At 40.2% G+C, this 144,179-nt stretch overlaps 2 protein-coding genes and 1 long non-coding RNA gene across 11 annotated transcripts; 1 reads left to right on the forward strand and 2 right to left on the reverse strand.

Annotated features, from left to right (window-relative positions):
* The first annotated feature begins 1,192 nt into the window (after nt 1–1,192).
* Nucleotides 1,193–84,621, forward strand: SLC1A2 (solute carrier family 1 member 2). 6 transcript variants are annotated; one of them, XR_011903651.1, is made up of 12 exons: nt 1,261–1,499; nt 49,198–49,337; nt 51,205–51,357; nt 51,943–52,193; nt 55,042–55,210; nt 58,084–58,210; nt 61,708–61,941; nt 64,674–64,868; nt 67,153–67,287; nt 72,198–72,429; nt 75,647–75,772; nt 77,026–84,621. XR_011903651.1 is itself a non-coding variant. In XM_072337078.1 (12 exons), the coding sequence occupies exons 3-12, from the start codon at nt 49,208–49,210 to the stop codon at nt 75,719–75,721; spliced, it is 1,701 nt and encodes a 566-aa protein (XP_072193179.1). In that variant the 5' UTR covers nt 1,368–1,499; nt 4,116–4,323; nt 49,198–49,207; the 3' UTR covers nt 75,722–84,621. The 6 variants fall into 6 exon arrangements, 5 of the variants coding, with proteins under 5 accessions (XP_072193176.1, XP_072193179.1, XP_072193178.1 ...); XM_072337078.1 differs by adding an exon at nt 4,116–4,323 and having other exon boundaries at nt 1,368–1,499; nt 75,647–84,621; XM_072337077.1 differs by lacking the exon at nt 1,261–1,499 and adding exons at nt 2,114–2,576; nt 4,116–4,323 and having other exon boundaries at nt 75,647–84,621.
* Nucleotides 23,954–32,449, reverse strand: LOC140253123 (uncharacterized). Of its 4 annotated transcripts, none has more exons than XR_011903774.1 (8): nt 32,393–32,449; nt 32,015–32,085; nt 29,691–29,813; nt 29,302–29,411; nt 28,784–28,971; nt 28,486–28,649; nt 27,955–28,067; nt 23,954–26,075 (listed from the first exon to the last, which is right to left on the reverse strand). It is a non-coding gene; the product is annotated as an uncharacterized lncRNA (long non-coding RNA). The 4 variants fall into 4 exon arrangements; XR_011903775.1 differs by having other exon boundaries at nt 29,649–29,813; XR_011903776.1 differs by lacking the exon at nt 23,954–26,075 and adding an exon at nt 27,812–27,876.
* A 5,126-nt stretch (nt 84,622–89,747) lies between the features above and the next one.
* CD44 (CD44 molecule (IN blood group)) lies at nt 89,748–144,139 on the reverse strand. The gene is made up of 22 exons (XM_072338177.1): nt 143,943–144,139; nt 122,570–122,735; nt 120,844–120,980; nt 120,340–120,411; nt 119,508–119,747; nt 117,919–118,008; nt 114,284–114,409; nt 113,205–113,327; nt 111,932–112,060; nt 110,887–111,006; nt 109,854–109,979; nt 108,453–108,557; nt 105,825–106,004; nt 104,474–104,632; nt 103,571–103,750; nt 102,519–102,704; nt 101,889–102,077; nt 99,847–100,110; nt 98,795–98,980; nt 95,418–95,540; nt 94,108–94,186; nt 89,748–92,270 (listed from the first exon to the last, which is right to left on the reverse strand). The coding sequence occupies exons 1-22, from the start codon at nt 144,007–144,009 to the stop codon at nt 92,054–92,056; spliced, it is 3,264 nt and encodes a 1,087-aa protein (XP_072194278.1). The 5' UTR covers nt 144,010–144,139; the 3' UTR covers nt 89,748–92,053.
* Nucleotides 144,140–144,179: the final 40 nt, after the last annotated feature.

The raw sequence follows: 144,179 nt of genomic DNA on the forward strand, positions 1-144,179 counted from the left end.
TGACATCAAAGCGTGAGAGTGTCCTGTTGGGCTTGTTGTCCAGTGGAGAGACTTTGGTCCCCTCATGGTTCATAACCACTTCTCTCTCACTAAATCATTTTCCCCTCTTCAGTTGCAAATGAAAATGGTAGATGAGAAAGTTGAGGAGGGCGGACAGAGGAATGCCTCCCAACACAGGTGATTCATCTACGACACCCTGGAATTTGTAGAACCTGCAGTGCCCAAACCAAGTCACAGCAACAGTTGGATGTGAAGATCTGATGAAAGAATTTAGCACCTCCACCAAAGACTTGGATCCTGAAGTCACGTTCTGCCAAGCCTTTGGCATGGCTGTGGCTCTTAGAAGCTGATGAGTCTGTTTCCAACTCTCATCTCTCTGATGCTGTGAAACTGTGTTCAGTTTCTCTGTGCTCTGTAGTTCCCAACCACTTTTGGATCTGCAAATTATTGCTAAATGGGCAGTTGGTACAGAGGAATGTTACATATAATTTCTTTTTGCCCTCTGAGGCAGAAGATCTGAATGCTTTTGCACTTCATTCATTTTCACTGGAGATAGAACCAGGTTTTAGTTAAGGGCTTAGTTTAAGCCCTTTAATTTAAGGGCTATAACCAAAGTGAATTACTTTATGTTGTTTGTCTATCTCCTACTGCCAAAGAGGTGCTTGGCTTACAAACTGTACAGCAACAAAAATTCTAAATATGAAAAATCAGATGTGTTTCACTCCTCCACTGGGAGGAAGACATTCCAGTGAACGTGTGGTATTCCCCCTTACAGAAAGGAGTTGAGGAAATTAGTTGACAGTTCTGGAGGAGAGTAGACTTGCAAAAGTTCAAGATATTGTTGTGTTTTTTTTCCCCTAACATTGCAACAGTGAACAAAATGAAAGAAGGAGAAAGGAATATAATTGCTTATTGGAGCATGGCTTGCCTACCGAGAGCTCTTCCATGATTACATTAAATAAGAGTTTTGACACTGCAACAGTAATGGAGGAATCGTGAGGGTCTGTGAGCTGGTGCTTCTGTCAGCTGTGGCACCATTCCTGCCTTGCTATGCCTTGTGTTGTTTTTCGCTTCTGCAGTTGAGAGCAATGGGCCCTCAATGTTTCTTCCTCTGTGATTCATCCAGGAGAGAGCTAGGCAAGCTCAACTGCAGGTCTGCATTCATTCCAGTCTGAGCTCTCACTCCTTTTACTGCCAGTCATCCATGGTGAACACTTACTGATCCTCCAGCTCTGCCTCAGTGCTGTCCCCGTTCAGTTTCAGTTGCTACAGCGCTGGCAACAAATAGCTGAGTGCTGGGTTGGGTAGCAGCACCATCGCTGTTCACTGGCTGTGTACCACCCCAAAGTTTATTCTTCTGAAACTCTGTGGGATGAAAATCACTGTGTGTGAAGGCTTGCTGCGGGAGGAGGTTTCTACAGCAGTGCCTGCACCTCTTTCAAAGGTCAAGGACTTATTTTTAAGATGCCAAACTACCTCAAGCACCTCCTTTCAGACAGGTGAGGACCTCTACATCGGCTGGGAAGGGTTGCAAGCAGCTCCGCAGGGACGGCAGCCTCACAGACCTCCCTCCCTTCCCCTTTCCCGTTCAGGACCCGGCTTCCCTCAGGCCGACCCCGCGCCCCTCAGCCCGGCGCAGCGCACGGGGCCACCGGAGCAACGCGGGGCCGCCCGTGCAGGTGGGGCTGCGCCGCCGCCGCCTGCCCGTCAGGGGGCAGCACCGCTCCGCCGCCGGGCCGGGCCCCGGGCGCTCTCCGCGCGTCCCCCGGCGGGTGGCCCCGAGACCCGCTCGGCCCGGGGGGGTCACTCGGCGGCGGGGCTCGGGACCGGGGGGCGGCGGAGAGGCCCTGGGCTCGGGGCGCGGTTGCCGGGCCGCGGTGGCAGGCGAGCGGGGAGCGAGTAGCGGCGGGAGGCGGCTCGGCCCGGCCCGCTCCTGCCCGGGGGTCCCGGCGGGCCCTGGAGTCGGGTCCCAGGGCAGCGCAGGGCGGCGCGGCGCCGAGCGGCGCGGGGCAGGTAGTGAGTCGCGGCGGGTGGCCCTCCCCCTGCGAGGGGCTCGCTGCCCCCTCCCCTTTCCTTTCTGTCCTTTGAGCGAGAGGTTGGGGGGATTTATAGGAGTACCGGCGGCCGGTGATGTCAGCCCTTGCCTAAAATAGAGGGATAGACGGCAAATCCACAGCTAGAAGGCTAAACCTTCCAATCCTGCCTCAGCCAGCGCCGCGCCGATGTGAAGTCACCCCCACCTCTCGGCGGGCACACACACACACGCGCACACGCACACACACACGCGCACGCCCCGCGGCGAGAGGCGGCCGGCGGGACCGCAGCGGTGCCAGCGGCTCCTCGCCCCGCCAGGCCCGGCCGGAGCGCTCGGCGGGCGGGAGGTGGCGGTGGCGGGGCGGGAGGCGCCGAGCGGAGCCGCCGGTCCCCGCCTGGCGCGGCCCCGAGGATTACCAGGAACCGCGCGCCGCTTCCCCGAGGCGAGAGAGGGGCACCCGCGGAGCCGCTGCCGTTCAGTCCCGCTGCCCGGGCTGCCGAGGAGACAGGGGGGCTCTCGGGACCATGGCGTCGACGGAAGGGTGAGGGGAGCGCCGGTGCGGAGGGACGGACGGGGGCGCGGGTGGTCCCGCATTGTGCGTCTGCGGCGGCCGCGTGTGAGCCGTGTCATTGTTAACCCTCGGCCCCGCCGCCGGGCAGCGAGGAGCGGACAGCCGCGTTCGGGAGGGAGAGGAGGAATGGGGATTCTCGTATGAGCCGCTAGAGAGGTTTTGGTTCTTTTCCCGTCGCTTCTTTCTTTCAGCCCCAGAGGGTTAAATGAGCGTAGAGCACCTGCCGGAGCGCTGCCGGGCGCGAGGAGCGCGGGGTGCGGGGCAGCTCCTCGCCATAACCGCGGCCCGTGCGCCGGGACCAGCCCGGAGCTGTCCCTGCCCGGCCCTGGGGAAGGCAGCGCACGGATCCAACTTCTCCGGGAGTTTTGCAATTCGGGACGTTTGTGCCAAATGCGTTGCAGCGCGAGCGGGGGAGATGCTGGGGAGGGTGAAGGGTTATACAAGAGGCTTTAAGAAGAGACACGGAGCCCGGCGGGACAGCGGCCCTGGGATGAAGACCTGTCCCTATCCCTGCCCGTGTCCCTGTTCCACAACAGGGGATCACAAGGATCCGCTGTGGAGTCCTTACTTTGCAGGTAGTGGGAGAGGGAAGAAAAGGTTCCCCTGATCTCTGGTTGCCCTCTCCTAATACAGGCTAGCATTAGGCTGCGTCTGGTGTGAGCCTCCCCTTTATCCCTGGATGTTGTCAGGTTGTATCAGCGTGATCTGCTGTGGATGGGACTCTCTGAGGACAGGGCGCGAGAGCGAGCTCTGTTTGTATGGCTGGTGTGGCTCTTGGGCACAGCAACGGAGGGGATTTACCAGCACATGGCTGGGGTGTGTGCACACAGGTGTCCCATCACCTACATGTCCAAAGGGACATTCTCCTTGCAGAGTGGCTGGCCTGGAGCAGAGTAGCATGGGAGCGCCAGTGCTGGTTCTTCAAGAACGAGACAGACCATAGGGCTGGAGTTCTGAGGAGAAGGTTTGGAAGTAGTCTGCATCCCATGGTTGTGGCTCCGTCTTTCTGCTTCCTTACCTGACTCCGCTGTGCTCGGTACGCTCCAGCTGCCTGCCATTCCATCCCAAAGAGAGAGGCTGCGGGGCCAGGTGTTTGCTGTGCCAGGGTTTAATGGGAAGAGACCTGATGAGAGGGGGCTACAGCCAGGAGTCTGCCACCATAAGAGGTAATGTGTGCAGAAGGAGAAGTGCACTTTATTGAAGCTGACCAAGTAGGTGGCTAAAGGAGATAGGAGCACCAGAATTGGAGGGGCTTCCGTAGATGTGTGATATTGCTGTCCTTATCAGAAGAGCTAAATGGTCAGCAAGACAAAAGGAACACAAAGTTTAGGCCTTGTTTTCAAACTTTTTAGGAAACTCACTGAGACAAAGACAGGCCAACCCTCTTCCCTGGTGCCTTTCAACTGATGCCTAATTGTAGCTGAGAGAAACCAGCAGAGTGGGATGTGTGTCTCTTGTCAATCCCTTTGTGCTGCTGAGTACCTGAATTGTCATCTTTCCCCCCCTCAGGTGAGAAGCTGAGGAGAGAAATAAGCTTTACGTACTGGCATTAAGGCCGGCGAGCTCAGGCATCGTAAGGACCGTCAGGGAAACAAATTCAGGACCATCCGGGCTGTTCGAGGAAGACTTTCCATCGACGCCAGTGCAGTGGAAAAGAGACAGGTGGCAGAGAGTGCCCATTGCTGTGCGCAGCGTGGTGCGTCTCAGGCACACACAGGTACATGGAGAGACCCCTGCGAGAGGTGGGACGGGCTGTGTGTGTGCCGGCACAGAGTCTAGTGGCTCTGTGGTGCTCAGGTGGCATTAGGTGAAGTTGGTGGTACATACAGTCACTGTATGTATAGAACATACATATGTATGGATATATGTATAGAACATACATATATATGTATGGATAGAACAACTCCAACTGCAGTCAGTTTTGCAGTGTGTTATTTTCTCCTCTGACAGTGCAGTTTACATGAAGTCTCCAAAGTGGAGGTGTCAGGAATGTGATAGGGCACATGGCAAATGGTAAGGTCCCCGTGTACACACAGAGGAAGGTGAATCTATATTATGGTCATAAAAAGCAGTGGTTACTCAGAACCAGGATTTACTAGGAAAGATTTTCTTGTCTGTATCTTTCCATTTTTTTTTCTTTTAATACTTACTTTGAGGAAAGTTAGCCATGTAAGGAAATTTGCCACCCAAAACTTCCTGTTCCAAGAAAGAAAATGTGGACAATGGGAAATGAATCACCTAAAAATGAGAAAGGGAACATCCCCTGATACAGAAGGATTAGGCCTGTGGGGCTGTGAATCTGCTTCACTGCAGTTCCAGCTGCTGGCACTTTCTCTCACTGAGGAACTTGCTTACCTTGACTGCAAAGTCATGCTGTCACAAAATGCCCTGGTACCCATCTCATTTAGCAGGATGGACTTCGGGTGTTTAGCTGGTGCTAGAAGGTTCAAGGAAGAAGAGCTGGAAGCAACTGTTGGTGCTGTTTGGCATTGCTTGTTTTCATGCTCATGCCCTAAGCATCCCACCCTCTGCCACAGTCACCTTCCCTGGTGACTTCCTCTGGACTTGCAACACAGTTCAGAGACCCAGCAGCATCTGTTCACATTCTCTGTTGTGCACTTTGCATAACAGTCAGGTAGAACCTCTGGAGGCTGATCAGTTCTGCCTGAAGGTGGCAAAGCTTTTTAACTTTTCTTTGCTTTTACAGGATCTAACAGGACATAAAGATTAAAAGAGATGAACACTGCCTGCTCACCTTGCTTCCCCCTAGGTTATGGCTCTCACCTCTCTCTTCAGTGTTACTGTTTCAAAAGGAAATAATGCAGTGCATTGCTACAGTTTTTAAATAACATATTTGCATAACTTAGAGGCTTTAGATGTCAAATTAGCTTGTGATTTAATCATCGGATATCGAGCCTTGAGTGTTACATTTCCTTGTTACCTTGTGTAGGTAAAAAAAAGTTCGGGTTGGGTTGGATAATCAGGAAAAGGTTCTTGAACACAGGGTGGTGGGCATAGAAAAAGCTTCCCAGAGCTGCTGGAGTTCAAGGAGAGCATGGACATGGGGTCTGATTTTTGTGTGGTCCTACGTGGAGCCAGTAGTTGGAATCAGTGACCTTTCCAACTTGGGATATTCTATGATATTTTGTGATGATATTTTAGTACTCTAAAAATCTAGCACCAGTTTTGTGTACTTTTTAAGAGCGTAAGTTTTGGGGCATAAAGTTTGAACACTTTCCTTTAAGAATGCAGCCACTAGGAGACACTGTCACTGCATCTATGGCTGTAAATTAGGGAGGCTGCAGGTGTTTGGGTGCTGAGCTCAGCCCCACGGGTGAGTAGCCCTCCTAGGCATGACTGGGAACTACCCAGGCAGCAGCTTGTCCCACTGTGGGTATTTGAGTGCAAAACCCTTGTTTCAGGGAGGCTGTTAGCACAGACATGGGCTCCTCATTCCCTTTGGTCAGATTGCCAGAGAACAGTCCAGGGCAGGTTGGTGTAAATAGCAGAGATGTTACTGCTATGGGTATGTGGTACCTAAATGGCAGGCATGTATGTATGCATAGACTCTGCTACAGAATAAATGTAGTGAAGGGGGGCAGGACACTGCAAACATCATGATGTTTGCAAATACAGGAGGCTCTGGGTAATTGCTTAGCATCGTGATTTGATTAGTGAAACAGATGTAAGTGCTTCCTAACCTTATGTACACTTAATGTAAATGGTGTTTATGTAATATGCAATGGCTTGAAGGCAGAGTTCCCATTCTGTTTGGGGTCACAAACATGGTGTGTACAATCTACAGAGATCCCTCTCTTTAGGTTTGCCATTATTGCTAACTCAGTTAAGAGGGGGGAAAAAAAACAACAAAAAAACCAAAACCAGTCAATTGATGGTCTGTTCCTCCTCTCACAGCTTGACTTTTCCTATTTTCTTCCATCAATGCTCTCTCTTCAACTCAGGTTTCACTGTCTCTGAAGCTGTGGTTCCACAGGCAGATATACAGTCTGTGCCACATCCCCACTACACAACATGAATTCAGTCCTGTAATGCTATAATGGGATGCTAATAGCAGGACGGCAAAGTGTATGGCTACAAGAAATGAGAATGAACCCAAATACAGCAGCCACAAACAGAAGTGAAGGAAAAGAGCCACTTACCTTTAAAAGGCCTCAGGCAAGCAAGAGACAACTTCACCTCCACTGCCAACACTTAAATGAGGTCTGGGAAAGGGTGGATCCTGGCTTCATGCCTTCCAGTCACTCAGGTACATTGCATACACCTGAGCTCACTTGGGTTGGCCCTGCCTTCCCACCAGGTGCTCAATCACTGTTCCATGCTGTGACTTAGCATTTCCACTACAAGTCCAGATCAGATGATCCTATGATTAAATTTATCATGATTCAATGTATTTTCTTCAAAAATAGCCACAACATATTGTATGGATTTTATACAAGTTTTCTTCTAGCTATGAAAAGGTAACTGTTCATCAGTTTAACATACAGTTAATGTGGGAGGCTCAGATAATAAATACCTCACTCAGCATCTAACCCTGTGTGTGTGTGTGCTACTTGTCAACAGTTTTTGAACAAATTTGAACCTTGAGAATGAATTTATTATTCTGGGTTAGCATTTCAGTCATGTGGCTGTGGTGGTTTTGAAGCAGGAGCCCTAAAGCCATTTGCTGGATTGTCAAGACAAAGCCCAGAAGGGAGATTGCCAGCCCTTACCATACACCTACCTTGGAGACATCGGGACTCACCTTACTGAGTCAGAAAAGCTAGCTTTGTGTTTCTTGGTAGGGTTCAGGCACCACATTGGAGAGTGGGTGTGCAGGATCTGCCACTATATGTACACAAGCACACCCACAGTTTTCTTGTCATTTGAGTTTTTACTCTGTAATTTACCCACAAAACTCCTCAAAATGGAAACATGATGAAATGTGCTGGCACAAGTGTTTGAATACTTTAGAGGATTAAATCCTCCAAGTGCTCTCACTGTTATTTTCATGGTGGATTTGAGCAGTACCAACTCAGGATGGAGATGTTTTACCCTATACTCCTTCTCACACATTTTGAGGGACAGATGGAATGGATGTAGCCTATTAATTAGACATATCAGCTGTGGCTCTGACCTCATTTCACTGCTGTTGATTGCAAATCTCTCATTAATTTCAATGATATAGAATGAAACTCTATGAAAGATAATGTGTTTCTTAAAACTGAACATGGTGGTTTTCATGACCCCAAGCTTTGGTTTGGCCTTGAGTTATACTTTCAAAGAGAAGTCATCATCTAGACATTAACTCAATTTTTTTTAGACCCTTGTGTAAAGGCACAAGTACTGAAATGTTTCTTAGACAGCCTATAGGGCTTAATCATTCTGAACTTTTGGGGAAAAGCAGATGAGGGAATTGGATCAGATATACAATGGCTGTCCCTTAAAAGTGGCTGAAATTTTCAAATTGAGTCTTAGCCTTCAGCCATGAGATGAATAAATACTTACGTACACCCTCCGCTTATGAAGAAGTACTGTATTTCTATAGTAGCAAGATACTACATTTAATTTTCTTCTTCATCTTTGCATTTCACCTTGACAATCCTAACAGGACTTCTAATAACTGTAAATATATAAGCAGTATTTCAAGGGTCACAGGTTTTCCATTAAAAATGCTGCTGTAAGAACCCTCTTCTGTTCCACTGGCATAGATATCCATTCCTTCTAGCAGTGACCTGCATCCAGTAGTCACCGCATGCCAACATTTAGTAGGCAGTGAAATCTCACCTGAAGCCTAATATATCGTGATGTGCAATTATTAGAAACACTCTCAATATTCCTGGAAATCAGAGATTTTAAGATCACATTGAAGAACCTCAGATTTTTCATTGCCTGCTTTCCCAACTTGATGTTCATAGGGCTAATTTTGATATGAGTCATCCATTCCTTGGCTAAAGTTGAGAAATAATGTATTTTATATCTTACACCTTATGTCATGGGCAATGAGGAACGTTTTCAGAAGACCTGAATAGCTGGTACTGCTTTTGTTTCTTCTGTCATGCACCGGCATTTGAGTTTCAAAAGATTCCTTTGTACCAGGCTGAATGAAATGAGAATATAAAACTGATCAGCAAGAGTGCTTTTGTAAGAGATGAGGCTTGAACAAAATAAACATGTATAGGTGCAAGCACTTGGTCTTCACTGCCTTCTTATGTAATAACGTTTTGTTCTGTGTGATTTAATTCCCTTTCCCAGCCCAACATGTTGCAATACCCACTATTTAGAATGATTAAGTCAATGAGTTCTTGAAAACACTGGATGGATCTGTCAAATCCATCATCTCTGCTATTGTCCATCTGCTAATGAAAGCTCCCCTTACAGTACAATATTTGACACTTTTCGCCTCCAGCTCGTTAAGCTAAAATGCTATTTCCAGAGGCATGAAAGCAATAAAAATGAATGTGCTTTTATATATTTAATCCTACTTCTATATTAATTTCAAAGCCTCTCAGTGTACTTAAAGCTTTAAGACAATTAGCCGCAATACAAGTCTCAGTGCTTGGGAAAGATAACAGGCAAGGTTCAAAGACCATATTCTAACATTCAAATAGAAATCGAGGACCCTTACAAGGAAGGTCAAAAAGGAACCAAAACATAGAATAATTAAGGAACACTCCTGCTAATTGCAGGCTCCTTGGGAGAATGGCATGAAATTCACAAAACACAAAATCAAATTCATTGTAATGCTTAAAAGAAAGGAAGGTACGAAGGGGATAAGAAAAATTAGATTTAGTTCTTAAGTCTCAAATATAAATGCTTGGTTTCAGCTTTTGAAATATTTGCTCTTTCCATTTCTGTTTCACAACTGTTTTGCTACTGAAGAAAAAGGCAGCTATAAAAAAAAGACTTAACATGAACTGATTGGAAGCTCTGCTATGAAGGAAAATGCAGCACTGTGTATTAAGGAAACATTTGGGGTTGACCAAAGCAATATTTGCCCTGTATCTGACAAAATCGAAACATGTAAGTGTGACTGCAGCTGAGCTTTTCCTTGATTCTTTTTTCTGTTAATATAACCACCAAGTCAAAAATCAATAGGTTTTCCAGGCTGCTTTCTGCTCCGTGACCTTTACTGCTATTTTCTCAACGCGAGTTAAACACTAGGCTATTACTGTAGGCATTTAAACTTATCTAAACACATATCGTTGTGTGTGCTTCCGTATATGCTTCATTACTTTGTTTTAGACACCATCTCCTCTTGCAGCAGATCCATTTGGTAGATTTTGCTGCCCTTTCTGTCACATTGGTGTGTTTTAACTCCCTAACACTGCCCTTCATTTCTGCAGCAACTTTTAACTTGCTCTTTTACCATTAAAATTTGGACTAATACTTACACTTTCTGTTGTTATTCTGTTATTTCTAGCCCTTCATGGCTTCTGTGTCATCTTCTTAAATAATACTCCTCTATCCTGGTCCGTAGACACTGAAGATTGACCAAAATACTCTGTGATGGTGGCTGTTTGAAAGGTTTTTGGCGGGTTTCTGTATTTTAGTACTGTTCAGTTTGGAGCAAAAGGTTTCTTTTTCTCAGGATGCATATAGATACATATTTGATTTGAACTTCTGCTGCTTCACTGGTTTTGCTTTCAAAGTTACTGGGGAGCTTTGAACCTCTTCTGTATCAATCTCAACAATTGTTAGTACATTTTGTGGTGTTGATTTCCATAGCTGCAGGTCTGTTGTGATGGTTATTGATGGTGGTAGCCATCATACTGGTAATCAGCATATTTGCCTGTCTTCTGTGGGACTGGGGGGGGAGGATGCAGCTGTTATTCCAAAGTCAGGCTCCATCCTGAATTCTTCTTCTTACACCTTCAATAAGAAGGCAGCAGACAGTGTTTCTGGAATGGGTAATTTGAGGCAAATTTAATTTAATCAATTTAATAATTTAATCAATCATCCTTTTGGCGTTGCAAGAATAATTGGTGACCTATCCAAGTAAAGAAACTGCAGATGAGATGATGGCCAGTCCGGTACTAGAAGGCTTCATTTAAACTGGAACTTGCCAGAAGTTTAGATGCAGTCCTTAGTTCCTGTATCTCAACTCCAGGTTAATCTCTCTTAGCCCTACTACCAAATCTGCTTCAAACCTATGAGTAAACGTACCTCCTACCTACTGATGGCCTTCTCCAGACACACTGTGTGGCTTGCAGGCCTGTTGACTGTATCTGCCCCAAGGCAGGAACCCCAGTGTTTCCCTTTCCAGCTGTTTGTTGCTCTTTCCTTCTGTAATTCATCTTAGAGATTTGCTTCCTCATGGAGACTGCGGTAGAGATCACAGGTAACCAAGTCGCGCACATGGCTCATCCTCTGACGCACTTCCTGTGGTCCATGCAGCATGTCTGGCACCCATTGCACGTCAGCCTGCTGCTTCCTGCACCCGCTGGAGGATCTTGGGGCAAGAGGGCATGGTGAGCACCCTCTGAGAGGTGCTAGCTGAGCCTCAGATGCACTTTTCCAACCTGGAGGAGCAATATTATCAGGGACCAGTTTAGATCCTGAAGGTGGTGTAACTGTATTAACCCAGCACTGTATCCAGGCTAATGACTGCCTCTTAGCCAGGTTAATTAGCTTGAGTGCAGCAGAATGTGAGTACAGATGACCTGGGCTAGCACAGAGGAAGACATGGTTACCTTTCATGCCCCATGTCAGGTCCATTCAGAGCTTGAAAACCTGTTTCTCAACAGGCTTCTCAGCCCAAGGAAAAAAGGTCAATGCTGTTTCTTCTGAAGTATGGAAATTAGAGCCAACATTTGTGATTTTTAGTTATCAGCCAAAGATTTTGTATTCCCTAATCTAAAAAAAAATCCCAAGATATGTAGCTGTTAACTGGGGGTACAAGAGCATATTGAAGCATCTCCAGTTCTGAGTTCACCTATAGCACAAATACACATCATACTGCTGCCTCTGTGCAGTGCATCCACAGCTCTAGTGCAGGTTCACCTGGTCACCAGGACCCTCAGGTAAGTGCTCTGTGCTGGGCAAGCTGCTGCTGGGCTCCCGAGGCACATGTGTGCATGTGTAAACTGCTCATGAGCAGCAAAAGCAGGGCCTGAGTTTACCACAAGCATAACAGACTATGAGGCAGAAGCAGTCTTGTTAATTAAGCATCTGGCTCCTTATCTGTGTGAGAATGGCTCTTCTAGGTGTAACCGACAAATGTTTGTCCATAGAAGTGCACACAGGTAAAGCCCGTGGCACTCACACACAAGCATGCATATGGGAATTAATTAACACCTGGCTGCTATTTATATCTCAGCAATCTAGGACAGGAAGCAAGGAACAACACAGGATCCCTCAGCCGACATTTTAAGGGATCTGAAGCAGGCAGATGGCAATGCCCTGTATTGGAAAATGCCAGGAGACGTGACTCCCCTGGACACAGAGTGTGCAGAGGAGCCCCCTCAGACATACCTTTGACATCCCTGGGAGAACATGAGTAAGGTGGAGTCTGAAACCAACTTAATTTGTAGGTGTTACTTATTCACTAAAGCACAGAGAAATGCTTCTAATTCAAAATAGCAATGGTGTTAGTTAATCTGGACATACTGTCTAAATCAGAAAAGAATGCACTATACTGTCTTGAGGGATTGCTTAAGATGTAGTCATAAAAAGGCCTGAATGCCAAGATCTTTGTTCCTGTCCATTTTGAGCTGTGGGCCGCGCCCCAAACATCCTGTGGAACTAGCATGTGTAGCCCATAATAAAACCATGAGGAACAATATTATGTCAGTGGGATTTTCCCCTGTATCTGGAGTACTCAATCTAGGTTTTACAAGATTGATCTGTACAATTGATTTCCCAAAGCAGATGTCTGTCTTACTCTATTCAGACTGTGCATGAAACTAGTTCATTCATAGACTCCGTGACATCTGAAAGCTGTTCAGGAGCTGCTGATGGAGACCTGTCAGAATGGGACACAAATTGGACAGGCGCAGTAAGTGGGAGCAAAGGACAACAAGGTCTGGAGGTCACACTCAGCCTCAAGGCTGACAGCTGAAAAGGAGGGGGAACAGATAAATTACCATCTTGGGTCTGCCTTCACTATACCCTGTGGTACGCAGCAACAACATAACATATCATCCTCTAAGTGAAGTATTCCTATAATTTCTGGGCAGCATAAGAAAATGACTGTAGCTGCCATATATTGCTTCTTCAATTATTTTGAAAGGAAAGAGAAAGGAAAGGAAGATTTTAACTTCCATGCAGTTTCTCTGCTGTTTATACTTCTGCTTTTAAGGAGTCACCAGGAAATATGGTAGTTTCAGTAACCTCCCCTTTAAAACCATGGCATGTTGAGACCGGCCACATGGAGGTGTTGTTTTCCTAAGTTGGCTATTAGTAATTCTGTCATACCAGAATGCCAAAAAGGTTCCTTTCAGGGCTAAGATTATAGGTACTGTAAAATAAATGTCTCCTAATTTATCTTGTCTGAACAGAGGAATGAGAGACAGCATAGAAGTTCTCATGTTTATAAATGGAGAACCAAGGCATAAGTTTGTTTGCTGTCACGTGAGAATCTGCAACTGCAGATCAAGCTGAGCTAAGATCTCCTGTGTCTGCGCTCAGCCAGATAATACAAAACTGTCTTGTTTTGGTACTTTGTCTCTCTGGGTGATGATATTTATTGCTGCTTTGCTGCCTGCCTAGAGCAGGGGGAGGCCAGATGAGGGGCTGAACTTACCTCTTTGAGCAGAGGTTTGTTATTGTGAAAAGAAAGTATCAGGCTGTCTTCAGGTTTGTTGAATTCCTCAGCAATGCTTGGGTTTTCCCTTTGCTGTCTGAAAACTTGACAACAACTATTTATTTTTAGAGTCAGACTGAGTTTCTCAATTTTTTTAGCACTGTTGTGCAACTGATGTGTTTGCTGATGGTGGCTGATTCATGAAACAAGGCTTTTCAGCATCAAAACATACGTACCTAAAGGAGAGACAGGACATTGCCCAGTGACAGGAAATACACTAGTGCCAAGTCTACACTAGAGGTCAGAATGGAATGATTCTGTTTGGCAGATGACCATCTTATCACCATTTGCTGACCTGCCACTCACTGCTTTATGGACTACCATAAAACAAACAAACAAACAAAACCCAAACACTCAGGAAATGGAAAATCAAAATGTATTGGAAGCCCATAGCTTCTTTAACACCTTAGAATGTACTATTTCATCTTTTAGCAGGTAGGCTCTTCCTCATTTGTTACACTTTTGATTAAGATTCCGCCTAGCAGGACAGAACAGCAAGAGACAGAAAAAAGTCCATCAGTTGAAGAAGAAATTATACAAACAAGGTAAAACCCTAGTAATCTTTTTTTTCCCCTCTCCATGACAGAACAGAGAAAAATGGAAGTGTGTTTCCTTGCAATTGACCATAAAGAGTCATTGAGTCAAGGGTGTTCCTTGTTTAAAGATGCTCACACATCTAGTGAGCCACAGAATGCATTTTTTTTTTTTCCATATAGACACATACGATATGGAACACAGGCTAACATGCAGTCACTTATGTGTTCAAGTGGTGACCGGCCACAAAGATGCCAAGTGTTTCTCAGACATAGCTGACAAACATTGCTTAGTTTTAAGTTGCCCCATTTGATACACTACAAAGTATAACTAAAACAGAGATAGTTTGAAACATATGATAGTTGCTTGGATATTACTGGCTTCAAAATACATGTACAGCCAAAACCTCGCCCTCATCTCCTGAGCTCTTGGAAAAAGAAGCATTTGGACTCTGTAAAAAGCCCATTTGTAGCACAATGACACATTGGAAGCAAAGTCCCAAGCTACAGCTAATGAGTATAAGCTCAAGTGCAGCAGCTATAGATACAGAAACAAAGGGAGAAAAAACAAACAAACAAACAAACTCCTTACCTGGAGAAGGCCTCAGGGAGGCAATAATCTCCTGCAAAAGCTACCTTTGCTTCTATTGCCAACCCTGAAATGAAGTCTAGGAAGGGTGGATCCTGGCTCTACTCCTTCCAGTCACTCAGGTGTATTGCTTGCACCTGAGCTCCCCTGGGTTGGCCCTGCCTCCCCACCAGGCCCTGACTTAGCATTTCCACTATAAGTAATTCCACTCTAAGTTAGAATATTCTAGTGAGAGCTTTAATTTGCAACCATTGGGATAATTTATAATGGTTAGTGGATCTGAATTCTTAACTTTTCATTTCCTTCTCAGCAAATCATTCATCCAGACTCTGTGGAGAAGGTAGTGTAGGAGTTGGCTAAGCCATCTCTATATCTTTCAATGTCTTCTCAGATGAGCGTCTGTCAGTCCAAGTATTATGTTCTTTATTCCTTTGGAAATACTCAAATGTGCATGGAACAGAATAGGCTTAGGATTTTGGGCCTTAAATCTACTCTTCTAAAATCCTTTAATGTAGCTGACAGTCGTCCCTGACAAATTGTTCCACAAATTATTGGCATTTTCAAGTGGTCAGTGTTAACATGACATAGAGATTCATGCATTCTGTCAAGTGCCAGAAGGTACTGCACAGCTGAATTAGCAGAAACTTTGTAAAGGAACCCAACAATAATAGTGCAGACAATGAGGCTCATGGTATATGGTGAGAAAAATATATATAGTATACAGTAAATATCTTCTGTAAAAGCAAATACTGTGAATTAGTTAGGCTGTTTTGTTGGATAATTCTGATTAAAAATCCACTTCCAAAAGAAATCAGCCCACAATTTGGCAGGAGACCGGTGTCTCTCCCAGAAGAGATGTCCCTTTTATTTCTCTGCTCAATATTGGTCACAGCAGTTCCCATCTTTATCTGTTATTCCCTATCAGTAACACCACTCAAATGTGTTTCAGTGGGTTTCTAATCAGTGCATACACGCTACATGATCTCAGGGCAATATGCCAAGTTTGTTTTAAATCCATCCTTCCAGGTCAGTGGAATCATGCATTAGGTGTTTCCAAGTGAGAAAATGAAAAGTTACGCTTCATGGTCTAATTAGCATTTGCCCCTAGTGACATCTACCTACAGAACAATTCTGTTATATTGTAGGGTTTGTTTTTTGTTGTTGTTTTACTGTTCACTGATGTACATCCAAAGTGGGAATTTTCTACAGCACGTTTCCCATCAGTGTGGCTAAGGCTTGTACTGCAGGCCCTCAATGCTTTGCTCTTCAATGGTCCGTGCCAGGCTTAGAAAACAGTCTCTCAAATGCGTGCGTGTTTTTACCTGCATTCTTGTGGACATCAGTGTTCATATGCAGCATCTCACAGCTTTGTCCGTACAAAAATCTTATGTATGTCCTGGTGTGTCTTAGACCTGAAAATTTTTCACTCTCAATTTTTTGAACACATCAAATACTAAAGGAGAGCTTAACAGTTCTAGTTATTAACTCTTCTGACCATGCTTTAAGGCTCTGTTGATAAAAAGTAGAAACAATCTCTTTTCTCATCATGTTTCTTCTTCAGCCTAGTGGCAATGGTTAGTCAGGAGAATCAGACTTGTTAGTTTTTGGAACTCATTCATGATCTAAGTGTTTCATTGAGAGGGAAGCAGGGAGAAAGAAAGACATTGTGGGGTTTCCACAGTGCTGTCCATATACTCGTTTTAACAGGTGAAAGGTAAGTGTTCTGCCCATTTATTACTCTTCTAATGCTTACTCATTGCAAGAATGAATAAAATTTAATTACAAAAGAATGTGAGGAAGGTGGTACACATTTAATTGCAGCTCTCCTGGCCAATCATGCGTAGTTTTTGGGGGTTTGTCAGCACATGCAGCCCTGACTGATTGCCCACGTTCTGACAGTTGTTTCTCCTCAGTTAAAACAGAAGCATGTTTTTATTTCAACCTTAGTCTTGTTCTTCATGAGGCTATTATCTGTATGGCCAGCATCATTGTCAGTGGAGTGCACTGGTCTTTGCTCAAGTCCGGACTTCCTTATGATACTGATAGGTGACACTGCACATAAATTCTAAAGCTTTGCTGGATTATCTGTTGATTTGAAAGTCTTTCATTGGGTGTCCTTTACAGCTACTCACAAACAAGCTCACACTCATTCTGGAAAGGAACAGGCTTGCCTTCTGTGAAGTAAGCTATTTGGCTAATTGTCTTCTATGCTGGCTACTCTGCTAATTTGCCCACAGAAACACTTGCCGCAGAGCAAATGTGAAGTACCTGCTATATCTTCAAAGTGTAAAATAGGCAGCATGGTGTATACGAATACATTTGCCTGCATCACAGTAGGCCCCTAGAGTTGGAGGTTTTTCCATCCTAAAAATCACATCTTCCCACTCACCACTTGTTTGCTAGCTTCATTTTCTCTGGTTGCACTGAGACAACCTGGCTGAGACCAGGAGATGGGGATGGAGAACTGACTTTGCCTTCAGTCCCTTCTGACTACCACTTGGTAGCACACGAGATTTTCTGCAAGTTTGAGCCTGGAAGCTAATAAAACCACTGGATTTATTCACAAATGAACTTCACTCACAGTTACTTATCTTAGAAATGTAATTCAGCTGTGTCAGAGCCACAGGCCTTTGCTTGTTTCAGGCTTTGCCCTATTCCCTTCTATTGTAACCTTGTGCCACAGGTGTGAGCAAAGCAGGACGGGGGACATGGAGTTGTGTCTGCCCAGTTGTGGAATACTCATGGAAGCAAGCAGCAGCAATGGTGCAGAGAAAATAAAAGGCAGAGCCTGAGGACACTGGTGTGAAGTGCAGAAGATTCCCAGTTCCTCTATTGCAGGGCCCTTTGCTGATAGTGAGTGTTGCCACATAGTAATTAATATGTCACCATAAGGACACACCAGGGCTGCATGGGAGGCTGTAATTAGCACAAAATAAAGATAGCTTGGGAAAATCAAAGCAAGCCAACTAGACACTTTCCTAATGAGGCCGTCAGGGAAGCACTCACAGATGGCAAGTGGACTTTTTTAAAGTAAGCTATTAAAATTGTGTTTGGGAGTACATTGACAGCGCTATTTCTGAGTAGCAGTCACAGAGTCACATTTCTTCCTGCCTTTGAAAAATATGAACCTGGAATTCAGTTCTTCCAGCAGATGCACAGCAAAAACTCGCCACATTAAAAAAGAAGAATTCACATTACTGCTTCGTAATACACATCGTGACATATTTTTAACATTACGGCTGTGGTCTTCTGGGGCTCCCCAAAGTGGAAGGGAAAGGGAGTGGTTCATATAATGTGTGCCAGTGAATCACATTTTTTTTAGAAGATGTAGTAAAAGATCTGTTCCTCCCTAAGCATTTGCTTAATGCTGCTGTACCTGGATTTTGAGTAACATACCAGTAAAATTGAAGTGGAGACATGCAAGTGGTTGCTTGATGTACAAAAAGAGATGGGCTTTGTTGGAAATGGGCTTCAAAGAACAGTAATGTCAATACTGCCTTTCTGTATAGTTAGATGTAGATGTTTCACATCCTTGCTGCGCTGCCTGAAGCAGCTTGTGAACATGAGGCAGCTTGGGGGTTATTTGGTGGTGGGCAGATGTGAGGTTGCTCAGGTTCTCTGGGCTGGAGAGTTTCATGACAGCTCCAGGCAAGGGGAGTTGTGACTGCCTTAGCTGTGAGCTAGGGCGCCTTATCTGTCACCTATGGTTTACCAGCATGTGTTTTGGTTCACACTAACCCTGCTGGTCAGCCTGAGCAGAGAGAATTTGTTTCTGTTGCCATCTACTGTTTGGGCATGAGAAGTCAGTACTGTGGTGCATCAGCCAGGCGGCAGGCTGGCCCTGAGTTAAGTTGTAAGAGCGTGGTTATTTTAGGGCTGGAGTCTGAACTGAAAGAGCTACCCTCCAACTTCACCCTTTCTCTAGGGAGCTAAAATTCCTTGCAGAGAAGCAAATACAGTGCTGTTCATTTGGACTGTTGTATTCCAGTGCTACATAAAAGAATATGAACGAAATTTGTCACCTCTTAGCTTCTCCCTGTCACCATACACACAGCTAATCCCAAATACTCTCGTCATAGAACGACAGGATCGTAGAATCGTAATATCACACAATGGCTTGGGTTGGAAGGGACCTTACAGTCCACCCAGTTTCAGTGGCTGCCTCCCACCAGCTCAGACTGCCAAGAGCCCCATTCCACCCAGCCTTGAGCAGCTCCAGGGATGGGGCACCCACAGCTTCTTTGGGCAGCTGTGCCAGGGCATCACTGCTCTCCGAGTGAAAATTTTCCCTCAGCATCTAATCTAAATCTTCCCTCTCAGTTTAAAACCATCCCCCTTGTCTTATCCCATCCTGAGTTTCATTTGCTTTTCAGGAACTGCCATGCACTGTTTCTCTGATTATTATTTTTTTAAATTTTCCTTTGTTTTTATGTGAACCACAATTACTGGATGGTTTTCCCTTATCTTAGTATTCTCTTTGCCTACTATAGGCCAGTTTCATACAGGAGTGGCCCTGTTAGCCAAGCAAGGCTGAATACATGTGCAACTCATGCAGCAGTGAATGATGTGTTTTTAATAATGAGCATGGCTTCATGCTGGTAAGAATGGCTTAAGCTACAAGAGCCTTATTCTGAGGTGCTGGGCACCAGCACAAAGCACCCGTGTATCCCACACTAGTCCTCCTGATTTACTTTGAGATTCCAGGGAGCTGTGCAAAAATGGGACATGGGCTTCTGGAGCTGATGTAGTATGGAGGGTAGCTGTACATACTGGTATATGCACACCCACTGGGACAAATAGATCCTGTTACAATGTGAACATGAAACCCAGCAGAAAGAAAATGGAAATGAAGAGTATTTATTGCGACTTTCCCTCAGGCAGGAGACGATGCAGACAGTGAGATTTATTTTCTGCTCGTGTTCAGTGGTCATCACTCTGCTGACTTCTGTGCAGTTCTGTCAGTTTGTATCAGCAGAGGCTTGACCTTCTGCTTGCCTGAAATTTATAGGGACAGTGCATCACTCGATCAGTTGCAGAGTGCATGTTTTATGGGGCAGCACCACCTTTCATGTATACACATCTACCCTTTGTCAAGACACGCACTGTTAGCATTCAAGGCAGCCCAAGTATGTTTTTGTGAATAGAGATCTTAGGCATTACTATGGTAACCTAATACTGTCATCCAGGAGTAAATTATTTATGCTTTTCAGCAGCAGAAAATTGAAAATCCTATTACTTATGGCTGTGCACTGTGGTGTCATGTGTTTTATTATGAAAATACTGCAGGATATCCATAGCACTGGGAGCTCACGGTACAGTATGTAAGCCAGAAGCTTTTTTTGTTTTCTTTATATATTTTTCCTGGAGCTTTGTCATCTAACTCTCAAGCCTTAAGCAGCTCTGGCAGCCTATTTAACCATTAACTGACAGGCAGAATAGGTTATGTTTAAAAGGGAGCCTCTTCCTCCGAGTTTCAAAATTCCAATTGTAAAATTGCTTGTAATAAATTTTATATAGAAAATGCCTCCTGACACTATTTAGAATTTAGGTGGTAGCTATAAAAATCAGAATTATGGAAAAAGTGTGCCTGATGCCTGCTATTTTTTCATACAGCTTTTCTCTACATAGTCATAAAAAGACTGCAGGAAGTTTTTCAATACATTCAGTATTCTGAATAACTGGTGTTGCAAGATTTTGTGCTGCTTAAAAAAAATGATCCTGCTCATCAGATTTTCTCATGTATGTACCATCAGTGTTCTTTAGTTACTCAGACTGGCTTAATATTTTCACACTAAAGAATTTAAATGGTACTTCCAGGTAAGAATTACATTCTGACTATGCCATTTTTTTGTTAAAGGAATGGCAGAAAGTCTTTGCAATTTGATTTAAAGAAGACACGGGTATTAACTTCCACTGTCCACAGCCTATGAGTCAATGGGAGTCTTCTCCCTCCAGCCCTAACTTTATCTATTGGGACATCTGGGGTGTTCAGATGCCACTGTATGCTGACAATTATTGTTACCTTTGTTAATGCTGATTTTCCACAGCTTTTCTCTTCTCTTTTCTTCATGCTCCAGCTAGGCTTTGATGTGCAGGAATAAGACCAAAGGCAGGTTTCGTGTGTAGGGTTTGAAAAGCAAAGCTGATGGTCTAGGACAGATACTATAACCCCATCAGCCAAGTAGTATCTGCCTGGCTGTCCATCACGGCCTCTTATTAGTCCTTTGGAAAAAGATAAAGCCAGGAAATCAGAGCTGTGTGATGCCTTGCTTTGCTGGCACACCTGGCAGGTACCTTGATTGTTTCTGGGAAAAGCAATAAACTGAAGAGTAGGCAGTTTTTTTTGGCGGCTGTTCCAGCCAGTTCGTGCTTCTCTGCAGCTCTGTAGAAGTAAAAGTATGATCCCATTTCAGAGGGGATTGTGGACTTCAATCAGCCAGAAAAGCTGGGAGTAGGTTGGGCCAAGCAGCTGCCCCCAGTTGAATTGTAGCACATCAGGCTTCTTGGAGAAACATAATGCTTAAAGCACAGAGTCTTGCTTTTTGTCAGGTTTCTGTTAGAAGTAAGTTTTCTGTGCAAAGCCACTGCAATAGGAATGAAAAGCAGAGCCAGACTTTGCCTTTATTTCCATGGGAAGGAAAAGCTGTGATTTTGGTGGAAGTTGTAAGTAAGAGCTGAGATGCACTGCTGCAAGTTGGGGCCAGTGTAGGTACCATCAGGAAAGGAAGGAAATTAATTTGCCTGGTTTCTGTGAGATACAGTTGGGAATAGTCAGATTAATAAAAAAGGGGAAAAGGAGCTTGAATTTACTGACAAAAGTCAGTATATACATACTGTACATACATGTACAGTCAGTATATACATACAAATACATACATGTATTTGTGTATTAATGGCAAGATTCATTAGTCTGTTGCATAAATTGTAGGGGGCTTTAATGGAAGATAAGTTCCTTAAGCCCTTAATGAACAGACTGAACAAATCATTCCAGTATAGCTCAAGGCACACAGCCTGCTTTCCCTGGGAATTGGGCTAGCAACTTACTGGACACCTGGATTAGAGCTTTCCTGGAGAGGAGAGAGGTCCAAAGGCACTAATGGAGATTGTAAACACCCGGTCTTTCTGCAGCAGCATCCTGTTGTCCTCTGGTCTTCAGAGGTGCTTCCACTAGGAAGCACAGCATGCTCAGTGTGCCTAGCAGCAAGGAGGACAACTGCTTGTCTCCCATTTCTTCATCAAAAGTTGGACTCGATGATACTTATGGATTCCTTCCAACTTGGGTGATTTTAAGATTCGATGATTCTGTGATCTGCACTGCTGTCCCAGAGCTGCTCTTTAGCAGGAAAGAGAATATTTCTTCCTTCTGCAGAGTGCAGTGAGTGGTGGAAAGTGGGAAGGAGTATTTAACCACAGCCAAGGAGCGATCCTGAAATGTAATGCACTGAAAACAGCCAGGCAGCAGGGGTGGACAGGCCTGGCCTGTGGAGCATGCACGGGGCTATAGCATGAGAAGGTGGGCTCTGCTTGGCAGATATAACTATTCAGTAAACTCAGATGGAATCATGATTCAGGAATATTCAAGGCCAACTCCCTGCTTCTTCTGACTGAAAAAAAAATAAATAAAGAAAGAAAAAGCATTACAAATCGGATGGGAACAACATCATCAACAAACAACAACAACAAACAGAAAAGAAAAAGAAATAAAAAGAAAAAGAAAGAAGTAAGCTTTCATGAAAATCCTCATGGCTTAGGAATACTACATAATTTTTTTGCTCTGTGCTTGTTACCATTCATCCCTCAGGGCAGGATGTAACAGACCTCCTAAAAGCTGGCTGATGCAACTGTGCGCTGGTGAGTGGGAAAGGCCTCGGACTCTGATGTGCTCAGCATCAGTCATTGATTGCTTCATGGCTGAGACAAAAATAGAGAATTACCACACGTCCCAGGAGTTCTGATGCTAGCAAAAGCAGTGCTGCTTTTTGCTAGTTTCCACCCTTCTCTGACACCTACTTCTTGTCTTTCAGCCTGCAGAAGCCTAGTGACCCCCCCAGGACAGTGGGCGGCACAGGGCTCTGCAGGTTGACAGTGCCAAGTCCTGCCCTGCTTGCTGGATTTTTCCCACAGGGGTGTTGGGGTCATTGGCCAGAGGATGTAAAGTCTCAAATTCACACCACAAAAGGGGCAAAGTGCTACAGCTAATTCAAATATTTCTAGAGGCATTTACTTGTACTTAGGAAGTGTTCAATAAACATCTCGAACTGAATAGTACATCTAACTATCATTTCACTAAAATGTTGTCTCTGGTGGTTTTTTATACTTTTATTCTTTTTCTTCCCTCTCTAGAATGGAAAGGAGAGGAAGATTAATTTAAGCTTGGGGCAGAAAAGGTCAAGCTTGATTTTGCAGTGTCTGCTTATAAGCAGCCCCTACTTGGAAAAATGAAGACTTGTGTTCACATTGTGTGTAGAACAGAGCATAACAGGGAGCTAATGCCCAGAATTTCTTCTTGCTGAAGAAAGTCAGTCTGAGGTCTGGGTTTGAGGCTGAAATTGGGAAAATGAAATGGGAAGTTCTTGTCAGAGCTCCCCCATTTTCCAAGTGCCCATTTCTCCAGCCTGGATTAGGAAAACAAATTTGGTGTTCAACCTCTACTCAGCCAGGGTTAATCCAAGGCTTAGGTTTTCACTTCAGGGCACAGGGAGTGTGCAATTTGCCCTCATCATGGCCTTTCCCATACTCACATAGCTGCTGTGGTAGTGTTTGGAGGAGGCATTTCTGCCTTTGGGACCTCCTGGACACTGGAGAGTTCCCACCTGTTCACTGCACAATGGCCAGGTGGAGCCCTTCTAGCTCCTCCCCAGCTCCTGCAATAGCCAATACCATCACTATAAGGCAAGGGGACACTGTTTTAGCAGCTGCAAGGTCAAGGACAGAAAAGAGCCATCTAAAACTCCACCATTCCACAGACTGATATGTGTTTCTCCTGCAGCCCTTCTCTTTTTTCCAACAGCCTAGCTGGAGGGACAAAGATAAAAGTAAGAAATATCTGAGCAAGCAGATATAGGCTTTTCCTGTCTCTGAGATGCAGTGGATAATTGCAGGCAGAGCAGATAAATCCACGTGTTGCAGAGCTGCTAAAAATACCATGAGAAGAAACAGGAGACAATTAAATGCTTGTGGCTTCCCCCAACTTTCCAGGCTGCACTGTAGTTCCACAGAAGCATTACATGACTTCTGGCTCTTTATGTGCCTTCCTTACCTTCTTCTAAGGGTGGATATAAAAGAGGATTAATTGAAAACGTAGTCGGTGTCTTTGTGCAGCTCACCACCAATCTAAGCTAAGATTTACCTAGAGATCAGCCTAGTCCATGGCGCAGCAAAGATTAGTCAGGCTTTAAAATAAAACTCTTTGGAAAAAGTTCACTATAAATAAACAGTCATGCTTTTATCCACAAATAGGTACAAGGACTACAAATAGACACCAGGGATTAAGACAACAAGGAATCATGGTTAAAGAGGGAATGAACACCAGGCCTGTTTTGGGATGTGTAAAGTATGAATTTTCACACTTGTGTGATAGATGGTTTGTGGTGGAACCCCGGGTTGCTGAAAGAAACAGAAATTCTAGGTTATTTTTAGTGGTTGAAGATCATCATGCTATTAAGTGTGGATAGAGACATGTCCGTGGGAATCTTCCTACTAATGAACAATTCTGCCATATTTAGTGCCTAAGAACTCCTTGATATTTGGAAAATAACAGGGCTTTACAGCTGTGATGTCTCTGATGGGGATTCAGCAGGCCAAACCTGGCTGGAGGAGAGGAGCGTGGCCCCCGCCCAGCACAAAATGTAAAACACATTCACTGACTGAGGGAAACTGATAATTAGGAAGAGATTAAAGGCAATCAAGCAATCAAAGCTCTTTGCTATGTGTTTGTATTAGTGCTTATTCCACATCAGTGAACACCAAAACACTGATGTAAGACTTACAGCCACTGTAGTCTCAGAGGAAGTAATGCTGCAAAGGATCTGGGAGGTTTTCTATCCCTCATCTGAGAAAGGATGAGTTGCTCTGCTCTCACCTCTAGCCAATCTTTGCTAAAAGATCAGGGGCGATGAGGGACATCCTCCAGTTCCTGCCTCCTACTCCAGAATGTCATCGTCTTCATCACTAGGCAAGATTTCCTAACACCTGCTGGTATCTGCTTGCTATACATTAAATTCTTTTCTTTCTATCCTAACAGAGCAGGGAAGATTCAGTACATCTCATATATACCTTGCAGTAAGAACCATTGTTCAGAGTAAGTTACATCTGCAAAGGCAACTACGCAAAGTAATGGCATATGCACACTCACACCAGTTTGCCTAGCTGACCTTCTTCCCATGGTGATGAACTTTAGCAAGAAATATGACTCTTAATATTTGCTTTGTAAAATAAATGTTACACAGAAGTGATGCTGACATCAAATAGCGTAGGTTGAGACAGAAGGTCATAAAACGGGGAAAATTGTTCTTATGAAGCACAAGTAATTCTCAATAGTACGTAACCATGCCTTAGGATTTTCTATACAAGATTTTACAAGAGAGCTCTGGTCTATGTGTGCACTACCAGAACAAGTACCTGGTCTATTGCCACCAACCTGAGTACAAGAATCCACTAGTTTCTTCTTTCTTCTGTTCTAAGGCAGATGTGCATATGATGTCCTGGCTCAGGAGCCCAGCTGTTAGTGTGAAGTGACAGAAGCCACCAGGCTCAGCCACTTTTGTAGCAGTGCAGTGCCAGGTTTCTGTGCTTTGTAGTCTGGTGTTCCTGCCACCCTGCCCATCTCCTCTCCTTTTTTTTTCTTCAGTGCCCTTCAAGTGAGAATGCTACAGTAAGATGGCAATAAAAACACTGTGTTTCTACAGTGGCTCACAAAGCTGCTTCTGCACCCTAATAGCACTGAGTGGCATTACATTTGATTTACTGGAGGGTAAACCGAGGTATAGAGCAGTCTGGCAGATCTCTAGCATAAGAGAAACAACAGAGTTGAGGGCAGATCTGAAGGAGTTATAACTTTGAAGATACAGTGGGCAAATTCATCATTAACCACGACTACTAGCTTATCTCCACTACTGTCAATAAAACTAAGGTGGCTTATTTCATTAGAAATTTTCCCTTAGAAATGCCAAACTGTCCTAATAGTTGCTATTCCAGTTCATGTCCTGATTCAAATTCAAAGCAGAAGAAAAACAGATTGAAAAGGAGCTGGAGTGCATATCCTTCTTGTCTTCCAGCAGCTGTCTTGTCTCTTGAAGAGTCTTTGCAGATTCCTGTTACAAATTACCTTCAGTCAGGCAACTTTGACATAGTTGCCAGGTAGCTAATGTTCCTGCGCACATTTCTTCTTATCAGTCTTGCTGTCAAGTCCATCACACAGCAATTTTAGGGTTTGTTGACACTTTTTCTCCGTGCTCATCAGATGTTGGTTTTGTTGTTATTTTTGTCTTTTCTTTTTCCAGGCAAAATATAAAAAGGGTTGATCTATAGACAAAACTTGCACAGAGCTGAAAAGAAAAAGGATATTTTCATGAATGCAACTCATCTGCATTTCCCAATAATCGTTCTAGTTCTGCCTTTCAAATATGTCAGCATAGGACACACAGCGTAGATTTCAATGGGACTGATTATTTTTATTTCTCAGTCAAGCTGAGAAGCTTATATATATTTAGTAGGAAGAATTTTCAGATTCACATGTACTTTGTTTTTAAAGAAAATGAAATAAGCAAATGGAAGCATTGTGCTTGTTTGTCAGACCTAAACTGGGACAGAAAGACAGAAAGAACACATCAGCAGAGCGCTGCGATGAAAAACATTTCCAAAGGCAAATGTTGACCAACTGTTTTGAATGCTGGATGCTGCACACTGAGTGTGTAAATCCAGCTAGGATCCTTTCAGTGTGTGAAGCCTGGCAGTAAGTCATATCAGCACCTCTTGTTGCATTTGTGAGCGCGTTCCCTGAAACAAGAGCACCGATTGTTCTGGCGAGTTTATTTCAGTACACACTAATATTGCATGCTTTAAAAATAAATCAGCTCTTTCATTTGGAGCTAAGCCATACACTCCCAAAAAGTCAGAGGTAAAGAAGTAATGAGATATTTGTTTGACAGCATTGTAAGAAATCCTCCCCCCCCTTTTTTTTTTTTTTTCCAAGGCGTTGCATTGCACATCTCTGCTCAGTATCCCCAAGACAAATCTTTGTAGCCAATTAATTCTATGCTCCAATAACACAAGTTTGGAGATGGGATGGCATTGCAGGCTGTAATTGCTGAAGAAAAGGTCTGAAGCTTCAGCGGACAGTATATCAACACAATTTTTTTTTATTGCTTGAAATCTTCATAACAGAGCCAGAGAAAACTGAGCAGGAGAGTGTAGTATAACCCTAGGGAGGAGGTGCTGGGGGAGGGAAGGAATGGGCTAAGCAACAGTTGGCTTTTAGGCGTCTATGAGACTGTGGGGAACAACTTCTTTCTAGACAGAAATATAGTCAAGCCAATAATGTGCACGGAGGATGAAGAAATCGGATTCTTTTTCTGCTATCTTATTCCTGGTTCTGTGTAGGGAATGCTCAGGCACAGAAGTGCTTTGAGTGCAGTTGCTGCACAGTACTGAAAGTGATTGCCAGAAATGAGGTGGAGACTTCTCTGCAATGAGTGCCCTCAGCTTTTAGTGTATATTTCACTACAAGTGCCAGGATATTACAGTTGCTGTCCTACGTAGCCTACTGAGAAAGAATCTAGTTGCTCAGCATGACAAATGAGTGTGACAACATGAGATATTTTGTGGGGTGCTGCCAAGCCTCTGAGCAGTTCTGCCACCATCTCTGTCATTCTTTTATGTCCAGAGGGAGGAGGGCATGCTCTCCAGATGTTCTTGCGTATGTTATTTTTTCCAAGCAAGATATAAAATGAAATCTATTGCCAGCTGCATTGTTCTGCTTGAGCAACTGAGGAGCGATTATGCATAAAACCAGCAATGAGTGAATGAGATTTATGTCTACAGAATCAGGAGTGGGAACACTCTTTCTTCCTACTCAGATAAATCCCTTTCCTGCCATGCACCTCAAGATCTACTACAGCATGGTGCCCACTTCTTCCTATCAGGTAGCCCTGAGGCTTGAGGACTTTCTCTGAAAATCACTACAAGAAATAGGAATTCTCCTTGAACTTTGGTATGGTTTGGTTCAGGTTCAAAATCTAAGTCTTAGAAGAGGAGATCAGGGTTCAGTCCCGACTTGTCTTACCTTCTGCACGTCAGTCATCTGGAGCCCTGCGGCTCTGGGTAATTTTGCAGTTCTGGAGTACTGTGCTGAAGAGGGGCACAACACTGCTTTGTTTATGCGTGTAGGAGGGTACACAATGTGCTCCCTCCTGCACCTGAACATACCTGTGGGTTGGTGTGGAGTAACAGCAGCCTTTGTTGAAATCCTTTTTTGCTTCCTTTGCAGAGGTTACTGCTTGCAAAGAACGGACCTTGTGCAACTTCACTCTTGGATTTTTCTTTAAAATATAATAGAATATAATTAGCATTCAGCTGACTCAGAAGAGAAATCAGGCACCTGCCTAAGTCATGCAGCAGCATGATGTACCTTAAAGGGTAGGACCATGATAATAGCACAGGATGGCATAATTTGAATCTGCTGTAGGAGTATTTAAAGTGATACTGATTGCCCCAATTCCTGAGAGGTTTCAAGGTAATCATGGATTTTGATTATTGTGTTGTCCAATTACATCACTACAGCCTTCTTATTGGCTATGGAAAGGGCTCCTGAAGCATCTGCTCAAGGGAGATCCATTCAATTATACAGGTAGGTTTAAGATACTTCAGGTCAGACTGAGTAACTATGCTCCTTCTCTAAAATCTTTGGCATTACCATCTCAGACAAGCCCTTGAGATCATGATACCATCTCTTCTTACCTGTCCTGCTTGACTTCACACAGAGAAGTTTCACGTATCACATGGCTCAAACACACTGGCAACACTGGCACTTGAGCCTTCACAATTGAGCTCAGACTGTGATGGTTTGACATAAGAAGGATCTTCTTCGAAAGAGCCTTGCTCCTTTGATAGCTGAGGAGAAACTGCATCATGGGCATGAGCAAAGGGGTACAAAGGTAAATCACGGAACAAAAGCATCCATGTACAAACTGTCCATTTTGTGTCTTCTGAAAAACCCAGAGGAGTTTGTAAGAGCACATTACATCACAGAACTCACCAGGGCTGGCTTAGGGCAGATATTGCAATAATTTGCATCAGCTCAGAGGTTTCACAGGCCCAGACTAATTCTTTTGAAACAGCAGTAGATTTTCCCCCAAGTTTGTTTTTCCCTGTACTTGTTTTGAAATGTGAATCCAGGTTGTACTTATTTCTCCATTGGTAACCAATTAGAAGAAGAAAAGAAACCTGTGAAAAATACAGCAACAATAATGAGACTGTGACCACAGTGAGTGATGTTGTTTGCTGTGTGCTAACCTTCATCCTCAGTACCAGCCATGGGCACACCTCTTGAGACTGTATTAGAACATGATCTAAACCAAAGCTTCTTGATCACAAATAACATTTTGTTCACTCCAGAACCTCCTATTGCACAATAGTACCAGCTTTGTGGCCCTCAAGGACCTGAAATATGAATGTTCCCATGGTGAAGTTTCCTCTTTGGGAGTTTTTTCCCCCCCTCATAGGTTAAAGTCAAGCAGGAGAAAGTGTCCTTTTTTTGTGAGGTCCAGTCCTTACCTTTAGAAGTTAATAGACTACCTTAAAATTTCCTTCTTTCCATTTTCCTTATGCACACCACTTATATCAGAATGTAGTGAAACTGGAGTTTGGACTTCACAATCACATGCCTTTAAAGAAGAACAAAGGTGACATTTATTCAGGTTGTTCGTTTTGCTCACTTTCTTACTTCATACTTCTGTCTATTCGCAGGTTGCTTGGCATATATACAGCCAATACAGCTGTTCAGAAATCCCCTTTCCCTTATTTTCATGAGTAGTTGCAAAAGGATAAAAATGTTCATTTCAAATGTAAGGAGACTAAGGCTGAAAATCACCAGGAGGAAGCAGGAAGAATTAAATGCATACATGTGCATAACAGGTGCGGTGATTATCAAAGGCTTTTCTCACCACTGCAGTACTTTGAACATCTAACTCTTCTTGTCAGTGTAGAAGAAAATCATCCTATATCTTCTTCTAGCAGAGGTTCTCAGGAATATGTTCTCCTGCATCCAGTGGCACGCAGGGGCATCACTGTCATGTGATAAGGACACTTATTCACCAAGTGAAAAATGCAACAGGCAAGAGATGTCTGGTTAGTAATTCTCTTCGTAAGACATACCCACAATATACTCTTATCCTACTGAACTGGAGTTATTGTATGATAGTGCCATGCATGCTGATGCCCCAGGCAGTGGGCAGGTGAGAGACACAGGGGCAGGCGATGCCCTGGCTGAAGTCCTCTTTCAGCTTTGCATTACAGTCTGTTTTCACATCACCCTTCATACCACATAAAGAAAAGCATCCATATTTCAACGTTTTTAATTTTCACTGTTCCTCTTTGGATATTCTCCCCCCCTCCTGATATACTAAAGGAAAGTAAGAGAAGCATTTAATGTTAAACAAAAACATAACCTGTGAGTTGGTCTTCTGGACTAAAGGAGAGGCAAATCAAACAGTGAGCAGAAAGACTGATATCTGTTTTCTATTTAGTCTGATCTGCATTACTTTTAATGGCTTTTAGATTTTACTTTTCAGGCAAAAGGCCTTTCTAGATGTCATATACAACCTGTGTATATTTTAGCAGGTATGTGGAAAAACAACAACAGCTATGATTTTTTTTTTTCTTTTTACCTTCTTTTTCTTTCCCCACTCCCTCCCTCTTCCCCCCCACCCCACCCTCTGTTTTCCTCTTTTCTCCTCCTTCATTTTTTTTTTCTACAATATGAAGATCTGCAATACTCTGACCTTCATCATAATTCACATGACCCCTCATTAAGGATTTTAAGATTTGAAATGGTAAAGCTTTTGCTAATTTAACTTCTCACTGAGGCTATACACTGAGGCGTGGTGTTTTGAATGGGATGAGCATGCCTCCTGGCAAGTTGTGATAACACATTTGTCTTGGTTTGTATGCTTGTATTTGGTAGATTTCCTGGGATTTTTCTTGCTTATATGCAAAGAACACATGAAGGGCACACTTATATTGCTCTATTTATGCTGGACAACTGATGCGGTTATGATTCAAAGAGAAAAGCATAATATAGCATTAGTAACACTGTACATCACAACTACACTAAAACATAGGTTTCTCAGAATTCTTAGATAAATTTCAGTTGTCAGAGATATGATCCAAGGATGAAGAAGGTTAAGAAAAATTGAGGTAATTTTGTGAATCTGATTTTACAATAGATGCTTGAACTGCCCAGAGAGTTTGTGTGAGGAAGGAATTTGAAGACAGATCTTGAGGCATGCTTTCTTCTCCTCCTATGAAAATCAAATCATAGAGAAAACTACCTTGGGCTGACCCATCAAACTGTCACAATATGGAATGCTGTTGTATTGCCACAGGAGTTGTAATGGAGGTACCCAGATGGCTTCCTATTCTTCCTAATAGGCTGGGCTAAAGGTCAGATTATGTTCTGCGATGGGAAAAGTGAATCATGCTGATGTCCCTTGCTCAGCTAAAAATATATGGACCTGAGGTAATGAGGGACCTTAATTTCAGTATATTGAAATTATTTTGCTCTGGAGATATGCTCTGAACTTTCTCTTCCCCAGTTCTTCTCAAACCTGGAATTTTGACTAAGTTCTGAATCAGGCACTCAACTGAAAGATGTGGTCAAGTTCCATCTGATAAATTCCTTTCTACTTTGGGAAGGAGATTATTGCTAAGCTTTCTTCACTCTTATTTTTGGTCAGTCATAGAGTCAAATCTTTCCTTTTGATACATATCTTTGCAACCAACAGAAATAAATAACCTTTTAATTTTCTTGCCACAGTAAGAAAAACAAGGATGATTCCACAGGGAGCTGAAGCCATGTAAACTGTATATCTTTGTCAGTGTGAAAGAGATGGTAGCTCAGAAAAGAAACAAAACATAAGGAGATTATAGGGGCAGGCAAGTGAGTGACAGAAAGATGTACTGACCTTGTTTAACTTGGAAAAGCTAATTAATAAAGAAGAAAATCACAGTTTGGAATTCAGCCTGAAGGTGAGCTTTCTCTTAGGTGATGCTTATTAACGGCCTGGGGTATTACTATATGTAATACTAGCCTGAAAAGTTATTATCTCTAGTAGAAATAAGCAGGTCTAGACTGTAACATGTCAGTTTCCTTTTTTAAGTGAAAAAAAATCTGCTGTTTGGAGTGTATGAATGAACCTTTTCTATTCCAAGGGCAAAAGGAGCTGAAATGTGACCTGCGACATAGTTGGAAATGAAGAAAGGGACTTACCCTACTAATCAGACAGTGTCCACCTCCAGTAGCTGTAATGATAATAACCCTTCATTCTGTTAAATATAGATCTGGAAACAAGAAGAGGAAAAAAGCCATTAGATGTTATCAGGGATATTTTAAAGGGCTGCAGAGAGGGTGAGGTTGTGCCACAAAGCAGACGTCGTGACCAATTTGCTGTTGTAATTTTCCATCTTTAGGGAAGTGATCCAAACCCTGTGCCCAAAGAGAGGGCTAAAAGAAAGTGTTAGTGGGATAGTGGATTGTATAATCAACAAATACACACAGTGGTGTGGTTCAGCTGGTATCTACAGATCATACAGCTAGAAAGATTACCACATCAGTAAGGGAAAACTGAAAATAAATGAAAGTACCCACTTGTGTCCTGGGCTTGCAGAAAAAACTCCAAAAGGAGCAACCTCCAGAAAAAGATCCTTCCTTAGGGGCAGTCAGCCCTTAAATGGGGTCTAGGAGAGGTGCAGCCAGGCTCCATCCCTTCCAGCCACACAGCTGAATTGCCTTCACCTGTGCTCCTGCGGCTGACTCAGTGCTTGCCTCAGGTGATCAATCAGAGGTTCAGGCTGTGATCAACAGTTCCCATACAGGGCATACTTAGCAGAATCTAAGTATCATGGTCTAATTTCTACTGGTGATACACATTCCAAAGAATAAAATCACAGAATCATAGAAAATCTCAAGTTGGGAGGAACCCATAAGGAGTCCAACTTCAGGCTCCATACAGGACCACTGAAAAGTCAGACCCTGTGTCTGAGAACAATGTCCAGATGCTTCTTGAACTCCAGCAGTTTAGGGCCATGACCAGCCCTGGGGAGCCTGTTCCAGTGCCTGACCACCCTCTCACTGAATAACTTTTTCCCAGTATCCAATCTGACCTTCCCCTGAGTAAGCTTTTAATTCAAAAGATACTTAAAGCTCTGTGTTTAAGGTGACCTGCAGTGGTGCTTTCATTCCACACTTACCTCGTGCTTAGATGAAGAACTTGGTTTGCAGTGCCTTTCCTCCTCAAATGATGCTCACCTTAATGAGGACAGCTTGTGACAAGACTTGCTGCTTGTCTCTGGAAATAGCTTAGAAAGGCTAAGGCACTGTACATGCTAAGGCATGTACAGTGGAAAACGGTGAAAGAAGTTGGGTTCCTTTTGAAGACAAATTTGCTCTGGACTTAATGTCTTTCTACACAGACATTAGCCTCTGCTATTTAACAATTGTTTTTTCTTATTGGTGTTGTAAGTTCAGTTCACTGGTACAATGACTCACATTAGTGTATTGGTTACACAAAATGGTCATTAACGTACTAACCAAAAGGGGGCTGTCTGCTGTCAGCTTTCTTTTTCCAGCTATAGCAGCTGCTTCCTTTTGTGCTAAATGTTGTGTGCTTTCACTTTTACTCCAAAGTCTACTGAAAGCAGAGAGAAAGTGGCATTGTACGTGTATGTATTCACATCCTGCACTGAAGTTCTTTAAACTGCTTAAACACTTGCACTGTGTGAAAGCCAGAACTGTCAACAGGATCAGAGGGCAGAGGCAGGGGCAAAGAAATCAATGAAAGATTATTTCCTCTGAGACAGGATATCTCATGTAGACCTCAGCTGTACTCATAGAAAATAAAGAAAAGCTGAAGCTGCCTTCATGCAAATTGTAGTAATCCTGGAACACCAAACAGTGAACACCAAAATATTCTCTTTGCTCACAGTTCTGAGAATATAATAGAAAGAAAAATGTGTAGCCTACAACTCTTTTAATTTTAGGAAGCCTATTTATTGCTGTATCTGTGTAAGTCCATGTTGAATGTCAGCCCATAGAAGGAGTGGTTCTGGGAAAACTGTAATAAATAATCTGTAGGGTGTTTTTGGAGTACCCTAGGGACATTGCTTCATCTTTCCTTCTAATGAAGAGTAATTGGTCTCTGTCCATAAGATGTACGCTTGTTCTTTATCAGTTTGTGGCCTGCCAGTAATAAGCAGAGGGAAGGACATAAAGCAATGATGGGACATCATTAGCTGGCAGAAGACATTCTGTTGAATTTTCCCAACCCTCTCCTTCTCTTAGGCCATGTGAAGATAAATCCTAACTGAATGTAAAAACAAGCCTGGGCTTAACGTATATCTGCACTAGAAAAATATCATGTTAACAAAGCAAATGAACTTCCCCTGTAATGTGCGTGAAAGTGGATTGGCTGCTGTTGCAAGTGTGCTTTTCATCATCCCAGACAATCTGTACCACACTTCCTGCAAGTGCAGTAACAAGCCAGATTGCCTTCAACTCGAAGTCATGTGTAAGAGGAAGAGCAGCTAGCAGTTAGCATCGTGTTTGTTTTTTTGTTTTGTTTTGTTTTGTTTCTTTGTATAGATAATACCTGAAACTCTGTAGCAAGCTGTGGCATGAGCCCTTGGAATTACTGCCTTATGAAGGATCTTGGAGCAGGCAATGCAGCTTAGGCACAGTTTGGACTCCCAAGTTCTGCCTGATTCAAATAATGCCAAAATAGTCAAGGGCAGGAAAATTTGTGCTTCCATTCTACCTAACTTTGGGATGCAGGAGCTCAGGTTGTTTGAGAGTTTAGGTAGGAGGAAGCTGAGGGACGTTTGCTGAACCTGTGTTCTCTGAAGAAGCTTTCTCAAGGCTTGGCAAGAGATACCTGTTGCTCCCAAATCCATCTTCTGGAACCTGAAAAGGTGAAAGCACTCAATAGCAAAGAATGGCAAGAGTGGGATGGTCATTCCTGGAGCAGGGCTAGAGCTTCGTTTTCCCAGATAAGTTCAAGGCCATGTTTGGGCTGTATGATGTTATAGCATCTCACTGGAATGAAAAACCACCGAGTCCTAACAAATCCACTAGCTAACCAACTTTTTGCATGATGAGGTGCAAGTATCTACAGAGATAGAAGGGTTAGTTATGGAGAGAGGAAGGGGTTTTCTTCCTTAATATATTTCTAAGTCAGGAATATTTATTCTATTTCTCTGAGTAGTTTTTGCTTTAAAATGTATTCACAAGAAGTTGCCTGGGTCTGAATGGGTGTAGCATTGCCAGGCCTTCAACAAGGTTGAAGGCGGACACGTTGCCTTAAGGAACCTCTGAGCAGTCCCCTAGCAGGACTGAGCACGGTCCATCCTTGTCTGGCACTGGGCTGGTGTGAGCCCCAGCATATCCTGGGGAGACCCAGGGGGCCCTTGTCCTGCACCCAAAAAGAGATGAGGGAGATCTGGGGACACCAACAGGGCCGTGTCAGCAGTACAGAGGAGGCTGAGGTACTGTGGCCATTGTGGTTAGTGGGGTGGGTTGTTGGCAGCTGTCCTGTGGCTTACGACTTTCCACCATTAGTGCTAACAAAACTCCTGCACAGCCGATAGTTGTGCTAAATGCTTCTAGAGATGAATATCAAAAGAACTAGCTGAGAAACATTTTTTAGACAAAAATATGTATCTAAAATGCAAATACCCTATGCTGGTGAAGGTGGGACCGCATACATGAATGTAACAGCGTAAGGCCCTGTTTTGGAACCTTTTATTTTTGTAACTTTGCCCTCTGATCACATGCTTCCCCATTTTTTTTTTTCGAGTGAAGTAGGTGTTCATCCTGACTATTCAGATTTTATGTTTATTTTTCAGCACAAGTGAAGAGTAATTATATTTTCTTGTCTAACACCTCTGCTTCCTGTTATAAAAAAAATCAGTTGCACAACGCCCGTGAGTCATTATTTAATAAATTTTCAAACAAGGCAGTATTGAACTGCACGGAAAATATTAAGAGTATAAAAATCTATTGTGTCAGTCTTTGCAATGAAAGTGGTCTAATTACTAAAACCAGGAGACAGAGGCAAAAATGCAGAGGCCATTAATTATCACCCTCACTTGCTGCAATCTTCCTGCAGAACCAGGTTTGTGAAAGGCCAGGCCTGTTAGGCAGCAGAGTTTAAAACAGAGTAAGGTAGAAGGCAGAACTGGAATAAGTTTGAGCTTGAAATAGAGTTGTATTATAAAGTGATTTAACAATCACCTAACATTTAAAGTCTGCAACCCAACAAAACAGAGGAAGTTCTGAGCATTCCTCGATTTATGTTTTTCTGATCCAAAATTCAGGCTCACCGCCATCCTTAAGAAGGGTGGTGATTTTGGTAATTACTTTGAAGCAAATTCTATGATTCTGATGAATCTACTGCTTTCTACTTGCTTATCATGTATGATGCTGGCCAGAGAACTCCTGTGAATGTCCCTAAGGATGCAGTCACACTGTGACTGCTGTCATGTGCTCAGGCAGAGTGACTGAAAGGCATGTGATCACAGGAGACAATTGCTTGGGTAATGACCTTGTGTCCTCTGGCAGGGAAATGGTGTGATATTTAGACTACACTGACAGCAACAAGAGAGCATGAAGAGCAGAAGTTGAGTTCAGTATTTCAAGGATGACAACACTAGAAAGGATAGACTTACTGAATTGTATTATGATAAATACAGCAATGAAAACCCATAGTTTTAGGTAATCAGAAAGTAGCAAGGTTAGCGTGAGTGGGAAAGATACAAAATACAGGGTAAATTCAAGCGATTTCTTGACTTCCAAGGAAAGATGCACAAATGCATAAGCAAATTTTTTTTTTCCCCATTCTTTTTAAAGTATTTCAGTGGTACAAATGTTTTCCCTTTAATCGTTGATACTAGTTAATTAGTCAGGCAGAAAAGTATCAGAGATTAAATTGACTCATAGGTACTGCAGGATACGTGGAAAGTGCAGGAGAATTTTGAAGAGCATTTGAACAGAATGCTTCCTCAGTTAGTTTTGCTACGCAAATATGTCAGATTTCCTTGTTTAGGTTTGTACTTAGCTGGTGGTAAGCAATTAAACTCACCTGTGCTGCGTTGTTTGTGGTGACATAGAGCTAAATCATGCCCCGTGTGGATGTTTAATACAGATTTCTTCATTTCTTTGAAAGTAAAACACATATGCTGTAAAGCACTGCACAACTCAGCATCAGAGCTGCAGCATATGAAGTTGATCTGAATCTATTTGCAAATTCACCTCTCCTGAGCATTATCTTGCCCTAGAATCTGAGCACAGCCACAACATTTCCTAATCCATTGTATTTTCAGTGTGTCCACCATGCCTGTTTCCCCACTTCACAGCTTTTGTCAGCACAGTCTTGGTTGATGAGCAGTAAGCTGTAAATGCAAATGAAGAAAGTGCTGCTGGCACTCACTGAAGACACCATGGCATGCAGTCCTGGCAGTCTGAGCTTAGGTTGGGGTGTCCAGGCTCAAAAGCTGTGTGCCAAGCTGGAGCTCCACTAACAGCACTGCTGCAGCAGTGAGCTATTAGTGGAAGCTCCCTCCACTACTACAGTGTTAAAGCAACAAGGTAGAAAAACTGTAAATAAAAGCAATGTATAGATAAAAGCCTCCATAGTCATAAAAGTCAGAAATGCCTAGGTGGTTTGCATATAATGAAAAAAATGTTGGGATCATTTAAAGTTATATCAGTTTCAAAGTCTCTGAGTATATATAAGTCTAATATTTAGTCATTTAAGATGAAATGTATACAGTCAAAAATGTGTGTTTCCCATGGTCGTTATTTAGGCGGTGGTTGCTTTTAGCTTGCAATTCAGTTGTAAGCCTTTTGTTAGAAGAAACAGCCTTGTAAATTGTAGGCTATTTTTCTGTGGTTTGTTGGTTAGCGCTCAGTTCAATAACCCACATAAACATATGCTTCACTATAAGAACTTGTGTAAGAGCTGCTGAGTTAACACATAGCCATGTCCCAGGAGATCACTCTGGTTAGATTAAAAGGGCAGAAAATGGTGTTTGGGTGTGATGTGTGCTGTTGGTGAGCCTCAGGTTTTGTGCATTTACTCTGACACTAGTCTGAGAACAGGCTGGGCATTACACCAAGGACTTCAATGCTTCACACCGTTTTATTAGCTCTATTCAAACTCACTTAAGGACATCCATTGCTCGGATGGTTAGTGGCGTAGGCAGTTTTTATTTCTTGGCAATAACTTCTCCTAAAAGTAAATGAGATTTTCCATAACTCCAACTTCTGGTAAATGTTCAAGTGATTTTAGATTTTCAGCAAAAACAGAATAAAAGCCTTAGGGTTTTGCTTTGACATTTTATTCCTTAAACTACATTGCCCTGCAATATGTTGTCATTTTCTTGGACGTTGTATGCCTTGGAATTTACCATGGTAAACATATTGCCATAATAAACGTGGCTGGAGGTTAAGATCATTCTGTAATTTATGATTTGAGATGTAGCTGAGCATATTTCAGACTAAAACTCTATTCAAGTTTTCTGTGTGTACAACATGTTCTGCTTAGTTTTACAATACCATCTCAGGCTTGGTCTCTTAAGAAATCTGGTCTGATAAGGAAGAAAGGAAAAAACACAATGTGTGCTTAGACTTTCTAACTTTGTACTGAAGGAGTCTGATAGCTTATGTGGAGATGGCACTTGAAATCTCCAACCCATAGACCGATGACTTCCAAGATGATACTTCTGAAATCGCTATGCTGCGCGCTTATCTCGTTGCCATGTCCTGGGCATGCAGGGCTCAGCACTGTCAGGGACCTGAAACTCTGGGCCCTCATATTTGACCTGCCTTGTATTAAAAAACACTCAAGTGAGGACTACAGAATAATTTGGTAAACCTTTTAGATTTCCCATAAGAACTTTGAAAAATTCAAGTTCTGGTTACAGAAGTCAGCCAAGATGAGGAAATCCACCCTAGTTTTCACTGGAGCTGTTCTGTCCTCATGCAGTGACGGTAGTTGTATTCTGTGGAAAGCTGGCTGTTGCATCTTGCTGTCAAGCCTCAGAACTTTAGCACATGTACAGACCTGTCTTCAAGACACACACAGTGCTGTGCCTCTCCATCCCAAAGAGAAGCATCTCCCCATGAAGGCGTGCTAGGTTCAGCTGGGATAGTTCAGCTGAGGCTACCCGCAGTGCTGTACTACGATGCAATAGACAATACCAAATAAACAGCAAAAATAAAACATTCAAGAAAATGTCTTGTTAAGACAGAGATTCAGGGAATGCCAAAAATAACCTTGCTTTTGCCAGTGCTGAAATTCTCTCAACTCTTTTACATCTGTAAAATGAGTGCATGCAAACTTCGGGGAGACAAAGGCAGTTCAGTCTTGTGCACTGCCCCTGAACTGGATCCTTTGGCAGAGAGCCACATGCCCTGAGGGCATAACATATATAACATGTAAGAGAAAACAACCCTATCATCCATGATCATCCATCCTTAGGTCTGTAATCCTAAATACATGCTTCTTTCTGAAAGCTGTTTTGTATTCATGAGCTTCCATCTTAAATATTGCATTTTTCTGGGTGCAGCTGACAGTATCCTAGCAGACATACTGATGAGGAGAGACAGTATAAACAGATCACCTGAATGACCTCTTTAGCTGAATATCCACTCCATTTCATACAGATACTTGGATCAAATTCCTAGTCTATACAAATAGGAAACTCTCCCCAGCTTTCCCAAAACTACAGTTAAAGTGTGTTTGCTACTGTTTGATTTGTTTTGAAGGTACAGAATGTAAAGGAGGGTCCCAACCCCAATTTAATTATAAAGGCACATGAGGCAATAAAGAAGATGCTTTACAGTGGGTCAAAATTATTGCTACATTTCAGGATTTACTCTGTAAAAGGCCTCTGCAGTTCCAGCAGATGGCATGCACTCATCAAGGCTTGCCCTGTGTGATCATAAACACTGCTCCAAGCAACAGCTGTCAGAAAGGATAAGACAGCTCATGCTCAGCTTGAGGAGCTAAAATAATTTGTCACGAGAGATTCTCTTATGCTACCCTTGGTTTCTGTAATCTCTTTAACATACTACAGGAAGTTAGTGTGCCTTCAAAACTAAGTTTCATTGCTTTTTCAGGGCTCAGCCCAAGTCATTTTTTCTTGAGACTGTTCTCAGTAGAAAAAAAATGAGAAGACTTTGGCCAAAGTAATTCTGCCAGAGCAATAGCTGTGATTAAAGCAATCTGAATATCTGGCTATAATAAAAGCATACTGGCACTAAAGAAAAGTAGGAACTCTGGAAAAATAATTACAGAGTGAGTAACAGAGAAGAATGACTCGAAGTTTCTTGAACAGGATGCGTTTTAAGCTAAGATGTGCCATATGCTGAGAGAAAAAAAATGTCTTTTGTTAAACACAAAATGACATAAACATTCTGTTTGTGAAATGAATAAACACACTGTGCCAGTGAACAAATACTATCTTATACTAAAAGACTTCCACACTGGAGTAGAAGTTGTTGTCACTCAGAGATTGCAATGGTAAATTAATTTATGGTTGTTTAGAATTTCCTTTAAGAACTCTTGGAGAACAGCAAAGAAACACCATTATCTACAGCAGCAGCAGCATTAACATCTGTTAAGAGCAAACTGGGACTCTTGAATCTCCGTATACTAATCCAAGCTCTGACATTTTCTGGACAGACACTCAACTGTTTTCCAGCAGTCTCTTTACTAGTTGCTCTTTGTGCAAACAGTTTCTGACTTTATCCACAATACTTTCTGGAAGAGAGATTTCCCACACAGGAAGCGCTGAGAAATGTTTTAGAACAGAATTAGTGCTGGATTCAATGTTATATGCTGGCCCACTGACAAACATCTCATGGAAGAGAATGCGTTTTTCTGTGTTGGATTATTTTTATTAAGTTAATCTGAAGTGACTTCAAGTCAATCTTGAATCTATTTATGTCTTCTGCAGCATTCAGAGGAAAATGCTGAACATGTGGAAGGTCAGCTCTCTCAGACTTTAGCCACTGGAAGTCAGAGAGGAGCTTTTGTTTTTATTTTTTCAACTTGATTTTTCCTTTTTTTCTTCTTTCTGTTTAAATGCGCATAGTAAACATAGCACTTTTCTGTTCTTGGAATACTTTATATAGCTTCTAGACCACACTGGAAAATAAAGGTGAGGCTTTGGGAAGAGAGGGAATTTGTTTGAAGGTTAAAGCTAAAGCACAAAGTTAATAAAGACTGCTAATGCGTCTGGTTGGTACTTCCTTGCTGCTGTTAAAGGTACAGGGAACTTTCAAAGCAGATACCAAAAGCAGTAGTTCTCCTTGTTTTCTGTTAATAACTAGTTAATATATACATTTGATAAGAAAAAAAAAAAAAAGCAATTAAGATAAGATCTTTATGATAGGTCCCAAATAGCATCTAAATGAATGCTAGTAATTGTGTTCAGATGTAGTTTAAGCTCATTTAGTGGTAGAGTTGTGATGCACTCGTTTAGCCATGGAAGTTTATCTGCCCACTAAGTACTTGCTCTGTGCAGTGATGTGGTCCAAAATCACTGGCAAGGTTTCTTTTACTGACAGTCCTGGGAGAACTTACCTGAGGAAAAAGTGTTTCAAGAGCCATCGCTCAAGAAATAAATTCATAGGAAAAACTTGGAGTTTGCATTTAGTTTCCTGTCATCGTGACAAATTTAATTCATACTGTCTCAATTGGAGCTCCTTGTTCAGCCTGCGTTTCTGTGAACAGCACTGGATTATATCTATAAAAAACCCCAACACTTCACTCTGTGTTGTTCCAGACAGCATGCCTAGAAGCTGCTACATTTTTGATCTTTACCCAATCTAACTGGTTTAGTAATCTTTGCTGGTGCTCTTGAGAGCACTACGTCAATCCCCAGTCATTTCATAGTCTTTTTCTTTGTGTTACCTGGCGCACCCCAGGTAGAAGTAAATGCAAGATCATGATTTTACTTGCCTCTGAGTTTCTGAGCATGTAAGTAGATAATTTTTACACAAAGCACATTATATCCTTTGCCATAATAATAATATGATTCATCTTTAATTCTATTACTCTTCATCTCAGTACATAATTCTGAGGTAATGAAGTATGCAAGGCAATTTTCCTGGGTTGTTACACTACTGTAAAGCCCTATCATAAATTTGGTAGTTAAAAAAGTATTCCACACGTGCATCATTACAGTAATAAATGATCATATTTACAATGGTTATGGTACTGTGTGTTTTAAAATTATTATTCTTTTCTTTCACTTTAGACTGGGTGATAGATAGACTATGATCCCCGTAGATGGAAATACACCTTGTTTACTCCAGACAAGGAAAAAGCCCAGCAGCTGTCCTTCCTCAGAGAAGTGATAGTCCTTTTAAGGTGTGAAACTTTGAAGTTTATCTTTACTGTGTCATAATAGAATTTGATTTTTTCAGGTTTATTAGGCTTGAGATTCAGAACCAGGAGAGCAGAGATAGTAAATGGATAGTGACAAAGTTTCCCATAAGTATGTCAGCACCAAATGTAAAGACTTGTTAGAAAAAGAGTTCATAGCCACATCTTCACTTGGTGTGAATCAGAGGACCTAGCAAATAGGAAGAGTCACAGAAACTTTGTCTGCTAAAATGTGAAATACATTACAAACACCATCTTCTTAAAACCTACAGCTAATCTCTATTAAGGGCATATTATTTCACTCTTGAAATACTCACACAAAGAGCATGAAGTCTTCCCTCATTTGCTCCACTATGTAGACTGGTCATTGCATGCAGACGCAATAGGCACTTGGGGGTCCTTTCTGGTAGTTTTGCAATGAGGGGATTTCCCATAAATTTACTTTTGTTTTAGTAAAGTGCTGCAGATGTTCCTTTCCCAGGACTGTGGAAACTCTCTGGATCTTGTCTCTATGAGGTCTGGAAAAGCACATTCCTCATCTTTATGGGAACTGGAACTGAACCTCTTTCTGTCAGGCTTTGTCATGCCATTGAATTATAAAATTAGTTAATTTGCTAAAGTGTACACACACAGCCACTGGTGTTAAAACCAGGTTTTCTTATGAGTGGGTGTGAGACACCTCAAGAAGCGATGGCTGCTTATAGTGTCCCAGCTGTGTGCTGATGTAGCTCCTTGTCCTTATCACAACAAAAAACACATAGGTGTCATCTCAATTTCTTTCTCCCCCAGCTACCTGGAACTTCCAAAGTTAAAACAAAAAATCAGGATTTCACTTGCCTTTGTGTTTCCAGGTCTTCACTTACATTACCAGGTGTAAAATACAATCATCTTCATTCTAGCATGACCAGCGTGATTCAATAAGATCTGCTAGTTTCATGTGTTTTATGGCACAGGGTTCCATGAGAAATGAACCTTCATTCACAGCCTCTCCATTGGGACTCACTCACTTTTCCATGACATGTCACAAAGTGCTATGTACATACATTAGTCAGTCAAACATTAAACAAAAGGAAAAAAAAAAAAAAATCTCAATGTTATTTGTAGAAAGACATGCATAAACAGGTAAAAAATAAAAAAGGACCATGTGATTTTTTTAACAATTCTCACGTTATACTTCATTTTCTTTCCTTCTGCTTTCAAAAAGCCCCTGAACTACACTTTCCCCACCATACAATTAAGCTTTCTGAGCCACATTCAAAAGCTAAAGAAACAGCTGAAGGTAGCATTTGGTCATCGGAAACTTTTGTGTCACCTCCAGTAGCATCTTAAATATGCAAACAAATTGAAACTAAGTTCAAAGTTTGCAAATTCAGGTAGCTCACGAAGATTTTTATTTTTTTTTTCCTTAAATGACCTCAAAGAATAATATTTTAAAACATCAGAAGACTGGGATGCATCTTACTGCAAACTCATTTGGAGAGCAGTGTGTTCACTTAGGCCACTCTTCCCTGCAGGTTCTGTGGGGATGCCTCAAGCCAGATATCTAGATCTGATTATGTTAAACTTGGAGAGTGCATACTAAATGCTAACTTGGCAGAAATAATATAGTTGTAAAACGATTCAGGGAGAAATCTCCTTCTCCTACTGCAAAAAGGAAGCCATGCTGCAGGGTGTTGCTTATATCAGTCTCTATGTCAAACCAGACTTCATGGTCAGTGACAGTCTCCACTCAGAATTCATTACTGTCCTGCAAATAACAAGGAAAACCCAACACAGCACAGTTAAAATTGAATAGAAGAGCTTAGTGAAAGGCTCTAAATAAACCCTTCATTAACACAGACTAAACATTCCTTTGGTAGTTGTGTGTTTTTGCATGAGAGCTTACCATGAACTAGGAGGCTGGCGCTCAGGCCATCCTTCATAAGTATTGTGGCAGATGATCTAGACTCCTGGCATCCCACGTATGAAATCCCTCTTGCCCTAGTGATATTATCCGTAAGTTTTTCTAGTCACTCATTATCCATCTAACAGTCATAGCGGACTCTTTCCTGCGGGGTGATGACTGAGGTGGAACAGATCTGTTAGTCACAAACAGAGCATATGCCCCAGAATCACTGGAGTTACATTAATTCTCCTGTACTCCAAGGAAGAGATACAACCCTACGCCAAACATTACTGTTAACAAATTTCATTTAGGGTAGATTGAGCTCTTGCTTACTCCCATGGAATTCCACTGGGTGCTAGAATGACCTCAGAAATTGAGTGCTCATCACAATTACTATATAGCAAACTTCATAATATCTTTTTTGTCATGGCTTTTTGGTGACATTTGCAACACTTGTCTCAACATTAGATAACTGAGCTTTTTATTTTGAGGTTAAGCAAACTTTTTCACCTTCTCAAAAAGACCATTCCTTCAAGTGCTAACATTTATGTCTGCTGCTTACCTCATCACCTAGAACAGAGCCACACTTGGTTTGACAGCAAACATCCAGATTCATCCCAGAACCTAGAACATGGCTGCTATGTCCTGAGCTGTTTTCTCAAGAATAGCTCTAGCTGCCCAGATTGAAGTAATTGCCACAAAAGATAAAGCAGTGCTTTATTCCAGGAAGAGTGCTAGAAACCTAAGTTACTCTACTGTGTAAAGCATACTTTACTCCCACAAGTTATTTTGACAAGTCTCAAACAATTGATTACCCTCATTTGATTGTCCTGCTCTAAAACAGTCATTTATTATACTAACAAGAGCCTCTGATCTAAGCAGCTCACCATCCCCCAAAACCAAAAAGCAAAAAACTCAAATTAACCAAAGAAGATTTTTATACTGAGAATTACCTACTTGATTAATTGGCACAGCTGGAATACCTTATGCAGACTAAACACCGTCACTGCTAATTTGCCCTGTCCTCAGCATCTGTTTTTGTTAGCCTCATTATGATTTTTGCCCACATTTCTCATTTAAATCACAGATTATTCTTTCTGCGTGGTCTCTGCTTTAGGCTGTCATCAAACTGGGTATGTGTTCCAATAACTGATTGGAATTTAAAGGGTATTGTCACTTCAGTGCTATGCTAGTTGTTAACCCCTAACTTCTGTGAGGGAATAAGTGTTTATATATATAAATATATATATATTTGTTGTTTTGCTTGTTTGTTTTTTGTGCAAAAAGCAAATTATCTTTTCACCCCCTTACTCACAGAGCCTTCACTGAGAATGTGAGAAAGAAAGGAGTGAAAATGAAATATAACAGCAGATTTTCCCAGAGAGAGGTAAAATAAAGCCTAAGAAAAATGTCTGAAGGAAGTAGGACTGAAAACCCCAGAGGCCTTGAAGTTTTAATTGTTTTCCTACATTTTTACACAATTATGCCTAATAACCAGAAAATGAAACAAAGAACAGCTTAAAAATTGCAGAGAAATAGACAAGCACTATAACAGGCAAAATTAGCAACAAACATTTAGGTAATCTGAAATCAAATGCTTTTGGACAGATTTTGTTCTTGTGCACGCTGTGGGGATGTGGGACACTGGAAGGAAGAAACGGCTGACCTCCTGCTTACTCAGGAAGGACATTGCTTCCATGCTTGAAGGGTGGGGAAATTGCAGTTGAGTCCTGTTACTTCTGTTACTTGATGCATGAGTGTATTGCCTTGGCAGAGCAGGTAAAAACACAGACTGTGTTCACTTTGAGACATTTCTGTACTACTGAGGTGCATAAAAATAATAAGTTTTTGTGGGCTCAAAGAAGTTCCTCTTCTAGAGGTAAGTGCTGCCTCAGAAGGGAGAAGCACACGTGAACTGGGCTAGGCAGGAGGTTATACTTGGTGTTCAAAAGCCACTCTATGCATCTAGCTTGTGGTATGAGCTGTTTCACACGGCTACACATTTTCCAGTATTTGCTTTATGTTTTTACAAGTCCCATCAGTGTTTTCCAGTGCCCGGAGCTGGCAGAAAACACGTTAATTTGAAGGCCTCAGTTCTTACAGATTTCCGTGGGCCTATTCCACAGCTTAGCTGTTTGGCTGCTTGTTGTTAGGACATAGGAAAACAATGAGCAGAGTTAATTTGTATTACAGTGTTCTAGCTTCAGTGACGTTAGACTAAAAGAGGTTTTGGTCTGATGTGTTTCAAATGAGTATTCAGAATGCTTGGCTGGTTTGAATAGCCCTGGAAGCTCCGTGTAGTGGAACAACAGCTTATTCAGCAAAGGTGATCATCAGCACGTTTGAGAGATCACATCTGCAGAAATGCAGCTTGTGCTGTCTCATGATACCTATGTACAGAGGTTCCATTAACATGGAGCTAGTTCACTGAATTCAACCTCAGGCTCAGTCCATAAAACCCAAGTTTACTTCCATGATTCAAAGGTCAAGCAGATTTTCATCACCTAGTAACTGCACAGAAAATTTCCGCTGATATAAGTTGTTGCTACACAAGAATCTTGTCTTACTGTTCAGAGCAGAGCTTTATTTTGTTAGTGTCTTCCTTACACAACCCCCAGCACCCAACAGCCTCCTCAAGAGCCTTGTCTCTAGTCTGGTGATAGAAATCTCAGTGCTTAGAGCAGTGCTAACAGTGCAGATGCTTAGATAATTGTTCGTTGTGGTCCCATTTCATACGTGATTATATCCACTTGTTAACACTTTTTATAACGTATCTGCACAGTTAACTTATTTTTTGTGTTAGGTCCTTTTCTTTGAAAACAAAATAAAAACAGAAATTACATACCAGTCTGAATTTCTGTCCTTTCCAGAGGTTTGCTCACAATCTTGAAGAACTGGGGGTGCAAAACTCATTTTTGCACTTCAGAGAAAAACATGCCGCGGTAAAGAAGTTCCTGGAAACACAGAAATGCCTTTAAAGTGTCTGCATTTCTTTCTCATATCAGTGATACTTGGATACAAGAGTTTGCCATAACATAGGTAAATGGCATTTAGCATAGCCTGCAGCAAGTATTTGTGAGGTAGCTTTTCTACGGACAGTGTGAAGCTATAGGTGTGGGAAAGGGACAGCATCCAATCTGGAACACCAGACTAAATCTGGCCTGGATAGACATGTGGCTACAGCAGGGGCAACTGCGTACTGACCCACTCTAGTTCTGTTAGTAATTTGCTACTGGAAAACCTTCTAATATTTTCTTTTGAATTACATTTAACTGCCCATATTTCAAGATTTCAGATGAGTATATAATCAGCCTTCAGTGAACGTAGGTCTAAATAAGCGCTGCGCTTATATCCAGCCTACAAGTGAGACTGGAAACTGTCACTAGTTATACAGTTTAGATACCAGTCTCCTTAATTCTGTGGTATGCTTCCACCTGTGATTTCATATCTCTGTGATCCATGTGCATAACACTACAGATGCTATTTCATTTTTCCTACAGCACCTCAAGTAACTGCACACTGTCCCTTAATTCTTATTTATATCTGATAGTTGTGCTCACAAATTTCCAAGAAGGTATGCCACTCATTTGAGCTGTCAGAACATGCACAAACATTCTTATTTGCTATTCTACCGTCAGAAGTACATTTTCTCTATATGAAATATAAAAGGTATGAAATCTAAATCACAACAATTAGGAGTCTCTTGTGTCTCTTAAAAAAAAACAAAAACATATAGCCCGATGTGTTTTTAACTGGCACTGCTTATTTAACACCAGGTGTATTGGAATATTGGAAGGAAATGCCATTTCACTTTCAGAGGGAACACCACAGAACTATTTTTGTAACTTCTATTGAGAAACTTTATGAAGACAGTGAAGTGTGCTACGTATAATAAAGCACTGTTTTGCCTCTCTGGAGATGCTTTAGCTTGCTGTTGTTTCTGTGGCAGTCATAGTGGTGTGCTCCAGCCAGACTAAGAGTGGGACCATATATCTTGGTTTAAAAAGTGATGGAGCATCCAAGTTTTGTCAATCATATGTTTTTAAGGTCTGTAAACATCAGTCTAATACTGTAGATGCAGATTTGTTTGTTGCTTTTTTTTTCTCCTAAAGTATTGTCCTAAAGACCAGATCTCATCATCTTTTTCTTTCTTTCTTTCTTTCTTGTTTCCCTTGCTAATAAAAGTCGTTTCTTAGCTGTTCTTTTGATATTTCTCATATTTAAGTAGATGGCTTTAAGGTTTGTGGAAAGTGTCTTATCTGCGGCAGTTTTGGTAGCATTTTTTCTTCCAACGTATATATTAAAAGCTTTTTTCAATCTATTGCTAATGATTTCTCAGGCACTGAAAAAGTTTGAAGCATCCTTTTCAAAGACCTACACTCACGTGTATCACACAAATATATAACCGTTTGTAATATGTATATATACACATATATGGACAAGTATACATATATGTTTTCCTTTAAACATTGCAAATTCAATGAAGCCAAAGGCTTTCATGGAGAATGAGTAATTTTGTGTCTTTTTCAGTAGCTGTTGATCAAATCTCATTAGAACTTAAAAGATATTATTTTGACTTCTGCATTTTAATTATATTACTAGAAAAATATTACTTCTGAAAAGTTTTGGGAATCTTATGCAAAATATTCTGGAATGGGTTGTTTTACCAAATCCTCTTTTTTTTTTTTTTTTTTTTTTCTCCCCTGGATTGGAGTTAAACAAGGTATTAAACCACATTTTTTTCTGTTAATAGAAGCTGCTTTTCAGCCATCTTTCCTATTTCAGTGAACAGCTGCAATCTCTGGGGAAATCAGATTCCCCAGGTCACAACATATAAGTTAATCCATGAACCAGTTAGGGCGCCCTGTGAATTCACTGTGTATGCAGAGAGAGCTCCAAATGGTACCCTAATGGCTTCACCTTTAGAAGAGCCATATCAGACCATAACATTTCAAAGACCTCTCTCCTTAGAGCAGTAAAGACACAGTGTTTATGAAATGTGGGAAGCAATGGAATATGCATTAGATTCCCCAGTTACATGTGATGGAAATAATCCAGGCTTTCCTCTCCCTCTTGGCATCTCCTGCTCTAACTGTTACTTGATTTTCATTTTTATCCTAGCGCCAACAATATGCCGAAGCAAGTAGAAGTGCGGATGCATGAAAGTCACTTGAGTCCAGTGGAGCACAGATCTGGGAACATATGTGTGCAGTTCTTCAAGTCACTCCGCAGGAACCTGCTTCTGACTCTTACTGTATTTGGTAAGCTACATCCGCCTGTCTGGGTGCTTTGAGGATCAGTGCTTGTTGGTGTAAGACCACAGCCCCTTTCTGTGCTCATCTGCTGTTCTATCTCAACAGTCAGACAGTGAATAGGACACCTTTAGAGACTGCCCCTCTTGTTCAGGTGTGCAGGGCGTTACTAATACAACATGGAACAAGTCCACATAGCTGAGCTACCCACTGACTGTGGTTTTGAATGGAATGTCACCGAAGTCCCAAGATGAGTCAGATCAATGTCATTCAGTAAAACCAAATGCTCTGCACATTTTTACTGTTAATTGAAAAAGGAGGAAAACTTTCAAAATTTACTTTTTCCTCATCTTTTTTTAATCTCTCAGCTCACATTCTGCTGTTAAGGATTTTCCCCCTCTCTATAGCTGTAAGCCAGTGCTCAGTGATCTCATCCTGAACATTACCTCTGGCTTTAGCAGTTTCCAAATATGGAACAGTTTGACATTTTATTGTGGTCCCCTGGCTCTTCGCCTGGCTCATTTTCACTGAAAGCCTAACAGCGTAACGCAGCAAATTCACAGACATACTCAGTTTTGTTATTGTTTGAAAGACCAACAGCAGCTGGTCGTGAGCTGCAAATTTCACAGCCGTATTTCTAAGCCTTCAAAACACACACTGCTGAAGTGTTTAGACAGAGTATTTGCATTGAATCATCTTTAGAAGGTGGCTGATGCAATTCCATAAAAGTTTTAAGTAAATGTATGTTCTGCATCGTATCAAACTGATACTTCAAAGAGTCATAGTTGCTGCAAATCACAACTTAAGCTCTGCTGTCAAATTTTGTTACAGTTGGGCCTGAGATTAAAACAAAAAAGACTAAAGCATCCTGGACATAGACATAAAATACCCATTTATGAAGACCCTGATATGGAAGTAAATGTGGCCTTTTTTCACGTAGACAGGACTTTAACAGCTTCAGCCCTGAGATAGGATTTTAGGTGTTCTAACAGTACACTTGTGACTATTAGAAAGCATTAGTACCACAAGAAAAGGATGCAGCCCATCAAAAAAAAAGGTAGCAATAAATTAGTACCAAGAGCCACATTTTTCTTCAATCAAGTTTTCTTAATGTGTTACATTACAGACACTTTCAAGGATGAATAACAGCTCTATAGGAGTAATTTCTGTTTTGAGTGGAAAAGTGGTGTATGGCTGCCTGGAAGATTGATCAGGACTTGGAGTTTGAGGGAAGCTGGAATTGACTAAGTCTTTTCCTAGCTTAATTCCCTAGTTAGCTTAGTAGTGTGCTGATAAAATCAGAGATGACCACGTTGCTAGTAAATGACTGAAAAAACCCCAGGCCTTAAATCTGTTTTCCTCTCATGACTATTCTAGCTTTTCTGTAGGGCTTTTCCTAGACTGTTAAAAACCTACTTATGCTGTTTTACTTTCAAGCAGTATCATTCTTACACTGAGAGCTTGATGCCATACTGAGAAGAGTCCCAACCCTGAATGACCTTCTATACACCACTACATCTCAGTGCCTCAAGTTTGCCTGCATTTAACTCCCGCACAGTGTGTTACAAGGACTACACAGTATTATCACAGTATTATCAGACCTCAATAATATTGTGGTGAGAATACAATGCAGAAGCAAAATAGCATATTAGGTGCAAACTCAGGACTATTTCTCTTTAGTTGTGAGATATATGGTAAGCATGTTACAGCTGGTATCAATCAGAGGGTCATGCCTTCCGGAATCTGTTTCTCTACCTAAAAACAGCCACCTTCCATAGCTATTTTCTTCTAGGCTTTTCTGACAAGCAATCAATGAACATGCATCAATTCATGTATGTTTTTCTTTTCTACCTACTCTGTTTTACTCTCCTTCCAGGTGTCATCCTGGGTGCATTATGTGGGGGTCTTCTTCGTCTAGCAACACCTATTGACCCTGACATCATCATGTTAATAGCCTTCCCAGGAGATATACTTATGAGGATGCTAAAAATGTTGATCCTCCCTTTAATTATCTCCAGTTTAATCACAGGTAAGATCTATTAGCCATAAATACTTTAAGGTGCTTGCTACAGAAATCACCTGGTTTGCTTTGTGTGTGTGATCCCGTCAGGGATTTTGCTGTTGTAGTGTGTATGTGGAGTTAATTGGCGTTATTGACTTTGATAAGATGCTCCAGTGAATTTGTTTCCAAAAACATGCTGACATACCACCTTCTTGAAGATCAGAATTTTCTTAATGTGTTTTTTTTCACCTAATTCTTGCATTGAACCATGTGAATTAAGGTGTCATGACAGTAGAATGCCTTGCCTTCTTAAATCTGTGCTGTCATCCAGAACATGAACAATATACAGCAATAAAAGCAAAAGGTGGTATGAACTCTATTTTTTGATGTCTCTTGTGCATTCAGATGGAATCTCAAATTATTCTCTTTAAAGTAGTAACAGCAGACATTGTTCACATAAGATTTAGAGGGAGAAGCTTCAGCAAGAATTTCACAAAGAGAAAAAGTAGCAAGACATTAAAATTTGCAAATTATACAGCATTTTCTATGATACTTATTGAATTAGATATTGAGTCTCTGTTTGTTTGTTTCTTAAAAATAAAACACATGCAGGACTATCTGGTTTAGATGCTAAAGCAAGTGGCCGGTTGGGAACAAGAGCCATGGTCTACTACATGTCCACCACTATTATTGCTGCCGTGCTGGGTGTGATTCTGGTTTTAGCTATCCATCCAGGGAATCCAAAACTCAAGAAACAGCTTGGTCAAGGGAAGAAGAATGATGAAGTATCTAGTCTGGATGCTTTCTTGGATCTGATCCGAAACCTGTTCCCTGAAAATCTAGTCCAAGCATGTTTTCAGCAGGTAAATCCTCCTCCTTTTGAATATTTTTTAAAACTTCTCTTATTGACCAAATTTGTCTACAGAGGTAGCGTCACTATTCAGACAAAGAATGACAGAAATGATACAAAGAGAAACTCAGGTCTTAGGACTTGATCAGGTAAATGAAAGAGCATTATTTCTAGCTGTTTTGTTTAGTAATTATTATTCCATTTCATAGATTTTTTTAAAAGTTATTTTTAGTTCATTACTAAGTAATCTTAAAAACTTTCCCTTACTTTATATGCAATATATAAGGGAATGAATGCTGTCTTAACACCAAGTGCCTGATAACTTACAGGACTCTCACTGAATTTGATCTTTGTCATTAGTTACAAAGTTGACGGTTCCATAGTACCCTGTATATAATGAATGGATGATCTTCATTCAGGCTGGTTTCCAGTGAAAATGTACTCTGAAACCCAATTTCCCACAATTTCAGTAATATCAAGAGATTACAGACCTATGTGGGGATAAAACACTCAGGTGGCTGACCCACCCACAGGTGGCTCCATCAGGTCAAGTTTGAGGCATGCTGGGAAAGATGGATGTTAGAGCCTGCATTGTTTGCTTCATACAAAACTTTTGTCAAAAAAGCTTTTTGCAAATCCTTAATAAAAATGGCTTCACTTGGAAGCGTAAAGGAAATGAGAAAGGCAGGCTTGCTGATCTTAAACAAATTTCTTGTATGTGAGCTGCTTTTTCCTACAGCTAAGTTTTTTGGCAGTAATGCAGATTTTTATTTTTTTTTTTTAAATGAAGTAGGCTTTGTTGCCAAATATGCCCTTAAACACTCTTAAGTGAAATGGCATGAGCAATGATTATGGCTGAAGAGAAAGGGGGGAGGCAGAAGAGGCCATGGGGATGAGAGAACAGAGGGCAACCTAAGATGCCAAAAGGACTTGAATTGCTTCACTTCTTCCACAGTCTTCCACATAAAAACACACAGTCCTTGGGGGTTTAAATGAGAGAACATTCTCAGTATTTCCAGATCATCATGGGAATGTCAGTCATGTGGTCAAACCATGGTTGGCCAAACACCGCATGTAATGTGAAATGTGTTTTTGCTAAATGGAGTGTGGGGAGTACAGGGTGCTCATGTTTTTTCTTTCTTTCCCTAGTTTAAACTATGGAAGAGAGAACTAAATTTCTGGTCTGTTGAAAGTGGCTGAATACCTAGGTAAAGGGAAAAAATATGGGAGAAAAAAAAAATTAAGCTGCCCATGTAAAATAGTTTTGTTAGAACCTTAATACTGCTTTTTCAGTGTGTGTAATATTGATTTGTTAAGTCACTTAATTACTTAAAGATGACCAATTCCATTGCTTGTTTCTTAAGTTCACCAATGCAGACTCATTTCAAAGCCCATAGCAGTCAATGGACACAGTCCTGGTAATTTCAGTGGCACATGAAGGACACTCCCTTCTGAGCATACAGCCTTCCTAAGTTTCCTCTTCTCAGATTCCAAATTAATTGCCAGCGCACACCTCTGTCACAAAGCCACTTTTTCATTTTTAAAGCCAGTCACAATCCTTTCCACACTGAACTTGTCTTCCATTAGTCCTTAACTGCTCAGTAAACGAGTTAGGAGGAAAAAATAATTCCTTTTAATGCAGACATTTGTGCAGAGTTTCTCCACAAGCACTCAAAGTTTCCAGGTTGCTTCAGGAGAAAGAAAATCTGCAAAATTCTTGCAAGAATTGATTTTAAAGCATACACAACAGTGGTGCTGTGCAGCAGTGATCAGTGTGGGGGTTCTACAAGCAATTAAGGGATTAAATTGCCATTTTGATATAGCTCATCTGGCTACTGAACTCACAACCATCATGGAATTTCTGTAGCTGTTGATTTTATTTTTTTTTCCAGTAGTCAAGAATAAAATTCTTAATTCACATTAAAACCTGTGGTATATATATAGCATTGATAACATTTCTCAGATCAAGTTGAACACCTAACAAAAACTAAAAACATGCAGAAACAGATGGATTCAGGACAAGTGGAGAGTTTCTCACACAGGAGCTGTGCAGGTTTTCTGTCTGCAACCACCTCTCTAACGTAGACAGCAGGTTTGGTAAGAAATGTAAGAAGAAATGTAAAGTATATTAAAATGGTATATGGATCCAATCTGGATCATCATCTATAGTACTACAATGTGACATCTCAGCAGAAAGGAGGTTTAAATGTTTTTGAAAGATTAGTGTGTGGCTCTGATGCCTTGCTCAAACATACTTCTAGGAGCAAGGAAAATGGGGAGCTGGTGGGGAAACAGCAGCAAAGCAAAAAAATGAAGAATTTTGCCTGTCTCAGAGCCACAAAGAGTCATGAAATGTTGAAGACATGAACACGGGAGAAAGGCAGTGCTGTCTAAAAGCAGCAAATCACTGATCACAGTGTGATAACTTGAGCTGGACAGCCCATCCTAAATAAAAAGCCTTATTGTAGAGTTGCTGCTGTGACTGATTTTAGAGATACGCAACTTTCAGTGCTAAATGAACTACATCTATGGGCAACATACAATCTGTGAACCATTTGTGAACCATCTGGACAAAGAGTCTAGCTATCTGTGAAACATTACACAGTAGCAAGAAGGAATAGTTGCTGTTCTCTCGCACCAGAGACAGTGAATATTCCCAGGACTGTGTGTCATTTGAAACTATTGAAAAACAAACGTATTTTGGAAGAAGGGGTAAGAGGTTGTGGAATGTGTGCCTGATCCTTTAAAAATGTAGTTCTCTGGAGTCACAAGCAAAAAGTTTTTATTATTATTTCCTGATCTCCCATATGGATTAAATCCAGTCTATTTCCATTCTCATCCTCCCTTTTTATTGCCTTCAGATCCAAACTGTCACCAAGAAAGTGCTGGTGCCACCACCCATTGAAGAACCACCTAATGTTACTGACTCTGCTTTTGCTCTGATGAACGAGACAGCACGTGAAGCACCACCAGAAGCCCAGCTAGTCATTAAGAAGGGACTCGAATTTAAGGATGGCATGAATGTCTTGGGTAGGAAAACATGTTGCCTGTCAAAAAATCTAATCATATCATATGTATGATGCAGATTCTGTCTGTGACTGGGTACTCAGTGTTGACTAATCTGCTCCTCAGTGCAAATTCAATCTCCGCAAATAGTCATCAAACATTATCACCTACTGGCTTCCCTTTGGTCTCTGAAATGAAAATCAAATGGTCTTGGTAGAACTATGATATCACAGAACCGAGTGAATTATTCTGGAATGGCAGCTTTACAGGAATTATTTGGGGTACAGTGGGGAACAATGTAGGAGGTATGCAAAATATCCTTTCATCCTAGAGGTAGCCCATCTAGACTAATAGTAATGCATATTGGCAAAACAGAGGTAGCGCTTTACCCAGCCCTCTGATGAATTTGAGCTCTGTTGTTTCTAATAGGTTTCTTGGGCAAGCTGAACTAGATTCTGGCTTGAGGCACAGCCTGAAGTGAGAGGTGGGGTGTGCACCACACCACCCAAGAAAAATCCCAGAGAGGCTTGACACATCTCTGAGTCACAACTCCCTTTCTCTTTCATCTTGGCTGCTGACCTTTACCAGCTGCACATTATGAACAACTGCCATCATGCCATCTTGTCTGTACAAGCCAGCATGTGGGGGTGGTACAAAGGTTCTGGTTATCTCCCACTCCTTCCTGAAGCACCTGTTCAAGCAGAGATGAAGGCAAGAAGGAACGAAGAGCTGCCACTCTACTCTCCTCTGTGCTTAGACTCAATTTTATCAGCTTAGAAAGGAGTGCTCCTCCTCCACCTTCTTTGCAGACCTGGGTGAAACTGGTCTCAAATTAGCCCTCAATTTGTAGTGCTCATCAGCACACCCATGCTTAAAGATTCATGTGCTCTGCGGCAGCATGTTCACAGGTCAAAGGTCCACACCTGTGTTTATAGGTACTGCCCTCACAGTGAGACAGCATATAGCAGTACTTAAACCACTGCTTTCTCTCACCGCTAGGCTTTCACTTTTTAGAGGCAAATGGCCCCTGATAGACCCCTTACAGCTGATGGGCAGCTCCTACTAAGCCAACAATTGCTGTGCCTGCAGACCTTTCTCAGGTGTTGGTGAATTAGCTGGCAGAGGCCATGTTACTTAAACAGGGGACATAATAACAAACTGACCTGAGGTCATTTTTTACCTCTTTGGGAAGCAGCCTGCTTAAGAAGAGCTGGAGCTACTGTACTGGGCTTTCCACTGTGGGCCTCATTCCTCTGCATCTCTAGACAGAAGATCTGCTTTCTCGCAAAGGAGCAGATTAGAGTTTTGCACTCTATGTGAGACAGCAGCCCATTGGCCATGCTGTTACCATCACCTGAATTTTTTTCTTAGATCTCTTATTTTCTGCTAAAATGAAGTTGTATTTCTGATGCAAGAGATGAAGTACATTTAGCGTGGAATTTGTGCATTGCTTATCCCATCATAAGTAAGAAAATAACTAGAAGGCCGAGTAAAATTCCTACAGGAAGTAAGTGCACACTGTTAAAACTGTAGTTTAGGAGGGATATTCACTGTGGTGTTTTGACTGATGTCTCTCAAATGTTGCAGAGATTTGTTGTTCATTCTTCATATAAATGAAGAGGTGAAAATGCAGAGAAATTGCTATCCAGGTTGCATGAATTGTGCAAACCAGGCAAATTTCTGCAAATATTAGCCAACTTGACTTTTCTGAATAATGCAGCAGCTAGCCTGGAATTAACAGAACAAAACCACCTACAAACATTTCTTATGTGTAGTCTGAATTCCAGGAAGTTACTTGTCTTTGATCAATTTCATTATTTCTCTATGCCCTACAGCACACATACATGCACTTCAGTGCCCTTTTTAAGTGACTCAGCAAAGGCAGGTTGCTGCTAGACAATGACCTTACATCCAAGAGAATGGATACTTGAAATCCCCACAAAAGGTTTATTACTAAGCCTAGTGTAAGGATATGAGACAGTGTGCCCTTTCCCAGTGTAGTGGTAGCTGAAATTCCACTCTGCAGAATGCTTTTTCTTATTCTTATCTGTTTCTTCTTAGGAATTTCCCACGAGTTCACACACTTGTTAAACACTGAGTTTCTACCATGATTGAAAATTAACCCTCAAGCAATACCTTAACTTTCAAACCACCTTTCAGTATCAGCTAATAATCCTCTGAAAATTGCTTGAAAGCGAGGGCGGCTTTAGAGAGACAGCTCCAAAGGCATATGTGACAGGTGCAACGCTCCATACTTTCTCACCTTAGTCATCTAAATTTAGAGAGCCCATTTTTACATACATTGAATCTATGGTTAGATATCTACTTTCACTGAAACCATCAGCAGTGATCTGTTTAATATGAATGCAATGGTTAAGCTTGAAGTGCAATACCAATCTTCTCCTCCCACCATCATCTTCTTAACTAGGCTACTCCTGACCTGTGAAAGTTATGTTCTGGGGTTGCTTCTAGAATTACAAGACTGACTAGTCTGCAGGTTGAATCTGCCAAGGTTGTTAAATATGCTTTTGGTCTCTAGTAACTATTTTAGCAACAAAAAACAGTCATGGTGCAGTGCTCTGTTGCCTCTCCTATTTGCTGAAGGCCATGTGGTTTCTGACAATTGCATCACAGTGGAAAGATTGTGGTGATCAGACTGGTTCAGAAGAAAGAAAAAAAATATAGTTGACCCATGAAATTAGAGCGTGGTAAAGTATTGAAGGATATTCTGTAGAATAGGATCACGAAAGTTGAGAGTGAGTTCACGTTGAAAAGACCTGAGAGACACATAATGCACTACAATCACTCTGAAATGGATTAGGAGGTAGGACAAAGACTCTGACTAGATGCAAGATCTTGCTAAAAAACTTTTGCTTTTAAATCTTTTTCCTCAATAGGTTTAATAGGATTCTTTATTGCTTTTGGCATTGCTATGGGGAAAATGGGAGAACAAGCCAAGATGATGGTGGATTTCTTCAATATCCTGAATGAGATTGTGATGAAGCTAGTAACTATGATTATGTGGTAAGTTCAAAGTCCTAACATCTGAAACAAAATAGGTAAATAAAAATCTCTCAAAACCCTATTATAGTATATAGTAAACATAGCATGTCAGTAAACAATGTAATGAATAATTTGTTTTTTAAAACCTTACTAGTTATGCTAGAACCAGAACAGCATTATTTCTTCATGCTGATCATTTAGGAATGTTTCAAAATTTTTCTGAAGTTGACAAGTTTCCTTCATTTAGTAAAACCCAAGACACGAAGGTACCAGTAAAAACCTTCAAGTGACACATTTGTTATTGACACTCATTATATGGGAGGATGCCTAAACATACTAGAATACCCTATGTTAAAAACCTCCATGTCTTCCTGGGAAGTTATAGAGAAATCAGAGTAATCCTAGAGTATTAGCTAGAAGGTATAATTACAAAGAAGCCTAAAGACATACTTCATTTGCTGACTTCTGTAATAAAAATACTTCACCATCAAATAAAATTCCAGTGGTCCTCAGTGATGCATAGTTCCTTGCCCATAATTTCAGCAGAGGTTGAGTTTTGGAACACTACAGCAGTGGAAGATGCCTGTGCTGTTTTTGAAGTACACCCATTTGTAATAACGGGGCTTGGCTTTCCTTCAAGGGAATGCCTTACTCTGTGAAGACTAAGCTCTTGGTTATATTTCTGAAAGGGTACTCTCTTTTTTTATGACCATTCTGAGGGCTTCCCTCAGAACTGCTGGTATGCAGTGCAAAACCTGGGCATATCACACAAAACCAGGTTTTCAGAATGTAAAGCTACACTGTTACATTTGGCATCCATAACGCTAAAATGAGATGGAAGGTACCACAATAATAGCAGGGTGGCAAAGTCCTCAGCTACAGCAAATGAGAGCAAGCCTAAATACAGCAGCCACAGATGCAAAAATGAAGAGAGCTGCTTACCTTCAAAAGGCCTCAGGAAAACAGGGAGCTCCAGCAAGACATGCCTTTACTGCCAACCCTTAAATGAGGTCTCAGAAGGGGTGGATCCTGGTTTCCCCCTTCCGATCACTCAGGTACATTGCATACACCTGAGCTCCCCTGGGTTGGCCCTGCCTTCCCACCAGGTGCTCAATCACTGCTTCAGGCCCTGACTTAGCATTTCCACTACAGCATTGTACTACTGTGTTTGGCACCTGCACAGTCTTTCAAAAGAAGAAATACATACTCCCTATACACTGCTATATACCGGGGCTGCTCTGAAAGTAATTTCTCCTATTTTATAATGGCCCATGACATAAGTGGCAGATGTTGGTGGTATGGCAGGAGATGTTGAACCTTCCCATAAATATTCTATAAAATTTTGTTGCTGTGTGAAAGATGGTGGCAGAGGGGCAGCCTGACAAAATGGTGTCTGATACAGGAGTGCGCGTTAAGCAAATTGGTGAACTGAAATCATGGTAATATATATGGAGCTGAATATCAGCTTCAATGCATTGGAAATGGTGGTGGCAACACTGAAATACCACAAAGTTTGTGCCAAATGAGTCTTGTGAATGCTCAAAAAGGGACAGAAAGAACACTGTATGCAAGTTTGTAAAAACTACTGAAACACTATGATGCTGAAAGTGACAGGTTTCTGGATTGTATCATTTACCAGTAATGAGATGTACATGGTGTCACTACTACGAGCCAGAGTCACAATGGTAGTCTGTGGAGTGGCGACGTTTGAATTCCCTTAGAAAAGAAAATGTTCAAGACACAGCCCTCAGCAGGTAAAATGAGGTGCACTGTTTTTCGGGATAGAAAAGGAGTGATCCTTCTGCATTTCCTGGAACCTGGACAAACCATTAACTCTGACTACAACATCACAGTTCTGACTAGGCTGAAGGCTTGATCTGCTAAAGTCAAGTCACAGATGAAAACAACCTTTCACCTGCAATACCATAACACCAGGTCCCATACCAGTTTGAAGACTGTGAAGCACACTGGTCTTGTGATCTTGACTGTCCTACTACACACCAAGTTGTCCAGATTTGGTGCCTTCTGATTTTCATCTGTTCAGTCTGATGAAGGGTGAACTGTGTGGGCAACACTTTCTCAGCAACAGCACCATCACAGCAGCTGTGAAATCATGGGTCCCCTCCTCTGCTGCAGATTTTTGTGAGCGTGGCATCAGGCTTTTGTTCATTGCTGGCAAAAATGATGACTATGCTGAAAAATAACATTCCACAGTTGAGAATTTGCTCTATCAAACAGTGCTATTGAGCTCTATGTAGCTGTTGTAGTTTCCATAGAAGTAAACAGGAGGCATTACTTTTAGAGTGACATATGTATCATAGCTCATTGCTACCCATGATTCATATGTGTCTCTGCAAATTAGTTTCTGAGTCACAGGACTGCAGTAGGCCTCTTCCTTGAGGCTTTAGGTGGACAAAGTTTGTCAAAAAGGGAGAAGGGTGCCTGAAGCATGAGTATTCAGCATCATCAGTGTTTGAAAAGAAAATTTAAGCAAGAGTCGTGTAGACAGGAACAGTGATGTAGAAATGAGCTGAACAAAGCAACTTGAAGCGATGACTTTCTCTTCCTGTTATGCTTCTGCTTTTCTATTAGGGGATCTTGCCACATAAAAAGACAGTTGTTTTTATTCACAGAGCCCTCCAGCTTTCAGTAGTTATCGCAGCTTGCTGATCTTGACTGTGCAGGGATAGAGACAGTGACTGTACTCTAATAACACTCCAAGGGTTAGAATTTACTCTTATTTCACTTAGCACCAGTTGGTATGCCCAGGACATAATAATTTATTTAACATATGAAGTTTCCACTGTAGTCAGTGTTGCAGTGGCAGGAAGCCATTCAATTTTCAAGAAACTGGCTGCAAATATTTGTTTCGTTTTACTGATATGCTTTTTATTTCTATTTTCTTGGCAAGGAGATTGGTTTTAGGAGTTGAACTTGTTCACCTCTGTCAAGAATTGTTACAGAATTGCTGTGGCTAGGAGCAACATTTTTGTGTTTGTGTCTTTATAAGGACAACTGTATTTCAGAGCTGCATTCTGTTTGGCTTTTGATCTCTCTGCACAGAGCTGTGGCTCCTGTGGCAACTCCAGTATTTAGCAGAAACTCTCAGGAGCGTGGCATTTAGCTGAAACAAATAATACAACATCTTGGAACTAGATGAACAATGAGTTGTGGAAGTTAAATACTGAAAACAACTACTGCATCCCTGTACAAGCCTGTGTAATGTTATCATGTCCTCAAAGGATGTCATTCCAGGATCGAAGACGTTTCAGGAAATGTATATTCCATTCAGTAGAATGGAATGAAATGAATTAGATGTGGAATTTGCTGGAGATGGCCAGTGTTTTCAGAAGAGGTGTGAAAGCAAGACACTGAAATTCTGTCACTTCCTGATCTGCATCTCAGTGCTGAGCCTGAGAAGCTCCTATTCTTTCTCGTGCCTGTATTCTGTTAAGGACAAATTTTATGACTGCTTGCTGCAAAGATCAGTTCTGTCTATGCTTGTTCTCTTTCCCCAGGTATTCCCCTTTGGGCATTGCTTGTCTCATCTGCGGCAAAATCATTGCAATCAAGGACCTTGAAGTAGTTGCTAGACAACTTGGCATGTACATGGTAACTGTGATTGTGGGCCTTGTCATCCATGGAGGAATCTTCCTGCCTCTGCTTTACTTTGTGATAACGAGGAAAAGCCCCTTTTCATTTCTTGCTGGGATTTTCCAGGCATGGATCACAGCACTAGGCACAGCTTCCAGGTACGCTTGAGAAATATCAGCTTTATTTATTTTTAACAGATTATAAGGTGCTGTTTTAAGGTCATACATCTGCTGTTCTGACCTTCATTTTATGCCATTGAATAGAAACTTTTTTTAAAAATCCAGCCTTGTTGGGAGAAGTAGATTACAACACACTGGGGATTCTTACAAAGATTGTACAGCCCACTGAAGAGAGCTGGGAGACACACTTTTGGTTTTCTTTTCTCACATAGGCCAAATGACTTGTGCACACTGTTACCTCTGCCCTTGTTTCATCAGCTGGGAAACAGTGATTATACTAGTTACTTGCCTTTTAAAAGCATGTTAAGGCTAGTCTCATTGCCCTGGGGAAAAAATAGTGCTAGATTTCAGGAGAGAAATGAAAGAAATGGATAAAAGTCTTCCATGGCTATCAGCTGCTTCTTGTACTGAGTTATAATGGTAGTAGAGATCTGTAGAGATGCCCTAAGATTTGTGTATATCTGCTGATCTCAGTGAAAATTTTAGTGCATTCGAGCCCCTTTCGTTCTCTTCTGTGGAGGACTCAAGGGAGATCCTGGGAGCTCACAGCATACAAGGCTTAAACAGAAGCTGGTTCCCAAACAGCGGCAATGAGTTACTATAATGCCTTCATTTTATTCTTCCATCCAATTCGACTGAGCAAGGGAACTTCAGTAAAAAACAAAACAAAACAAAACAAAACCCTGAATATATTAGACTCCTATGCACAGAATAAACTCTACTGATGGATTTACCTCAGTATTGTTTTGAATTACTGGCCAGACAGACATGGCTCACAGACATAACTCCGCAGACAGGTGACCATGTGACAACAGTCACTATCATACAAGTCTAACTTGGCACCTCTGGGAGCTGCAAGTACTCCCTATACAGAGACCTAATAAGGCTCTCGGTTTGGTTTGGCTGAGGAACCATGGAAGGAGACTATTTACTGTGCTCTTTTAATAAAGAAACCTTGCCTCTGTGGTCTGCTAACCTCTCCTTACTCATGGTGACAGAACTGGAGAGGGAAGATATTTATCTAGTCTGCTGAGCCAGCCAGGTATGTTATGACACTGTTAACGTATGGCTGATACACACTTTGTGCTGGTGATCTGTTCTGTGCAAGTAAAGGTAAGGTGGTATTTATATTTCAGAAGTAAATCTATTGGTCTGGGTTTTAACGTGTGTTAGTGAACTATGTTCTGTTCTGTTCCTCGTTTAATAAGATATGGGAGTACCTTTATTGTAAAAGGCAAAGTGATGATGAAACTGACTTTAAAAGTGAAGTGCAAATATTGGTTAATGACTCACCATATAATTTCATCTGTCTGCTATAAATATAACCACTAGAGTAACATAAGGGAGAACAATACATTGGTTTTATAAAGTATGTATTCTCTCCGATTTGGCTAAAAACAAAATATTAAACATTCAATCAACTTCAATTAAAATAAATTGTAAACGCAAGTATATATTTGTAAAGACTATAGAACACAAGTGACTGGTACTATGTATCTGGCTTGTTCGCATCTGTTAAAAAAAATCTGTTAAAAAATAAATTGCAAAATCAATAGCATCTCTGTGGTAATGGATGAATGTAAGCTTTGGAGAGTCTCTGAAATTACATGGCACTAGAAACAATACACTGTAAGTATTTTTTTTTCTGAGAAAGTATAGTGGGTCTTTGCTCCTTTATAAGCAAACTAGTATTTTTGTAGGGGCAATGACACCAGCATCAGTGGTACGTCATAGTGAAGGCCCTTGAGAAATTCTGCCAACTCAGATGAAGAAAAGCAAACAAACCACAGCAGATGTTTGTCAGTTGCTTCTGTATGAGACACCAATTAAAACACGTTTCTCAAGGTCAGGTTTGTTTTCAGAATGGCTTTTCAGGCAGCAACCAACTTCATTTAGTGGTGAACTTGACCTCAGAGATAATATGGAAAAGTGAGGAAACAAAACATGCTCCTGTGTGGGTTTCATACTAGTTGCAGCAAGTCCTTTGCCCAAGGCAGGCAGACGTGCGAGGGAAGGGAAGTAAAAGATATTTACAGATACAGGGAAGGAGTATGTTCTGTTTTCAAGAGTATTTTTAGATGAAGGTGTTTTATTTTGAGCAAGTGAATAGAATAGCCTTACTGATTCCCACAGAGCCAAAATACTACAGATCAGTGCAAGGAGCCCTCTTCCAGCCGTCCTTCACAACTTTTCTTAAACTCTGACCATGTTTGACATTCTTTCCTGTCTTCCACTGTCTGGGAGCTGCATGTGTTTTGAATATATTTGCCTACTTTTTCTTTATTTTTTCTTGTTTTCTTTTTTTATTTTTTAATTTATTTTTCAATTAAATAATGAAGCACTGATTTCTCCCTTCAAAGTAAATTTATAATCAAATAAATTTAGGATTTTTTCCCTTTGCTTGTAATTCTGTTCATCAGAAAAGACTAGGAGCTGGCCTCTTTAAACAAAGTGCAAGAAATAATTCATAAATGAGTCTGAAAGATTCATCTACAATCTCTCAAGTGCTGATCCCTCCTGAAGGCAAGTTCATGCCTTGGCCTCAGTCCCACCTCCAGCTAAATGTAGATTTAATTGAAACAACAGCCAAAACTTGAAACACAGCTGAAAGTTGAAGCTGAAAGTAAACAAAGAGCAGAATTTCTGACTTTGCTTCCTTGTATATATATTTTATTAAAATGACGTCTTCTTATTTGCTTTCTGTCCTTCAGTGCTGGAACATTACCTGTAACATTCCGCTGTCTTGAGGAAAATCTAGGCATTGATAAGCGTGTAACAAGGTTTGTTCTTCCTGTTGGAGCAACTATTAACATGGATGGAACTGCCCTTTATGAAGCTGTGGCTGCCATTTTCATAGCACAGATGAATGGAATTGAGCTGGATGGAGGCCAGATAGTTACTGTGAGGTCAGTTCAAAATTACTGCAGGACTTGTTTCTACAGACAGTAAAAAACGAAGCTTTCACTTGTCTGTCTTCTCAGTGGCTGTGAGACCCACTGTGAAATCCACAGATTTCTAATAATGGTATGCAAAAGAATGGTATATATGTAGGTGCTGGATTTCTAGTGATGTTAATCTTTTAACTTTCGCAGCCTCAGTGCATTCTAGTGGTATCTGTACAGTTTTGCTGTTGAAGATGCTCTATGAAAACCGGTGTTTGTTTGTTTGTTTGTTTGTTTTTGTTTTGTGCAATGCAGTGCCTTTTAGTATAGAGGGATGCCTCAAGTGACAGACAGGGCATTAACTTTCTAGAACATATGTGTTTATATGTATTGGAAGAGTAAAATGTTCCGAAACATTTATCTATGTCTTTCTTTTTGGTTGTTTCTTTTGGTGGGATGAGGGAGGAGGGAAAGGGGGAGGCCACTTCTGTGAACAGCAAAAAAGATGGACTAGGTGTAAAAAATCCTGAGGGTGAGATTGCCTGCAGCATGACCAAGATACACTCAGACTTTTTCTCTCTAACCCAGAGAATGCTAGCTCTATGCTTTTGATATCAGCTCTTCATATTAAGAACTATCTCTGGAAGAACAAAGGAAAGTACCCATTCAAAATGGGTAAAAGTGATTCAGGATGGTTTACTGTAACAGAGTTTTAAGACTCATTAGATACAGTGACTAATAAGAAACAAAGGCAAAGTTATGACTGCTGCAGCTTTAGTTAATTTACAGTGGAAAACCTGATGAAGACACCAGGCCTAACATTTTGAGTAGTTAAAATGTAAACCAAAAATGAAGGCTGTGAAGTATGCCTTTTTCCTGTAGCTTTCACCCACCCACCTTTCTTTTACTAAGCCCTTTTAACACTTAAAAAGTTCCTGTGTAGGGATATATAATTCTGTGTTCCTTACCCAGCTGTATTGGCAGCAGTTTTTCCATTTCTTTACCTCCTGCCTAAGCCCTTAAAATAGGAAAAACAAGGTTTCTAAAATGTTCAGTATTGCTTCTAATGAAGACAAGTGATATATTCAGGTCTAGTCTGATAAATGAGAACAGTAATTTCAGAGGTGCCACTTCTGAAAACCAAATTAAGATTAGGGCAATTAAAGTCAGCTAAGCCCAAACTTGAGTTATACCTCCTCCCTCCTCTGAGGAACTGGCTCTAGCTCTTCCTTCTCACACCAGTTAAGGCTGTGGTCGTCAGCTACAACTCACATTTGATAAGCAGTAGGCAACTTTGGACTATGTAGGAAAACTGTTAGTTCTCCTCTTCACATAACAGAGCATTTGTGCTCCAATGTTACAAAAGCCTACCCTATATGACCCCTCTGTCCAGCAAGGCTGGCAGTGCCTGAGGAGATGACACCATGTGCAGAGCCTGATGGCAGCACGAAGCATCCTGCCTGCTGGAATCAGAGTTTGGAAGGCCAGGCTGCACTCTAACTCAAACACCTGATAAACACCTGATAAACTGTGGCCTGGACTGTCCGGGTCAAACCCAGCCGTCTGACAGGTCTAGATCAGGCTGACATCCTCATAGATTATTATCATAGACTAAGAGTCAAAGGTTTTCCCCTAGAGACATTCTTCTACTACTTCTGTGCTGGAAGCACTTTCAGATTTGTTGGGTACACCCACAGTATTGCAACCATGTCATTTAAGTCTGTGTTCCATTTTAAAAGGACAGATTCAATTTTCTTTTTCTTAGTTTTCTTCATTTTCTCTACTTTTTCTTTCCTTCTTCTCTTATCCCTCCCCCCCTCCCCCCCCCCCTTTTTTTTTTTTCTCCCTCTGGGCTGTTCTCCAACAAATTTATTTTACATCCTACATAGTATTGCCCAATGATGCTATTTGTTACAGGCTGTTCTGTGTTTTTACAGAGTTCAGTATTTGAAGCACAGCTACGCACCTTATTGGTCTTCATCAGAAAAGAGACTAAAGAAAATAATACAATTTTGGATTTGTGAACCCATCAGAATTTGTTTTGCATTTTCATCTAGAGTGTTTTGTATCTAGGCTTGGTACATCACTGGCTTGCACTGCAGAAGTTTTGGATACCAAGATTTCTGTTCTCCTATACTTGATAATAACCACTTTCTCTTAATCATTACCTCAAAATTTAGTCTTCAGGTACCATGAATAAACATAAATGAACCATCTGAGAATAAGACCTTCCTACTGATCACATGAGTAAGCAACTGAAGTTCATGTTCCTCTTCTTGCTACTCCCATTTGATTTTTGTTTTTGCAGTTTGACAGCCACTCTTGCAAGTGTTGGAGCTGCCAGTATTCCCAGCGCTGGACTCGTCACTATGCTTCTTATCCTGACTGCAGTGGGTCTCCCTACCCAGGACATCAGTTTGCTTGTTGCTGTTGACTGGCTATTGTAAGTTGTGCTGACTTCACTGCTCAATGCAGAAAAAGCAATGAAGGAATGCTTGCTTGACCGTAGTGCTTTTCAGCTATTGATCCTAGAGAACTCCAAGAATCTCCTGTCATATGAAGCAAAGGAGAAAATAGTCACAAACCATTTGATGAGGAAGGAAACACTGAAAGCATTTCCTCAGGTGGTAGAAATTGTTACAGAGCTAGTAAGGTCCATTTTTGTGACCAAAGGATCTTCTTGTATGAGCGTGGGCCCAAGGATAATGCATTTTTGTCTTCTTTATGGTGCCTCCCTGTCACAGATAGCAGCACAGCATATTATGGACAACAGCCATCTCTCCCCTGATATACTTGTACATAGTAAAGATGTATGTTTCTATTGTTCCAGGAGATGTAAGTGTTCTATGTCATTTCTGCATTTCCTCCTATGCTTGCAGACTCAGCTGCTCATTAGTGGTAACTTTCAGTCCCAGATACACTACTAAAACTATGGAAGAAGTAACAGCAGTGTTGAGAATGTTAAGCTAAAACAGAGTATTATTTTCTCGTAATCATCTCTTGGCTTACTGAGAAGAACTCAAGGTCTTCATCAATTCTTCGACATTTCTTTCATAGCATATCTGTTATTACCTGTCTTTCCCCTAAGAGCTGTGAAGAATGGTGCACAGCTCTGGATTCTGTTTCAAAGAAAAATAAAGAGTTACAGCTTGGAAAAGCAGAGGAAAAAATTACTTACATACTTTATGTATAACTGAATATCATGATATCATGACTCAGAATGTCAAAGTAGGGCAGGGTTTAGTAGTCCGAGTGCAGCTGGCATAGAGAAAAATGTGATATTCTGTGGATTTTAATACACTTCTGAGGTCATGATTGAAAACAGGAAAGTGTAGACATCTGCAGCTGGGAAGAAGGAAGCAAAGGGAGGAGCATACTCATTTTAAATCTGTTTTTACTGGCTCTGAAAGTGGGGCAAATAGGTAGGTTTCTGCAGCTGGTAGGAGGATGTGCAAAAGAAGCCTATGGTTTGTTTTTTTAGAGAAATGTCATTTAAAAATATTCCTGCGGACTGAGAAGCTCTGCCCACACTAGCAAACCTCAGAGCTGTTAGTTACCAGCAGTTATGATCCAGCAGTATGTGTTGCATTTTAGGCTCAGCTTAGGTATCGTTACCTCTGGCTTTTCCAGCACTGTTTAAAGAAATAAAAGCATCTTGCTGTGAAGCTGTAGCAGTGTTGAATAGGAAGCAAGACTGAGAGTAAGTGCATCAGAAAGAAATATTTTATGGTATCTTTCCAAAATAAATGCCAATCAGAAGAACCTTCCAGAACAAAACTTTGGTTTTGGATCCTTCTGGCCTAGCAATCAGTTGTGCAAATCCAGAGTGGTTCAGAAGTGAAACACAGAGGAAAAAGGGAAAGGAGATAAAAAATGAGAAGAAAAGCTCTAGTGTCCTGACACTACTGCTGTGAAGGTAAGACAAAGTTTGTTGGTGAAGGTACTGTGCTAATTAGCCAATGGCAAGGGCTAACAGCTTTGTTTTACGTCTTCCAGTGATTGTGTTGAGGTCTAATGAGATATGAAAAATAAAGTTGCTTTCATTGGAGATGGCAAAGAGAGGCACACAAACCAACTTTTGAGCAGTCTGTTGAGCACACCAACCATATCTAAGAATACCTGAAACAAAATGTCATAAAATCATATCTTCTTTACTTACAAACATTGCCTTCTTCCATTTCTTTAGATCACAAAATAAAACTAGAGCAGCATTTGTAACAGAATGTAGAAGAGAAAGTTAAGAAAATCTTTGAGGCATTATGAAAGTCACTTTTCTGGAACAAGCAGAAATATTTTGGAATAGTTCCCTTTATAGCAGTTGAATTCCAGTTAATGAAAGCTTTGCAGAAATGGCCTACTGTATGAGTTTTTCAATATTCCTGATGAAAGGAGCTACTAACTGATTTTACAATACCGCCATCATCTGAATCTGCAGTCTTAACAAAACCAGCTTTGCAAGATTTGGTCATGGTGCAACACAAAACTTAACTGTTGATGGGCTGGAAGCTTGGCAGTTTTTCCTTCAAATAAGAGCCAAAAGGTTTCAGTATCGATTTCTTCTCAAGTTTCTCCAATATCTAAAGATTAGGTTGCTAAACCTTTCCCCCTCTCACGCGTACATACAAAGTGAGCTCTTTCACCAGGCAAGTTTCCCAAGATTTCACAACTCTCACAGTTTTCTCGGTTTGAAACTAAGCACAGCGCAGCAGTGACATTTAATAGGACAGCGATTATATGCCAACAGCTGGAATGAAGCAAGCTTCTTTTGCTCCAGCTAAAAGATGGCTTCTTTCCAAATGTGGGACAGAAAAGCTTAACAAATATCATGGCACAACCTCAAATACAGTGATATACTGCAGTGAGGAAAGAGGAATTAGAGAAAGCGGGCTTGGGCAGCTGATCCAGTATTTTACATATCTACCTCTGTTCAGTAACTGAGGAGAAGACTGCTTGAGTTCTGGCTTTGCTCCATGGCTTAGATCCAAATTCAGAACATTCAGACCTACTCCATATCTAGGCGTTATGAATAGGGAATCAAATGAATTGAATTAAACTGAAAAACACAGGAGCTCTTTTCTACAACAGCTAAGAGATAAGGCAAGCAAAACACGTCACCAACTCTCTGTATTAGCAGATGTGCTAAGATTTTAATCTTTCTAAAATATAGTAAGGTTGATATATGGGGTTTTCAAGCTTTCAAGAAGCAGGAGAACTGTTTTGTTGTTTGGTGGTTTGTTGTTTTTTTTTTTTTTGTTTGTTTGTTTTTTACATATTAGCATACTATATACATGCTATGACATTAATAACAAGAGGGCCTGCCTAATTCAGTTCCTTTTCTTTCTGTTCTTCACATCTACATCTGCAAGCTTCCAGTTCACATTTATGCCAGTTCATGGAAATTAGGCATTAATCCTTATCAGGCTTTTCAAAATTACATCCCAGCAATATCAAAGCACAGTCTTACCAGATGTTGAGTTGGTTTTTAAGAGAGAACACTGTCTTTCCATTATTCCTCTCAGGGTCTGTTCTGAACAGCACAGAAGTAGTTATGTTGGGCAGGTGACTAGACTGCAACTTTCCTAAATCAATTATGTTTTCAAAGTTCCAAGAAGCTGGAATTATTCTGTTGGTTATTTTTAACAAAAGAGTAAACTCAATCTTACTTCTTCTTGGGTGTCATCTGGCTCCAAAGAAGTCAGTGGCACTTTGCTGTTTGTTTCTGACAGCTATGACATTGCCCCTTTGGCTGTAAGGAAGTTTCTGGTCTACATCAGCTCACTTAGTATAGTAATGCTTTGTAAGAGCATGCAGTTTGTATTACAGAATCTCTTGGCTAGTAACATATGAATATGGGCTGACACATCTGCTCGAATGACCCATTCATAATTTGAATCATGCCTCACTTATATTTGTGTATTCTCTTCTCATTTTTTGGCAACGCTCATATTATCCCTCCCTCGTCTGGCGCCAATGAAGCCTTTCAAAATCTAATGCCACTCATAGAAATAAAAATGAAGCAGAAGTTCTTGGAGCACTGTATGGGAGGGTTCAGTATATTTGATGGTCTTAATTAAAAGTAACTCTTTAGAAAGTCATTTTTTCCTATTCTGTCACTCTGACCAGGTTTGAAACAGTCTTCACAGGCATGGGGTGAGATCTGTAAAGCATTTCATTCATATGAGGCAAAACTGTAAGGATGTTGTTGGTTGGTCTATTCATTCATTCATTCATTTGTTTGTTTGTTTGTTTAGTTTGGGAGGGGGTAATTGTTAGACTTCTTATATACTTATTCTTTTGCTGGAAGAAAAAACTGTGGGTAGCTGCTTCAGCTCAGCTGTAACACCAGAACTGTTAGCTCTTCACATCTCGGTGGCAGGTGTAAATGATTTCAAAATGTGCAGTGCAGCCTATCTGCGGTAGGAGTGACAGCAGGAGTGCTTAGTCCTGCCATTCTCTGTAAGACCATCTCCCTTTTTTGGGAGGTTTTGGGCAGAAGTCTGAAATGAGGGAAGATCCACAGTCATGACCTCACTGCTGACGGATAGAGTCATTCTGTAAATAGGAGACAGGAGAAAAGCATCCTGTCTGGGAAGTGCCAATGAGCATGCTTCTTTGTATTGGAGCACGTGGGCCTCTGCTGGCACCCTGTGCAGTGAGGGGCACTTGTTACTGACATGCTGTCACAGGCTCATCATTTTGTAAGCTGTGACCTGTATTTGGCTGGCTCATCCACTGTGTGCTGCCATACGGTAGTGTGGGCGGGCATGCTGCCATCTGACAGATGACCATCTGTAAAGATGGTGCCAGCAGAGGAGCTGTGATGGCCTGAGTCTTATGAAGACGTTTCAGGCATTTCATCCCAGCAGTTTTCTTGCTAAGAGTAAGGGGAGGGGCTGTTTGTTAATCCACTCCAGCAAACATACACTTCATCAATTCCAAAATCCCTTTCTCCGACTATGTTAAGTACCCTGATAAATTCAGATTAAACAAAGGGCAATGATGTGAGTCTGGCACCCTGACACTGAAACTTTCAGCTGCAGAAGCAGGCGCCAGGGAGATCTCAGCAAAGCACAGCTCTGCAGTTTGGCTGTGTCCTTGTGCAAGCTCTTTGCCAAAACCCATGAGAAAGAGCAGCTGGGCCATGGGAGTTAGCACATCCTTCTTGCCTGAACATGTCCTCTGGAAAGGCAAGTTTTTTCAATTTCACTTGAAAGCTACCATCTTTCTATTCCTGAGATGCCATAAATCTTCTGAAATAAGTAAGTGCAATAACTGCAGCATTAACAGGGCTTTCAGGCCTGACTTTTTCTTCCTCTCATGCCATTCAGCCTCTGCCTTTTGCTTCTTTTATAGGGACCGGATGAGAACGTCAGTCAATGTAGTGGGGGATTCTTTTGGTGCTGGCATCGTCTACCACCTTTCCAAGGCAGAACTTGACAGCATTGATTCTCATCATAAAGAGCACGAAGACATAGAAATGACCAAGACTCAGTCTATCTATGACGACATGAAAAATCATAGGGAAAACAACTCTAACCAGTGTGTTTTTGCAGCTCACAACTCAGTCATAGTAGATGAGTGCAAGGTACCTTTCACATTTATGGATATTGAGACATGTATATAGCAGTGCATGCTTTATTTTATTTTATTTTATTTTTATTTTTTAACCTGCATGTATTCTTGAAATTGTTCCGCAAATAACAATGTGACAACCAGCTCCATGAACCCCAGAATGAGTTTGAGCAGTTCAAAAGATGATTTTTGCACTCTTCTTAAAAGTTGTCGTTTGAGGAGAAAAATCATGTACATTGTTTACATATCAAAAGGCAAGATGCAGCGTATTATGGAATATGCCAAGACACAGAAAATATGGCATCACCTTCTATGGACATTTACCTAATTTTCTTGGCAACAGAGAACTTAATTGCCAACTTCAAACGAAGGGTATCTGCAATCCAAATACAGGTGTTGTCGTTTGCTGATTGCCTTCCATGATATGCTGTTCAGAGACGGACATATTGAATGCACTTTAGCATCTGAATGCTCCTGCGCTCATACAGCATGCTTACGCTTCGCTTCCATCGTCCCTGGATCATTAAGACACAAGCATCATATTCTCTTTCTAATCCTTGCTGTAACTAACATGGATTATTAATAGTGATAATAATGTCTTGATCAGAGCAAAGTGAGCTTGAGAAACCCCACCGGTTGAAGGAGAAGACAGCGGGGGTGGTTAATGGCTAGAAGTTTACAAAGCACTCACCACTAGGACAGGGCAGTTTAGAATCAAGTGAGTTTTTAAATGAAAAGGAGGAGAAAGAAACTGTAACAAGCCGAAACTTTTGATTTCTCTTGAAAGTAAAAATCTTTTGAAAAATTATTATTATTTTTAATTTACATCTCTAATCTGATCCTCTACACTGTTTTTGACACAGTGAGCCTACATCAGCCATTTATCCAAGAAGATTCTCTTACATCTTTCACATGCCACATCCGAGCCAGTATCTAACTGTGAATGCTTACAGTAAGACCTCTAGAAGATCTCCATGTAGATTGGAGATTAAGTCCTCTTCTAGTGCTTTCACCTGTCTATGGCCTGTCTGGAAGCATTCATTAGCATACCCTTTTTTTCAGATGCTTACTTCTAGATAACATCAGGCCAAACCTGAATTTCTAGTGGACAAAGTAATATTAAATTCAGGAAAACAAACAAACAAAATACAACAAACAACAAAAAAAGAAGGAATTTACTTGAAAAGAAACATCTCAAGATTTTTTTCATTAGCTTCTTTCAGAATTATTTATGTTGGAGAATATTCCAATTTCAGTGAGACAAATGCAGCTAGTATGGATCATTCTGAATCAGATTGATGGAGCTGAATACTGAAAAGGTAATCTCCTTTCCATCTCTCAGAGATCCATGCCAAGCTAGACAATAGCTGCTCTTTGATACAGTATTTACTGAACTTTCTTTTCTCCTTCAGTTTCTCTTCTGATTCCCATCAGTTGAGTTACTGTTTTACCTCAAAGACGCAAACTTGTGGTGCAGTATAACACCCTAAGTACACTCTTTAGTAGAAATCTGAGACCAGTGGCTTATAAAGTATTTTGCCCTTTTTTTTTTTTTTTTTTTTTTTTTTTTAATTGTTTTATGGGATCTCACTTTGCACTTTTAAATTCATGAATAGAGCCAGGGTTTACTGGATTGGGCTTAAGACTGACTTTAGTGGGTCACTTGTCTGTCTGCAAGCTGCCAAAAGGATGTGGTGTTACTGTCCAGTGTATAAGCTATGAATATATCCTGATATTTGCAAAGCACCTGGATGTTGAAGTGGCCTACAGCCTAATCTAAGTGTTAGAGTATCAAAAGCAACAGAGTATAGGATTTGGAGATTCAAAATAGCTGTTTGTTAAATGTGAAAAGATTTCATCCTGTTAAATGTACTGGTGGAGTGAAAAGTTCACTGCAACTCTGGTCGGAGTTTTAAAAAGCTCATCATCTGCTAGCATGTGCTTTCTTTTTACATCCTGTAGTATACTCCATGTATAGCACTACTAGTTTATAATTCTGCATGGTCAATGTACATTTTTAATAAGTAGTGTATCTTTACGTGGGGGTAGAGTGGATGGTACTGCATGATGTTTTTGTATTTTTTTATTATCGCATTTCACATGAATGACTTGATGTGATTTCAATGTCTGAATAAGCTGTTCATTCCTGTACTTGCATGTTTTCCCCTTTCATTATCTAAGAAAAAGCTTGACTTTATTTCCAAATCAGTGCACATTGTCATGTTCCCATGTCCCAATGCTTCCATGCATCCAGTTTATCCAGCATGGGGAATTTCATCTTTGTCTTTAAGTTTTCATTTGAAGCTGAGGATGTTATTTTACAAGGTAAGTTAGGAAAGATTAAGCTGTCCATTTGACATTAAAAGAAAGGTTCTCTCACAGCTGTAAAAATCTAGATCATTTTTATAAAGTTAAACCAACCATTTTACCCTTTTTTCTTCATTTTTTAAAGTCGTTTGTCTGGAGCTACCTTTATTGAAGCATGTGTTTATTTATACCTCTTTCTGGGATGCAACCTATTGGCCAATGTTCACTGTGAGTTGGTAGACTGTAGGTCTTCTACCATATTATAAAATAAACAAAGTGTAGCACAGATCTTTATGGGCAAGAGTGATGTGCTGTAATTTGTGTGAGACAAAAATAGCATTACTATGGATTTTTGGTCTGACTACAGTCATAAAGTTTCACTACACGATAAGTGGTAGTGATACAATGAAAAGTGCTATCACAGCATATCTTTAGCTCCCTTTCTTTAAAGGCGGTATAATTGTAGGTGAGATTGTATAGATACATATCTATGATTATTCCAGCCTTGTACATTTTTTGTGTCCTTGCATCAGCTATTTTGCTCTGTGAAGGAGTTCTACTAAAAAAGTTCAGCTTTCTAGATCAAAACAAACAAAGAAATCTGTTGTTTAAATAACCCAGAAAAAAATTATGGATGACAGGAGTATAACCTGAAACAGTTACTAAAAACAAAACTACAACAAAGGCCGAGAACATAGGAGACATTTTTTCTACTGCTAATGTGTTCTTGTCAGCATATAAAATTAAGAGGAGTCTCACTATTTGTGAGTGTTGTGAATTCTGAATAAATATATTTTACATATATAATAAGACATGGTGTATCTAGTTCCTGTAAATATCACGATCTTCCTTATAAAAGTCAAGACTTTTCTTGTCAAAGTGCCTTGGCCTTTAAGTCAGTTGTTGATGATAATTACTTGCAGGTAACACTGGCAACCAATGGCAAATCTGCAGACATCAATGTTGTTGAAGAAGAGCCTTGGAAACGTGAAAACTAAGGGAAGAGATTCCCAGATCCATCTTTAAATAAGTCCTGAAGCTTTCTTCTGGTAAAAGATATCACGATTAAGGAAGATTTCTCTCTCTCTCTCTCTCTCTCTCTTTTTTTCTTTTCTTTTCTTTTTACTTTTTTTTTTTTTTTTTTTTTTTTTTTTTTAATTTTTAAACATCTGCAGTTTCTGCTTAATTTCTTAACTGAAACTTAGCAAAGATCTCATATAGTCACTGCAGTGTCTTTGCCAAACAATGATCCATAACCATCTGTCTTCTCCCTTGTGTTACTGTTTGGACAATGCAGCTGAAGAATACTCCATGCAGTGTGATGTGTTCTCACCTGCCTTCCCGCTCATTCAAGACGCAGAGAATGTAAATGCTGCAAAATGGAAAGATCATAATGCTCACTACAGGGACTCAGGGTCACAAATAGTTACAGAAAAAATATAACTTCATGCAAGCCTTCTAGTGTTTCAATGACTCCTGTGGAATAATTGACCTAGTTAGCTATGGCTAACACAGCTTTTGAAAGTGTCCATAAATTTTTCTATTTGTTACCATAATAATAAGCTCCTGACATGGGAAGCACTAAATTTTCGTGCCTAGTTGTACTTCAAACAGAACTGAGATCCAGGGGCAAGATTAATATGTGGAAGTTGCTAAATTATCCCAGAAATTTTGTTAGACCAGTACAATTAATATTTGGTATTAAGACCTTAGATTTGCATGTGCATGCGATGTATTTTTTATCAGCTGTCCAGGGCAAGTGCCACCCCCATTTTATTGGGTCACATTTTATTGTGACCACAGTGCATCACATAATACAAGGCAGTAAGATTGCAGGCGTGATAATTCCTAAATCCATGCCAGCTGTACAAAATACAGAGCACCATGAGCTCAATTATGTCATTCTCAACCAAATTCGGTGTTGCCTTACTATTCACCCTACTCTGCTGATGTCAGAGGGAGTCTTCATGGGGAAGGGGCTGCTCAAATAAGGTACTACTGAATGTGAGCGAGGATGTCATGACTGGGTACTTGATAATGCTCTGTAAACAAATTCTGAGTATATCACACTAAGGAACGGTGAGGTTTTGAATGTAACTGTTAGTGGCATTTGGCATGAAGTGTGTGTCTTCCAAGCATGTCATATGTCAAAAAATGGTTAAATCCTGAAATTATTAATAAGCCAAATTTCTGGTTAACGTTACTAGAATTTGGCCAGGGTTTGGACTCATGAAGAATAAGCTAGAATTACAGGATCTAGACCAATGCATTGAATATACTTCTGTCTTTCTCTCTTTTGCAGAGTAATGATTCGTATAAATCTGTCAGAAAAATGTTTCTTAGAGCACATGGCATCTGCATTAGAAAGATGGTGTTTTGTCAACATACTATAGTTTATTCATCCTATCAGAAGAAATTACAGTCACAATAATAACCTTGTGTTTTTAAAGTTGCTTGTTAATACTCTGCAATCTTGAGACTCTGGTGAACGCCTCTCTACTACTAACAGTGTTTTATAGCAAAGCTGAGCCAGGTGGGCCCTGTGCAGGGTCTGAGGGAACTCTCAGAGGTTCTCAGGTACGGTGATCTTAGGAATGGCAGAGAAAAGAGCTGAAACATTTAGAGATATGGGCCATTCAGCATCTGTGCTCAAGACATGTTGTAGGTGTAAGCAGAAGTTGTGTGTTTAACTGTGGAGTGGTATTTGGCTCTATAGAATCTATTAGAATATAAATATAATGTGCTTTTGCTCCTCTGCATTCATATAAAGACCTCTGAAAAAGCTGCACACATTCTTAACAATGTGCAAGTCGAAGTTCACTGCCAGAGCATCCCTTGTCATGCATTCATTGATGTGGAATATTTTTTTGTTCTCACAACTCATCACAATGATCCTAAGCAAGTCAGCCTGAAAAATCTAGCAAGTATAGAAACACTGTGAATTCTGTAGGCCTCTAACATGTGTTAGAGGTGGACACCTTTTCCAGAGGTCTTGTGAATCATCTTAAGGATTTTTTTTTTTCGTGTGATGTGCAGAACAGTAGAATATCCAGAGAAGTGGTAGGCAGGTGGTCTTCTCTTTTCTTTGGTCATTGATATCAAAATAACCAGAACTAACCTTCAGTTGCTGCTTCTCTGAATACATAAGAGAACCAATGCGATACTTTAAGAAGGAAGTGTGTTTGTGATGGCAAGGGAAGGAAGCAGAAGGTCACTGACTTCACTCTCTTTGTGTTGAATGGAATGTCTGGGTATTATCTCGGGACTGGGGCCTTAGTCTGCAGGTGAAGACAATGTTACTTGAGGATTAAGTGCCAGAGATGTGCCTGAAGGGGCCTGCAGGTGCCCCAGAGCCTTCCCTCCTCTGAGGGTACAGGCTTGTATTGCAAGCAGCTTGCTGCCACTGGAGTGACAGGCCTGACTGAGAGCACAGCACCATATTTGTGGCTGGTAAGGGCAGTGGCGACCAAGGGGCAGCACTTGGTGTCTTAGGAGCAGCCACAGCAACCACGGGTCTTGCGAGTGACTTTGGAGAACTAGTCTGTAGACTTTTAGATGTATTTTGAAAGTGTTCAGTGGTTGGAAATGAGAAGGGATGCCAGCAATGTGTGACCAGGCAGCTCCTCAGAATTGCATATTGAGAAACACTTACAATGTGCTTACGCATATCCGCCTGGGACGTGCTTTCTTTTGAAGAGTAATTCTTCAGATGGAGACTAGAGGAGGAAGGAATGAGATGCTAGAGAAACTCCACCCACACGAGGGAAAATAAATTTGGGCCTTTTGACAGGACTGGAATAGCAGGCTCTCATTCTAAAATAGTGATTTCATAGGTAAAGTAACTCAGGGATGTTTCAAGAAATAATTGCAATTGCATTTCTCTACTTAAATGTGGATGTGGGAGAAGGAGAAATGTTGTTTTTGGTAAACTTCTCTGCTTTTACCCTGGCTGAATACTTAATATAGTGTTACTCCAGCACAGCACTGTGTTTAACCATCAAAAGCTTTCCATTTTGCTGGGAAAATGTAACTCACTCTTGGCTTGCATTTCTCGATTTGCTCATTCCACATGAGGCTGGGTTGCTACTTAACTAAATAAACAGAAACTAACCCAGGGACTGGACTGGCCACTTCAGCTAAGGCAAGTTCACATTTCAGCAGGCAGCGCTGACCACTGACCACTCTCTTTTTAGTTTGACTAGAAGGTGTTGACGAATACATTTGCATGTCGTAAACCTTTTGTGTTTGTTTCCAGGCTGGGATGGGAATGTTAAAAGAAAAGCACAGTAGGAAGTGATTAGCGTTCTATGCAGCTCCTGGAGGAATAAACATTTCTTTCCAATGCTCACCCTGCGTGCTTCTCTGTCTGTGCAGCTGTGATACCCGTTGCCTCTGCATTGCTGACAGTGCACTGGCACATGGAGAAGTCTAAAGCAGGTGAAGAGTCAGTTAATTGCATGCTTAATTACGTACTTATGCCTTCATGCATTCTCTACTGAGCTAAGTATGCATTCTCTTGATATCCATTCATTGAAACTAAAGCACACCGCACATAAAAGCTAAAGAAGTGGAAGACTTTTGCTCTTCATTTCTTCCCTTAGAAAACAAAGGCTGCACCAGCACTGTGAGAAACACACGTGGCTCTTACACAGGGAGATGCTTTAGACAGGTAGGGGACAAGCCATGTGAGCCATGATGTGAAGTGTGTTACTTCCATTTGAATCGGTGAGAAACCCGTTACGTCTTTGAAAAACTATGCTTGCTGTAGAAAAACCTGTGCTGGCAATGTTCTGGCTGTGTGAAAGTTCCACTGAAATCCAGGGGAATCACGGGCTTCCAGGAAAGGTCAAGTCTCTTCCTGCCTTTGCTAAGCACTGAGGGATTTCACAATCCCATCAAAGGCGACAGTCTTTGTCTGCTGTTTAAGAAGAGGGTAATTCTCACACTCTCAAAGTTTTTGTTAAGATGCTTCTTTTTTTCCTAACTATCTTTATAGTACAAGTCCAACACTGAGTTTAAAACAGTACATAAACAAGGATCACTGTCATTAAGGTGTTGGGTTTTTTGTTGTTGTTGTTGTTGTTTTTTGTTTGTTTGTTTGTTTGTTGTTCTTTCCCTGAGATACAGCTAATGTTCATTTCTTTCTCAAAGCACATGGAGTTCCATGTGCCACTTTATAAGGTGTGAGTAGTGTGGATTTCTGATTTGTTTTCCAGCACTGCCAGGGCCATTATATTGCTGGTAGCTGATACTCAGAAAAGCCGACTGTTCATATGAGAAACCGCAGCAGCAGTGTTTGAACACATTTGTTCTGGCAACTGTCTGGATTGTCTTTGTTTCCTCGCCTTCTCTTGTGTTGTTGCAGCCTTGTTGTAGCAACACAGCAACGATCGCACAAATCCCCCCAAACACAGGCAGTATTAAATCTTACCTCTGACATTCACTTCTGTAAATAAGTTTTAAAAGGCTCTGAGCTTTAGTAACAGGCTCAGAGAAATCCGTTTGTGGAGTCATGTCTGTTTCTCGTTTCAGTAGCTCCATTAGTCTATTCTTGTTGCTGCATTTGAAATAATTTACAGAAGGCTAAAAAAGGGCACTTTATAAAAATGTACTGTAATATTAGTCTGTTATGAGCCAGAGACTACCCTCAGTTTTATTACTATGACTTGTAAGAACACCATTAACATATCTGTCATATTAATCATAGTAGTGGTATAGCTCACCTCTGCTGTTGTTGTGCTTGCTTCTCTGCATAGGCCTGTGTGGGTAATCCTGCTCTCTCTAGAAAACACTCTCTGAAGGAAGAGTGCTTTTCTTTTCTCCAGTCTTACTGATGACTTTGAGGGAAAAATATTTACCCAATTTCCATTGACTGAATAACTGGAAATAGAGGATGGTATCGAGTATTGGGGGGGAAAGGAACTACGGTGCTAAGTTTCAAAGGAAGGCAGCCCATCTTCACCACCTTATTTTAAAGTGTTATGTTCTAGTTCAAAATTTACCTAAAATAATGTATTAAGTCCATTTTCCTTTGAAAATCATTGATCTTATCAGCCTGCAGACAGGCTTTCTGTAAGCCTCAGAAAAGCACAGGCTCCAGTTCCATATGCCTCCATCAGGACTCATTGCTTTATGTTGTACAAGGAGTGCCTCCCTCATTTTTTCCTCCTAATCATGTCTGATATTAAATTGCAATCTGCTGCTATGAATGAGCTGAACTGCTGATGCCCAGGTGCTGATAATTCTCTTATGAGTGGGCTCCCTGGCACAGGGCTCTGGTGAACCATCCCTTGGCTGTGCTCACCATCCCATCAGTATCTCCCCTGTCTGGGGGAGGCTCACTGTCTTCCCATTACTGAGTCAATACAAATGCTGATGGCTAAGGTGGTTGTGCTTTTGCAGCTAGTGTTCTTATGGAAAACTCATACTCTGAATGTGGAAAAATCCTAGATCATATGACTGAGCCACTGAGTAGTTGTCTACTAGCCCAAGATGGAAATAGCCAACAAACTAACTCCAGATTTGGAGAAGCAAAAGACTTGTGAGATTTCTTGCTTCACCCAAACCTCAATCCCTTTTTGTCTCCATGGGTGTTTTGCTACAGAGCCACTGCTGCTGGATGCCGCAGCATCCAACCCTTCTAGTATGATTTTTCAAAAGTCAGGAGCCCTGCAGTTGTTTTTAAATGACACTTTGTGTCGTACAACATTACATGAAGGGGAACTGTCTTAGACAGCATCGCACAACCTGGATTGTCTGGTACCTGTATATCGTTATGTACATAAATAGAGTAGCGTGCAGGGATTTTTGTATCTTTCTTTTCTATTTCTTTTCTACAGTTTTTAAAAGACTGTATGCAAACTGTGTTTACAAATTGATTTTGCAGTCGGTATTGTAGATTGTGGCATGTCCATTTTGGTGTTATGCATGGGCTTGTGAGTCCTTGTGTGCTACAGGTTGTCCTTCCTTCTTAAAGATAATTGCATACACTCCCGCCCAACATATCCCACCCCTTTCTTAAATATAGTCCATTTCCCATGATGCGGTGTGAACTGTAGCTTATAGAATGCATGAGAAAAAGCTGCATATGTATTTACATTGTTAAATACACTATACTCAGTACTGATTCAGTTACTAATATACACTTTAGAGGTTTGTACTTGTTCTCTGGAAACTACCGTGTAGACTGAACTAAATTACTTAGTATCTGTAATTTACAGACTAATATTTTCTTATAGTATTTTCTATATGACCGTGTATGATAGGAGGGTAGTCCTTTACAGGTGACCTTAGAACAAAACCAGTTTTCTCATAACATTTAGGATCAATGAAATATTTCTGTGGTATGTTTAGTATTGAATTATAAACAAAGCACAAAATGCAAGAAGCAAATAGGAATTTCAAGATGTCCTTAAATGCTGCAGTTCATTATGGAACAATGTTATAATAACCTGAACAATCTTCTAGATTGACTGTCTTGGGCAATTGCCCCTCATTTTTGTCCTTTTTCCCAGTGTTACCTTTGCCAAATCCTGCAGATTTTTTCTTAGGACCTGATCATGTATAACTGACTGACTCAGACTACTGATTAAAGAAAACTGGACATCTGGGTAGGCAAAAAATAGGTACCCGGTCCATTTTGCTACACTGCAATGTACATGAGTTCAGCCTGCAGAAAGACTTCATGACTTGGCCATCTATCTTTGCCTTCTTGAAAGGGGACCAACAAAACCACCGTGGGACCAATGCAATTGGGTAGCATTCATAGAAATACCTCCTGCTTTCTTATGTCTTTAAAGAGATCAGACACTATATTTTTTTTCTTTACTAGGACAAGTGAAATTTTTTTCTCTTTTACTGCTGTTCCTTCCCGTTAGACAAATACCTGTTGGCATTAAGGCCATAGCTACAATTATTTTTATTTACCGAACAAAGAACTGTTTGGAGGGAAATAGAAAAAAAATAAGTATTAATAACAATTGTATCATGTGTAGTTTTCTTTATGGCCAGCTAGCGCCTTGACTGTGATTCAAAGCAAAACATTCAATAGCAAATACTACTGTCCCAGTGTAACTGATACTGGCTATCTCTCCACTTATTCAGAGCTCTGTGGGGCCGTGTTATTCTGCTGAGGTTTTGGAGACTAAATTTCTAGTAGATAGACATGTAGGAAGTGTGTTGGTGTACCCTTATATAATAATCTCCTCCTTGTACTTTAAGTCACTTGTACCAGGTATCAATAAGAACTGCAGGTAGAATAGTACTAATAGCTGTAAAACTTGTTACCAGTTCTGACATTCTGTTGAAGCATGATGTCCAGTGCCTCTCTGCACTTAGTGTAGATAATGTAGCTATCAATGTGTAATTTCAGTGAAATGGTGTGTACAGTATGGGTAGTGGTGCGTTAATTTAATTTAATTGGTCATTGTGTATCAAGCCACAGTAGGAAATTAGGCTGACTTTCAAAATTCTGTTCTATTTTTGTGTTTTGTTCTTTTGTCTGGCTTCGTTTTCCTTCTGGCCATTCGATTGAGTCAGTTTCATAGCTTAGTAGCTGCTTTATCGGTTGATTATGGACTGTCCTGTTCTGATAACATTCAGAATAATGTATGCAGCCAACTTATTGTAAATATGTTGTTCTAGTTTTCAGCTCTCTAACCGGCATGGTACGTGTGAGTACCTGCATGTGTGTGTTTCCCTGGTAGTGAGAGAAAGCGATGCCAGCATCAATGTGCTGCCTCTCATGAGCGCACTTGTTATGACACTAAGAACTAATGCACACATGGAGTGACTTGTTTTTTAGTTTTCTTCTTTTTTGCTTGACATGTTGGGACTCTAGCACCAGAAGTTCAGTAAGTCGCTGTTGAAATTAGCACAAAGAGCAAGGGGAAAACCAATCCTGCCTGCTAGATGCCCTCTCTGCTACTTGTGCAGTGCGTGACTCATGGGCAAGGATCCACTGCTTCTGACATTGCTTGAAAAGGATACTGATAGGAAAATATGCTGGAAAATACTGCTGGAAATAAGTGCAAGAAGCTAAGTGCTTCTTGAACCACTGTGGTTGAAGTCCAGGGGACTGTTTTGTACAAGAAGTAGGTCTGATCATACAGCAGACATATGAACTACGTATTCAGTGGCAAGATTCTTCAGAAATAAGAGCTATGATTGAGATCTGTAAGAAAGTGACTTTTCTGGGGCGGAAGCTGAAGGTGGTTTTGAAAGAGTTTGGGTGGGAAAGCAAACAAAAGCTGGTTCATGCCCAAGGTACCTGAGCCTGGTTCTCATAAATATGTTCGTGCCCCATTAAGTGGAAAGTGATCAAAATCAGGTCCCAAAGCACAGGAAGTATCCTTCTTGGTGAGTCCTCCTACGGTGTTTCGGTGTGAATCACAGTGTACGGGGCAGCACACTGCCTGCTCCTGCTGCTGATACCCTTTGCCTCCTCTTAAAAGTGGAGGAGAGTCACGAGATGGAATATTTTCATATGATTCACCTGAAAGGAATAAAAAGCAATAGGAATGGGATTGGTTCTTTTTGTTGCTTTCAGAAAGCTCCCCAGATTTTGAAACATACTGTACAGTAACTATAGCACACTGTATTAACTAATGAATGCAGACGATAAAATTTCTCCCAACTCCGGGCTCTGTTCTTGTATATTGTAGTTGGAATGCTTTGTAGACTAAGTCTATTTTTGTAGCTCAGATCCTTTCACTTATCTGTAGTCATTTGGTTTTAATGCTTTCTTACGATGTTAACTGATTTCTGTAACTTTCATGTATAAAACAAACTGGACATTCTTTCTATACTGGAAATAGTCGCGAATATAATATTTCACTAAATGTTGTACCTCTTCTGTATATATCATCAATAAATGTTGATTCATAATTTTCCTGCCTCATATCTGTGAGTTTTGCTCTCAGCTTGGGCTTAACGCTGGCATGATTTGTGTAGGAGTTTAGATAAAGCACATGGATGGATGAGAGAAGCTGAGAGATGCAGGCAAGGCAGAAGGTGGACCTGAGTTTGCCAGTGTGCCAGAAATCTGCTCCCTGTGCTGTATACTCCAAATGTCCCTTGGTGCTGGCTGCAGCTGAGCTGATTAGCCATGAAGTCCAGAATCTGCTTACTGCAGTGAAGTCTAGAGCAGCCTTGGCAGTGAAGGCTGGAGGAGGAGGAAGAAATGTTAGAAGAGTAGGAGGATGCAATAGTTGGTTGCAGTTGCTTTAAAAACCTGCTTCACACCTCTGCATGTCTGAGCCATGCACTACCATAGGAAGGATGTTACCACATCCGGGCCTGGCTCTGTTCCCATACACTGCTGCCATAACGACTCTGGTCTCTTTAGCACTCACTATTCCCCATCACTTGCATACTCACAAAGCACTGGTAGTACTGAGAGCCATTTCTTTACCTCCTCTCAGATGTGAAAGTAAAAGAGATGAGATTTGAGGGACTACTAGACCGCAAAGATTCCCCTCTGTTCTATTGGTGCCTGTAAACAAGATGAAGTTGTGAAAGAAGCAGGTGGCCCCAACATGCCATGCCTAAGGAGGGGAACAGCATTAAAAATCACCTCTAGACATGCTGGTGAGCACCTATGCACCGAGCACTCACAGGGCCAGGGAGGACCAGCCAGGTTTGGGGCTGCTGTTCTGAGGGGGAGGGAGGGTAGCCTTGTGGGGCTGGCTCTGGGCCCCAACACAGAGCCATGTGCAGCCACAAGGGAAGCAGGAAGGAAGTGAGACTGCACTCAGTATCAGGCCATGCAGCCACAGTACTGTTAGCATGGCAGAAAGGTTCTGCAGTGATAAGAAAAGCATGTCACCAGTGACAGATAGCAAAGCTGGCAGCTGCCATGGAGAAACCAAGCCCCCCGGCCTCATGACTGATGTCTAAGAAAGCAGCCTAGGGTCTGCCCTTCACAGAGCTGCAGTGCTGCTCATCCATGGCTGAACTGAACAGAGTGCATCCCCTCCATTCTTATTTGTGAGACTGATCCACGCTGTGCGGGGGTCTTCCAATCTCATGCTCCCACAGCCCATGGGCACCAGGTGAGAGGTACTGCTGTGTAGGTGTCTCAGAAAGAGGAGGATGTCTCCAAACTGAGAGAGCAGCGGAGGGAATTCACCCACAAATTCACTGGGTGGTTTCACACACGTTACTGAGATTACCTGAATTACCAGCACCAAACAAACTAACCTTCAGCTTACCATTACAAACAATTTGTGTATGGAGAATGCTCCAGAAAGGCCCAGTGAGCAAAGCCCTCACCTCTGCAGAACAGCAGCACAAAGCCAAACCTCTGAGCTGTGCCTGAGCTCTGCTTCTGCCACATGAAAGGCATGTAACCAGCATGTAGACTCTGTGCCTGCCTCTGCACAGGGACCTTCCCCCTTTGTGAACAAAGGAACACTGTGGTTTTGAGGCACTAGCTGAACTAACAAGCATCCTCACCAAGAGCATATTTCAGACTTTCTCTTGACAAGTGAAATAAACAATAACTAGAAAATGAACCACAAAAGAAGTGCAAGGAAGTTCCACTGTACACCCGTCCCCAATGGTGAATCTGACCGCCCACTGCTGCAAAGCAAAATATGCCAAGTGGTGCAGGGCTGACTTTGCAGGAGTAGAGGAGCTGTGCTGCAGCCAGCTATCCTCATCTGTGGGCACTGGGCATGGCTTTGGGGGGCTCATCTTAGAGAAACTCATCCTATAGCCTCAAGCTGCAATCTGCTGGCAGCTGTCTGTGCACTGGCTAAAGAGAGTGTGCTGATAGCGATCAGCAGCCCCCAGACAGATGCTTCTTATTAGCAAGGACAGGCTGATAAAAAATGGTAAGTATAAACTCAGATCTGATCTCTGGGCAAAAAATACCCAGTTTGTTACTGCTTGTTCTGAGCAAAATGAAAGCATGGAGTCTTATACACACAAAGAAAATGTAGTTTATGAAAATTATCTAAGCTTTTTTTGGATTAATCCAGGAAAATCAATAGGCTTTAGAGAATGTGGTGCCAGAATACAGATGTAGACCCATGACTGCAAAGTAAATTCAGATTTAAGGCTAAAACTCTGCTGTAACCAAACCATTTATGCACTGCAAAGTGGGCATTCAGGTTGACACCATCCTAGCACAGTGGCCCAAAGCTTTCAGACACAAGGTGCAAACTTACAGTTTCTGGTTGAAAGTGCCTTCTTGTTTCTTCCTCTCTTCTTTCTTTCATGGAGTTTGAAGGATGTCAGGACTGACTTGGCAGCCACCAAGCCCTTTTGGTGAGTAGAACCACCACTGTCTCTGAGCTGCATGTTGGCTTCCCAGTGCCGCCTACGTGCCCCCAACATCAGCTGTGTCCTTGGCATCACAATGCAGCCACCCACCTCAATCCAGCGCCAGAATGAAGCTGCTGTTGAGATGCAGTCTGTTCAGTGGGTGCTACAGAGAGAGACTTTTTTTTTACTCACAGTGTAAAAAGTGTTTTAGAATTTTCTGACAGATGCACTTAAAATTATGTTGGATCCTGTTTGACTTGACAAGCCCTATTTTCCTGTATATTTCTACAGGTTTTTGTTTTGTTTTGTTTGTTTGTTTTGTTGGGTATTTTTTTATAACAAGAGATTATTTTCTTTTAATAATATCACATCTCCCCCTCCCCCGCCCCCCCAAAAAAGTAATCTATCAACCAGATACATTAAAAGTATCTAAACTATGTCTATTTCTGAAACATGAAATATTTCCTACTTGACAACCTTTGTGCAGCTGTTTTGATCCATAACACCATCATTCTCATGTCTTTCTTCTAAAAGAAAACACAAAACTAATGGTTTCGACATCAAAGTTCAATGCACAGCAGGGAATGTACGAACATGGGTTTCAACCCTCCACTTATTCATCCCAACCCCTTTTGCCTATAGAGTACGAACATTTAATACAAAGTATGCAAACCCTTGAAGCTGTAGCTCAGGCAAAACCATTCTGTTGGATCCATTCAGGCAGAACTGCAAGAAAGCTGTGTTTAAAGCACATATAAAGCTTTCACTGCTTCTTCTTTAGCTGCACCTGAACAACAGCTCCTTTGAGGTCAGGGCATCTTCAGCTTTTCAAAAAACCATGCTGCAGCATGGCTGACCTGTGCAGACAGAAACTGACTAGAAATCTCGCTGCCCACCCAACTCTGGATGGGAGAGATGGGAAGACAGAAGACAAGGTCCCGTTAGTCACCTTTGTGAAGATTGAGCTTTGCCTCTCGTTTCCCACGGTCGGAGCTGGGTGCTCTCAGCATGGCACTTATGAGTGCTGTAGCAACTCAGAAAAGCAATAGTGAGATGTAATCTACCAGGGGAAAAACTGATCAAAAGCCATTTGCAAATCAGGTGGTGAATGCAGAAGGTGACCTTCAGGTGGGGTGTGGGGGGGTTCACAGGAACAGGCTGATACTTTTTCCCTTATCTGAAATGTGAAATCATTCAAATGCCAAAGTTCTGGGGACACTGGGGGACTTCCCCAGTCAGTGGCACAGAAATTTTTCTCTCTCTCCATTTCATCTCCCTGTGACTGTACTCTTCCTTCACTGAACCATTTGGAGTTCCCCTTCCAAAGTTCCCCCTGTTTTATGCTTCTTGCCCCAAAAAAGAGATGAGAGCTTTGTCCCCCATTCCCACAGAACTGGAGCTGCACCCCAGGAACCTGCCCACGTCAGTGTTTCTGCTCCCACCTCTTTGTCTCTTTCACCTTTGCAGAGGAAAACACGCCAGTACATGTGGTTACCCAAAGGGAACCATATGCTCTTTAACAAATCAAATGTCTTGCAATCAGAGACATCTGAGTGCTGAACTGTTTAATAAGGCCAAGAAGTAATTGCTGGCTAACAGCCTAATGTAGCATAAAACAAACTGCTGGAGTTGTGTAAGCAGACACACAACAGCATTCTCAGAGGATTTTTTTGCTCCCCATCATCCATAGAAAGAGCAACCAGGAGAAACCCCAGCCAAGGTGATGGACAAACCTCTGCCTCTGTGTGGTTGTGTTGCTGTCTATGAGACATTTGGAAATTTTCTCCAATATCATTCCACCCAACATACACTCCTTAGTGCAGTGGTAGTTGGCAGTAGTGTTTTTTGGCAAAGGACTTGCAGGATACATAGTATGAAGGAGAGAATGTTATGCAGGAATATCACTTGGGAACTGATGTTTTGGGAAGGCTTTAAAACATCCACACGGATAGAGACGAAGGCTGTATGTCCTTTCTCTGCTTTAATCAAACATTCCTTTCAGAATCTTCAAGAAAATACAGGTGAAACCATCACCCGGGATTGTTCAATGAAATATTACATTCTTGTAAAAATATCACCTCTCTTTTAAAAGTATTTACTGCTTTAAACATGATTTCCATCTCACCGTGTGCACCTTAACTTGGACCAAGATTTGTGCTCCATGGGAGCTGAGCTTGTTGTTAACCTCATGGAGATGGGGGCCCAGTGGAGGCTGGTGAAGCACAAGAGGTCCTACAGCCTCCAGCTGGTTCTGCAAGCAGGAGATCTGACTGTGGCCCTGTATGACCACTCTGCCAAATGCTTCTCCTCTCCCACTAGCAATGCAGACCTCACTTCTCATACTCAACGTGGAACCAAGTTTATTTTTCGAAGCTTATTTTACAGCTCCATGTGGTTTTTTGTTTGTTTTTTTTTTGGCAATACTTTTTCTAGTTACAATTTAGAGATTATATTTTCTTTAACTTTGCTTAATCTGTTAAATAAATATGCAAATATATCTAGTGCTCTATATAAAAAATACATACACACAACAAACAACCCCTGAAATAATAAAACCAAGATTAATAAAAATATGCACTATATTACATGTATGAAATGGCCATCTAGTTTTGAAACTACAATGAAACTTAATTATGCATCATTTGCACAACATAACCTAAAAAGAAGCAGCATATATAAAATAACGGCACTGCCTTTTTAAAGAGAAACTGAGCATCTCCCTATAACAGATATAAAAAGAAGCCAACAAGTATGATCCATACTTATATAGGTATTGAGCATGAGATAAATTAGAAGGATTGGGTGGATTTCTCCATTTTCTCAACATCTCCATTGGAAGATGAATAACATGACACAGCCCTTTGTACTTTTGTTTTTTCACCCACCCAGACAGTGAATTATCTCCTTCTGATTGAGGCTTACATTAAATGAATATTTAAGAAGAGGCAAAATTCTTATTCTGGATCTCCACACCTAGAGCAATGTGTATGTAACACCAGTTTACACACAGCCTTCAATCGATCATCTTCATTTATAATGACAGATAGAAAAGCTTGCCTTATAACCGTACCAGAATTAAACAAACCTGATGCAGACTGTCAACAGACTTTGCACAGCACAGCTCGATATTGAAACATGTGCCTATGATTGGGCTGAAAGGTTTGACAGTGGGCCCCATGTACTTACAGCATACGTCTCCTTATCCTTATTGGCTTCGTCTTATGTGAGCACTCTTGGACTGCTCATAGAAGAGACATACACAGAGTCAGAAAGCATCCTATATGTACACTGAAATCACACCTCATCTTGGGACCTTTTGCCCAGGTGCACATTTTCCCTGAGGAGATCTGCCCGCAGATACCAGGGCTCCAAGCCACTCGATGGAATGCTTGGGAAACTGCTGAAGGGTTGTAAACTGAAAACCACAATCACAATTTTCATTTTGCTTGGTGTTCCAGTAAAGACCAGTTGATGTTAGCATGCAGCCAGCTGAAAGCCCGTCCTCTGCACTGCTTCAGATGGAGAGCATAAAGTAACATACGTTAACAGAACGAATTCCAGTGCAGGTGCTGTGGTCAGAGAGCAGATACATCTGAACATCTCTTACCAAACGTTCCCCATCCCAGCCAACACAGACCTCGCTGCTTGCAGTCACCTTTGGTTGGGTTTACTTGCATTTTTCTTAGGCAGCCCAATTAGAAGTTATTCTCCACTCAATATCCTTTCTTAAAGATGGCACAGATCACTGGTAGTAAATAACTTTCTTCCTGGCAGTTCATATCAATATAATGCGCAGCATCACAGCTTAATACAAATACTTCACATAACAGACATAGAAGGACAAAACAGAAGTGCATGATGATGCAGCTGCAACTATTTTACCTATTTTACTATATTATGTTACTGGGTGAGTTTCCTTAAAATTTGATCCATCTATTCTGTAAAATTTCAACTTCTTTTACCAATAAACAAAGTTTTTCTTTTGGCATTTTTGACTACAAGAAGTAAAAAGTGGATGAAACAGAAATCAGAAGTGAGCAATGTCATACAAAACTAACTCTCAAAATATTGGCAAACTGGTGCAATACAACGGTCATGGGAGAAACAAGATTTGGGCTCAGCATCTCCTAAGTAAAAATGGAGCAGCAGGGGCAGAGAAAGACCTATTCTTCAGGAATAAAAATGCTGTCATCATGTCTGATGACTTCCAATTGCTTGATTTGTGCATGCACAATAGATCTGGGGTCATACTGCTTAATTAGTTTTACTAGCTGACTTCTTAAAAAACATACACGAACTGTGATCTGTGAAGGAGGGGGAGGGGGGAAGAGCAAAGGACACCTCAGAAACTCAAGGATATATGTACAGATTGTTAAGACAACAAAGAAGACAAGTTTATTATGCATCAGCTCATGTTTTCCTCACTTTGTTCCCCCTCCCAAAAAATCCTGCTGTGTGCCCACAGACATTTTAAAATAGAGATAAATAAACTTTGTCCTTCTGGGTTTCACTTGTTGCAGACCAAGTCATTAATCATTACAAAACATTACTTTTTGCTTTTACTGGCAGACTTTGAATGCACCTTGCACTCTTCCTGGCTGGAAGGCATTGCTGGTGGATTCTGCAGGGTTAGGCATAATATAGGAGGCACTTCTGTTTTAAGCCATTTCAATTTTGGCTCTTGACATCTGTTACTCACTTACTGCTGTACCATGACAAGCTTAGTACCTTAAATGCCTGTAAGATGGAGCAACTGGATGCTTCTGTATCTCCGCACAGCAAAGGCATTGCATCTGGGGAACAATGACATGCCACATGCCCAGGACACAGAAAGCGCCCTCTGTGTGTGAATTGGGAACTGACTGCAACACTTGGGGCTTATTTCAGAAAGCAAATGTCAAATTTGTAACTCGGACATCATGCTAAAATAATTAAAAATGAAGGGTATTTAAGCTTAATCGTGTTCAAAAGACATCAGTAGCACAGCGCATCTGTGAATTCCTGCCCAAGGTCCGTGTGATTTTGATTTCCCCAACACTGATCTATTTGGTGACTTCGTACCACTACACTCCGCTCTTCATGTCAACCTCCTGATGATTCTGTGTTTCATCAACGGTGAGGAATTCGTCACATGCTCCTGTTTGGTCATTTGACTGTTCTTTATGAACCAAGTGCACCATTTCTTGTGATTTGCTGGCATCTCCATTTAATTCTCTTGTCTTCCTGTCGTCCACTGCACCTTTGCCATTATTAATGACTAGCTTCTTCTTCTGCCCACATCTAGATCAAAATAAAAAGAATATGAGTACAATAAATGGAGAGTAATGGAAATACAAAAACAAAATTCAAGTAATTATTTAGGAAAATGTTCCTGGAAATGAAACTTGTCTGCTAGTGCAGACCTATGCAAAGCAAAGTGCACAGTTTCTCCATGTTGTGTATTTTATTCTTGAAAAAATGCAGTATTATGTGCATAAACTTTAGCAGGAGCCCACTGGTCTACTTAGCATCACAGAATCACTAAATGGTTGAGTTGAAAGGGACCTTAAAGGCCATCCAGTTCCAACCTCTCTGCTGTGGGCAGTGTTCTCACTCATTACATCAGGCTGCCCAGTAGCTACTGTTATTAGAGAATGGACTAACATGTGTTGTTGAAATGTGGAGACTATTTTCTGATTTGGGTATATCTGTATTTAGGAGCTCTGTATATATCCCACTATACAGACAGGATAATTCCAAATCCAGACTCAGGATCAAGATCCAACAGCTGAGTGTTCACTGAATGCACACAGCACAGCTCTCTTAAGATGGACACCAACTTTTAAATTTGTACTGTAAAAGTGTTTTTGGCAAAGCATGCTTTGCCTGAATGACTAATCTGGCAGTTAAGTATCACTTTTATTCATGCTTACTGATAGCTGAGGGCTATTTTATCCAAAGGAGCTCAGTTTGCTGTGTAAATGTTGAGTACACACTTGGGAACAATTCCTGCTCTGCAGCCATGAAATGCAGAGTGAACACAGGCTTTCAAAAGAACAACTCAGATTTTCTTTCCTGAAATGATGGTCAGTGCCCAAATGTGTGACTGCATGGAGATCCTAGCTCTTTTGGCAACAGGCATCGTACAGAGGCAGTCTTCTTTGCAACATGAAGAATAATGAAGACATAAATAAACAAGTAAACTGCCCTGCACTGAACCTTGGGCAATTGGTTTGGTTTTTGTTTTAAGATAACATCTGCTTTTATTAAGACAGCACCAATTAAGCACAGAAAAACATAAAACAACAACAACAACAAAACAACAAAACAAAAAAACCCCACAACACCAAAAATACTATGATGAAGCAATCTGCAATTCACTGAGAAGGACCAATTACTTTGTGTAGGTGCTTGAGATTGCTGCCATACTGATGTTGTAACAAATATGCAGTTCTCACTCTTAAATAAATTAATACTTAGAACATTCCCACCCCACCACCCAGCTAACCCTACCCAAGTCTGCAGCAGGTTAGTGCTTAACAGAACAAATGAATTTCTTGTTATTTTGATCTTGCTAAAGAAAGAGAAAACATTCCACCTGTTTCAAGCATACTAGATGACATCCCTACTTGAAAAATTGCTCCCTAGGGACTGGTGTACGCTGCTAGGGTCTGATCCATGACTTCATACACACATGCACACCCACACGCACTGTCTCTCCTTGGGTCTCACTCCCAGCTGCATGGCAGCCCTACATAAGAGATGTTTTCCACTCATAGCATCTGGGATGTAATTTTTAGCATTGAGACCGTTACAGTTCTTGTCAGTTGCAATCTATAATTAGTCATCCTGGCCCTGTTTGTCTGTTTCTATGGTGACTCCGGGTATGAGGAAGGAAACAAAGGCAGCCTCTGCTTTTATAGGCATAGCAGAGTGAGATATAAATCAATAAGCTGTGCTGTTCAGGGCGTGTAACTCCAGAGCCACTTAACTTTAAAGAAAGCTGTTGATAATTCTGTCTCACCATGTGCCTGATATCTTTCTTATTTCACATGTTCTCTAACAATATGGTGTCAGTGCTCCATTCTATCACCCCCATCACACTTCAGTGTGTTTGGAGAAGTACAGGGTAACTTACCTCCTCCGGCTGTTAACGGCGATGCACACTGCGAGGATCAACGCCAGTGCCAGGAGAGCAGCAACGATGATCAGCCATTCTGGGGGTTGTTGGAGGGAAGAGGAATGTGTTAATCCATCCCACATAATTTCAGAGTTTCATGGACACTCAAGCATTATTTAAACTGTAAGAGTTTTTTTCTTGTTTAAGTGGATATTTCTTCATTTTGCAAATTTCTTCTTTGCAAATAAAATACATTTTCATCAGCCGTGTTGCTTACGTGGCCAAAAGAAGTGCTCGTCTATGCCCAGGCCAACTCTGATGTAATGCCTGTCCGATGTTAGCATATACAAGAACTGCACTTTGGCTGACATAAGTGTAAAGTTGTATCACTGATTTATTTCAAGAACAGGAAAAAAGGCTGAGACACCTGCAATCCCAGGTGCAAAAGTAGGATGGACTGAAGGTAGAGTGAAATGTCTACATTCATTTTGTCACTTAAAATCTTAAGTTAAGGAGCATTTGTAGGGAGAACATAAAAATATAAAGGAACTGCAATATCATGAGGAGGTAAAACTGGAATGGACCCTTGGATATCACATAAGCTGTTTCACTCCAGCGAAACAGAGAGAATAAAAACACCTCTGAGAAATATTCCATTTGCTCTTAGCATTTTTTAAAAATGGAGATTTCACAGCACCCTTCCCCATAGTCTGTTCTTTATGCAGGTCGCGCTATGCTTACCTTACCAGACTTTATCTTTGTGTCTTCCCCTGTTGTTTCTGTATGATTCAGTGCCTTGAACTGAATACAGAACCTCAGCTCTGGACTTGCCAGATCTATATCGAGTGGGATAATTACTTTCTCTGTCTTAAAAATGACTTTCCTGTTAATACGTCCCAGAATATATTTGCATTCTTTTGCAATTGTGTCACCATGTTGGCTTCTTTCTATTCTGTTCTATTCCATTTTAATCTGTAAGCCCTTTTCTGCAATGCTTGTCTCAGGTTTAACTTTTCACTGAACATTTTCACATATATGATGCTTTGCAACTACCTTCACCAAGTCGTGTCAGACTGCATACCCAAGTATGAAGATTATTTATCTCTAAATCCTGTTCTCCAAAACACACAACTTCTCTCATCTAGATACTGCTAGAGTATTCTATGAGTTACAACATGCTCCATTTCTCAGACTGTGAAAATGCTGAACATTACCTGATTCAGAGCAAAACCAGAATAACGATACTTGACCTACATTTTTGTCTGTTCAGTTCATATTCATGTCATTCTGTTCCTATATTATTGAAATACATGACTTTGGAAACCTACCTGGTACCTGGGCTGATCTTGGTTGTGACGTTACAGTTGTTGTTGTGGACTCTCCAGGGAAAGGAGTAGGTTCACCGTCTTCCTGGTATGGTCCCTGATCACTATTTATATTGGATGTTGACCCTAAAGAACAAAACCACTGTTAGCCCAAATATCCTTACTGGGTATTTCACAGGGAGGTACAAAAGCTATGACTTTTGTTATAAAAAATATATATTTCTAGAAAGTTCACGCCAACAAACCACACAGACTATAAATGTTGCACTCATCCAGACTATTGCTAGCTTACATATTCTGATAACAAAGCTTATGTCTGTACCCTTTCACCTTTTATACATTTCATTTTTGATTGTGAACCATGAACAAATATGCAATGACAGTTGCCTAGAAATTGTCTGGAAAGAGCGTAAAAACTTCTGCACATTGGTGACTTCTTGAAAAGGTTGCTACTGCATAAGTCAAAGGTCCTGCCTGTTCTATGGGGAAAAGAGGATGAGAAAAGTGTAGAGAGAGAAGACTGAAAAGGGTCAATAAGAAGAAATTTCAAAACTTTTAATTTTATTCCTATACAGGATAAAGCTGAATTTCTAAAACTTTCCTGCTTTCGTAAAATAGAAGTATAGTTCTCTGGATGGTTTATATTTGATAGCTAATTATAAGGTGGGACCTTAAAAGTTCAAAATGTTTTTCTTATTAGCAAAAATTCTCCTTGTAAACATAGAGATGGGTCCATTGGCACTTTAAAATAAGTTTTGTAACTCAGTTCTATGACAGAATTAAATCTTAAATCCAAATGAGTTCTTCTAGTCTCGCATATTTCCTGTGACGGTTATACGGCTTGAAATCTTATGCGATGACAGTAATATTTCTGGCCCACAGTGTTGCCACATGGGTATTCCATGTCTAGAATTATTTGTATACAGTGCTTCACATGGGTCTGCAACTTGGTTATCAGTATAAAAGCAATACTACAAATCTGCACCTCTCTGAAATCTTCTAGACTCTGATAGAACAAATTAGACACTGTAATCAGTTGCAGAGTTCTATTTCTTTAGCTCATATTGCAGTTCCCTTCTGTCCAGCCTTTCTGATCTCATTTCCTAAAAGCAGCTGGCAAATACGAACTAAGAAGTGCATTTTTCCCCACTGTTGAGCGTAGCCAACAAGTAGTTCATGAATGTTCCAGATGTTTTCATTATTATTAACAAGAAACTTACTGACTGATGAGTTGTTCTGCGATAGCTTATCCCAATGGACAAAGCATTAATTCAGCAACCGGAGGACTTGATCTAGCCTCCAAGAAAGCAGATCAAGAGGACTGTACTGACTGTGCTGACACTTCAGTATTTTCCAGTATTTTTTAAGGTGCTTTCTGTCACCCTGTATAAAAACACTTATTAAAGAATCCTGTGCTAAAAGAACTGCTGCATTCACCATCCCCTCTCCTGAGCGCTGAGGAGAAGCAGAATTTGGCCATGTCCCCTGGTGTCCTGGCTCTGGGGAATGTGCCTGCAGTGGTCAGGGAGGGCTCTCAGTTGCCCTGATATTTCATTTTGGTGACATACTGGGCATTCTTCCTTTTGTCAGTTATTTTTTGATTAATTCAGTGGACTGTTCTGTTATTCCACTGTGACATTTGGACAAAAGATCAGTCATTAGGGCGATGTCAGACCATGGCTTTAAAACTGCTGCGGAGGAAAAGAAATTGAAAGAAAGCAGTACAGTACACGAACCCATTTGTTTGTTCAGGAAAAGCCTATAGCTAGAACCAGCCAAGATATTAATGAATCTTTTCATTCTGCTACAGCTGTGCAAAAGAATCAGCTCTACAACAAATAAGCTCTTTTTAGAAATGGCAATACTAGTAATTCCCTTTGATTGTATTTTTAAAAAGCACAAAGAGTAGATAAGTGGGAAAACAAAAGTGAATTCACTTTGAAAAAGGCCTTCCGAGCAACCCATACAGGTTTTTTAATCTCAAAGCAAAGTAGCAAACTTTTTTTCCAAACTGTAATGTCTGTGCACTGCACTGAGGCTGCTTGGCTTAATTAAGTGATAGGGCAGTGACTGCCAAGAAATGAATCTGTTGTAGTAGGAAGCAGCTATTAATATAGGATTATCTTTCCATTAAAATGCAAATACATATTTTGCATTTATGTTGCTGTATCTATGTCTAAATGCTATAATTAATGCAGTTTTGACAGGAGTTATATTATTGAATCTATATAAAATTCTGAAGTAGAAAAAGGACAAATTCTACCTGTCATGAATTAACATTAATTAACGATAATTTAAGAAGACTCCACAAAACTGAGTGGATCTATACCAGGGTGAAAGTGGAAAGAGAAATCATAAGAACCTTCACTCTAAATCCCGTTTCTAGCTAAAATTTTTCAAAATGACTACATTCTCTGGAAACAAGTTTTAATTCCCAGTCGTTAGAAACAATAGAATTATCTTTAAAATATCTGCTGAATAATGTTAAATATATATAGGTTTGTTATCGTGCTTAACTATAAAGAATAATCACAGAGCACTGGCCAAAATCAACCCTGGCATGGTTCCACTAACTTGCAGGAAAGTGCATGAAAGCACTATTTAGATCAGTTAGAGAAAGGAATAGCTTCTGGAAAAAAATATAAATTCTGTTAGAATGATGATCTGTACAGAAAATGAATTTGGGAAGAAGGAAAAGTCTCTTCATGTCCTGTTGTAGTAAAAAATGACAAAAAAGAAAAAGGTATCTGTGGTGTAATAAGCAAAGTATTAACAACACTAACATTACCAGATGAATAACCTCCTTTAAATAAACTGTTCATAAACAAAATGTCAGTTACGACCCAATCACTGGCAAGATAAAAGCTGCAGATATACCTACTAAGGGAAAAAAAAAAAAAAATTGCACAAGAAACTTTTGATATATGTTTAACCAATGCAGAGGAAATGAGGATGGCCGAAAAAGTGACTGATAGCTGGGTTACACAGCAGTCATTTGTGTCCATTTAAAAGGAAGTAAAAATGTTAGCATGTATGTGTCGGCATAAGGAGAAAGTTTATACTTCTTCATTTTATGAGAAGTGTTACAAAATACAGATATCAGAATATAAGAGAAGGATATTTGCAAAACACTACTATCAGTCTTTTGGGACAACTACACTGCTTCACAAAGGTAAATATTCCCCAAAGATGCATCATCAGTTAACCCTATAAACGTGTTGAAAAATGTCTGTAAAAAAATAACAACAAAAACAAACAGGCAAATTACAAGTGTAACTAAGAATTAAGGATACAACAAATACTTCAAGAAAGTCATCGCTAATAAAAAACAAGAACTGAATTTTGTATAAATGAGAACACTCGCAATCTGTAGTTCTTACTAGGAGGAGGAGGGGTCAGTAATTGGTATAGATGATCATCCATATCTGGAAATACTCCAGGTATCAAATTGACATGAGAACCATCCGTGGCATTTGCTTGTTCACTGTCACTTCCAGGCTGAGTGCTGGGTACCAGAGGCCTGCTGGTTCCTTCTTCTGGGTGGAAAACATTTGTGGACGCTGTGACTGCTGGGACGACGGCACAATCAGCTTTAGAGGCCCACCAAACCTCCACCCACATTGCTTTCCTCCTTCCGATATCACAGCACACCAGAAAACATGTCCTGCTGCCTGGCTGAAAGCACGGCAGGAGAGAAGACGTGAAGGCCTCCCCTTCTCCTTCCACACTGTCAGTGGCTTTTGATACCCCTGAGTAGCACGTGCTTGCCACAGTGTAGGATGCTGGTTGTATTTCCATATGCCAGTGACAGGTGGAAAGGGAAGTCCTTCAGAAGAAGAGAGCACAGCAGGAAACCTGATCCTGTAACTCAGGAGTGAGCGGCCACACCACAGCCAGGTTTGCAGTGGTCCTGCACTGGCAAGGAGGTGCAAGGAATTCAAGACAGAACATATAGGGCACGGTTCTCGTGTGACTGCCCTGCCCTCACCATCAGGACAACACTCTGGAAATGGTGCCACTGCTGAGTCACAAGAGCAAGTCACCCAGATAACCCCACCAGAGCACCTCCACCACACCGACCGTAGCACCAGAGCACACCAAGCCTGGCCTCACTGATGTGCATGGGAGGAGGATGAGGCTGGAAATTCAGGGTCACCCAAGTGTGTGACTGGCAGAAAAGACAGAAGGCCACCCAGGAACATGCTTCAGCCAAAAACAGAAACCACCAAATGCACCAGCAAGGAGACCCTGATGCCCAGTCTAGAAGGTCACTAACAGCAGATCAGATCCTGCCACAAATTTGGCACTGCAAGTCCACAAGAAGAACATAGATCCCAAAGATGAGAAAGAGAGAAGGAGGAGTCAATTTCAGAAGAAATAATGTCTCATTTCACACGGTTTGTGAGAAATGAGCATGGTCCAGTATTCTTACTGGTACTCATGAGCAGAGATTCCTCACCAGCTTCATCTGTACTGGCAGGATCCGGCCCTAGGAGAACTGGACCCCTGGGAGCATCAGTGGGATGTGTGATGCCTTCGGTGCTCTGTGCTGCTTCGTTATCTGAAGGCAGAGTGGCCTGAGTTGGCTCTTCATGGTGACCATCATCAGGTGTTGCAAGAGCTTTATCAATGACTTGATGTGTCCACACTTCCCGGGTTACATCTTCTGGGTTCAGAATATCATTGGAGGCTGCGGCTGTTGTGATGATGGCTAAGATAACGTCAAAGATGTTTACAAATCCCTACCATATCAAGTTTTCTCTCTTTATTTCATTTATCAAGGTCTGCCTTTTCCTTTCTTAGTAGAGAATAGATTTAGCAGAAAAGAAAGCAGGACAAAGAAAAATATCTGTACTGTTCATTATTTTTGGTTTGTTTTGATCCTTTACAATTGTTCTATTGAGCACTCTATTAGTTACTTACTCATTTCCAAAATCTTAGTGATTTTGCAAGCATGCAAATCTATCCAAATCTAAGTAGCAGCTACTTAGACCTAACTATTTAAGGCTGATAATATCATCATATTAAAAAATGTCCTTTTCTTTTTTTCTTTTCATTTATTTATGCATCTCTACTTTTTCCTGGGATGATCATTAAAAAAAAAAAAAAAAAAAAAGTGTGCTCATTTCCCATTAGAAGAATTCAAAATGAATTCAGATGGAGAACTATTGAATTAAGCTGCTTAATGAATATCCTTCCCACATCATTAAGACAGTGCTCTTTTCTAATAAGACGACTGTTGATGCAAAGGAATAAAGATGTCACGAAAGAAAGCTAAGAATCAGCACAGCTTAATTGGATCCTCTTGAAGAGTATCTAAATGCTATAAAATACAAACTCAGCGATAAACATTAATACCGATGAAAAATTTACTATTGAAATTCAACATTATGAAGTAAAATGAGAAACCAAAACACTACTTTCCAAAAACTGTAGCTTACTGTGTTATCTTTGAAAATATCTGGTAACCACTACTTAAGAGGGAGAGAAATCATGCTGCTTTTAGAGTAAAATGAATGTTATGATTCCTATCATTACAAAACACTCAGATTTCAATGACCAGTTTGAAAGTATTTGAATAAACTTTCAAATCTTATTTGGGTTTTTGTATTTGTCAAACCACATAAAGCTTAACATGCTGATGAAAATAAATGATAAAGGTCCATGTGACCCCTTCCGTACGTAGCAAACAAGAGGAGGAAGTGAAGAAACATACTGTCATTTGCCAATGCAAACTTTGTTTTTTATAGCTCTTTGGAAAATCCCAAGAGTTAAAGTGATCCTGAAGAAAACTGAAGTTGAAGAAGGAAAGGGAAATTACAAATATTACTTTTCCCCATAGAGACTTTTTGCAGGCTCATCATTCTTTTGAGAAACTACAAGGGATGAAAAATCTCCAAAGCTCTACAATGTCATGAGTCCGTTATTAAACAAAACAAAACAAAAACAACACCAATAACAACAAAAAGAGTAAAGGCCCAATAATGTGATGGGGGATAATTCCTGAGGATAATATACAGAGCTTTTCAAAAGGATAACTTACAAAACTTAGAAGGAAAAACTCATAGATCTTTGTGAGCAGTAGCACATTATTTTAAAATTCACGGTACTAAAGTCATCTGTGAAAATACCAATAACAGGAGTGAATAGGTATGAAAACCTAGTTCTAAGCATATGATTCATGTACCTCTAAAAACAATATTTTCTCAGTATGACATCCCACTAAAATCAACTTGAAAAAAACTGAAGGATATAAGAAAAAGGAGGCACAGGGAAGAATGTTCTTGAAGAATAGCATTACTTCTTTAGATGTTAACATGCAACAGGACTATAAAACAGTTTATGATACTGCAAGTCTAGAAGAAGAACATAGAACCCAAAAATGAGAAAGAGAGTAGAAGGAGTCAGTTTCAGAAGAAATAACGTCTCATTTCACACGTTGTGTGAGAAATGAGCATGATTCATTATTCTTACTGGTACTCATGAGCAGAGATTCCTCACCAGCTTCATTTGCACTGGCAGGATCAGGCCCAAGGAAAACTGGAATCCCAGGGGCATCAGTGGGATGTGTGATGCCTTCAGTACTCCGTGCTGCTTCGTTATCTGAAGGCAGAGTTGGCTGAGTTGACTCTTCATGAGGAGCATCATCAGGTGTGTCAAGAGCTGTTATGATGATGGTTGAATCAACTGTGTATCCACATGCATCCCTCTGTGCCCACCCCACACCCACTGCATTCAAGTTGCTCCTCCCTTTAAAACATGGCTACACACCGGAAAAGAGAAAGAAAAAAAAATTGTCTTCCATTACATCCTCATTGCTACATTTTGAAATATTAATCTCCTGCATCTCATATATTAATCCAAAAGACTCCCAGGACAGTGGACACTCAGAGAAAGCAATCAGGAGAATTTCTGGACCAGTTCTCAGTCTGATCACAGATCCTCAATGTTAGTGTCATTTTCAAATTCTTCAACAGAGCATTTTACCTTGCAGTTATCATCCTTGGAAGAAAAGAATACTTTCTGCAACCCAATAACCCTCATTTGCTACTCAGGACTCTCAGAGTAGCAGTACAGAAAATTCAATTAAATAGCAGTTCTTACTAGTAGAAAGATGAGATGGTAATTGGTATAGATGATCATCCATATCTGGAAATACTCCAGGTATCAAATTGACATGAGAACCATCCGTGGCATTTGCTTGTTCACTGTCACTTCCAGGCTGAGTGCCGGGTACCAGGGGCCTGCTGGTTCTGTCTTCTGGGTGGAAAACATTTGTGGATGCTGTGACTGCTGGGACGACGGCACAATCAGCTTTAGAGGCCCACCAAACCTCCACCCACATTGCTTTCCTCCTTCCGATATCACAGCACACCAGAAAGCATGTCCTGCTGCCTGGCTGAAAGCACGGCAGGAGAGAAGACGTGAAGGCCTCCCCTTCTCCTTCCACACTGTCAGTGGCTTTTGATACCCCTGAGTAGCACATGCTTGCCACAGTGTAGGATACTGGTTGTATTTCCATATGCCAGTGACAGGTGGAGAGGGAAGACTTTCAGAAGAAGAGAGCACAGCAGGAAACCTGATCCTGTAACTCAGGAGTGAGCGGCCACACCACAGCCAGGTTTGCAGTGGTCCTGCACTGGCAAGGAGGTGCAAGGAATTCAAGACAGAACATATAGGGCACGGTTCTCGTGTGACTGCCCTGCCCTCACCATCAGGACAACACTCTGGAAATGGTGCCACTGCTGAGTCACAAGAGCAAGTCACCCAGATAACCCCACCAGAGCACCTCCACCACACCGACCGTAGCACCAGAGCACACCAAGCCTGGCCTCACTGATGTGCATGGGAGGAGGATGAGGCTGGAAATTCAGGGTCACCCAAGTGTGTGACTGGCAGAAAAGACAGAAGGCCACCCAGGAACATGCTTCAGCCAAAAACAGAAACCACCAAATGCACCAGCAAGGAGACCCTGATGCCCAGTCTAGAAGGTCACTAACAGCAGATCAGATCCCGCCACAAATTTGGCACTGCAAGTCCACAAGAAGAATGTAGATCCCAAAGATGAGAAAGAGAGAAGGAGGAGTCAATTTCAGAAGAAATAATGTCTCATTTCACACGGTTTGTGAGAAATGAGCATGGTCCATTATTCTTACTGGTACTCATGAGCAGAGATTCCTCACCAGCTTCATCTGTACTGGCAGGATCCGGCCCTAGGAGAACTGGACCCCTGGGAGCATCAGTGGGATGTGTGATGCCTTCAGTGCTCTGTGCTGCTTCGTTATCTGAAGGCAGAGTTGGCTCTTCATGGTGACCATCATCAGGTGTTGCAAGAGCTGTTATGACGATGGTTGAATCAGCTGTGAATTCAACATCTGCCCCACTCATCCCCATCACATTCCCTTTACACATCACTGTCTTCCCTTTAAAACAACTACTCTTTTCACACCAGAAAAGAGGAAGAAAAAAATTTTGCCCCCCTTTGTATTCTCACTGCTACATTTGAAAAATTAATTTCATGCATTTCTTATCTTATTCCAAGAGATTCACAAGAGAGTGGTGAAAACATGGATAAAGCAATCAGAAGAATTTCTGGACTAGTTCTCTGTCTGATCAAAGTTCCTCAATGTTAGTGTCATTTCCAAATTAATTCTACAGTGCATTTTACTTTGCAATTATTATGCTTGTGGTAAAGGACCCTTTCTACAACCACTCATGCTACTTTGTTGCGGAAGATTATGTGAGTAGTGACAAATTATGAAATATATTTCTAATTTGTAATCTGTTTATAGCAGTAGTAAGAGCAGTTTTCCTATCAGAATTATCTTGTTACTTGTAAGTATAAAATAAATGTTTTATAGGAAGATATATTTGAACTCTTATATCTCAACACCATCCAGGGAGATCACAGAGAAAATGAGTCACTTTATAATCTTTGTCAGAGCCTTAAGGACATCAGTATGCTACTCTTCTCTCTAAATCATGCAATAGCTTTCCAAGAGAAGCTATCTGAAAGACAGAAGTGATGAAATATGCATAATTGATATTATGACTAGTACCTGTATTAGAAGATTCTTTTTCATGATTACTCTCTCTGGAAGGAATAACTCTATCCATTATAGTGGGTTGTGTGGAATAATCTTCCTTGCCCCAACCAGGATACACCAATGGGTCTTGCGCTGAGTCATTCTGTTTGGCCCCATGATTGGAGACCATAGCTGTTATGATGATGGTGAAGCAATTATGAACTCAGTACACAAAGATCCATTTCTCATATTATTCTCCTCTTCGGTTCTTGTCTCTATGACAGGCCTTGCTCACATGTCTACTACATTTAATGGCAAAGAGAAGTAAAGCAGATTTTCTTCTCATTATGGTTTATGTTTAGAAAGGCTGCCTACTGTCACCAATAGGATTGAATCCTTCCTCAAACCAAGCACATGCTTTTCAGAATCAAGATATCTCCTTGACTTTCAAAAGTATTTCCCTGACTCATGCAGTTCATGACTTCATATTGGTTGAATATCAAACTAATATCCACTATTGTGAAAGTAAGATAATGCAAAGTAACTGGAAGGATCTGATCTGTTGGTAAGATTTTTATCACATAATTTGATGTATTGACTATATTCAGGGCTTTTTTTGCCTCGTTTTCACAGCAGAACATCCCAAATAATTACATATTTCTATTCAGTGCCCCATGTTTGATAATTAGCAAGAAAAGATTGCAGTGCTTATTACAGAACATCAGTCACTAACTAGCAAACAATACACTCACAAGAACATCAACTAATATTTATCAATTTTCAGATATTAGCTTTACAGTAGATTTTCATCATTAACATTCCAATTTCTTTGAGAAACCTCTCTTATTCTACAGTATGCTTTTTTTCATTCTCTTCAGTATCATCTTGCCATATTTCAAGAGTGAAATGAGTAGATATTTTGGATATTGCCATATTAAAAAAAAAAAAGTGCAAAAATTATCTCCAATAATGACTTGCAACAGGAGTGTGAACACAGTTCACAAACAGATGAAAAAATGCAACAGATATAATTGTTTTTCTTTTTAAACATTCACTGTTTCCTACAGATGTAACCCTTGCAGACAGCCTGGTAAAGCCTTGTGAATGCATGACATAGAACACTAAATGTAGGAGACAATTTCAGTATTAATTCACTATAGGTCTTGACACGTGATCCAAATGAGAGTAAAAACAAACCTCCAAGACTAAGTCTGAAGAATAGATTAAAAAATGTTAAAAAGGCAACTGATGGATCTGCATTGCTCGGGTTTATCCACAGAACATTTCTTATGAACTCAGAGCTCAAAACTGTTCATAAAATCTTTCTAAAACTAAACCTCAAGTAAACTCTGATAATATACTAAAATTTTAGTTGCAGTGTTACCTGTATAAGAAGTTTCCTTTTCAATTTCTTTTTCACCTGGAGTAGTAAATTCTTGTTGTTCAGTAGCCCCAGTCATGTTTACAGGATTTTGTCCTTGACTGATCCATCCATAGTGAACACTGTGTAATAGCGGATGTTGGGTTGGTCCTTGACGTTTTTCAGTTTCACTTGTAACAAGTGCTGATAAGATGATGATTGAATCAATAATGATCAAAGTACCCAACACCAGTCATACTATCCTTATCTGCAGTAAGGTTGGATTTTGTGTTTTGCTTTTCTCTTTTATTTGTTGCAATGGGTGTGAAATGAAAGACGGAAGGAAATAAAGCTCCTTTGGAAACCAAAGTTTGTTTTGCCCAGGAAAGCTTCACCAGGATCAGTGAAAGATTTAAGTTTCCTACAGTGTATCCCAAAGACCAATGACAGAATAAAGCAGTAGGAAAAGCAGTGGAAGAAAACATAGAAGTAAAAGCTTGCACCTCTACTTTGTACTTATTAATACCAACTTAACTGTTGAGCCTGTGGATTTGGGTTTATAAAAGAGAAAGAGATGATGAAATTTCTCTTCTGAGTAAATCTATCAATTAAACAATTGATAGGATGGCTCCAAGGAAATTGTCACTGCTTCTGGGAGTGGATTGGATGAATAAAATGAGTAAGTTCATATATTTGAGGTTGAAAAGCATGCTGGTCTTGAACTCAGTAATAATTAAAGCTAAAATAAATTAACTACTCAATGTTTAATTTACTGTTTACATAGCAGAAGATGCAATCAGAAGAAATTTGAAGTACCACCACCTCAAGAGATTTTCTAATAGACATTAAAAGGCTTAGAAAATGTATATCAGAAAAGAATACCTGTAACACCAAGATGAGCATTAGAACCCAAATTAAAATAAATAGTAATAATTAAAAACATAAAAGAAAAAAAGCATTAGGTAGCAAAAATTTCCATGAATGATATATGAAAGTGAAAATAAAGGCCTCAACTAGAGGATGCAGAGAATGAACTGGAGCTGTTACACGTGCAATAAGTCATCAGCAAGAGAAACCTACATTAAGTATTTTCCAAAAAGAACAGAAATGGAGAGATATGCATCTTCACATTTCAAATGGTGAAATGCTCACAAAGAGAGTGTTCTGACAAATGTAATTCATTATTCTTGCAATTAGAAAGATATTGAGAGATAATCCTGTAAAGTATGGTCCTGAATTGCAGCTAGTAGGACATTAAATTTAAGAAAAGGATGAATACATGTTATTTAACAACATTACGGAACTAAAATAAAGTTTTCACAGAAATTCACTCCAGGTGATTAAAGCTCCTGCCCAGTGCCTACTGAATTGTTCCCAGAAACTCCAGGACCATAAAGAAATGTCACTAGCTAATGAAGGCAGATCCAAAAAACTACCACAGAAGAAAGAAAATGGCTGCCTTTACAGAGGGATAATAAAGCTTTCCACAAGTCCAATTATTTTCAGTATAATCTAATTCTATGCAATTACAACACTGGCCTGTAATCCAGCTGTAGAAAGGTGCATCTTCAGCTATTCAGTTTTGATCTTCTTTTAACAAGATAAAATGGCATTGTTGCCAAAACCAAAGTTCACAGTCAGCTGTACTTTAAAAACAAACAAACAGCAACAAACTGGAAGCTATTTATGTACACAGCAAAGGCTGCTAGAGAATGCACTCCATAAGCCTTTGCCTACAGAGGTTTTTGAGCTTGAAGAACGTGATAATTGAGAATTTTCAATAGCTTGGTTGGCTAATGACACAAACACTAGAAGGAAAATGTTCACACTAGTCTGGAGATAGCATCTTATCTTTTGTACTACAGTTGGGAATGTAATGTTTACTGTTCCATTTTAAATGGACCCTCAGGAGTAACAGGTCCTCGGCTCAGCCTTTTGTGTTTTCAAGACCACAGTTTAGTACCAGCTGGATAATTTTTTAGCTTAACATAGCCAAATTTATACTACTATCATTATCTTATTATCCCACACTAAATAATCTACTTAAATCAATCTGAGCTTCATCTCTGTAGGTTTTCCACCCACATATTTTTCAAATATTGCCCTGGATGTTTCTGTAAGTATTCCTGTGCTTTTACATGTACGAAGCAATGGAAAGAGTAGGTGGTTACTATTTAGTTTTGTCACATTTGTAACTGACAGAAGTTTGTTTTTCAAGAGGCTTGGTTTAACTGAGAAGTTCGATTAACCGTAACTTTTATGTTTTTGAATCACCAGTGCTATTTTCTGTCTTTGTCTTCAGATTTTACAATAGAAATGTCAGTGAAAAAGGGGGATTTTTCTTCACCAAGCTGGGCCTACAATAACATGTTGCAACCTGCTCAGTTTTATTACACCGCTGGCAGTGAAAGCTTTAAAACCCCAGAGATATGTGGGAAAGGGGCAAGTAATGAATATTAGATGCAACAGATTAATTTAGAGTAACAGATGAATATCATAGATGTCATCTCTGAGGTCTGTAGCACAAATAATATAAAGTTATGACCAAAGCTAATGATATGGGAATTACAATTAGCAGCACTATGAAAGTGCTATAGTTTACTGTAATATGTCACAAATCTGAATCTTATCTGAAATGTGTAATTGTTTTACCCCTGCCAGCAGAGCTAGGATATCTCTCCTCTTCATCTGTGTAGGAGGGTTTCCAATAATCTTGTGTGGAGACTTCCAGAAGCGTTTCATATTGTGAGTCCACAGCTGTTAGGACAATGGAGGATTCAATACTGATCATGCTCTACTTCTACCATTATTACTCTACTGTTAGTGTGTGCCATAAAGATAAGGGATAATGGAAATGCATGCATAACTAGATGATAGTCACATCATTCTTCTTATCAAGTTTCTTTACACCAAGCTAGCATTTCTTTTCTTTGCATCAGACAGATGCAAAGACTTGCAGGAATAATGTTGGAAACAAGAGATAGAAGAATTGTGTATAATTCATGAATGAATCTGAAAGCACCACAATAGCCACCTGAAAAGCTAGTATTAGTCAGTGATGTTAAAATACAATTGAACTGATACAATAAAACTGCCAGAAGAGGCTACGATCAGAGACTGCACACATTTTCACCCAGAGAGTATGCAAACATCACTAGACCATAGAACCATATATTCCATATGGAATAAGAAAGAGAGTAAAACACAGAGAGCAAAAGCTAAATGAATGAAAACTAGAAACACCTAAAGCTTAAGCAAAAGAAAAAGAAACCTTAAACAAGTTGAAATATTCATTTTGTATCTTCCTGAAAAAAACAAAGACTACTTCTGAGAAAAAGACAAAACTTCATGACATTCAGAGTAAAAAAAAAAATTGTAAAATGCCTAAAAGTACAGATTTATTGACACTAGAAAGTACACAAGTGCACAGGGAAAACACACGATAAGATGTGCTCAAATTAGATTAAATTAAATTTTAAAATAGTGATATGTTACTATCTTTGAACACACTGAAGAGATAGAGTGACATTTTCTAATGAAATGGGAACGGAGATTGGTTTTGATCTTCCATACTGTAACTAGACTCTGTATAACAGAGCCAAGAAGTCTACTAAGAAAACATATTAACAAATGGCAATGAAGGTCTTGGTTGTATTTCAGCAAAGATACTAGTGAATGTTATAAATAACACAAGATGGAAATAATACCGTTTTTCTCCAAAAACTGAAAAACTTAGAAAAAATTATAAACATTTCTTCCAGGAAGTACAGGCATTAAACTACTAGGTTAAAACAGGGATGAAAATGCCATGTCACTATTAAGCAATGAAAAAATAGGTATAAATTCTCTAATATCTCTTTTCCAATGGCAGGAATGTAATTTTGGAAAGAAGAATTGATAAAAAGAATGCACACAATTCCCAAAACATATGTAGCAACAGGGGAGAAACATATGATAAAAAAAGGAAAAGTGAAAAACCAATACATCCAAAGATAAAGGAAATTCCTTACTAGTACTCTAAACAAAGCACTGTGTTAGCATGACATGCTTTACCACTTGTTGCCGATGTGGATTCCTGGGTCTTCTCTCTGGGATTCGACAACCACCACTGGTCTGAAAACAGATTCCACCAAGACTGGGTGGTGGTTTTCTCCAGGTTGTCACGATGGGGATCTAGAGCTGCTAGGATATGGTTCATTGAACCAAGAACTTGTTATTTCTTGAGACTCGTATTTTTGCCAGCAAAGCCAATCCACCAGCACCGGCACCCATGAGCATGCTCATGACACTGAGATGGATTTGAGCACAAAGGGAATGTATGAACCTGAGGTACCATTACATTCCTGAAGCTCTAGGTAGCTGAAAGACAGACCAGTGGCAATCCCAAGAACATGGCTGCTTGGGAGGAGGTATCACAGAACCCTCTTAGTCTTTCCTTGCCACTTAGTGATGTTAATGAGTTCCTTACAGACTGTGCTGGTAGGAGAAAAAGCAGAGTCTCAGATAACCTCCAGAATGGGGAACATTCACCAGGCCATTCTGCACAAAACACATGCACTCCCATCAGTCAGCTGCTGACAGCCAGCTCCACAACAGAAACACCTTTGAGTTTCGCATCAACAAATTTGGGAAATGCAACTTCTATTACATTACCACCACACAGCATTTTATCAGAACATGGCATTTCAGACAGTACTAAACCATTGATTGTGACAGACATTTAAGGGTGGAAACAGATTTCCACATAGAGAAATTACAGGACTTTACCCCCTTTTCCTTTACTGTGCCATAAAAGACAAACATACCATACTGTCACTCAGAGCAAGTGCATATGAAAAGGAGATAAATTTTTGCAGCATTGGAAAAAGGCCCTCCTAGAGATCAGGACCTCACAAGCTCTAAATAAACTTGTTCTTTGGTACAGGAGGGTTATCTGAAACAAGAGCTGACTGAAACAGCAGCTACACCTTTAACAAACGTTCCTATGGCAAAGGATGGGAAGACTGCACAGAAAACGGAATGATGAGCAAGCAAACTTAAAACCACAACAAGAGCAATGTATCCAAAGAGAGAGGAAGTTCCTTACTAGTACTGGGAGCATACTCATTCTTGGCTACACTTATTTCCCATCCTGGAAACACCGTTGAGTAAATCATCTCCTCTGAAGAGTCTTCGTCATCTGAACCATTGCCGCTCGAGGTCACATCTGCTGTGGTGATGTTAAAGGTGCCATGAAGCCTGAACTAGAAAGGTCTCTTGCTGACAGTTCTTAATCTTTGCTGTCTCCCCAGCATGCATCCCACAGTCACAGAGAAGACCAAACCACACCATGCTTGCCTCAGTCTGTATCTCCTGGTGGTCCTTCCTCCCACAAGACATTCATTATCCTACCACATCCCTACTGAAGCTACCCCAATGTTGTTAGCTACATTTCTGTGCCATACACAGTCAAAGCACTGATATCTGATTCATTTTTACAGAGCTAACGACAAACAATATAACTTCAGCAAAATGAATCAAGGGAGATCAGGATTTATATGAATGAATTTTCAAAATTAAATTTAATTTGATCTTTAATTCTCTCAGAGCTTTAATTCCTTCAGAAATACTGGTTGTCCATACAAGCAAAAATGTAAACTCTTCTACTTCATGCTGTCTGTATAAGACACAGTTATGACTTAACGTACTAATTGCCACCTTTTTTCCAAGTAGTCCTCATTGTTTTAAGCACTGTGTAAATAAGGAGTTTCTGGAATGATAGTCCATTCAATTTTCACTTGTAATCATCACAGTAATTTAATCTAACCTCTATATCACAGTTTCGTTTTTTTTTTTATCTGGGCCACTGGTTGGATGTAATTACCTGATGTTAGAAATTCAATGGTCCTTTATTTTTCAGAGGTGGATTATATGCTCGGAATGTTTGTTAACCATGGGCTTCATGATGTGGTCTGTCCCTATCGAATAGAGTCTCCAAGAAAGAGACAAATATATTTTTCTTTCCTCTTTAAACACATTGTTCCAAAAAGAAATAACAAACACTGCCCATTGTAAAAACCCTCCCATTAATACTTCTGAAGCTAGCTGCCTCGCCACACGTGAAAGCACCAACTTAGCATGACATTCTTTACCCCTTGTTGCTGGTGTGGATTCCTGGGTCTTCTCTCTGGGATTTGACAACCACCACTGGTGTAAAAATGGATTCCACTGAGCTTGGGTGGTAGTTTTCTCCAGGATGTCATGATGAGGATCTGGAGCTGCTAGGATATGGTTCATTGAACCAAGAACTTGTTATTTCTTTAGAGGCTTACTTTCTTCAGCAAAGCTAAGTCCACCAGCACCAGCACCGTGAGCATGCTCATGCCACTGAGACGGATGTAAGGACAAAGGGAATGTATGAACTCGGGGAATCAGTACATTCCTGAACCACTTAGATAGCTGAAAGACAGAGTAGTGGCAATCCCAAGAACATGGTCACTTGAGAGGAGAACCCTCTTAGTCTTTCCTTGCCACTTAGTGACATTAATGAGTTCCTTACAGACTGCCAGTAGAGAAAAAGCAGAGAGCCTCAGATAACCTCCAGAATGTGGAACATTCACCAGGACTTGTAAGAAAAATGACACGGAGAAAAAAAGGTATCCGCAACAGCTGGAAAGAGTACCCAGAAACAAGCGCATCCATTATTTTTGCATTCTCTTCTACGGATAGCCCTCTGAAGCCAGCACTGTCCAAGACCTGGGCTTAGAACTACGGCCATTCTGAACAAAACACATGCACTCCCATCAGTCAGCTGCTGACAGCCAGCTCCACAACAGAAACACCATTGAGTTTTGCATCAACAAATTTGGAAATTGCAACTTCTTTTCTATTACATTACCACCACACAGGATTTTCTCAGAACATGGCATTTCAGACAGTACTAAACCATTGATTGTGACAGACATTTAAGGGTGGAAACAGATTTCCATATAAAGAAATTATAGGACTTTACCCCCTTTTCCTTTACTGTGCCATACAAGACAAATATATGCATGTATGCAAACATAATTAATGGAGCTACATATAAAGAGGCTGGAAGTTCCTTCCAGAAAAGAATTATTCCCCAGGACAAAGTGTCACTCATGGGAATCTTGGAAATCCAGTTCATATGGAAAGGAGATATAAATTTTAGGAGCATTGGAAGAAGGCCCTCCTAGAGATCAGGACCTCACAAGCTCTAAATAAACTTGTTCTTTGGTACGGGAGGGTTACCTGAAACAAGAGCTGACTGAAACAGCAGCTACACCTTTAACAAATGTTCCTATGGCAAAGGATGGGAAGACTGCACAGAAAACGGAATGATGAGCAAGCAAACTTAAAACCACAACAAGAGCAATGTATCCAAAGAGAGAGGAAGTTCCTTACTAGTACTGGGAGCATACTCATTCTTGGCTACACTTATTTCCCATCCTGGAAACACCGTTGAGTAAATCATCTCCTCTGAAGAGTCTTCGTCATCTGAACCATTGCCGCTCGAGGTCACATCTGCTGTGGTGATGTTAAAGGTGCCATGAAGCCTGAACTAGAAAGGTCTCTTGCTGACAGCTCTTAATCTTTGCTGTCTCCCCAGCATGCATCCCACAGTCACAGAGAAGACCAAACCACACCATGCTTGCCTTAGTCTGTATCTCCTGGTGGTCCTTCCTCCCACAAGACATTCATTATCCTACCACATCCCTACTGAAGCTACCCCAATGTTGTTAGGTACGTTTCTGCGTCCAATAAATATCACAGCACAAATGGGCATCTGTGTTATTAAATCAGAATAAGTATAGTGTACTGCCATGAAAATACATTCTTCATTTCTTCTACAATTCTTTCTCATTAACGTAATCTCCTTCTAAATGGCCTTTGAGATAGAAAATTAAATACTCTAATACAGCCTTTACAGAATATCTCACATGTTCAACCCTCTCAGATATGTAGTTCATGAATAATGTGTACAAGTGCTCTTTTGCTACCATACATACTACCACAGGGGAAGAATGTGGTACTTTCATAGAAAAAAAAGCAATGGCCTCAGTTTGAATCAGGGGATATTCAGTCCAGATGTTATGAACAAAAAAAAAAAAAACAAAAAACAAAAAAAAAATCTTTTCAGGCGAGTGGTGATGCAATGGAAGAGGCTGCCCAGGAAAGTGATGGAGTCACATTCCATGGAGGGGTTCAAGAATCATGTAGATGTGGCACTTTGGGACATGATTCAATGGGCATGGTGATGATGGGTTCAAGGCAGACTAGATGAGCTTTGAGGTCTTTTCCAACCTTAATGATTCTATGATTCTTTTATTTTTCCTCTCCAGAAACATTACTGAGAAAAGAAGCAATACATACTGCCCACCATAAACACCCTCCAATTAACATTTCTGAAGCTTGCTGCCTTGGCATACTGGTCATTTAGCCCTTGAAAAAAGCACCAGTTTAGCACTTAGCACATTCTTTACCCCTTGTTGCCTGCGTGGGTTCTTGGGTCTTCTCTCTGAGATATGACCACCACCACTGGTCCGAAAACGGATTCCACCAAGACTGGGTGGTGGTTTTCTCCAGGTTGTCACGATGAGGATCTGGAGCTGTTAGGACATGGTTCATTGAACCAAGAACTTGTTATTTCTTGAGAGGCTTACTTTCTCCAGCAAAGCTAAGTCCACCAGCACCAGCACCCTGAGCATGCTCATGCCACTGAGATAGATGTGAACACAAAGGGAATGTATGAACCTGGGGTATCATTACATTCCTCCAATAGCAAAAATATCCAATCATTTTAGGGAAAGTAAAGTTTGCATCATTCTGCTGAAGTATAAGATTACATTACCAGTTCTAAAATATGTACACTGTGTGAAATACACTACTTTTTGACAAAAAGCATGTAAAGCTAATAAAAACACGTACACCAAGAATGAAATCCCTCAAGAAATCCATCTTACTGCTTAGCCATTCTCCATCCTAATAACATTATTCAGCAATAAATGCAACGACAGAGCTTAGAAGAACTATGCCTCAGTTTGCAAACATTTAACAAAGGAAACCAAAATCTGCTTCAAAATATCTCCCTGGATGTTACTTTTATTCTGACCAATATCTCATAGGTAATATTTTAATCACATTTAAACCATCTTCTACATCTCATAGAAAAAGTGTTATTGTGTACTCTTAAGAAAGAAAAATTACTTCAGAGAGGTACCAAGAGGACTGACCTTTCAGATATTAGTTTAGATCTATTTTTGTGCAATATATAAAAGAGTTGAAAATTGCAAGACCTAGCAGTCAAAGTTCTAATCATGTAGGATAGACTGATATTCTTCAGTTTACAGTATTTATGTTTTCTTTTCTGTTAACTACAAAGTATACGGACTTAAAAACTGCAATTTTACAAAGAGTAGCCATTATGGTAGCAAAACAACAAACTGTGCCTTTCTGATAAGCTGTCCCTGACTGAATAATTATTTTCTCTTCTTGTGCTTACTTACTACTCCTTGTATTTAATACTACTCTGACTCTTATAACAGAAATAAAGGATTATAGTGCTCAATCTCCAAAATAAAAACAGGTACATCAGTGATGCATAAAAACCCTCAGCACTTAAAATCACAATTGTTACCAATTTTCAACAGGTACACTCTAAATGAGTATGGATATTTTGGTTAGAATAGAATTCTTAAACTTCATTCATAGTCATGTTTCAATTTTATGTATACAGAATTACACATGATTACATTGAAAATTCCACTAATGCTTCAAGTTAGATATAACTTCTCAGTAAGAATCCTGTGCAAAGTTATCACAAATACCCAGGAATTTAACTAATAAGAAGGGTTATTGTTATATGCACATACATACACAGAAACGGATTACAAATGGTCTAAAAGCTGATAGCATTTCCAACAATTTAAAGTTGAATAAGTCCCTTTATGCTTTCTGTATGCGTTTTCTGTATAGCTGTCATGAAGAAGACTAGATTAAGACAATGAACACTGAAGTCAAATCTGATGGATTTTTTAGAGTACTAGTATTGTGATACATGTTACCTTCACTCTCTAAATGTAGAAACAGATCACTGTATTATGGTAGAATTTTGTTGTGATGATGAGCAAAAAATACTTCAAAAGCATGTAATTACATTCAGGAGAAAGCTTCTCTTTATCCGTGAATAATTAAGAAATACTACACAAATAGTTCACAAATACAAAATTTCACAAATAGTGATATAGCAGTGTAAGTGCTATGAATCTACTTTTTTGTTTTCCATATTTGTTCATTGCCACAAATTCATAGGAGGAAATAATTTGACAGAAGTAGCTAGAATACAGAAGAGCATAAATCTGAATGCAATATTAGTGAAGGAAATATTTTCAATGCTGGCTTCTGGAAATGCCAGTCCTGCTAAAATTCAGTCATTATGACTTTTGTTTCCTGACATAATAGTGTGCTAACACGTGTCCTCAGTGAGCATTTATAAGAAGATATGGAATTCCTGCACTACCAGACACTTTCAGTGGAAATCTGTCTCTCTCACTTGACCCTGTGGGCTGCATCTGGATACAAATTATGCAATGAACTATTTGACCCAACTACAGATGACTGAGGTTTTCTATTTAAAAAGACTGAAAAAAGACTATTGGGAAAACAGCTTTGAATGAAGATGTGAGAGAAGTGTTGCAGGCAGAGTGCCTGTATGGCTTCATGAAAACCAAGAGGTCTGAAGATATATCCGTCTAAAATCAAAATACTCAACCAGCATGATCAGGTTGTATTTTGCTAATCTAAAAACTTAAGAATTCTCTTCTACTTCAAGCCATAAAAGCTCATTTAATAAGAAAGGTATTCTCACAGATTTGAGAGGCAAATTTTAGATATAAAATTCAAACTCAGTAAATTGAAAATACATGCAAACTGAGTTTTGGGCATTTCAGGGCAAGAGGAGTGGATGGCTTGCCTTTTTTAAGATCAGGAAATCTGGACATTATAAAATCTGGTCTCTGAGCAATTGAGTAACAAAAAATTAGATATCTGGGGCTTTGGGATGGAACTATGATCAAAATGATGAAAATTATCAACAAGAAAATAACTGAAGTATAGAGCTACAGAGCTTTGGTACATATCAAGCTTCAAATTATACCAAGGAATTAACGCATGATTTAATAGAGGAAAGATTTTTCCTGACACCATCATTTAAGATCACTTACATTGCTAACTGTTGAACAAGATAGATTTAGCTTCTGTCTACAGTATCCCTCAAGAAATGAGTCCCCAGTATGTCAGTTAAGAGAGGAAATCTGCTAGTAGAATTTGTGTTGTGGGAGATAATATGAAAGATGTCAAATGACAAATACACTGATTAACCATCATCTGATTTGTACTTAAGTGTTATTATTTCTGGAAATATCTGAATTCACTTTCTTAAACCAGAGGTGCTAGTTGTTGTTTGTTTTGTTGTTGTTCTTGTTCCAGCATGATGGAATCATTTTTGGTTCTTGATTTCACCAGTTACTTTGGGTGAACTAAAGCACAGTGCATTTTGTAGCAAACGTTCAGTAGAAGTATAACTATTATTCATGCCCACATTTATTTCAACTTTTCCTTGAATGGTCATCTGACATGCCGTAGTCATGCCTACCTTTTCTCCACAGCAAATGTTAGGAACATATTTACTTGAGTGATGAATGTGGACTTATAGCTTCCTTCCATATGTAAAATATCAATGCAGATGTGCTTTCCTATCTAATCAGCCAAAGAATGGACAAAAAGCCTTTTTTGTGTAATGAGATTTTTCAGCAAACATAAGGAAAATTCACCACAGCACAAGAGTGTCCTAATATATATGGATGAAAAAAATCTTTTTCCTCACAGAAGGAAAGAAAAAGCAAGTGTCCTGGTTCTCCTTGTCTCTTTAAATAAGCGAAAAAATAATCTCACTCTCTATTTTTGATGTAATCAGTCCAGAAAGTAGTGTCTTTTGGGGTTTTTCTGAAGTTAGACAAAACCTGTATTTCACCACTTACCAGAATGCACTGCTGGAAAAAAGAAAGCAGTTTTAATTCAATAATTAATCGATGTAGTTATTATAATGCATAAATCTTACTAGTACTTGCAGGATGCTGTACATCATCTTCTTTGTGGAAATCAGTAGCTGTTGCTGAGATATCAGTTGATGTAGGGTAAATTTCATCATCTGCATGAAATGGATGAATCATTACTATTTTATTAGCTGAGGTGTAACTCATTCACAACTACTACAAGCATTTTATATTGAAAACTTTGTTTCTTCATTTACTGAAGAGAGGAAAGATACAGAATAGGTTCTTCACACGACTCAAATATTTTAGTAACGTAGCAAAGATGATATCAGAATAAATAATTCCAAAAGTTATATATATTACAGTGATAATGAACAATCTATCAGTTATTTTCTCATGTGATTAAAGCCCTAATTGTACATGCGTGTGTCATCTGCACAGGAAATCTAGAGCAACAAGTGATGTTATTTGAACTTCCCTCTTTATTGGGAAGTATTCTGAGCTTTAGTCTAAAGAACTAAACTATAAGTAAGCAGAGCTCATAAGAACTGTCATGGCAAGCAATTAAACTACATGGCACATGCCTGGGAGAATGGCTCTGGTCATTATTTCACAGGAAGAAAATGTTAGGATTTACCATTTATGATGTGAATCACATGGAAAAACAAGTAGAAGATTCCATTAATATACCATCAATGGAAAGCTATTTTATAATGCTTCTGCCCAATTTTTAGTTTATATTTTTTTTAAATGTCAGGATTAATGGTGAATAATGATGCAGACTACTGGCATCCATCGATTCTATCGATCAGCGATTTGATAGAAAGCCTTTGGCCAGTGGGCACAAAGTAAATATCACTGTACTTAGGGTATATTTGTTTTCCTTAGGCTCAATGGGAGATGGTATTTTAGACCTTTGATCATTTCCAGTACATAAGCAACATAAAAAATAAAATCAAGTACACAGCACCCTTCACAAGAAAGCCAAATGCAGGCAAGGTGCATTGATTCATTGATTTTCCACCCTGCTGAGTGCCCTAGAAATGATTATGGTATTTGTATTTGGTAACGCTTCAAGAAATTAGAGTTTGGTTCTCCCACCTAAAGGAAGAAGGTATTACATATTAATTTGACACTTCTATCATTCTATGTGTTGTGAATATGCTGTAGCAAGATGTTTTAAAAAACTCCAGTATTTGTGCAAAGATAAATCACTTGTACTGTATACCACTCCTTTTATTACTTAATATCAATCCACTCTATTAGAGAACAGGTGAATTATTCTATCTCTAGGTATTCATAAGCATAGGCTCACTAACCTATCTTCAACTGAAATCAATATTTTATCAAGAACATTAGCAAATTCCTAGGATCATCCATTCTCAACACCCTGGGAAGATGTTGATGTTTCCATGTGGGAAACTAGGTACATGAATGGCTGCTTTGTACTCCCATGCAGACAGAAAAAAATCTTTAGAAATTCAGTAAGTTTCTGGGTTTTATTTTGTTTTTGTTTGTTTGTTTTTCTTTTTACTTCCCAGTGATATAAATTAGAGACAGTGCTTCCCTTTCACTCATGATATCATTTACCTTGCAATGTAATTTTTCACACCGTTTTTATAAAAAGGATATAGTTGCATCCTATTGTCCTTACCATGTTGTTGCACAGGAAAGTCTTTTTCACCTCCTCCAGAAGAATGATCAGGCATATGTGAGATAGGAGTAACACTTCCATAATATGAAGGACTTGATCTCCTGATAGAGGTATCCCCTGGAGTTGTGTCATGTATTGATCCGCTACCTAAATTTTCATCATCCACACCTGAGGTTGAGGAGTCTCCACTATGACGTGTGCCATCTGCATTATAACGCGAGCCATCCTCATTGTCAATAACTGTTGGAAAGAGTAAACAGGGCAGCTGACTTAGCTGTATTACAATTATGACAACTACGTATTACAACAACAAAAATGTAAAAATAAACTGTTTGGTTTTTTCATCTCATCCAGTCTATCTAGATCATCGCTTAATGATGTGCAATGTCTTACTGTTTCAATATACGTAAATGTCAAACATAGTGGCTACTTCAATTCAAATATTTTGATATTTTGATCAAATCAGTTTGTGTTTGAACAGAAGATCTTGGCTTCTGTGAAGTCAATAAGAATTTTAGAACTAGGACATGAAAGGCTGTCGTCCTAAACAAACACCTATAGGTCAAATAAACATAAGCAGCTCTGTTGTCCAAAATGTCAAATAAAAGATGCCTCCTAACACCCTGAGACAAACTAAGCCCCATACGATTTATAGGAAGATGAATGATTAATCGTTTTAACTACCCACAGTATATCTATACTTCTTTTTCTTGGTTGGCTTGATTTTTAAAAATAACAATTGTTTATGTGGAAAAAAGATAGTCAGATTCTAAAAAATGAAAAATAAATAAATAAATAAACCAATGGCAAGGCTTTCTGATAAGTACAATACCTATTTCACTCTGATTACTGAAGAAAGAAGTATCGATTCTTTCAATTGGCTCGCATGCTTTGCTCCTTGATTCTGAAAAAGAAGGAAAATAGAAGATATTAATTTAAGGAAACTGAGAAAAATTATTGTATATACCACTACTAGTTAGATTGAAAGACATAAAAAATAACCTACTGGAATGCTTTCCTTATACTCCTAAAAATCACTTGATCCTCTTCTAATCATTGTGCTTTTAGACAGAGTAGAAGATGGTGATGTTTGATTTTATCTTTTATCTGACAATCCAGAAAACTTCCCAGAAAATTTCTAAAATTGTACGTAATAACAAAGAGATTTTTAAGTGCTGATAGTATAGATGGACTCCTGGAGGCTGACAAAATGTATTTCTCAGTTGAGAAATAGGTTCTATTTAATATAGAAGACCTCATTCTAGTGCGTTAAACAAGAATTAAACTCCATGGTTATTTAATTTGTATATAAAACATCATAAAGACACTTACGTACCTGTTTCATTGTAACAATACGCATCATACCGGCCAGTTGTATTTGCTGAAAGTTTGTAAACACCTGTATGATTTGCTGCACAAAGATGATATGGATTGATTCGTGGGATAACAATATGCCCCACTATAAAACCATACCTGTGAAGTACAGAGGAACGCACATCATATAATATGCAACGGCAGATAACATAAATGCTCAAGATACCTCAAACATGAAGAAGATACAACTAAGCCATTATTTTCATCTTAAAAAACAGTGTATGCATTTATGCACAACTGTTGTGTACAGGGAATGTTTCTTTCTCACATATAGCTACATCAGTCTCCAGTCCATGTAATATAATGTCTACAGCGAAAGCAATTTTAACTGAGGATTTCACTAGCTGAGGTGCTTGGTTCCACAGCAAGGCAGTGAAAATGAAGGACTAGAAAGCTAAGTGAGCTTTTTATTCAGTGAGAGAATGTATCACCTGACATTACAGTCTGGCTTCTTTTCCCCTACGTTTTATATTACTTTAAACATAACATACTATGTGGTCCATTTCACACAGAAATGTTTGGATCTCAATATTATAGTACTCTATCAAATTTAGAGAACGACTGCAAGGAGCACACAAGTTTCTACTATGCAGATACCTTAGTAAAATATTCACATACACCAGACATTCATCCACACATTCCTACTGTTTCTTACAGTGGAAAAATGTGGCAATTGTGTACAGAGCTTGCATATTTCAGTGAAGACTGGTTAACAGAGCATAATAATGCATCATAATGCACAGTGCATTGGTACTATTTTGCAATCCTGTAACACCTGAAGCATTCCAATGTATTTAGCTTGAAGGGGTGAAAGAATAGTAATGAAACTGCGGTTTTGTTTCGGTTTTTGCTTTACTTCTTAATATGTACAGTCATCAGGAGGAATAAATGTCATAGCTTAGCAGTTTTTAATCTGTGTGCCCTATTCCTGTTGCATGTATAATGTACAGAATTAACTGCAATTCTAAACTTCTGTTGTAGGCAGAATTATAAACTACTTCACCTCTACTTCCAACTGATCCTATGATGTTGACAATGTTTAATCCGTTAATTACCTTTTCTTATGGTCTGTTGACTCAGCTTACTCACCATTCCACACATATTTTAGATATTATATGCTATCATTATTATTATTATTTTAAAATATATTATGGCTCTTTTCTGAAACTTCTCTACTCACAAATTTTAAGAATGTACCAGCACTGTCACCAGTCATTCACTTTAAGTCAGTAATTTATCCCCAGCAATACTATGTGATGTTCTTTGTGTTGACTGCCAGGAAAGACTTCCTTATACTATATGTACCACTGGCTGTACATCAGGTCACATCAGGTCATTAAATATCACAAATATTTTATATGTAGTTTTTTACCAATTAGCCAGTGACTCAGTATGATTTTATCTCAACATCATACTTAATGGTTTGTTGTGCTCTCAATCTTCTATTATCTTTATATTTTATCTGTAGGAGGTCATTATTTCTTCAAGACAGTAGGTAATAAAGAATATGCAGTCGAAGTCTTACATATTATAGGACAAATGCAGAAAGATGGTTTGCTCATCACATAATATAAATTACTTCAGGAATGATATGGTCATCTAATTAGCAACTATATGAAAACAACTGTAATTATTACACTATGGATGGCCTTGTCATAATATATAATTTTCCCCCCAAATTTCTTTACCTGCATGTTTCAAATCCAAGTTGATGAGCTCTTTCAAATTGTTCCAGTGTTGCCAAGGTACTATTGAGAGCTCTACAGAGCTCAATTGCTTCAGTTCGTGTGAGACTGTAGCGGCCATTTTTCTCCACGTGAAACACTCCTCCATATCTGCAACTTACATTGAATTCTGTGATTGAAAGAAAATTACAAATTATTGAAGGCCTGAAATCAATTTTCAAGTATAGCACTTCCAATTCAAGCCAGCAGCAAACATGAGCTAGCAATTCATTTAGAAAGAAATCTAGCATTTTACATTAAATCACCTTCTCCATATTTTCCTTTTTTGGGCTCAGACGCATGGCAAGCTTTACAAAAAAACCCAAAAATTCTAGTCCACCAATACATCATGTTTTGTCATCAACAATAACAATGCAGAAGATACAAATATGTTGTGAAAGTCTTTGAGATCACATTACTGCAAAAATCAATTAATATTCAAACATATTTGAAAATATGTTTCAAAGCAGAATTGTTTCAAGATGAAATTATAGCATAATCAGAAATTTTATGATCATAAGGTTTCTTACTTATCTCACTGTGGCCCTATTAAAGCCAAGAGATTGCACTGGGATCTACCTGATATGAAACTAAAGAGAGCTGCACAGACATTCTGAACTAGAACAACATAATGTTGTTAAATACTCCCCAAAAGGCAAGCTTTAAGCTCTTCCTATTCTGCTAGCAGACAAGAGAAACCTTAGCCATACATAATGTATGAGAACACATGAACCAACTTCTTGCTCCTCGTTCCTCAGTTTTGACAGCATTTCCCTTCATTTTAGAAGATTTTCTCGTGCTGCACTCTGTACTCACTCTTGAATACAAACATGTTACTGTCAATCCATGTTAGAATTTCAATATACACTTCAGTAAGTTTCTTTAGTAGAAGAAGTGTATTAGGTTGATTTTAAATATTACTGTGCAAGTTTGCACATGGAAGTATCTTTAGAATGCAAGCAGTATGAGAATTAAAGTAATTAATAAGCACACAAAAGTATCATGGGTGCTATAGCTCTATTGTGCAATTCATTTCTTGGCCTTCACCCTAAATAAGCAGTATATGCAAAGCCTACGGTAGGGGAGCACCTCATTCAAGCCACTACAGACAATGAATGAAAGGCAAAAGGATTGGAGGCACTGAGGAGATCACCATCCGCTCCTTCCTATTGGAAAGATGCTGCCTGCACAAGTGCAACAGCTAAAGAGTGAAAAGACTGTATAATCAGAGCAAAGTCTGTGCCTGAGTAAAATGAGAAGAAATATGAACATCTGTTTGTTGTCCTTTTTTAAAATAATAATAATAATAATAATAATAATAATAATAATAATAATAAAATTATTTTAGCAAAAACTGTGAAGGAAGAGTTTAAATAATAATAACTTGGATATAGAAAACATGGAATGATCAGGATGCTTCAAAGCAACGTGAAATAACTTTGTTCCCGCCCCACCTTTCCCTCAAGAGAAAAGTGTGGTAGGAACTCCAGACTAGAATGACAACTGCAGAGCATGCTTAATAGGAGTAGCCTGATATTCCTAACAGATAGAGGAGTATGAATCATTTTTATCTTAATCACAATGGGAGTTCCATGTGCAAGAAAAGGAAAAATGGACCAGTCACCTCCAATTACTAAAAATGGGTGTTTGCTCAATCTATTTGAAACAGAAGATGCCATACAACAGCTGCTTTCCCAAAACATCTCAAATGCAATTCATGCACTTTTTCATTGACACATTCGATGTGAACAACCAGCAACTTTCCTAACAACATTTTTGCTTGATGGTCTATCTTTGTCTAAAGCTAAGATGTGAAAGCAAACGATAGTAATCAAGATGTACACTCTTTCTTCCCTTGCTTTTGTTCACTGGCAAACTGAGGTTATTGTATCTACAGTGTATCTGCTCACTGGTCCTGTATATTCACTGTAGGGAACGCTCCTGTCTGCAGGTAACAGGAAATAATCACAGGAAACAGTCAAGAAGACGAAACAGCAGATTAGATCCAGACTGTACAACATATCAGAAGACAACGACCATTCACAAGATAAGTAGCATCCAATAGTATTGGTGGCTACTCATCCAAATGAGCGCAAACAGCTGTGCATCCAATCTTAAACACTTTTAGTGTAGGTAATAGAATTAAGCCTTATCAATACTTGGATCTTGTTTCCACAGAAAAGGATGTTAAAAACATCTTTCCCACTCCATTCCCACACAATTATATAGACTGAAGAAAAGCACTTCATGAGCACAAAATCGATACAGATTACATAACATCTTCTTGATTACAGTTATTAATAGTTTTAATAACTTGTAATCAAAAAATACCAAGGTGGCACACATTTTAGTTTTACAAAATGTCTGCAAGTCTAACATGCTCTCTCAAAATGTCTTCCAGAGAAGAACAGTTTTATTAAACTTTCTCTGATGACAGCTATGTAATGAGAGGTCTTTTAAGGCAACAATGAAGAGCTGGTACAGAAGGAAGAGGACCCTAACAAATGTACTTTTTTTCTCTGGAAGACTTAATATTTCACAAGACTGAGTTTCCCAGTCTGAGGAGAAACCAGTAGATCAACATAAAAAAATTGTCTCAGCAACAGAGGCCTCAGCACCACATGCTCAAAAGCCAGCAATGCAATGTGCCTATAAGTCACAAATGTACTCAACAGGCATTCATGTTGTAGATGTCAACAGATGATTTCTTATGACAGTGCGACTAAGAGCTACACTGAGCAGAAGGTTGTGGCTCATGGCTTCAACTATATTATGGAGCTGCTGTCACAGCTGCTGCCTAAGTGACTTTTGTTTCCAAATGTTCCTGATTTAAAACCTGACATTATATGGGAAGTTGTCTAATGAGCAGCTATACTAAGCATAAATGACTCAGGTAGATCTTCTCTTTACTTTTCCCTTCATGCTTCTCTCTCCCCTGTAGAACATGACAGGTCAATGTTCCTTAGTAAATAAGTATACTCTGAGGAGCCCTAGATAATATTCATTTCGAGGTCATATAACAAAGAGGTATTAGTTAATTAAAAGTCACAAATTCAGTGATTTTGGAACTAGGTTTTTCTGGAACATCAACATTTCTTCCAACAACTTCAGTTTCATATCTGAAGAACTTCTGCTACGAAGGCAGATTTCCACATCCCCTTGTTTTGGATTGCATTTGAATCCTGCAGCTGATAATACATTTGCTGAAATATTAAGTGAAGATCACTTTTGTTTAAAGGGAATTTGATTCAGTTGTCATCAAACTTCAGTCTATTTATAGCTTTTAAACATTATAATACAGTTGCTGTTACCACCCAGAAATCCAGTCACTATTGGAATCACATTTTAAGGCAGTCAGTTCCCTAACCTCCAACTGCTGAGGATATACAGGTTTACTTACACAAATCAGCTTAATAGAACCACTTGTAGGGTACAGCTCTGCACATGTCTGTTTTCCATGGAAATGCTGAGCTTGGCCCAACAGTGTACATCCTGCACACCAGGACACGTCTGGGAAGCACCAGGCGCAGTGCACATGTGCTGAACATCTGCACTGCGGAAGGACAGAGGCTCCCAGGAAGCTATATTCATGCAGTGTATGAGATCACGTGGCTGGCCAGGAAACACCAGGGACACATGTAGCAATCTCATTTGCAAAACTGGTTTTGAGGCCATTCTCTTAGCTGGCACTTTGCCCTAAAATAATGTTAAGACTGATAGTTTTGTTTGTTCTTATTTTGACTATATCTTCTAAACCTGCTATTAGAAGTGTCTGAAACACTTATGCAGTACAGGCACTTCTGTTTTAGAAGTGGTGAGTGTGAAAAAAGGATAACAGTGATGCCTAAAACTCACATAATGTTTTATAGTCTCAACACACTGCGTAAACCCAGCATCTTCTCTGTGAAGGCAGTAATTTCCACATTTTAAATATGGCAAAATACAGATGCAGAGCACACTGACCAGAACTATGCAGTTAGCCAGGGAACCTGGAAATCAAACTCCAGAGTTCTTATATTATGTCCCCACACTGCTTGCCAGACTGTTACTGATCCCCTCAACACATCCATTTTGAAGGAGCTGATTGAGACTGGATTCAGAGCAGAATCACAGTCGGCACCCAAACCTTCCCTGCTGTCCCTTCCTATAGCATGACAGTCTTCAAGGGCTGACAGACCATGATCTGTCCATGACACCCACATGATCTGCTGCTGCTGAAAGACAACATTGTTTAATAACAGCTCTTAAGAAAGGAAAATGGACTAAACATGCCTGAATCGTCATGATCATTAATCTCATCCAGACCATGAGACTTGGGTGACTCAACTCAAAGTCATGGAATGCCCTTAAGCTTGTACTAAATTTTATAAGCATGGAAAACATTAACACAAGTCATTTCTCCCTTCCTTTCTTGCAACTTCTGCTGCTCTGCCTCTCTCTCCCTCTTCCCCCCCCCCCCCTTTTTTTTTTTTTTTTTTTTTGGTCATGAGTAGATACTCAGAAAACAGCTGCAATTTCTTCAAAGCTATTACCAATCCTGTATCTAAACCAAGCTTAAATACTGATTTTCAACCCAGATTACTATCCTTGTTCTCCAGAGAATTTGCTAGCTAGACCCCACTGTTGTGATATAACTAGTTGAGATAGACTAAAAAGCACTGTCCCGTCATGAAATTGTGAACTACACCCCATCTATTAATACCAGAGACTCATCAGAAGCTGTCACCATAAGAAGCCAGGTGCAATCCCATTTCCATCCTGGTTCTGCAACCCTTACTCACAGTGAGTAAGTAACTTTTTCCCAGTACAATAACTTTTCCAGAAAGATTTTTTATGCAGAAGAAAAACTAGTGGTTTCATTCTCAGGAAGGATGATATCTCATATACATATATATATACATATATATAAAGGGTTCTTAACCACCGCAGAGATTCATCAAAAAAAATAAATAAAATAAAAAAATGAAGTGAAAGACTTGTGAAAACCTTGTTCCACTTTACAGAAAACCTGTAGAAGAACATCAGGTTGTTAATAGATTTCTTGGTAAAACCACTGTGTGCATGATTACATGGCAACAACAAGGAAATGTTAGTACACTGTTCTCAGGGGGATTTTCCTCTTAGGTTTGTGGTTCAAGATGATTGACTGGCCACCATGATGTGATAAACTGGTTCTGAAACAGGGACAGAACTAGGTTATTAAAGTTGCAGACAATATCATTCTCTGTTTGCTTATGTTGCTTTTACTCTTAGCTTATAAGAGATCTGTTCTAAGTTTCTTAAGCTGATTTCAGTCTCTAGGCAGATATAAATGGGTAAATGTTTCCTTATAATCATAGATTATTTAATTGTATAGATTATTTAGTACTTGCTTACTACTGTTAACTACACTATTAATATTAGTGCCCGTTTTAATGAATAAGAGAAAAGTGGCATTTTGTAAACATCAAAATCCTTTTAAAAGGAGCTCCTGGTAATTAATCTTCCCCTCAAAGCAAATCTAGAAAATGGATGATAGAAGTCCTAAGATCTGTATAGGTGTGAATGAGACAGACCTTGGTTTCAGGTTCAGATCTATCTCCAGTTAGTGTTTGCTTTTTAAATGTTACTGGGAAAACTACCTAATGGCTAAATCATAATGCTGAATACAAAACTCATGTGGGATGAGTTCATGAAACATTTCAGAAGCCAAGACATTGTGTCTGCAGAAATACTAAGAAAGCACAATTACCATCATTTTGACACCTGTGAGAACTTGAACATATAAAAATATTGTTCACTGATCACCAAATACATCACTATACATGCTGGCCTGAATGACTTGATTATTTGCTGATTATTCCACCATTTCTTTAGAGTCTGTTAGTAAATCCATTCACTAAACCAATTCACAGCCCAGGCAACTGTAAGAGCATGCAGAAACTTCCACCTTGATGTCAGAAGTTGGACTAAAGCCCAGGTCAGTACTGCTGGAAACCACTGGATAGCTGTTCATTTGGTTATGTAAAATGATTCATTAGTCCCAGCCCTATTCACTAATAGACACGTGTCGACATCGTTAAAACACACCTACACCTGAATCCCTCAGGGCTTGATGGGGAAAGGAAAGTTGTACTGGGAAAATCTGACTCTAAACTGGCATGACTACATGCTGACAAAAATTTAGAAGTCAAATCCTGCAGAATCCACGTGAGTTAAGCAAGCATAATTGTGTGAGGTTGTAGAGCTTTACCATCACAACAAAAAAGTGCCAAGGATCAAGCAAGTCATTTGTCATGTAGTGTGGATGGGTGATGTTTTTATTTTCTCCCATTTGTGTTTCTTGCTCTTCTAGTCCCCATTCTCTACAGAAAGTAGAGAAAAAAAACCTGGACATAAGCCACCTACATCATATGCAAGACCTCTCCAAATAATGGCTGGCACAAGGTGAAAGTAATTTACAGATTCTTGGGAGTTGGCAGATGAAACACCTTCCTTTGTGTCCTGCCAAGTTGTGAAACTTCAAGTGATTTACAAGAAATATATTTCCAGATACAGTGGTAATCAACCATATCTTCTGTTTTCTAAGTATTCCTTGTGGATACATAAAGCTCAGTGATCCTCATGGGTCCCTTCCAACTCGAGATAATCTGTGAATCTGTGAAAAGTTTTGTTCTTCGGTTTAAATCTCTCTCGTTTTGAAACAAACAGGAATGTAAGGAAGCTACAATCAAACAGTTTGCATAAGCTAAGATGAAAGCAAAACAATTTCAAAAATTAATTAATTTAATTGCCTACTGGGTTTCAATATAGGTTGACAGTTTAAGGAACCCAGTCCAACATTTCCTTCTAGAATTATTTTTGATTTCTTATTTTATTTCAGTTTGGCATAGGAAATTCATTGAATATCTCTAGGTGGAAGGGACCCATAAGGATCATCAAGTCCAACTCCCGGCTCAGCTGCTCCTCATACACCTTGCCCTTCAGACCATCCCTCATCTTCATAGCCCTCCTTTGCATGCCATAGCTTCATAGCACTTCAGTCAGTGCGATCTAACAGACATTTCTGAATCTTGAAAATTTTCATGAGAAAAAAATCACAGCTGCATCTTTAACAGATCGCTAATATTCAGAAAGAAAACCTCAGCACAGCTGGCTTTTTAAAGGCAGCACAGTCCAGGAACACACTTGAAAAGGAATTACCTGCATGCTGTGAGGGCTGCCTGCTGTAAATAGAAACAGCATTTTCTTAATAGCTGGGTGTGGTGACAAGAAAGTGAAGATGCCTCCATAGATTCAGAGCTAAAATATCAGACCTTTCTTTGAAGTTATGCCAAAGCTGTTCTTACTATGCAGTTATATTTGGGAACGTAGTAATTTTGGCTGAAAAGGCAAATAAGATTGTAGCTTCCTTACATCCCTGTTTATAGTTAACTACGTAAAAAGCCATGACTTAGCCATGCTTACCCTATGAGCCAAGTGGACTCAGGTTAGACTCTAAAATGAAAGTACGAAGGAGAGATGGGGCAGGGATACGGACAACAGAAACAAAAGGGTGAGCTGCAGTAGGATGATCTCCTTTCTCTACCAAATATTAATAATTTCCCTCATGTTTCTGTGCTACTTCAGTCAGTGCCCACTCCAAAAAGCATGTAGAACAGAGCTCAAGTTCTTGTCTTCCCTCTAAGTTGTTCTTCTCTCTATTTATACCTATGGGCCATCAAAATCACTGTCTGTTTGCTGATATAGAGAGATCGTCGGTATCTTAATATGATAGTTTCCCTGACTACCAATTAACCTTCATAAAGTAGGGGAGTGAGACTATTATTAAATAAAGCATTCAGAATACAAGTACAAGAAATATGTTTAGTTCCTCAGCATTTGCTGCAGAAAGAAAGTTTGCTAATGCATCTTCCAAACTTGCTTCATCTCCTTGGCAACAGTTGCTCTGATAAACATCCTGACTGAGCCTATACAGTGTCATCACTTACGATAAACTTCCTTGCTGCTGACATTAATATTACTCTTTTTGCAATAGCTTTACCCAGCAGTGGGTTGAAAGCCTTCAGATTCCATTAGAACATGGTACAGCTGTGCAGCACCTCTTTGGAAAAATTGCAGGCAGTGAAATCATAGTCTTGGAATTAGACAGTTATCAGATATGCCCCCCTGGATATGATGAAAACATGATCATCGTTGTCATACCAGCAGTGCTTCAGGCTGTACAATAAGCAGTCTAACCCCAAAGGCTGAATAACAAGGACTGCAAAGTGAATCAGTTGGGACTGGTTCCACGCAATGCAGGTGACGAAATGAGCAGGAAACGAAAGCTGGTGATTAATAGTTGGAGTCTGATATTCAGTTTTTTGACTGAAAGCAAATTGTTTTGTCATTTGGGATAAAAGCAGGTGAAAAGCTGTGTTGCTCCACAGACAGATACTAAGCCTGGAGCTCAAAGTGCCTTATGCTCTGTCATTTACCTGCTGGTATAATGCAGATTCACCAATTCATTACTCTTTGCCTCAGTTTGCAACTAACCTCCCTAACAAAACAGTTTGAGATTGACTGATAAAGAACACTGTAAGAGCAAAGAACTCTTACATTGTTATTTTACCATGTTCTTACAAGTTTTGCAGTCATCCTCCATCTAAGCTTTGAGAAGTCACGGGAAGCCTGATTATAGTTCTGTGGTTATTTAGATAAAGGATTCATACAAAATCAGACATAAGATCAACAACTACAATTAAGTGGTAGATTTTAAACTCTATCAACTTGCAGCACACTAGTTAACAAAAAACAGCAGTAGGGAGTTGAGCCAACTAGTCACCCAGCATTTAAAAAACTCTGATTTCTTGGTATGTTCTGAACTTTAAAAAAAATATATAAAAAATCCCCTGTGAAAACCTCTAAAAATATTCCCAGCATTTTTTACAAGTTCATTACAGAAAAGCAATCAATGATCAAAACTGAAAAGAAGAAAAAAAAGACACTGAATAAAAAGTCATATCACTACCTTGAACAAGGCACCTTCATAAGAAAACATCAGCTAACGGAACCTCAAGAATCTTTTTAAAAAGCTCTGAAAGCTAGTCAGATAATGTAAAGATAATATTAGCCTGGTAGACACGCTGATAGGAACAAGGCTTCTTAGAATAAGCCTTACAAAGTAAGATGTCAAAGGACAAACAGGAGTCCTTGTCAGTCCATAACCAGCATTCAGCTTCCTCACAATGCAAACTCATATGCACTTTCTTTCACATCCCCACTCAAATGTTTCGGAAAAGCTTGAAAAAACACCTAATTTTTTTTAGACTAAGTTTCTTGTATGAATTCGCAAGGAAACACCTTACAAAATAACAGCACAATTTTAAACAATTAATGAGGGTACCTAGTTCTTAAATGCGTATCGATTGAAATATTGTCCAGTAATCCATTTGACTTGATCAAGACCTCACTGGTGACTCAAAGTGGAGCACTGAAATCTCCAGTGTAACAGATATTTTAATGACACACAACAGATTTAGATTCCTCAGACTAAAAATACAGATGCAACTTTTATACACAGCTTTGAAGTTAGAAACATGAGTAAAACACTATTATTGAATACTTGTGATTTTCATACACACACAGAGAAAAAAAAAAAGGTTAATGAGATATGGTAATATCTGCATTCCCATGGTCTGCAGAATATGCAAGATTTAAAAGCAGTGATAGTTGTGTTATTTTGGAATAACCACTGTCCTAACAAAGTACTGGATGAATCTGTGACCAGCCACTTACACAACCCAATTAACTGCTGAATGATAATTAAATCATGAACAAAAACTGAAGAAAGCTACTTATTTGAATCAAAGATTGGCAGAAACATCTAACTTTGTGAGCATGCCAATCCCAGTGTGAGTGTCTCAGTAAAAACACAAGAGGAACCAGGCCACAAGTACATTTTCAATAGGGAGATGGCAACCACAGCACTTTTAGGATCATTGCAAAGTATACTACAAAGTACTGAAAAAATTAAATAAATTAATTAAAAAATCAAACTTGTGAAATGCATATCTCAGATACATCTCCTAAAAACTGTGAAATTTAACTCCAGAAGTATTAGGACAGACAGTGAAAAAGCCCAAGTTTGTCACTTGCAGAAAGATTTGGTTTGTGATCATCCATATATACTCAAACAAAAAGCCAGCTTTGAAAATGATCACTTTCTATAAGTAAGTGCAATTAACACAATCACCTTAATCAAATCCCATCTGGATTCTATGCAAGTCAATGGAAATGTTAAAGGCACTTAAATCAGTACAATCTCCTTGCGATGGACAAGAACAGTGTCACACCCATTACTTCCTCTTTTTTTCCAATACCTCAAGGGCTGGGATCGCAAAGCCTGTAAACAAAAGTGCCTGGGCCAACAGGCAGCTTCCACTGGAACTTTTGGTGGCATAATGTTTCCATTTGCTGGATGCCATGTGACTCTACCCATCTGTATAGCAGTTTTAAGAATCTTGAGATTTATATCAAAAATATCAACTAGCAAGAAATTTTCATGAGATGCATACAGGCTGTTTGTATGTCATGTTAGATGTTCAGCTCAGTTTCCTAAATAATCCTTACAGTCCTAGTCTCGAATCTTTTAACAAATGATTTAGGAAAAAGTTATTTCTATTGTTTGCAATTATCACTAGGATGTACAAAAAATTGTTGTTATTGCATATACAGGGAAAACTGCAAAATGCCTCGTATATATGTCCTACTTTATTATTTTCCCTGGATATTTTTCATGGGAGGCAGTAAGGATTCCTGTGCATGAGGGAAGAAAGGGAAAGAAGTCTTGGCAGCATGGACTCAGTATTTTGTGATTTTCAACAGTACATGAAATCCTACATGCATTTAGGTATGTACACTACTGTATGAAGACTACAGTCCTCAAATAGTGGATCGCTGTTGCCTTCCTGAAGTCAAGCCAGTGATTTTGCTGCAGCGTTCACAGATTCTAATGATTTTCTATTTTAATGAAATATATCTGGATTTTATGAAAAGATTCAAAATTATATCAACATTTCAATAGCAAATGATGAAGTGACTGACCTCAATTTGTGTGCTGTAAGTTTCCTGAGAATGCAAATTATTAAGAAATCTGATTCACTTTGAGCAAAAGTCAATTCAAATAGCAAACCAGGCAAAAGTCTTCGTCATAAGTAGAAAAGCCTGAGTAGGTATTTTTGGAAGGAAAAAGATAACATTCTAGAAGGGGGAAAAAAAAAAAAAAAGTCAAATACATTAGACAAAGTAAACTACTGATCTTCTGTGATTCCCCTCATGATGAGTAGGTGCAAAAGTACAAGATGAGTCGAGACCAAAAAGTCTACATCAGACCCTGAGAACAGAAGCGTGAAAATACCATCACACACTAGCAAAAAACAGAAGCAAGAAGTTCTTTACAGAAAGCAGAGGTAGCTCTTAGAAACAGCAGAAGTAGCTGATGCAAACTGGAAACACTTTTTAGGATGATCTACTATCAGTCATTGTATATAGAGTTTCTAAGAGTCTTGAACAGTCTGAAAGTGTCTTAGGCATGCCATACAAACCAACTTCTGAAATTCTGTTCATTCATCTGACTCTTAAAACTATTTATTCTGAAAGAATGGGAGATACTGGGTGCTTAAAAATCCCCTTGAGGTACCGACCCAGTAAATTAAAAAGCAAAAGATAGGCTTACATGGGACATGAACATGTTGCTATAGCTAAAATCATAGAGATATTTGTATGAAATCAGGGTTTGTCAGGTGTTAATAAAAGGTGTCAATATGTTGTCATGCAATTGCTGCACCTGAATTTCCTGTGAGTCAACAAGATTGTGACTTGTACTGATAAAGAGATATGGCCAGAGCACTGAGTATGAGCAACAAAGTTAGTAAAGTGTCTGACTGATAGGCTCAATAAACTTGGTTCAGGTCTGCAAACAATGGCTTATAAAGCGCTTCATGAATTAGGAAAATACTTATCTCTTAGTCATAGAGAATCGCAGGAATATTTTCTCATGTGGACTGTCCAACAAGGACTGTGTAGCCAAGAGCAGACTACTGAGCAGTCAGTAACTGAGGAGTTTCCTATTTTAAGATGCCAGCTTTCCAGAAATGCTCCAGTCCTCTACTCTTGTACACTTCTGCAAGTAGAATTTTACATGAGGACTTTTCCATTGTAAATAATAAAAAATGCTTATTTCAGCTGAAACAATCTCATATAGGAAATCATGGCTGCTTTCTGAAATCCACGTAAAAGGGAAAAAAAAAAAAAAAAAAAAGCACTTATCCACTTATCTTGTGATGGAGCACCATTATTTTGCTTTCTCTCCATTTCCCCACACAGAAGGTGGGGGCAACACCACTAACTTGCTAATCCCTACAAAAAAGGTTAGTTTTTCTCGTCCACAATCACTGTATTTGTCTACTCACTTATATTCTGTCAATAGACTGTTTATTCTGTTGATATATACTCAAATATCAATTTCTATGGTGACTTAAAACACATTCAGCCTCATTCCAACACTGCTGTTTACAGTGACAAAATGCATCAGATGAAACAGCTGACCTCTCCAGACCAAATGTTGAAACATTTACATGAATTCCATGTAATGCAGGAAAGAGAATGACTACAGAACTAAATTTCATCAGAGACATCTCCTCTTTCTAAAGTGATATATTGAGAAAGTGTAAACATTTGAGTTCTCTTTCAAGAAAAACCCAAGTTCTTCTTTTGCAGTATCGGACAGAATCCAGCAAGTATCAAAAGGAAGGAGAACATTTCAGACACATGTTCATGTCCAATTCAAATGTTAAATGTAATATAGCATGAGTTCAGAAGAGAGCATTGCATTTTGAGGATGCAGTTCTGTAACAATAGATTTTGTCAGCACTCTTATAGGTTACTGATGTATATAACCTTTGTTGAGCTCAAGACTTTCAGTGCTGTGGCTATTCTATATTTCTTAATAGGATTGTGACAACACAGAAGCAACAGAAGTTGCTTTGTTTGTTTTGAAGGGTAACCAAGTCAAGTAAAGAGGTTTTTTTGAACTTTTCCTCTTTTGCTCAGCAAAAGAAAGTTGATAAGAAATTCATTCATTTGCAAATGTGAAATTTCCCATAAAAATGCTACTGATCCATAAGGGCACTGTCATTCCAGTCTTGCATTTCTCTGCAGACAATACATTTTTCACTCTTTTCCAGTTTATCATGGCATTGAACAGTATTGGCATATATACACATAACGGGTTTTCTTAGGAAATATAGAACAAGAAAAAAAAAATCTCCAACACCAGAATCGTGAACCACTTGTTATATGAACTGCTTAGACACAAATATACTCTCAGCACAGGGTTAACAGAAAATACATTCAGATGCTATTGGGATGAATGACTGCATCTAAGTCCCAGGATGTGCCTCCTCATGGAGGAGAACTGGACAATCAAGCTTTTCTCCAATTCTCAGAAACTCTCATAGACAGAAAATGCTACCTAATCCTTATGCCTAAACATAACGGTGCTGGTCTTAGCCTTCTACTTTGCTCTGTTTCTCTGTCTTAAAAGCCAGTTAATACTGTGCTTTGTTCAGGATGAACACCAGCTGCATCATTACTAGATAATGTGTGAGACTTGGCAGGCCAAGGAGAGGTGGATAACATAAAGCTGAGCTACCCAGATCACTTCCCATCCAGCAAGCAGCCAGGAAATGCAGCCATAAGAAAAAAGAATGTATGGGAGTGATCTAATGGAAATATCAGGAGACACAAAAGTCATTTACATCCTGAGAAAAGCTCTGCAACATTTACACCAGAGCAGTGAGCAAATGGATTCAGGCTTTTCTGAGGCAAGCCACAAAAGCAGGAAAGAAACTTCTCTCTAGTTAGTCACCGTGAGAAGGTGCCTCACATGCTCACAGTGCCTGCCTGTTACAGCTGTACATACAAGGCCTTCACTGAGCCTTCACTTGAAGAGCTTGGTCTCCACATTCCCTTTTGCCTGAGAACAACTTTGCTGCTGAGTTTTACTGGATTAAATAGATCTATTTCTTTATCACAGACACAGACTGATAAGAGTCCAAGTTTATTGGACTGCTTCAGCCAAATAGTACAGACAGATGGATTAATGGGGAAAACGGGAAATAGGTGAGAGAAACAGATGTTTTTGTTCAAAAGATGGTATGTATATCTAAAAGATATACCTGACTACCTACTGGATACATACAGTTGCTGCTCAGGAGCACTCAGATTCTCCAGATCTATAGACTTTTGGCTACGTGGCATTCTGGCACAGCAGCCAGATGGCCCACCTCAGGTTAAGGGCACTCGGTCTGCTCTTGGGTCCTTCCCTATCCTGATGAGTCATTTTGTGTCTCTTGACACTCAGCTTTCCCAGAGTATCAAGCCTTTGTGCATAAACACCCCTGCAATCTCAAGAACAGAAACGGTACTTACCACTACAAAGTTTTCGCCTCAAACAGGAAAGAGACATGAAAAGATTTAATATATCATCCTTCTGTTAATTATTAAATCAATTTTAAAGTTCTTTAATCTAAATAAGTGTTCGGTTTGACAGCAGGACAAAAGATTTAGTTAAGTTCTCATTTGCCAAATGGCTTCAAATATCCTTTTATCAGAAAAGTATCAGTCCTGAATAGAAACTTTTAAACAAAACGATGTATTGTGTAGGCTGTGGTCTAACAGGAAACAAACATTATTGCAGTGAAAATAACTGCCAGTCTCCAATGTGTGTATGGATAACGTACACATGAGTAAATAGGACAGAACCATCAGATGGATGGAGAGAGTTTTACCTGATTTTAATGAGACTGCTTCTGGAGAAACTGATTTGAAGACTGAATAAAATTATTCAATTTCTATGTTTTAAATGTTCCTATATGTCAAACTTACGCATAAGCAATAAGGAACAGAGAACAAAAGAGTACATTTATAAATCTGGAGGTTCACTAACAAAAGAGGCATTTTCTCTACACTTACATGGCTGAAAACAATGGAATAGAGAAAGGGTATGAATGGAGGACACCTAATCAGGCAAGAGAAGGAAGAACAGGGAAGCGAGTGAAAGCAAACCGTGAAATGAGCTCAGGCCTCACCCTCAGTTGCTTCATTATTAATGAATCATGTTTCTTTATAATGGGCAAAACTACTTTCCCTTGAAGCTCTACAGTTAACCATTCCATGGTCCCTGTATAGGAGCTCAACCAGTGCTCTCAGTTGGAGACGTGAGGCCCAGCTGCCCTGCACAGCCAAACTGCACCACCACCATCATCTCCACATTCCCCACATGGGGCCCACCTGTCTGCGGGATGGCAAAGGGTTGGTGAGAGACTGACCGCTGCCATCACAACAGTTCCTAAGTTGAACTACTGTGCTCACATGCTGCAGGAAGTGCAGCTGCCAGCTTCCTAAGCCCGCTCTGAGTGGGCACATGTGCTCTGCCTGCTCTTTGAAAAGGCTCAAGTTGCATGGCAGCGGTAGGTGTGATACAGTCCCAAGCTGCTGCACCCACCCAGCAGCAAGATGCACTCTCTCAGAACGGTTGCCAGTTTGCTGGCGGTTCAGCCCCCAAGCTGGCTGGAGGCCTGTGTGTTGCCTGACCCAGCTCGCTCACTCTGCCCCAGGGGTGCTGGCTGGCCACCGACCACACGCTCAGCGCCAGTTCACCTCTTGCTTCTGCATGGGAATGCTGCGGGGAGCTATTCATCACCTCTGCCCACACACACCACACCCTGCTGCTTTACAGACACCTATCCATTAACAAAAATAACAATAAAAAAGCCCCCTAGGGAAATATACTTCTGAGAACCCGTTTCACCATGAGCCTTGCTAACTCACTGTCCCTGTGAGACAACTATAATCAACCAAAGCTACACAACAACAGATTTTTCAGAATTATATGTTATGTCAAGGACAGCTTCTTATTTACAAAAGCAGGTATCTGTTAAAATAGGCATTATCTGCCTAGCTGATGATGGGCCACAGCTCATGCCCTCTCCCTTGCCAGCTGCCTCTCTTTTGCAGCCATCTCACGTTGCTGTTGGGACAAGATCATTAGCAGAGACAGCAACGGAAGTTTTACCACAGCTGCTGCATGTCTGAGGTTGCTTCACTTTTTTTTTTTCCCTTTGTGCCAACACATAGCACAGTCTGTTAGAGCTTCCAGTCACTGAATCGTGTTCAGTCACCAGTAGAAGGAAAGGAAGAAAAAAAAGCAAAGCAATGTATTTTTCAAACTGCAAACGTTGCTAAAATGCAGGTCTCTGTGATTTTTACTTTGAATTGGTGTTGCTTCTTGAGTCTACCTGCTGGTAATTGCTAAGTTTGGTTATTCCGTTTATTTGTTTTCTTGTTTGTTTGGTTTTTTTCCTTCTTTTTTTTTCCCCAATGAGAATTGAAGGTTACTGTACTGAAGTAAGACTGTTGTACTATAAAACACAGCCAGTGTTGTCTTATACAGGAACTGGAAAGTCCCAAATCCAGTGCATACAAAAGGGAATTCAATTACATGTTTAATTGTATGCACAGACTCCAGAAATGACAGCAGGTTTCTTTCGGCAGCAAACAGTTGCAGAGGCTTGAACTTTAAGTTGCAATTAGCTGAACTTTCTTTCTGACTGAGAGGATTCTCCTAGGAAAATCCCTCTCTCCTCTGCTGGCTGCTGTAGCACATTGCTGCCTCCAGATTCATTCATGCACCAGGCTTCTGCACTGTGCCTTGGGCGGGGTGGGTCCCAGAGAGGGATGAAAATCACCTCCAGCTGCTGCTGATACTACTGTTAATGCCGCCGTCCAGAGCCCTGTGATTTCACGGGAAGGAAGCTGATAAACATGCAGGGCTGAAACAATTTTCTCTGCCACCCCTATTAGCAGCAGCCATAATGGTCACTGATAATTACACTGTCTGATGGCTGTAAGCCTGGCTTTGAAATGATTATTACCTGCCTTGGAGTGACAGACAACAGTGCTCGTGAATTTCTGGCACTGTCTGGAAAATGGCAGAGGCCTCTCCAAACTGGCTCTCCTTGCCAGATGCCGACAGACCACAGAGAATGGTCCAAACCACCAGATACACCACTAAAAGTAGGCTGTAGGTGTGGGCTTTACTCAGTACCAACCACAACACGTTTAGCAGAGAGGTACAGGTGAGGATCCCAACCTTGGTCTTGCTTGTCTCACTTTGCTCACTTTCCACTTGAAGTCTGAAATTCTGCAGTCTAAAAATTCAATTCAAGTACAAAACTCCAAATTTGATTAATATGTGCTCTTGGTTATGATTTGATGCTAATATATCATATTTTGAACAGCATGACTTATTCCAGTACACAATTGTATTCTTTTAAGAGAAGGCAAGGCTACAGCAATTGGTCATGGTAATTTCACCACTATCCTCTCTGTGAGCTAACCATATACATTCAGAATTAATCCTGAGAAAACAATTCCAGAGAACAGTTCTCCTGCTTGGGATTCTCTTTCAAAGAAACATCAGTGTTTTTTGTAAACTATGTAGTATATGTTATGTGAGGTTGAAAATCGCTTTACTTTATCCTAACACATGCTAGTTAGTGTCAGAACAGAAATACAGGGCAAGAAGATGAGAAAGCCAGAGTGGAAGCTTTGTTACGTTGACTCTGGAATTACCCCAAATGTCTAAGTGCTTGGGCACAGTTTTCCTTTCCTTTCCTTTTTAGGGAACACTGCATCATTTTTTCCCCTGCTTCTCTATGACATATTCTGCTACCAGTCAACTGCACTCAGAACTAAACTTACCCTTTTATCAAAGCAAAAACATGGTTACCACAGGACTTCTACTCCACCTTCTTACCCAGGAGCATGATCACCAGCATCCAAACTGTCCTTTTAAGGCATTTATCCAATCTCTTTATCTAATCACTTCTTAAAAACAGTATCTCTTAGCAACCTATTTTCAAACCTAATTACTGCCACTGTCTATCCGCTCCCTCTGAATACCACCTTTTCTTTGGCAAGAGCATTGCCATATCTTATTGTTTATCCTTTTTAATTAACACACATCTCACAGATTTCACCTCTATATTTTCCTCTGCCATATGAAAAGTACAGATCTTACCTTTTCTAACTTTTCACAAATCAACATATTCCATTTCTATTACACATTAACTTGATGGCTGCTGCAATCTTGATTTGTTACTATTTTCTTATTTTTCCCTGTTCCTTACAGCTGGTTTCTAAATTAGTGGAAATCTTTGCAGAGGTTTACAATACTTTCCTGTCTGGACACTTACCAGATTTCTTCTCTAAATTTAAATTCTTCAAGACTTCATGATGTCTATGTAACCAATTTTTGTTGTTTCATGAATCCACTGTGCTCCTTACCATGCAAGCCTCACTTTGAGATCCTCATTTTTCCTCACTGTATTCTTCTGCTTTTTTCCACATTCTTTCATTTGAAATGCTTTTGCTGCTGTCCATTAATAAAAACATCATTTTTTTTCACTCCTGTATGAGATTCTCTTCTACAGTATCAAGTATTTTACCAGCAATGAGCTCATGCTTAACTCTCTTGTTTATACTTGTCTATCAGCATCTGAGGACATCTCATCCTGCTAGCACATTCTTGCTGCAGTAGAACCTCATGAATGTTTAGGTACTAGATAAATAACCACAGTATTTGTACAGCCCTCAAGTCCTTGCCTATGAAAGTCATGGGAACAGTTCTGGAAAGAAAGACACGCCAGGTATGGAGGAAAGTTTCATTTCATCTTGGCTTGAGCTACCAGTGGTTTTAAAAGCATTTTGTTAAAGAAGTTCTCCCTCACTTATACGATGCTATCTTCTCTCATTAAGCCTTTCTCTTCCTGTTTTCAAGGTAATGGTTCTGCGTTGTGGTGAACACCGGGAACTAATGAAGGAACAAATATTTCTCCAAAGATTGCAAGACAATCTTCTGCCATGGTTTGTTGGCTCTTTGTGTGAGAGCAGTTCAAGGGCAGATACATAACTTTTCCATTAAACAATGATGGAAGTCAAAATGAATTTCATTGAAGTTTCCTTGCAGGTTTGGGAGAATAGCCAACACACACACATAAGTGAATAAAAAACATAAGGAAGCACAAAGAACTTCTTTAATCTGCTTTATTTGCAGATTGACATGATATATGTAAGCTAAAGGGCAGACGGGTCCCTTCCCCTGTGACTGACATAACTTGAGGAGCCCTTTCTCAGAGCCCTGTCCTGCGACTCTGGCACCACTTGGGTGCCAACAGAGAACCCCTCCCTCCACTGGTAGAGTCATTCTCTTCCTCTGCACTTCATCTTTGCTCCTATTTCTGTTTCAGCTTCTTCCTCTTCAGGGGTCAAAATTCTACAATTCACTTCTTGTTAATCAAGGAAAACCATGAGAGAAACGCTTTTACAAATACAACATGTCCACAGGGGAAAACCTTCCCCCAGAGCTGTCAGAAACGAATCTGTCCGCAGCTACACTCTCCTGTCCTGTGAAATGTGGCTCAAACTCATCGGACAACAGAATTCATATCAATACCACAAGTACACCTCCCTCACACAGCAGTGACAGAATGGTCACAACAGCACTGGACTGGACTCAGGATGAATCAGGTTTTCTGTATCTCATCTTTCCTTTAGCAGTCATGCTAACAGTAAGCTCATGATGTTTCCTTTTTTACCACATTCAGTACCAACAGTGTAATCAACAGCTATGACCAGTATCCTGTGATGCACAGCGAAGTCATTGGTTTAAAAAAAGAAAATCAAACAACCATTAACTGCCGTTTTGAAGTCATTACTGACTACAAAGTCATGCTGGAATGCACCGCATACCAACTAAAATATATTGTAGCTATAACCTAATACCTCGCTAAGCCATTAAAGAAACTTCCCCGTGGGGCATACATGAAGTCTGACATACTTTTTGCAACTACGCTGAAGAGTAGATGGTGAGGTTTTCTTCTATGCCTCACTGCAAAATTGCATGACTCCCTGAGCCAGTACAGACCCCACATTTTCAGGACATTATTAGTAGCTCATAAAAGGAGAAAGCAGTTGAGCAGGCAGTAATAACAACACTGTGATTCTTATACAGCATACAGACTTGGAGTAAGCCAGACTCTGTCTTGGATATCCCTCTCGCACAGTCCTCCTGCCCTTTCTCTGCAGACTGTATCTCTATACCTGATTTTAGCAAGCACACTTTGGAACGACGGGCAGACAATTTATATGAGGGAGAGCAAGGAAGGTTCTCCAGCTATCCCAGACGCGCCGGGAACTGTTCACTCTGACACACCCATTCACAGCCTGGCAGCACTGCCACCATTACAGAAGTATTCACTGCTGCTCAAACAAATGATATATATATACGTACCATATGCACAAACACAGCCCGTGGGCAACAATGGTAATGAAAAATGTACTTTGTTAGATTTCTAGAACCGATGAGTAGAAAAAATAATGATAATTGTTACCCTGACCACAAAGTGCCTCCAGGCAGTTGCTGTCACAGTGAGAGTCTGCTAAAAGCATGGCCATTTGCCTTGGACACTGCTGAGCCTGCACAGCATCAAATTTCTAGAGCATTTTGCTGTTTTGGACCACAGCTATTATTTTTTTTCTTTATACGAACATTTCATTTATAAATACAAGTGCATGAAGCAGACAACCAAGCCACAGAAAGCTGATTGATACACACTCGGTTCTGTAGGCACTTCTGACGCCCTTTGTTCTAAACTCTCACCAGTTAGCCCCAAAGAAACCTTAAGAAGACAGAAACAGGCATGCTTAGCAGAAAAGCTCTGCAAATTTCAATCACACAGATCGCTGCAGTTGTGCTTTCTGTTCAACAGGCTGTGTCCAAACACAGACTACGTTAGCTGTTAGTTCAGCCCCCTGAGCTCAGGAATACAGTTACTATATGCTGGAAGGGGGGGGGGGGGGGGGGGGGGGGGGTTAGCTTGCCCCAGCCTCCAAGAGTGCTGGGAGAGCAAACCAAGTGTGTAACAGCAGTCATGTTGCTGAACACAGATTTACCAGAACCATTCTAGATTCTCAAGTGTACTACTGCTCTTAATTTAAACTTTGATGCTCTATTACTCCCTTTTTATGGATCTGCAATTATCATTTACAAGCAGTACACAGCTTTCCCTGGTTGCACAGAGCAGCACAGCCCAGGTTACAGTTCCAAAGCATCTCCGATAACTCCTGCAAGTAACAGTTTATACAAAGACACATGCAAGAAAGCTGTTAGCTATACAGCAGCAGAACCACTGCTGTCTGAAGCACGAACTTATCAGCAGTCATAAAAAGCTTCATTCATAAAAAAACTTACGTGTCTCTGTTAGACAAAGCTTCAGCAAACATAATCCAAAAGCTGCCCATAAGTAGAAGTTGGCCATTGTTTCCTCAGAACTGCTTTGCAAAAAAAAAACCCAGATCCTCGCAAGCTGCAGAAGGAAGAAAAGCCGCGGCGCCTGTTAAGACTGCAGTCAATGAGTCTGAAGTTTGCTGCACTTTTTATTCTGATTCAAAGGAACTGAAGTAATGACATAACTGGGAGGGGGAGCTC

The sequence above is a fragment of the Excalfactoria chinensis genome, chromosome 5 (genome assembly GCF_039878825.1).
Source record: "Excalfactoria chinensis isolate bCotChi1 chromosome 5, bCotChi1.hap2, whole genome shotgun sequence".
Taxonomy (NCBI): domain Eukaryota; kingdom Metazoa; phylum Chordata; class Aves; order Galliformes; family Phasianidae; genus Excalfactoria; species Excalfactoria chinensis.

Excerpts from the sequence above, each read along its gene's own strand:
- CD44 (XM_072338177.1), bottom strand. The coding sequence starts at position 144,009 with ATGGCCAACTTCTACTTATGGGCAGCTTTTGGATTATGTTTGCTGAAG. Across the intron at positions 118,009-119,507 it reads CTTTCCTGTGCAACAACATG|ATGATGAAATTTACCCTACA; the intron begins GTAAGGACAATA and ends CATTTCATGCAG. Across the intron at positions 113,328-114,283 it reads ACCCACGCAGGCAACAAGGG|CAGATGTGACCTCGAGCGGC; the intron begins GTAAAGAATGTG and ends ACATCACCACAG.
- SLC1A2 (XM_072337075.1), top strand. The coding sequence starts at position 1,465 with ATGCCAAACTACCTCAAGCACCTCCTTTCAGACAG. Across the intron at positions 49,338-51,204 it reads TCTGACTCTTACTGTATTTG|GTGTCATCCTGGGTGCATTA; the intron begins GTAAGCTACATC and ends CTCTCCTTCCAG. Across the intron at positions 51,358-51,942 it reads TATCTCCAGTTTAATCACAG|GACTATCTGGTTTAGATGCT; the intron begins GTAAGATCTATT and ends AAACACATGCAG.